A 144,179-nucleotide genomic window follows, 5' to 3' on the forward strand; every position below is an offset into this window, starting at 1 on the left:
CAAAAACAACAACTGGCACTTGGCACTATGTCAATAGGTTAGTACCAAAAAATGATATAAAATAACTATAAAACATCCAAGTGATAATATAACAGCATGTAACAATCAAAAATTATAGATACGTTGGAGACGTATCAACAGCCACTTCCAACAGAAAATACCTCCAAGCGACACTCGTCCTGAGACATGCCAACCAAGCATGCACAAAGCTGGCAAAATAGCCTAGCAGGGTCTGCCGGGCAAGGTGTGATGTGACACTGAGTGGCGCATTTAATGCGCTCTGTCAGCCTACAGAGTTAGGTATGATAGCACTGTTTTCTATCTAATCAGTATGTAAAAACTGATTTGCCATTGTGGCGACCCCTTGATCTATAAAAGGAGGCCCATGGCAACCGTACAAGGGATTCAGACCCCCGCACATTCATACGCGCGTAGCCACTCTCGCCCCGAGGCAACCTTGCCGGGCAAGAGCGCTATGTTTTTTCCACCATTTTCCACCATCAACCCACCAAAGCAGGAGTAGGGTTTTACACCTCGCGGAGGCCCGAACCTGGGTAAAACTGCCCGTGTGATCTCTGTCGTGTTGTGTTACGCTTCTCCACTCTTCGTGCAACGTGCCTGTCCCCCCGCCGAACCAAAAGGGGCTCATGGCCCCATAGGTGGCTGTGGTTTCTCACGACATATTCCTTTTACCTTATATCAAGAAATTATGAATGATATAGCACCCGCTAAAATAGAAGACATAGGTGTTACTATTAAACTTGCTAATAGAGACACCATCACACCACTTGGGATTGTTAGTGATGTTGAAGTCTTGTGTGGGAAAATAAAATACCCTACTGATTTTCTTGTTCTTGGTTCCCCACGAGATGACTTTTGTCCCATTATCTTTGGTAGACCTTTCTTGAACACTGTTAATGCTAAAACAGATTGTGAGAAACAAACTGTCGGTGTTAGTTTTGGTGATGAGTCTCAATAGTTTAATTTTTCTAAGTTTAGTAGAAAGCATCATAAGGAAGAATTGCCTAGTAAGGATGAAATAATTGGTCTTGCTTCTATAGTTGTGCCTCCTACTGATCCACTAGAACAATATTTGCTAGACCATGAGAATGATATGCATATGCATGAGAGAAATGAAATAGATAAAATTTCTTTGAACAAAGGTCCTCTGCTTAAACACAATTTGCCTATTGAAACTCTAGGAGGTCCTCCTCCACCTAAAGGTGATCCTGTGTTTGAATTAAAACAATTGCCAGACACTTTGAAATATGCTTATCTTGATGAGAAGAAGATATATCCTGTTACTATCAGTGCTAACCTTTTAGAACATGAAGAAGAAAGATTATTAAATGTCCTGAAGAAGCACCAAGATGCTATTGGGTATACTCTTGATGATTTAAAGGGCATTAGTCCCACTCTCTGTCAGCACAAAATTAATATGGAGCCTAATGCTAAACCCGTTGTTGATCACCAATGATGTTTAAATCCTAAAATGAAAGAAGTGGTAAGAACTAAAATACTGAAGCTTCTGGAAGCAGGTATAATCTACCCTATAGTTGATAGTAGATGGGTAAGTCCTGTTCATTGTGTCCCTAGGAAGGGAGGTATTACCGTTGTTCCTCATGATAAGAATGAACTTATCCCACAAAGAATTGTCACTGGCTATAGAATGGTAATTGATTTTAGAAAATTAAACAAAGCTACTAGAAAAGATCATTATCCTCTGCCTTTTATTGATCAAATGCTAGAAAGATTGTCAAAGCAGACACATTTTTGCTTCCTTGATGGATATTCTGGCTTTTCTCAAATACCTGTTTGACAACCTAATCAAGAGAAAACCACATTTACTTGTCCTTTTGGAATTTATGCTTATAGACGTATGCCTTTTGGTTTATATAATGCACCTGCTACCTTTCAAAGATGTATGACTGATATATTCTCTTATTTTGTGAAAAGGTTGTTTACGAAACTTCTTTTAATGATTGCTTGAGCAACCTTGATCAAGTTTTGCAAAGATGTGAGTAGACTTATCTTATCTTGAATTGGGAGAAGTGCCACTTTATGGTTAATGAAGGTATTGTCTTGGGACATAAAATTTCTGAATGAGGTATTGAAGTGGATAAAGCTAAAGTTCATGCAATTGAGAAAATGCCATGTCCTAAAGATATCCAAGGTATTCATAGTTTCCTCGGTCATGTTGGTTTCTATAGGAGGTTTATTGAAGACTTCTCTAAAATTTCCAGGCCTCTTACAAATCTTTTACAAAAGGATGTTCGATTTGTTTTTGAAGACGATTGTGTAGAAGCCTTTGAAACACTTAAGAGAGACTTAATTTCTGCACCTATTGTTCAACCACCTGATAGGAACTTGCCTTTTGAAATTATGTGTGATGCTAGTGATTATGATGTTGGTGCTATCCTAGGACAAAGAGTTGATAAGAAATTAAATGTTATTCATTATGCTAGTAGAATTTTAGACAATGCTCAACGAAATTATGCTACTAGTGAAAGAGAATTCTTAGCAGTGGTGTTTGCTTGTGATAAATCCAGATATGACATTGTTGATTCTAAAGTAATTGTTCACACCGATCATGCTACTATAAAATATCTTATGGAAAAGAAAGATGCTAAACCTAGACTTATTAGGTGGGTTCTTTTGCTATAAGAATTTGACTTACATATCACTGATAGAAAGGGAGCTGAGAACCCCGTGGCTGATAACTTGTCTAGGCTTGAAAATATTCTTGATGACCCACAACCTATTAATGATAGCTTTCCTGATGAGTAGTTAGTTGCAATAAATGTTTCTCATAACACTCCTTGGTATGCTGACTATGCTAATTACATTGTTGCTAAATATATACCACCTAGTTTCACATACCAACAAAAGAAAAAATTCTTCTATGATTTAAGACATTACTTTTGGGATGACCCACATCTTTATAAAGGAGTAGATGGTATTATTTATGTTTTGTACTCGAGCATGAACAGGGACAAATCCTACGGAAATGTTACTCCAAAGCTTATGGAGGGCATCATGCGGGAGATAGAACTGCTCGCAAGGTATTGCAATCTGGTTTTTATTGGCCTACTCTCTTCAAGGATGCATGTACATTTGTTTTATCTTGTGATGAATGTCAAAGAATTGGTAACATTGGTAAGCGTCAGGAAATGCCTATGAATTATTCTCTTGCTATTGAACCATTCGAGTTTGGAGCTTTAATTACATGGGACCTTTACCTTCCTCTAATGGGTACACACATATTTTGGTTGCTGTTGATTATGTTACTAAGTGGGTGGAAGCTATTCCAACTAGTAGTGTTGATCACAACACCTCTATTAAAATGATTAAGGAAGTTATTTTCCCAAGGTTTGGAGTCCCTAGATATTTAATGACTGATGGTGGTTCACACTTTATTCATGGTGCTTTTCGTAAAATGCTTGCAAAGTATGATCTTAACCATAGAATTGCATCACCTTATCATCCTCAGTCTAGTGGTCAAGTTGAACTTAGCAATAGAGAACTAAAATTAATTTTACAAAAGACTGTCAATAGGTCTTGGGATAATTGGTCTAAGAAATTAGATGATGCACTTTGGGCTTATAGAACAACATATAAAAATCCTATGGGTATGTCTCCTTATAAAATGGTAACGCCCCGTGACCGATGTGCCAGGTGTCCTCCAGTTTTTCGTTGTTGTTGCTTTGTCATTGCTTGCGTGTCATGCATTGCATATCATGTCATCATGTGCATTTCATTTGCATACATGTTCGTCTCATGCATCTGAGCATTTTCCCCGTTGTCCGTTTTGCATTCCGGCGCTCCTATCTCCTCCGGTGGTCCTTTCTACCTTTCTTTCGTGTGTGGGGGTTAAACATTTCCGGATTGGACCGAGACTTGCCAAGCGGCCTTGGTTTACTACCGGTAGACCGCCTGTCAAGTTTCGTACCATTTGGACTTCGTTTGATACTCCAACGGTTAACCGAGGGACCGAAAAGGCCTTGTGTGTGTTGCAGCCCAACACCTCTCCAAAGTGGCCCAAAACCCACCTAAACCCTCTCCATCATCTCGGTCGTTCGATCACGATCGTGTGGCCGAAAACCGCACCTCATTTGGACTCTCCTAGCTCCCTCTACCTATAAATATGTGCAACCCTTCCAAAATTTGCGGATGAAACCCTAGCGTCTTCCTCCTCGCGCCACCGGACATGTCCGTCCCGCCGCTGGACGTGTCTGCCGCCGCTGCCACATCGCTCCGACCAATGGCGCGCCGCCACGTCACCTGCCCCAACCGCCGCATCCAACCAGCAACCGCCACCTCAGCGCCGTGCCGCCCCACTTCACCGAGGGCCCGCCGGAGCCCATCACGGGCCCACCCGGCCCATCCGGTCGCCGCCCCGCGCCGGGTCGTCCCTGCCGCCTCAGGACCTCGCCGCCTCGCCGACCGGCAACCGTCGCCGCCGCACGAGTTCGTCGGCGCCCGCTCGCCGCCTGGCCGTTTCTCCACCGCCACCGCTCCTTCCTGCCGGCGCCGCCCTTCGCCGGCGCAGCCCCGCCGCCGCCACCGAGGCTCCCCGCCGCCAAGCCGCCGGAGCTCCACCGCGCCTCGCCGGAGCCCGCGCCGACCTCGCCGGCGTCTTCCTCCGCTCCGGCCGGATCCGATACGGGGAGTGGGATGAGATCCACCACTCCCCCGATCCAAACGTCTTCGCCCCAGTCCGGATCCACACTGTCCCGGATCTCCTCGTCCGCCCGTTGACTTTCCCGGAGAGGTCTATATTTCTACTAAGTCCCCGAAATTTCCTGTTTCAAATGCCCATGTTCATCATGTCGTAACTTTGCATCCATACCTCCGATTCATGCGTGTAGCATATCAAAATGTTCGCCTCAGAGAGTACATCATTTCATCTCATCGCATCATTTTCATTTGGGCTCATCTTGATGCCCGAAATGTTGTTGGAAGAGAGCTATTTGAGTTAATTGTCAGATCTGCTGCACCAAATAGCTATTTGTCATTTTTGCCATGATTAATGTGTGCATGATCTGCTCTTGAGCTCTACATGAGTTTTGTTATATGCTTTGCCATCTTTCCAGAGGTGTCAACCATGTATTTTTTTGATATGTGTGGTGACTAGCACAAGATTGCAAAGTAGTGCATTCGTTAATGCTGATTTCAGGGACTTAGGATTTCTCTAAGTCCTTGATCTGTTCTTATCAATATGCCATATGTTCATGTTGTTTCCTAGTGATCCGTGCCTCTTTTGAGGATGATCAGTAAGGATGATTTGTGAATATTGTGGTGCTCTATCCATCGATGTCTTTGTTTGCAATTATGGATCACCCTAGCTTGAGTCAATCGAGCTCTACTTTTGCTATTTCGTGAATCTGGGCAGATTATCTACTTGTTAGCGATTTTGCCGAGGATGTTGTAGTTGATCCATACATGCTATGTTGTTGTTCTTGCCATGTCTAGCTTGTATAATGTGGATTCTTGTTGGGTGTGTTCTTAGATTGTCATACCTTGATCTGTAGCGAGTGCATCGAGCTCGTGAACATGCCTACTTGATATCTGATTTGCATGCTCCAGTTTTTCACTGAGTCTGAGATCTGATTATGTTTTTGCCATGTTCACATGCTTGCGATTGTATTTTCTAATCCCTTTTGGCTCAAGGTCACTAAGGGACTTTTGTTAAGCTCTTTGAGTAGCTCCATGTCATGCTTTACTTTGTCATGTTAAGTTCCTGTAGCATATAGTTTTCATGCTCCAAAGTGTGCTACCTAATCTGAAACTCCAGACTAGTGTTAATTTCACTAAGTCTGAAACCTGTTTACCAATTGCTCTTTTGCCATGCTTGTTTGAACCTGTTAATGGATGAATTGGCCGTAGCTCAGTGTTCATCTTTTGTTAAGCATCATGAGTGGATCCCTGCCATGTATTTTTTTGCCATGTTTGAGTGCTATAGCATATTTATCTTATTGCATTTAGATGGCTACTTGCTGTTTATCGCAGACCGGTGCCATATTTGTTTTGCTTGCCATTTCCAAACCGTGCATCCGATTATGGTGTTCTTTATATCGATTTCAACCGAAATCACCTCACCTTTCCAGTGGCACTCTTGGATTTCCAAGTTGAGGCCAGGTTCAATCATTCCTTGTCAAATCATGCATATGCATCACATACCGCATCCCGCATATCATACCATGTTCATGTGTTGGTTGTTTACTATGTTGTGTGCTTCTTTCCGGTGTTTGCTTCTTCGGGTTGGTTCCGTTAACGCCGTGTTTGTGAGGACCCGTTCGTCTACATCCGTTCGTCTTCTTCATGGACTCGTTCTTCTTCCTTGCGGGATTTCAGGCAAGATGACCATACCCTCGAAATCACTTCTATCTTTGCTTGCTAGTTGCTCGCTCTTTTGTTATGCCTATGATACGACACCTACCACATGCTTTATCATGCCTCCCATATTGTTGAACCAAGCCTCTAACCCACCTTGTCCTAGCAAACCGTTGTTTGGCTATGTTACCGCTTTGCTCAGTCCCTCTTATAGCGTTGTTAGTTGCAGGTGAAGATTGAAGTTTGTTCCTTGTTGGAACATGGAGATGTTGTTCCTTGTTGGAACATGTTTACTTGTTGGGACATCACAATATATCTTATTTAATTAATGCATCTATATACTTGGTAAAGGGTGGAAGGCTCGGCCTTATGCCTGTTGTTTTGTTCCACTCTTGCCGCCCTAGTTTCCGTCATATCGGTGTTATGTTCCCGGATTTTGCGTTCCTTACGCGGTTGGGTTATAATGGGAACCCCTTGACAGTTCGCCTTGAGTAAAACTCCTCCAGCAATGCCCAACATTGGTTTTACCATTCGCCACCTAGCCTTTTCTTTCCCTTGGGTTCTGCAGACTCAAGGGTCATCTTTATTTTAACCCCCCCCCCCCTCGGGCCAGTGCTCCTCTGAGTGTTGGTCCAACCTGTCAGCTGCCGGTGGCCACCAGTGGCAACTCTGGGCTGGCCTACCCGTACCTAAGACAATCTGAGTGTGCCCTGAGAAAGAGATATGTGCAGCTCCTATCGGGATTTGTCGGCACATTCGGGCGGTGTTGTTGGTTTAGTTTTACCTTGTCGAAATGTCTTGTAACCGGGATTCCGAGTCTGATCGGGTCTTCCCGCTAGAAGGAATATCCTTCGTTGACCGTGAGAGCTTGTTATGGGCTAAGTTGGGACACCCCTGCAAGGATTTGAACTTTCGAAAGCCATGCCCGCGGTTATGGGCAGATGGGAATTTGTTAATGTCCGGTTGTAGAAAACCTGAAGTTGACCTTATTTAAAATACATCAACCGCGTGTGTTACCGTGATGGTCTCTTTCCGGCGGAGTCCGGGAAGTGAACACGGTGTTGGATTTATGCTTGACGCAGGTTGTTCTAGGATCACTTCTTGATCATAGTTTCACGATCGTGCTTTGCCTTCTCTTCTCGCTCTCTTTTGCGTATGTTAGCCACCATATATCCTAGTCGCTTGCTGCAGCTCCACCTCATACCTTTACCTTACCCATAAGCTTAAATAGTCTTGATCGCGAGGGTGCGAGATTGCTGGGTCCCCGTGGCTCACAGATACTTCAAAAACCAGTTTGCAGGTGCCGATGTAACCATGCAGATGATGCAACCAAGCTCAGGAGGAGCTCGATGAAGATCTTGTCCTTTGTGTTGTTTCATTCTAGTTGATCAGTAGTGGAGCCCAGTTGGGGTCGATCGGGGACCTTGTCGCATTTGGGGTTCTTCTTGTATTTTGGTTCCGTAGTCGACCTTGATTGTATCTGGGTGATGTAATGCTTTTATTCATGTAATTGTGTGAAGTGCCGAGTGTAAGCCAACTATGTATCTCTTTCCCTTATGTATTACATGGGTTGTGTGAAGATTACCTCACTTGCGACATTGCTTTCAATGTGGTTATGCCTCTAAGTCGTGCTTCGACACGTGGGAGATATAGCCGCATCGAGGGTGTTACAAATATATTCTTTTGTACAACTCCTGTTTCAGATTCTTTGCAGGAAAACTCCTCTCCAAATGGGAAGGACCCTATGTTATCGAGGATGTTTATCAATCTGGAGCCATTAAAATAAATAATGTCGAAGGTACTAACCCGAAGGTCATCAATGGGCAAAGAATAAAACATTATATCTCAGGTATGCCCATTAATGTTGAAAGCAATATTTGTAGGATCGAAAGTATGTCTAGAGGGGGTGATTAGACTACTTGACCAAATAAAAATCTAGCCTTTTCCCAATTTTAAGTCTTGGCAGATTTTTTAGCAACTTATCACAAGTCAAGTACTCAACCTACACATGCAATTCTTAGAATATAGCAGTGGAATGTAAATCATTGCATATGAAGGTAAAGGGGAGGAGTTTGGAGGGAGCAAACACAATGTAGACATGGAGATTTTTGGCGTGGTTCCGATAGGTGGTGCTATCGTACATCCATGTTGATGGAGACTTCAACCCACGAAGGGTAACGGCTGCGCGAGTCCACGGAGGGCTCCACCCACGAAGGGTCCACGAAGAAGCAACCTTGTCTATCCCACCATGGCCATCGCTCATGAAGGACTTGCCTCACTTGGGTAGATCTTCACAAAGTAGGAGATCTCCTTGCCCTTACAAACTCCTTGGTTCAACTCCACAATCTTGACGGAGGCTCCCAAGTGACACCTAACCAATCTGGGGGACACCACTCTCCAAAAGGTAATAGATGGTGTGTTGGTGATGAACTCCTCGCTCTTGTGCTTCAAATGTTAGTTTCCCCAACACTCAACTCTCTCTCACACATTTGGATATGGTGGAAAGATGATTTGAGTGGAAAGCAACCTGGCGAAGGCTAGAGATCAAGATTCTTGTGGTTGGATTGGAATATCTTAGTCTCAACACATGAGTAGGTGGTTCTCTCTCAGAAAATGAATGTTGGAAGTGTAGGCACATTCTAATGGCTCTCTCCATGAATGGAGGAAGGGTGGAGGGGTATATATAGCCTCCACACAAAATCTAACCGTTAAACACAATTTACCAAACTCGGTGGGACCGAATAGTGAAACTCGGTCAAACCAACTTAGTTCAAAATGTGAACGTTAGGCTTTTCGATGGGACCGACATGTCAACTCGGTGGGACCGATTGTGTTAGGGTTAGGGCATAACTTAATCTCGGTGAGACCGATCACATGAACTCGATGAGACCAATTTCAGTAATAGGCAAACAGAGAGTTGGTCAGGCAAACTCGATGGGACCGATTGCTCATTTCGGTGAGACTGAAATGTTACAAAAAGGAAACATAGAGTTTGTATTGCAAACTCGGTGGGACCGATCGCTCATCTCGGTTAGACCGAAACGTTATGAAGGGAAACAGAGAGTATGCAATCCCATCTCGGTGAGACCAAACTGATTAGGGTTTCTGGCTATGGCTATGTCAAATGAACTCGGTGGCGCTGGATAGATCAAATCGGTGGGAATGAGTTTTACTTTTGGTTTGGAATATATGAGGATATGAGAAAGTGGTTGAGGGCTTTTGGAGCATATCACTAAGCATTTTGAGCAAGCAAGCCATTAAGCAACACCTCATCCCCTTTTAATAGTATTGGCTTTTCCTACGGACTCAATGTGATCTTGGATCACTAAAATGAAAATGTAGAGTCTTGAGCCTGTGCCACCTTAGCATTTTGAGGGGTCCACATCTCTAGTCCAAACCATGCCAGTCATTGAACTTCCTGAAATGATTATCTTGAAAGAATATTAGTCCAATGAGCTATATGTTGTTAGGAATTACCAAAACCACCCAGGGATTGGTTGCACTTTCAATATCATCCAAACTATGACACCGGAAGAACAGATAAAGGAAACCTTCTGGAACACTCTAGAATCATGGAAAAGAGGAGGTACGTGATACTGTAAGTAAACGGACTCTGAAAAATCCACAAAAATATTTTTTGTCGGTTTCGGAATATATAAAAAATTAGGAAAATAAGGAACTACCATGAAGGTGACCCTGGTGGGTTGTGCCCACCTCGGGTACATTCTGGACTCCGTTTTTCTTCCGTTTGCTTGTTTACCAAGATAAAAAAATCTTTATATACCCCCTGAACCTATTGACCACCGTACCGTAGAGAAATATTGTGTTTTCTTTTCCTTGCTGTTTTTTGACAGATCCCATCTACCATGGCCGCTTCAGGTTCCTCCAAGGACAAGTTCTTCGAGAATATCATCAACCCATATTTGCGGGAGGTGATGCAGCAACCTCAGGCTATTCAGATGCATGAGGGGGTGCTTCACATCCGCGATGTGTAAGGTCCCAAAGGGACGGGAACCATGGAGGCCAGGCTTGAAGCTATGGAGCAGGAGGTCTTCCGGTGCAAGGGGATGGTGGAACGTGGACTCAATGCCAATCACCTCAGGATCGCGGACTACACCCATGATCTCAAGGTGGATGGCAAGTCCATGAAGGACATCATCTTCACCCTCAACGAGCAAATCAACTTCCTCCAAAGCCATATCTACGATCTCCAAAACCAAGTCTTTGAATACGAGACAAGGTTTAAAGGTATGAGTTTGGCTGCCAGTTGAAGGACCCGTGAGACTCACTCCTCCTCTTATGATGGTGAGCCTCTGCCATGGAAACTCGAGGATAAGATCGCTACTTCATCACCACCACCTCCTTCTTCATCACCAAAAGAAACTTGAGTATCAGGTATGGGCACTCCCCTTGGCTTGAGCCAAGCTTGGGGGAGGTGCCCCAGTATCGTATCACCTCCACTATCTTTCACCTTTATTTATCTTAGTTCGATCCCTAGTTATCTTTTGCTTTAGATGAATAAAAGTTTAGTTCGATCCTTTCTTTTTGAGAGTTTTCTTAGTGATCTATCCTTGTAACCGTGTGCGAGATATATAATAAAGTTTAGTTTGAGTTTTGCTTTCTTTACTTTCATGTTCAAATAAAAATAATGGAAATAAATAAAAAAAGATCATGCTAATCCTATGGTAAGTAATGACATCACATAAGGAAGAGTATAAGTAGAAAATTGTATTGGAGATTTACAAACATAGCATTGGTCAATGATGTAATTAATGAAAGAATTAATAAGGGAAGAGAAGATTCACATGCAAATACACCATCTTGGACATCTTTTGTGATTGTGAGCCCCCATCAAATTATTATATGCCAAAATTGTTGACGTTGGACAAGGAAGACAACGTAATGATTTATGTTTGTTCATATTCACATAGAAGTTATATTGTCATAGATCCTTTAACATGTGGTGCTTGCCCCTATCTTTGCTAGCCAAAAATCCTGGACTAATTAGAGATACTACTTGTGCATCCAAAAAAACCTTAAACCCAAATCTTGTTTTGAGAGTCCACCATACCTACCTATTGATTGAGTAATATCCTTCAAGTAAGTTGTCATTGGTGCAATAAGGCAATAAAAATTGCTTCTAAAAGTGTTAGATCAATTAGTGTAAGAGAAAATTGAGCGTTGTACGAACTTGTGATGGCAAAGAATAAAAGTGATAGACTGCATAATAAAGGTTGCTATCAAAAGGGGCAATATAACGTGACATTCTTTTCCACTAGGAGATTGAGCATACGAACAAAAAGTGCATGGCAACCTCTGCTTCTCTCTGTGAAGGGCCTATCTTTTACTTTCATGGATTTACTTTTATGCAAGAGTCAAAGTATTTATCTCTACTCTTTTTTATTTTTTATTTTGGCAAGCATCATGTGGTGAGGAAAGATCTAAGCACATATATCCAGTTGGACATGGGTGGCATGAGTTATTATTGTTGACATCACCCTTGAGGTGAATACATTGGGAGGTGAAATTATAAGCCCCTATCTTTCTATGTGTCCGGTTGAAACGTTTTGCTCATGTGTATGCGGTGAGTGTTAGCAATCATAGAAGGTTGTATGATGGTTGAGTATGTGGACTTGCCAAAAGGCTCCGATACGTGACCCTTCCTAAAAAGATGATGAATTGTAGTTGCAAAGTAGATTGAGAACATAGTTTGTTGGTTTCCAATAGAGTTTATGCTTTATACTTCGATGTTGTGATGAATTGTTACTTACTCATGAGAAGTCTATGATGAAAGTTTTGAAGGAAATATGCCCTAGAGGCAATAATAAAGTTATTATTTATTTCCTTATATCATGATAAATGTTTATTATTCATGCTAGAATTGTATTAACCGAAAACTTAGTACAAGTGTAAATACATAGACAAACAGAGTGTCACTAGTATGCCTCTACTTGACTAGCTCGTTGAATCAAAGATGGTTAAGTTTCTGTAACGCCCTCGATGCGGCTATATCTCCCACGTGTCGAAGCACGGCTTAGAGGCATAACCGCATTGAAAGCAATGTCGCAAGTGAGGTAATCTTCACACAACCCATGTAATACATAAGGGAAAATAGATACATAGTTGGCTTACAATCGCCACTTCACACAAATACATGAATAAAGCATTACATCATCTAGATACAATCAAGGTCTGACCATGGAACCAAAGTAAAAGAAGACTACCCCAAATGCTACACAGATCCCCGATCGACCCCAACTGGGCTCCGCTACTGATCAACTGGAAACGGAACAACACAAAGGACACGATCTTCATCGAGCTCCTCCTTGAGCTTGGTTGCGTCCCCTTCATGGTACAACGGCGCCAGCAAACTGGTTTTGGAAGTAACTGTGAGTCACGGGGACTCAGCAATCTCACACCCTCGCGATCAAGACTATTTAAGCTTATAGGAAGGTAAAGGTATGAGGTGGAGCTGCAGCAAGCAACTAGCATATATGGTGGCTAAACATACGCAAATGAGAGCGAGAAGAGAAGGCAAGGCACGGTCGATAAAACTATGATCAAGAAGTGATCCTAGAACAACCTACGTCAAGCATAACTCCAACACCGTGTTCACTTCCCTGACTCCGCCGAGAAGAGACCATCACGGTTACACACGCGGTTGATGCATTTTAATTAAGGTCAACTTCAGGTTTTCTACAATCGGACATTAACAAATTCCCATCTGCCCATAACCGCGTGCACGGCTTTCGAAAGTTCATAACTCTGCAGGGGTGTCCCAACTTAGCCCATCACAAGCTCTCACGATCAACGAAGGATATTCCTTCTCCCAAGACAATCCGATCAGGCTCGGCATCCAGGTTAGAAGACATCCTCGACAATGGTAAAACAAGTCCAGCAACACCGCTCGAATGTGCCGACAAATCCCGATAGGAGCTGCACATATCTCGTTCTCAGGGCACACTCAGATGAGATATCCTACGAGTAAAACCAACCCTCAAGTTACCCTGAGGTGGCCCCGCAGTCTACTCGGTCGGACCAACACTCAGAGGAGCACTAGCCTAGGGGGTTTAAATAAAGATGACCCTTGAGTCTACAGAACCCAAGGGAAAGAAAAGGCTAGGTGGCGAATGGTAAAACCAATGTTGGGCATTGTTGGAGGAGTTTTATTCAAGGCGAACTGTCAAGGGGTTCCCATTATAACCCAACCGCGTAAGGTACGCAAAATTAACACCGATATGACGGAAACTAGGGCGGCAAGAGTGGAACAAAACACCAGGCATAAGGCCGAGCCTTCCACCCTTTACCAAGTATATAGATGCATTAATTAAATAAGAGATATTGTGATATCCAACAAGTAAACATGTTCCAACAAGGAACAACATCTCCATGTTCCAACAAGGAACAAACTTCATCTTCACCTGCAACTAACACGCTATAAGAGGGGCTGAGCAAAGCGGTAACATAGCCAAACAACGGTTTGCTAGGACAAGGTGGGTTAGAGGCTTGGTTCAACAATATGGGAGGCATGATAAGCAAGTGATAGGTATCGCAGCATAGGCATAGCAAAAGAGCGAGCATCTAGCAAGCAAAGATAGAAGTGATTTCGAGGGTATGGTCATCTTGCCTGAGATCCCGCAAGGAAGAAGAACGAGTCCATGAAGAAGACAAACGGACGTAGTCGAACGGTTCCTCACAAACGCGACGTTGTCGGAACCAACCCGAAGAAGCAACACCGGAAAGGAGCAAACAACATAGTAAACAACCACCACATAATCATGGCATGATGCACAACCAAGTATGATGCATGTCCGGTTTAAGGAAGCATGGCATGGCAAAGTGCACAAGCAATTCTACAAATTAAGTGGAGCTCACTATGCAACGAGTTGCATATTGACGAAACACCACAACAATTATTTAATTCTCTCTCGTTTAGGTACCCATCAATATTAAATGTTGTTAAACATGGAAAAAGGTGGAGCAAAGTAAAACTACCTATCTAGGCAAGTTTAAATGAGGCCGGAACAACAAACAACAAGTCCGGAAAAACCTCATGTGCATATTTTAAGGTTTGGTACTGTTCTGCCCTAAACACAATTTTAGGGTTGTTAAACATGCAATATGATGCCACCAAGTTAAACTAGGCATTTTTCCACCCCATTTACATATAAAGTTTATTACATTCCGAGTTACGGTTATTTAGTTATGAATTAAATCATTTTAACAAGTTATTTAAGCAAATTTAAACAAACATCATCTTAAACATTTTAAACATAGATGAAAGTTGCATATTATTAAACTAGATGAAAATCTAAGCAAGTTTCATATTAAGTTTGTTTTAATCCGATGCACGGTTCGAGAGTTATTATATGCATGAAGAATAGGGGCTTTTCTGTGAAACTGTCTTTCTCTGGAAATTAGACAAATTCGCAGTAGGGAAAAACACTACATGGGCCGAAACTGAGCAGAGGTCCAACAGAACAGAAAAAAGGAGGCGCTGGTGGTGGCCTCACCATGGGCCTCGGCCCGGTTCAGTGGAGGAGGAGGTAGGCTGCAAAGGGGCAAGCTGGGCCTGGAGGCGCGGGATGCGGCCCACGCGGTCGCTCGCACGCTCGACCTAGTGACGCAGGCTGGATCCGGCGGATCTGGGCACGGGGATGGAGCTCCAGTGGCGTGACGGGAAGCTTCGGGCAGCCATGGCATAGGGTGCTCTCCTGTGTTGAGAGACGGAAAGCGAAGCGTGAGGGAGGGAGAGAGAAACGACAGTGAAGAAGAAAGAGAGAAAGGAAGGAGGCAGAGGAGCTGCGGCTTGGTACAACGAGCAAAGAAAGAGGAACGGGCGCTGGGATCTCTGATGGTTGCTGCTGCTTGCGGCGGCACCTGAGGCAAGCCCCTCGAGCATGAGCAGGAGGGAGGAGTGGCGCTGGTGCGAGCTTGGAGGCTAGCGAGGTGTTCGTCTCCTCGAACGCGACGAGGAGGAGGCGGCGCCTGTGGTCGAAGACGACAGGAAGAAGCCTGGCTCCATGGGGCTTGAGGACGCTGCTGGAAAGGTGGAGTGATGGATCGGTGGTGGTTAGCCAAAGGGGATCTGGGAGGATCCCAAGGTGGGAGGAGGTGGTTGTGGTCTCGGTGGTTGGCTGAGAGGTGGAGGGCATCGGTTGGGCAGGGAACAAATCGAGGAGGGACAAACTGGCGGCGGTGGCGGAGGGATTTGGTGGATGGGAGAAGTGGCTAGATTTTAGGGTTAGACTAGATTAGGATAGGGGCTACCTTGTCCTTCCGATCGCAATCGGACGATCGCGAATAAATAGCTAGGGAGTCCAATTAACAAAACGGAGATGTTTTGTAGATGTTTGGGGATGATCCGGACACAACGGTGACGACTGCCCGGGTCGGGTCCGGGACAATTTCGGACGCGCACGTGAGGGGTCGGTTGGAACTCATGGGCTGTGCAGAAGGGCTCGAGCTAAGAGAAAAGAAGAGAGAGAGGCCCGGCGACTATTTTCGGAGACCGAAAACGTCCAACGTTAGACCGGCTATATTGTCGCTATAGTTTAACTGTTGGGCTATCAAACGGACTCCGAATGTGATGAAACTTGACAGGCGGTCTATCTACACTATAATAAGAGCACACGCCAACTTTCAACCCAATCCGATAACATTTTCCGGCCACTTTTAAAATAATATTTTGGACATGCCGCGGGCGCGTGCAAGTGTGTCTGGGCTCAGAACGGACAACGGAAAGAATGGGGAGACCCGGACGAATGCAAGTTTTGAAAACATGATGATGCAATGCACATGATGCAAAGATGAAATGCAACGGACCAAACAAATCACACGACGAAACCCGGAAACCCTGGAAAGCGACTAAAGCTCCGGTCTTGGGGTGTTACAGTTTCCTAGCCATAGACATGAGTTGTCATTTTATTAACGGGATCACATCATTAGAGAATGATGTGATTGACTTGGCCCATTCCGTTAGCTTAGCACGATGATCATTTAGTTTGTTGCTATTGCTTTCTCCATAACTTATACGTGTTCCTATGACTATGAAATCATGCAACTCCTGAATACCGGAGGAACATTTTGTGTGCTACCAAACGTCACAACGTAACTGGGTGATTATAAAGGTGCTCTATAGGTGTCTCCAATGGTGTTTGTTGAGTTGGCATAGATCGAGATTAGGATTTGTCACTCTGATTGTCGGAGAAGTATCTCTGGGCCCTCTCGGTAATGCACATCAATATAAGCCTAGCAAGCAATGTGACTAATGAGTTAGTTGTGGGATGATGCATTACGGAACGAGTAAAGAGACTTGTCAGTAACGATATTGAACTAGGTATTGAGATACTAACAATTGAATCTCAGGCAAGTAACATACTGATGACAAAGGGAACAACATATGTTGTTATGCGGTTTGACTGATAAAGATCTTCGTAGAATATGTAGGAGCCAATATAAGCATCCAGGTTCCGCTATTGGTTATTGACCGGAGATGAGTCTCGTCATGTCTACATAGTTCTCGAACCCATAGGTCCGCACGCTGAACGTTCTGTGACGATTTGTATTATGAGTTATGTGATTTGATGACCGAAGTTTGTTTGGAGTCCCGGACGAGATCGGGGACATGATGAGGAGTCTCGAAATGGTCGAGATGTAAAGATCTATATATTGGAAGGCTATATTCAGACATCGGAAAGGTTCTGAGTGATTCGGGTATTTTTCGGAGTACTAGAGAGTTACGGGAATTCGTATTGGGCCTTAATGGGACATACGGGAAAGGAGATAAAGGCCTCAAGGGTGGCCGCACCCCTTCCCCATGGACTAGTCTGAATTGGACTAGGGAAAGGGGGTGCCCCCTTCCTTCCTTCTCCTTCTCCCTTCCCTTTTTCCTATTCCATGCGGGAGGTGGAATTCTACTAGGACTAGGGAGTCCTAGTAGGACTCCACACTTTGGGCGCGCCATATGAGGGCCGGCCTCCTCCTCCCTCCATCCTTTATATACATGGCCAAGGGGCACCCCGTAGACACATAAGTTGATCACTGATCCCTTAGCCGTGTGCGGTGCCCCCCTCCACCATAATCCACCTCGGCCATATCATCATAGTGCTTAGGCGAAGCCCTGGGACGGTAGCATCATCATCACCATAATCACTCCGTCGTGCTAACGAAGCTCTCCCTCGACACTCAGCTGGATCGAGAGTTCGTGCGACGTCACTGAGTCAAACGTGTGCAGATCACGGAGGTGCCGTACTTTCGGTACTAGGATCGGTCGATCGTGAAGACGTACGACTACATCAACCGCGTTGTCATAACGCTTCCGCTTATGGTCTATGAGGGTACGTGGACAACACTCTTCCCCTCTCATTGCTCTGCATCACCATGATCTTGCATGTGCGTAGGAAACTTTTTTGAAATTACTATGTTCCCCAACAGTGGCATCAAAGAAAGGTCGAACGTGAATCATATAGTAGATATGATCAACATAGTGATGTTCAACATTGAAAACTACTCTATCTCACATGATGATTGGACATGGTTTAGTTGATATGGATCACGTGATCATTTAGATGACTAGAGGGATGTCTATCTAAGTGGGAGTTCTTAAGTAATGTGATTAATTGAACTTTAATTGATCATGAACTTAGTCATGATAGTATTTTCATAACTATGTTGTAGATCAATAGCTCGCGATGTAGCTCCCTGTTTATTTTTGATATGTTCCTAGAGAAAAACTATGTTGAAAGATGATAGTAGCAATGATGCGGATTGGGTCCATGATCTGAAGATTATCCTCGTTGCTGCACATAAGAATTATGTCCTTGATGCACCGCTAGGTGACAGACCTATTTCAGGAGCAGATGCAGACGTTATGAACGTTTGGCAAGCTCGGTAAGATAACTACTTGATAGTTTAGTTCGCCATGCTTTATGGCTTAGGACCGGGACTTCAAAAATGTTTTGAACGCCACGGAGCATATAAGATGTTCAAAGAGATGAAATTGGTATTTCAGACTCATGCCCGGGTCGAGAGATATGAGACCTCTGACAAGTACTTTGCCTACAAGATGGAGGAAAATAGCTCAACCAGTGAGCATTTACTCAGATTGTCTGAGTACTACAATCACTTGAATCAATTGGGAGTTAATCTTCCAGATAAAATAGTGATTGACAGAGTTCTCTAGTCACTATCACCAAGTTATTGGAACTTCGTGATGAATAATAATATGCAAGGGATGACGAAAACGATTCTCAAACTCTTCATGATTCTGAAATCGACGATGGTAGAAATCAAGAAAAGCATCAAATGTTGATGGTTGACAAGACCACTAGTTTCAAGTAAAAGGGCAAGGGAAAGAAAGGGAACTTCTAGAAGAATGGCAAGCAAGTTGCCACTCCCATGAAGAAGCCCAAAGCTAGACCTAAGCTTGAAACTGAGTGCTTCTACTCCAAAAGGGAATGGTCACTTGAGGCGGAACTGCCCTAGATACTTGGCGGATAAGAAGGATGGCAAAGTGAACAAAAGTATATTTGATATACATGTTATTGATGTGTACTTTACTAGTGTTCATAGTAACCCCTCAGTATTTGATATTGGTTCAGTTGCTAAGAGTAGTAACTCGAAACAGGAGTTGCAAAATAAATAGAGACTTGTTAAGGGCGAGGTGACAATGTGAGTTGGAAGTGATTCCAAGGTTGATAAGATCACCATCGCACACTCCCTTTACCTTCGGGATTAGTGTGGAACCTAAAATAAATGTTACTTGGTGTTTGCGTTGAGCATAAATATGATTGGATCATGTTTATTGTAATACGGTTATTCATTTAAGTCAAAGAATAATTGTTGTTCTACTTACATGAATAAAACCTTCTATGGTCATACACTCAATATAAATGGTTTATTGAATCTCGATCATGGTGATACACATATTCATAATATTGATGCCAAAAGATGCAAAGTTGATAATGATAGTGCAACATACTTGTGGCACTGCCGTTTAGGTCATATTGGTGTAAAGTGCATGAAGAAACTCCATGCAGATGGACTTTTGGAATCACTTCATTATGAATCATTTGATGCTTGCGAACCATGCCTCATGGGCAAGATGACTAAGACTCCATTCTCTGAAACAATGGAGCGAGCCACTGACTTATTGGAAATAATACATACCGATGTATGCGGTCCAATGAGTGTTGAGGCTCGCGGTGGGTATCATTATTTTCTGATCTTCACAGATGATTTGAGCAGATATGAGTATATCTACTTAATGAAACACATGTCTGAAATGTTTGAAAAGTTCAGAGAATTTCAGAGTGAAGTGGAGAATAATCGTGGCAAGAAAATAAAGTTCCTACGATCTGATCGCGGAGACGAATATTTGAGTTACAAGTTTGGTCTTCAATTAAAACAATGTGGAATAGTTTCAAAAATTCGTGCCACCTGAACACCACAGCATAATGGTGTGTCCGAACATCATAATCGTACTTTATTGGATATAGTGTAATCTATGATGTCTCTTACCGATTTACCACTATCTTTTTGGGGTTATGCATTAGAGACAACTACATTCACGTTAAAAATGGCACCATCTAAATCCTTTGAGATGTAACTGTATGAAATGTGCTTTAGCAAGAAACCTAAGCTGTCGTTTCTTATAGTTTGGGATTGCGATGCTTATGTGAAAAAGTTTCATCCTGATAAGCTCAAACCCAAATCGGAGAAGTGTGACTTCATAGGATACCCAAAAGTATTTGTTGGGTACACCTTCTATCACAGATCCGAAGGCAAGATATTCGTTGCTAAGAATGGATCCTTTCTAGAGAATGAGTTTCTCTCGAAAGAAGTGAGTAGGAGGTAAGTAGAACTTGATAAGGTAATTGTACCTTCTCCCGAATTGGAAAGTAGTTCATCACAGAAATCAGTTCCAGTGATGCCTACACCAATTAGTGAGGAAGTTAATGGTAATGATCAAGAAACTTTAGATCAAGTCACTACCGAACCTCATAGGTCAACCAGAATACGTTCCGCACCAAAGTGGTACGGTAATCCTGTTCTAGAAATCATGTTACTAGACCATGACAAACCTACGAACTATGAGGATATCTCGGTCAAAAACTTCCTAGGGAGCACATCGCTGGGAGAAACGTTCCACCTGCCCTTGACCCCCCAAGCCCTTGCGGAGGTTACAGACATGCAAACAATTGCAGCTCAGCTATAGCCATCCACATCATCCACGGATATTTGGCACTATACATGGGGTAAGACCATCTACAAATCAACGGACTACTATAAATTCTTCTTCAAAGACGTCCAAGTGCAACAGATATTATGCTGGATTTGGAAATCAAAGTGCACGATGAAGTTGAAGGTCTTTGCCTTGTTGCTCTTCCATGACATGTTCAATACGAGGAACATGTTGAAAAGGAGGCACTATAACATAGGAGATGACCACAACTGCCTCTTATGCGGATTGAACATTGAGGAAACAGTGGAACACATGATCTTTACATGCTCTTTCAGTAAGCTTTGCTGGACCAAACTTGGGTTTAACTGGGAACCTTTCCTTGGACGAATACAAGTTGTTGAAGCTCACAGAAACACTCACCCCACCCCACTGTTCCTAGAGAAATTCATTGTGGCAGCCTGGAGTATTTGGAAGGAGAGGAATAATAAACACTTTAGAGCAGTAACACCTTCCCTCAACTCCTGGCTGGACAGATTCAAGAGAGACTTTGGACTTCTTCTACATAGAGTCAAAGAGGAGCATAGGCTCCTTGTGCTGAACCTTGTACACTCCCTTTAGTTGTTCCCTCTGTCTCTTAGTCTTCTTAGTCTACTTGTCACAAAGTTGGCAAGTTGTACCTCCTCCCCCCCACTATGTAAATACCCATTGTACAGTTTGTTTGTTCTTTTAATATAGTTACATAGTAGGAGCCTTTCCTACTGTTCCTGGTCAAAAAATGAACTATGAGGAAGCCATGATGAGCCCAGATACCGCGAAATGGCTTGAGGCCATGAAATCTGAGATAGGATCCATGTATGAGAACAAATTGTGGACTTTGGTTGACTTGCCCGATGATCAGCAAGCCATAGAGAATAAATGGATCTTCAAGAGGAAGACGAACACTGATAGTAGTGTTACTATCTACAAAGCTCGAATTGTCCAAAAAATGTTTTCGACAAGTTCAAGGTGTTGACTACAATGAGATTGTCTCACTTGTATCGATGCTTAAAAGTCTGTCCGAATCATGTTAGCAATTGCCGCATTTTATGAAATTTGGCAAATGGATGTCAAACATGCATTCCTTAATGGATTTCTTAAAGAAGAGTTGTATATGATGCAAACAGAAGGTTTTGTCAATCCAAAAGATGCTAACAAAGTGTGTGAGCACCAGTGATCCATTTATGGAATGGTGCAAGCATCTCGGAGTTGGAATGTACGCTTTGATAGTGTGATCAAAGCATATAGTTTTATACAGACTTGCGGTGAAGCCTGTATTTACAAGAAAGTGAGTGGGAGCACTATAGCCTTTCTGATGATAAGTATATGTGAATGACATATTGTCGATCGGAAATGATGTAGAATTTTCTGGAAAGCATAAAGCAGTGTTTGAAAGAAGTTTTTTCAAAGAAAGACCTCGGTGAAGCTGCTTACATATTAAGCATCAAGATCTATAGAGATGGATCGAGACGCTTGATAAGTTTTTTCAATGAGTACATACCTTGACAAGTTTTTGAAGTAGTACAAAATGGAACAGTCAAAGAAAGAGTTCTTGCCTGTGATTCAAGGTGTGAAGTTGAGTAAGACTCAAAACCCGACCACGGCAGAAGATAGATAGAGAATGAAAGTCATTCCCTATGCATCAGCCATAGGTTCTATAAAGTATGTCATGCTGTGTAGCAGACCTATTGTATACCCTGCCCTGAGTTTGGCAAGGGAGGTGATAAAGAATTCGTCGTAAAGAGTTACGTCGATGCAATCTTTGACACCGATCTAGATACATATTGAAAGTGGGAGCAATTAGCTAGAGTAGCTCCGTGCAGAGTATTGTAGACATAGAAATTTGCAAAATACATATGGATCTGAATGTTGCAGACCCGTAGACTAAACTTCTCTCACAAGCAAAACATGATCACTCTTTTGGTGTTAATCACATAGCGATGTGAACTAGATTATTGACTCTAGTAAACCCTTTGGGTATTAGTCACATGGAGATGTGAACTAATCACATAAAGATGTGAACTATTGGTGTTAAATCACATGACGAAGTGGACTAGATTATTGACTCTAGTGCAAGTGGGAGACCGAAGGAAATATGCCCTAGAGGCAATAATAAAGTTATTATTTATTTCCTTATATCATGATAAATGTTTATTATTCATGCTAGAATTGTATTAACCGAAAACTTAGTACATGTGCGAATACATAGACAAATAGAGTGTCACTAGTATGCCTTTACTTGACTAGCTCGTTGAATCAAAGATGGTTAAGTTTCCTAGCCATAGACATGAGTTGTCATTTGATTAACGAGATCACATCATTAGAGAATGATGTGATTGACTGACCCATTCCGTTAGCTTAGCACGATGATCGTTTAGTTTGTTGATATTGCTTTCTCCATAACTTATCCATGTTCCTATGACTATGAGATCATGCAACTCCCGAATACCAGAGGAACACTTTGTGTGCTACCAAATGTCACAACGTAACTGGGTGATTATAAAGGTGATCTACAGGTGTCTTCGATGGTGTTTTTTGAGTTGGAATAGATCGAGATTAGGATTTGTCACTCCGATTGTCGGAGAAGTATCTTTGGGCCCTCTCGGTAATGCACATCAATATAAGCCTCGCAAGAAATGTGACTAATGAGTTAGTTGCGGGAAGATGTATTACGGAACGAGTAAAGAGACTTGCCGGTAACGAGATTGAACTAGGTATTGGGATACCAACGATCGAATCTCGGGCAAGTAACATACTGGTGACAAAGGGAACAACGTATGTTGTTATGCGGTTTGACCGATAAAGATCTTCGTAGAATATGTAGGATCCAATATGAGCATCCAAGTTCCGCTATTGGATATTGACCGGAGATGAGTCTCGGTCATGTATACATAGTTCTCGAACCCGTAGGGTCCGCATGCTTAACATTCTGTGACGATTTGTATCATGAGTTATGTGATTTGATGACCGGAGTTTGTTCGGAGTCCCGGATGAGATCGGGGACACGACGAGGAGTCTCGAAATGGTCAAGACGTAAAGATCGATATATTGGAAGGCTATATTCGGACATCGGAAAGGTTCTGAGTGATTCGGGTATTTTTTGGAGTACTAGAGAGTTACGTGAATTCGTATTGGGCCTTAATGGGCCATACGGGAAAGGAGAGAAAGGCCTCAAGGGTGGTCGCGCCCCTTCCCCATGGACTGGTCCGAATTGGACTAGGGAAAAGGGGCGCCCCCTTCCTTCCTTCTCCTTCTCACTTCCCTTTTTCCTATTCCATGTGGGAGGTGGAATCCTACTAGGACTAGGGAGTCCTAGTAGGACTCCACACTTTGGGCGCACCCTATGAGGGCCGGCCTCCTCCTCCCTCCATCCTTTATATACGTGGCCAGGGGGCACCCCATAGACACACAAGTTGATCATTGATCCCTTAGCCGTGTGCGGTGCCCCCCTTCACCATAATCCACCTCGGCCATATCATCGTAGTGCTTAGGCGAAGCCCTGCGATGGTAGCATCATCATCACCATAATCACTTCGTCGTGCTGATGAAGCTCTCCCTCGACACTCAGCTGGATCGAGAGTTCATGCGACGTCACCGAGTCGAACGTGTGCAGATCACGGAGGTGCCGTACTTTCGGTACTAGGATCGGTCGATCGTGAAGACGTACGACTACATCAACCGCGTTGTCATAACACTTCCGCTTACGGTCTATGAGGGTACGTGGACACCACTCTTCCCCTCTCGTTGCTCTGCATCACCATGATCTTCGTGTGCGTAGGTTTTTTTTTGAAATTACTACGTTCCCCAACAAGTTTATGATAAAAGTTCTGTGATAATGTTTTATGTTAAAGTTTGTTGCTGTTATTATAATATACATGATGCTTCTATGTTTGTTTTTTGTTTTTATCGACACCGCTCTCTCTCTATAAGCATGTGGACATGTTTTTAAATTTTGGTTTTCTCTTGAGGACAAGCGAGGTCTAAGCTTGGGGAGTTGATACGTCCATTTTGCATCATGTTTATTTACTGTTATTTATATTGTTTTTATGTATAATAATGCTTTTTGGAGTATTTCTAATGCCTTCTCTCTCATAATATGCAAGGTACACACAAAGAGGGAGAATACCAGCAGCTGGAATTCTGGACCTGGAAAAGCTACGTCAGACTACCTATTCCGCACAAACTCCAAATGAGTTGAAAATTTACGGGGAATTTTTATGGAATATATAAGAAATATTGGAGTAAATAAGTACCAGAGGGAGGCCACCAGGTGAGCATAACCCACCTGGGCGCGCCCTGGTGGGTTGTGCCCTCCTCGGCCCACCTCCGGTGCCCCTCTTCTGGTATATAAGTCATTTTGACCTAGAAAAAAATAAGGAGGGTACTTTCAGGACGAAGCGCCACCGTCTCGAGGCGAAACTTGGGCAGGAGCACTTTTGCCATCCAGCGGAGCGATTCCGCTGGGGGAACTTCCCTCTCGGAGGGGGAAATCATCATCATCATCACCAACAACTCTCCCATCTTGGGGAGGGCAATCTCCATCAACATCTTCAACAATACCATCTCCCCTCGAACCCTAGTTCATCTCTTGTGTTCAATCTTTGTACCGGAACTATAGATTGGTACTTGTGGGTGACTAGTAGTGTTGATTACATCTTGTAGTTGATTACTATATGGTTTATTTGGTGGAAGATTATACGTTCAGATCCATTATGCTATTTAATACCCCTCTGATCTTGAGCATGATTATCATTTGTGAGTAGTAACTTTTGTTCTTGAGGTCACGGGACAAATCTTGTTGCAAGTAATCATGTGAATTTTATATGTCTTCGATATTTTGATGGTATGTATGTTGCTATTCCCTTAGTGGTGTCATGTGAACGTCAACTACATGACACTTAACCATACTTGGGCCTAACGGGATGCATTGGGGAGTAGTTATTGAATGAAATATGCCCTAGAGGCAAAAATAAAGTTGTTATTTATATTTCCTTATGATAAATGTTTATTATTCATGCTAGAATTGTATTAACAGGAAACTTAGTACATGTGTGAATACATAGACAAACAAAGTGTCCCTGGTATGCCTCTAATTGACTAGCTCGTTAATCAAAGATGGTTATGTTTCCTAACCATAGACATGTGTTGTCATTTGATGAACGGGATCACATCATTAGAGAATGATGTGATGGACGAGACCCATCCGTTAGCTTAGCACTATGATCGTTTAGTTTATTGCTATTACTTTCTTCATGACTTATACATGTTCCTATAACTATGAGATTATGCAACTCCCGAATACCGGAGGAACACTTAGTGTACTACCAAATGTCACAACGTAATTGGGTGATTATAAAGATGCTCTACATGTGTCTCTGATGGTGTTTGTTGAGTTGGCATAGATCGAGATTAGGATTTTTCACTCCGTGTATCGGAGAGGTATCTCTGGGCCCTCTCGGTAATGCACATCACTATGAGCCTTGCAAGCAATGTGACTAATGAGTTAGTCAGGGGATGATGCATTACGGAATGAGTAAAGAGACTTGCCGGTGATGAGATTGAACTAGGTATGATGATACCGACGATCGAATCTCAGGCAAGTAACATACCGATGACAAAGGGAACAACGTATGTTGTTATGTTGTTTGACCGATAAAGATCTTCGTAGAATATGAAGGAGCCAATATGAGCATCCAGGTTCCGCTATTGGTTATTGACCGGAGATGTACGTGTCTCGGTCATGTCTACATAGTTCTCGAACCCGTAGGGTCCGCACGCTTAACGTTCAATGACGATTTGTATTATGAGTTATGTGATTTTATGACCGAAGTTTGTTCGGAGTCCCAGATGAGATCACGGACATGACGAGGAGTCTCGAAATGGTCAAGAGGTAAAGATTCATATATTGGAATGCTATATTCGGTCGGAAAGATTTCAAGTGATTCGGGTATTTTTCGGAGAACTGGGGAGTTACGAGAATTCATCGGGGGAAGTATTGGGCCTTATTGGGCTTTAGTGGAAAGGAGAGAAGGGCCACAAGGGGAGGCAGCACACCCCCATGGGCTGGTCCAAATTGGACTAGGAGGGGGTGGTGCCCCCCTCTTTCCTTCTCCCTCTCCCTCTCCTTCCTTCTTCTCCTACTTGGACTAGGAAAGGGGGAAACCTACTCCTACTAGGACTAGGAATCCCCCCTTTGGGCGTGCCCCTTGAGGCCGGCCCTCCTCCTCCTCCCCTCCTTTATATACGGGGGAGGGGGCACCCCATAGACACACAAGTTGATCTTTAGCCGTGTGTGGTGCCCCCTCCACATATTCCACCTCAGTCATATTGTCGTAGTGCTTAGGCGAAGCCCTACATTGATAACTTCATCATCACCGTCAACACGCCGCCGTGCTGATGAAGCTCTCCCTCGGCCTCAGCTGGATCTAGAGTTCGAGGGATGTCAACGAGCTGAAGTGTGCAGATCGCGGAGGTGCCGTGCGTTCGGTACTTGGTCGGTTGGATCGCAAAGACGTTCGACTACATCAACCGCATTACTCAACGCTTCCGTTTTCAGTCTACAAGGGTACGTAGACACACTCTCCCCTCTTGTTGCTATGCATCTCCTAGATAGATCTTGCATGATTGTAGGAATTTTTTGAAATACTGCGTTCGCCAAAGGTGGCATCCGAGCCAGGTCTATGCGTAGATGTTATATGCATGAGTAGAACACAAAGAGTTGTGGGCTATAATAGTCATACTGCTTACCAGCATGTCATACTTTGATTCGGCGGTATTGTTGGATGAAGCGGCCCAGACCGACATTACATGACCATGTTCATGAGACTGGTTCTACCGACGTGCTTCACACACAGGTGGCTAGTGGGTGTCTGTTTCTCCAACTTTAGTTGAATCGAGTGTGACTACGCCCGGTCCTTATTGAAGGTTAAAACAATACACTTCACAAAAAATCGTTGTGGTTTTGATGCGTAGATAAGAATGGTTCTTGCTAGAAGCCCGTAGCAGCCACGTAAAACTTGCAACAACAAAGTAGAGGCCGTCTAACTTGTTTTTGCAGGGCATATTGTGATGTAATATGGTCAAGACGTGATGAGATATAATTGTTGTATGAGAAGATCATGTTTTATTAAAAGTTATTGGCAACTGGCAGGAGCCTTATGGTTGTCTCTTTATTGCATAAGATGCAAGCGCCATATAATTGCTTTACTTTATCGCTATGCGATAGCAATAGTTGCAATAGCAATAGTTGGCCAGATGGCCATGTGACGACACATTGATAGAGATCAAGATGATGGAGATCATGGTGTCATGCCAGTGACGACGGAGATCATGACGGTACTTTGGAGATGGAGATCAAAGGCACAAGATGATGATGGCCATATCATGTCACATATTTTGATTGCATGTGATGTTTATCTTTTATGCATCTTATTTTTCTTAGTACGGCAGTAGCATTATAAGATGATCCCTCACTAAATTTCAATGTATAAGTGTTCTCCCTAAGTATGCACCGTTGTGACAGTTCTTCATGCCGAGACACCACGTGATGATCGGGTGTGATAAGCTCTATGTTCACATACAATGGGTACAACCCAGTTTTGCACACGCAGAATACTCGGGTTAAACTTGACGAGCCTAGCATATGCAGATATGGCCTCGGAACATTGAAACCAAAAGGTCGAGTGTGAATCATATAGTAGATATGATCAACATAGTGACGTTCACCATTGAAAACTACTCCATCTCACGTGATGATCGGACATGGTTTAGTTGATATGGATCACGTGATCATTTAGATGACTAGAGGGATGTCTATCTAAGTGGGAGTTCTTAAGTAATATTATTAATTAAACTTTAATTTATCATGAACTTAGTCCTAATAGTATTTGCAAATTATGTTGTAGATCAATAGCTCACGTTATATCTCCCCATTTATTTTTTATATGTTCCTAGAGAAAAATAAGTTGAAAGATAATAGTAGCAATGATGCGGACTGGATCCGTGATCTGAGTATTATCCTCATTGCTACACAGCACAATTATGTCCTTGATGCACTGCTAGGTGACTGACCTTTTGCAGGAGTAGATGCAGACGTTATGAATGTTTGACAATCTCGGTATGATGACTACTTGATAGTTTAGTGCGCCATACTTTACGGCTTAGAATCGGGACTTCAAAAATGTTTTGAACGCCATGGAGCATATGAGATGTTCCAAGAGCTGAAATTGGTATTTCAGACTCATGCCTGTGTTAAGAGGTATGAGACCTCTAACAAGTACTTTGCCTACAAGATGAAGGAGAATAGCTCAGCTAATGAGCATGTGCTCATAATGTCTAAGTACTACAATCACTTGAATCAAGTGGGAGTTAATCTTCCAGATACGATAGTGATTGACAAAGTTATGTAGTCACAATCACCAAGTTACTAGAACTTCGTGATGAACTATAATATGCAAGGGATAACGGAAACGATTCACAAGCTCTTCATGATGCTGAAATTGGAGAAGGTAGAAATCAAGAAAAAGCATCAAGTGTTTATGGTTGACAAGACCACTAGTTTCAAGTAAAAGGGCAAGGTAAAGAAAGGGAACTTCAAGAAGAATGGCAAGCAAGTTGCCACTCCCGTGAAGAAGCCCAAAGCTAGACCTAAGCTTGAAACTGAGTGCTTCCACTACAAAGGGAATGGTCACTTGAGGCGGAACTACCCCAAATACTTGGCGGATAAGAAGGATGGCAAAGTGAACAAAAGTATATTTGATATACATGTTATTGATGTGTACTTTACTAGTGTTCATAGTAACCCCGGAGTATCTGATACCGGTTCAGTTGCTAATATTAGTAACTCGAAACAGGAGTTGCAAAATGAACAAAGACTAGTTAAGGGCAAGGTGATGATGTGTGTTGGAAATGATTCCAAGGTTGATAAGATCACCATCGGACACTCCTTTTACCTTTGGGATTAGTGTCAAACCTAAAATAAATGTTATTTGGTGTTTGCGTTGAGCATAAATATGATTGGATCATGTTTATTGCAATATGGTTATTCATTTAAGTCAAAGAATAATTGTTGTTATGTTTACATGAATAAAATCTTCTATGGTCATACACTTAATATAAATGGTTTATTGAATCTCGATCGTAGTGATACACATATTCATAATATTGATGCCAAAAGATGCAAAGTTGATAATGATAGTGTAACATACTTGTGGCACTACCGTTTAGGTCATATTGGTGTAAAGCGCATGAAGAAACTCCATGCGGATGTACTTTTGGAATTACTTGATTATGAATCATTTGATGCTTGCGAACCATGCCTCATGGGCAAGATGACTAAGACTCTATTCTCCAGAACAATGGAGCGAGCCACTGACTTATTGGAAATAATACATACTGATGTATGCGGTCCAATGAGTGTTGAGGCTCGCGGCGGGTATCGTTATTTTCTGACCTTCATAGATGATTTGAGCAGATATGAGTATATCTACTTAATGAAACACAAGCCTGAAACGTTTGAAAAGTTCAAAGAATTTCAGAGTGAAGTGGAGAATCATCGTAACAAGAAAATAAAGTTTCTACGATCTGATCACGAAGACGAAATATTTGAGTTACGAGTTTGGCCTTCAGTTGAAACAATGTCGAATAGTTTCACAACTCACGCCACCTGGAACACCACGGCGTAATGGTGTGTCCAAACGTCATAACCGTACTATATTAGATATATGGTGCAATCTGTGATGTCTCTTACCGATTTACCACTATCGATTGGGGGTTATGCATTAGAGACAGCTGCATTCACGTTAAATAGTGCACCGTCTAAAAAAATCCGTTGAGATGACACCGTGTGAACTGTGGTTTAGCAAGAAACCTAAGCTATCATTTCTTAAAGTATGGGGTTGTGATGCTTATGTGAAAAAGTTTCAGCCTGATAAGCTCAAACCCAAATCAGAGAAGTGTGTCTTCATAGGATACCCAAAAGAAACTATTGGGTACACCTTCTATCACAGATCTGAAGGCAAGATCTTTGTTGCTAAGAGTGGATCCTTTCTAGAGAAGGAGTTTCTCTCGAAATAAGTGAATGGGAGGAAAGTAGAACTTGATGAGGTAATTGTACCTTCTCCCGAATTGGAAAGTAGTTCATCACAGAAATCAGTTCCAGTGATGCCTACACCAATTAGTGAGGAAGTTAATGATGATGATCATGAAACTTCAGATCAAGTTACTACCGAACCTCGTAGGTCAACCAGAGTACATTCCGCATTAGAGTGGTATGGTAATCCTGTTCTAGAAGTCATGTTACTAGACCATGACAAACCTACGAACTATGAGGAAGCGATGATGAGCCCAGATTCCGCAAAATGGCTTGAGGCCATGAAATCTGAGATGGAATCCATGTATGAGAACAAAGTATGGACTTTGATTGACTTGCCTGATGATCGGCGAGCCATTGAGAATAAATGGGTCTTCAAGAGGAAGACGGACGCTGATGGTAGTGTTACTATCTACAAAGCTCAAATTGTCGAAAAAGGTTTTTGACAAGTTCAAGGTGTTGAATACGATGAGATTTTCTCACTCCTATCGATGCTTAAGTCTACCCGAATCATGTTAGCAATTGCCGCATTTTATGAAATCTGGCAAATGGATGTCAAAACTGCATTCCTTAATGGATTTATTAAATAAGAGTTGTATATGGTGCAACTAGAAGGTTTTGTCGATCCTAAAGGTGCTAACAAAGTGTGTAAGCTCCAGTGATCCATCTATGGACTGGTGCAAGCATCTCGGAGTTGGAATATAAGCTTTGATGAGTTGATCAAAGCATATAGTTTTATACAGACTTGCGATAAAGCCTGTATTTACAAGAAGTGAGTGGGAGCACTACAGCCTTTCGGATAAGTATATGTGAATGACATATTGTTGATCGGAAATGATGTAGAATTTTCTAGAAAGCATAAAGGAGTGTTTGACATGAGTTTTTGAAAGAAAGACCTTGGTGAAGCTGCTTACATATTGGGCATCAAGATCTATTGAGATAGATCAAGACGCTTGATAAGTTTTTTTCAATGAGTACATACCTTGATAAGATTTTGAAGTAGTTCAAAATGAAATAGTCAAAGGAGTTCTTGCCCGTGTTGCAAGGTGTGAAGTTGAGTAAGACTCAAAACCCGACCACGACAGAAAATATAAAGAGAATGGAAGTCATTCCCTATGCCTCAGCCATAGGTTCTATAAAGTATGCTATGTTGTGTATCAAACCTATTGTGTACCTTGCCATGAATTTGACAAGGGGGTATGATATTGATATTGATCCAGGAGTGGATCACTGGACAATGGTCAAAATTATCCTTAGAAGACTAAGGAGATATTTCTCGGTTATGGAGGTGATAAAGAGTTTGTCGTAAAGAGTTGCATCGATGCAAACTTTGACACTAATCCGGATGACTCTAAGTCTCAATCTGGATACATATTGAAAGTGGGAGCAATTAGCTAGAGTAGCTCTGTGCAGAGCATTGTAGACATAGAAATTTGCAAAATACATACGACTCTGAGTGTGGCAGACTCGTTGACTGAACTTCTCTCACAAAGCAAAACATGATCACTCTTTGGGTGTTAATCACATAGCGATGTGAACTAGATTGTTGACTCTAGTAAACCCTCTGGGTATTAGTCACATGGAGGTGTGAACTAATCACATAAAGATGTGAACTATTGGTGTTAAATCACATGACAATGTGAACTAGATTATTGACTCTAGTGCAAGTGGGAGACTGAAGGAAATATGCCCTAGAGGCAATAATAAAGTTGTTATTTATATTTCCTTATATCATGATAAATGTTTATTATTCATGCTAGAATTGTATTAATCGGAAACTTAGTACATGTGTGAATACATAGACAAACAAAGTGTCCCTGGTATGCCTGTACTTGACTAGCTTGTTAATCAAAGATGGTTATGTTTCCTGACCATAGACATGTGTTGTCATTTGATGAACGGGATCACATCCTTAGAAAATGATGTGATGGACAAGACCCATTCATTAGCTTAGCACTATGATCCTTTAGTTTATTGCTATTGCTTTCTTCATGACTTATACATGTTCCTATAACTATGAGATTATGCAACTCCCGAATATCGGAGGAACACTTAGTGTGCTATCAAACGTCACAACGTAACTGGGTGATTATAAAGATGCTCTATAGGTGTCTCCGATGGTGTTTGTTGAGTAGGCATAGATCGAGATTAGGATTTCTCACTAAGTGTATCGGAGAGGTATCTCTGGGCCCTCTCGGTAATGCACATCACTATGAGCCTTGCAAGCAATCTGACTAATGAGTTAGTCAAGGGATGATGCATTACGGAACAAGTAAAGAGACTTGCCGGTGACGAAATTGAACTAGGTATGATGGTAGCGATGATCGAATCTCGGGCAAGTAACATACTGATGACGAAGGGAACAACGCATCTTGTTATGCGGTTTGACCGATAAAGATCTTCGTAGAATATATAGGAGCCAATATGAGCATCCAGGTTCCGCTATTGGTTATTGACCGGAGATGTACGTGTCTCGGTCATGTCGAACCCGTAGGGTCGGCACGCTTAACGTTCGATGATGATTTGTATTATGAGTTATGTGATTTTATGACCGAAGTTTGTTCGGAGTCCCGGATGAGATCAAGGACATGAGGAGGAGTCTCGAAATTGTCGAGAGGTAAAGATTCATATATTGGAAGGCTATATTTGGGCATTGGAAAGGTTCCGAGTGATTTGGGTATTTTTCGGAGAACCGGGGAGTTACAGGAATTCACTGGGGGGAGTATTGGGCCTTATTGGGATTTAGTGGAAAGGGGAGAAGGGCCACAAGAGGATGTAGCACACCCCCATGGGCTGGTCCAAATTGGACTAGGAGGGGGCGGCGCCCCCCTCTTTCCTTCTCCCTCTCCCTCTCCTTCCTTCTTCTCCTACTTGGACTAGGAAAGGGGGAAACCTACTCCTACTAAGAGTAGGAATCCCCCCTTTGGGCGTGCCCCTTGAGGCCGGCCCTCCTCCTCCTTGTAACATCCCAAATTTCCAATTTGGAATGTTGTACATTAGATCATCAATGCATATCATATTTTATTTTTGCATTTTGGTTGATCCTAGAAATTCTACGCAACTCAATGACCCACGGAGAGAGTTGGGGATTTTGTTATTTTCATATTTGAGTTCTCTCAAATTTTTAGAATAGGATCATTTGATTTTATTTATTTTATCATCAATTATTTCTATTACAAAAATATGAGAGAGGGAATAAAATGACTTTCCCAAAATAAATAAATATTGAGGATTTAATAAAAAAATCAAATAAGATTTTATTTCGGAGTTTTTCGGTGTTTTATTTGAATTTAGGAAAAATGTGCGTTTTTCAAAATTGCATATAGGTCCCAAATAAATGTTCACCTTGTGCGGCTTGATTTTAGAAGCCCGTGAAAATTTATTTCGGAATTTTTGGACTCCGTTTAATATTTCTTTTTGTTTTTCTTCCAAGCAAAAAAAAAGTGAACCGACCTAACCGGGCCGTGTCCGGATAGGACTCTGGCCCGGCAGGCTTCAAAAGCCGGCCCAGCCCCCCCGAGAGAAACCCTAGCCACCGCCCAGCCCCGCCCACGCGCCGCCGCCCGCCCGCGCCGCCGCCACCGAGGTTCGCCGCCGCCTCGTTTTCCGTGCCGTCGGTTTTTTTAAAAAAATAGATCGGTTTTTTCGTCGGTTTTTTTAGATTCATTTTTTTAATAGATCGGTTTTTTCCGCTTTATTTAAATAGCGAGCGTTCATCCGTTCGTTCGTTCTAGCGAGCATTCGTTGTTTTTTCTTTTTCTCGGACTAAATCCGCGATTTTTCTGATCGCGATTCCTGATCCGATTTTCGTTTTAGTATAACTTTTTGCTCGTTTATCGGAATCAGGCGATTCAAGCGCCTAGAGATTCGTCTCGAAACCCTCTATCCGTTTAACCAACTTAAACAAGATTTTGCTACTGTAAAATTTGCCCTAGATCCAGATTACTAGAACGAAGTTGTTTGTTTCGCCGTTTGACTTTCGTTGCTTCGTTCGATTTGATTCTTTTTGCTAACCGGGGTTCTTAAGTTGAACCTTCTGGTTAGATCTCTTATTTGAGTTTTACCTGTGCATTAGATGAGTACTTATTGTATGCTTGTTTGTTTGTCTGCGATAGAATACCCGCAGTGCGCCGCTTGTTACTTCGAATCGTTAGGTTTCGCGGATCATCAGCAAGGCAAGTAACAGTTTGATCATACCTTTTCTACTACCCAGTTTTATTGCATTAGATCAATCCTCACACATTGCATGATTACGATCTAATTAAATTGTGGGAGGGGAAGTAGATGAGGTAGTACCTATTACCTGTTTATTATCAAACCTTTGGGAGTAATTCTACATTTGCTTATTATGCCATGCTATGCTAGTAAACGTGGATTGGGTGAGTGATATCCATGACAGATGTGAGATTGTTAATTAATAGTTTATCTAAGGTGGCAACTTAAACACACATCTGGGTGGATTGAGGCACCTGGGTATTCCAGGACTTGCCTGTTTTCTTTTGGACCGCCACCCAGGCTCAAAGGGATCATGAGACTATTCATACTAGAAACTTCCATGTGTAGCCACAAGCTATTATGGGCTCTAGCATAGTTGACTAAGTTGTGCGAACTCTTACAGTGGTAGACTAGCAGATGTAGGGGATGTAGGTGGTACGGTCTACCCGATCGTAAGGTGCTAGCGTTTCTGAAAGATTATGTCTCGGTCATCCGTCTTCTCAAACATCATGTAGTGCAAGAAACCAAACGGAGGCGATCGAGTCTTGTGGGGAAAAGTGCGCAAACCTCTGCAGAGTGTAATAAACTAATCATGGTTAGCCGTGTCCTCGGTTATGGACATCTTGAGTATCTAGTACTTGGATTATCATGTGAATCTCAACATGTTACTCTAAATTAATTTTGATGGGTTATGTTTAAAGATGATGCTTAATTGGGATTGAGAATGCTGTCAACCATTCTCAATGTTTAACAACTACCATGTTAGTAATTAAACTGATTCCTTTGAAGTAGGGAAAAATTGGCTTTACGCAAAAACTGTAACCATAGAGCTTTCCACCAGCCAAATATGCATATAGTATAGCTGTTTCATTCCATTACTCTCTATGTGTTACATTGCCAGCATATTCCATGTGCTGACCAGTTTCGGGCTGCAACGTTAATGGTGCAGACTTTTCAGACGACGATTAAGGAGTTTTTAGGTCGTGGTTCTATACTCAGTGATGCCGTTGGAGTTGATGGACTCACTTATCTTCCAAGCCTTCCGCTGTTATCGCTATTAGATGGCCTTAAGCCATATTTATTGTAATAAGTTCTCTTATGAGACACTCGATGTAATAAGTGTGTGATTGCTACTCTGCTATAAATCCTCCGAGTACTGTGTGGTGTCAGCATTACTGATCCAGGGATGACATCGGAGCACAGAGATCAGACTGTCTGAGGTCTGGTCGCTACAGCTTTTACCACCAGGTATGGGCTGTACGAGTATACCGTTATGTCATTTGGTCTGACTAACGCACCTGCCTATTTTATGAACATGATGAACAAAGTGTTTATGGAGTTTTTGGATAAGTTTGTCGTAGTGTTCATTGATGATATTCTGGTTTATTCAAAGAATGAAGAGGAACATAAGGAGCATTTGCGTTTGGTACTTGGAAAGCTCAGAGAACATCAATTATATGCCGAGTTCAGCAAATGTGCGTTTTGGTTGAAGGAAGTAGGATTCCTCGGACACGTTATATCTGGAGAAGGTATAGCAGTTGATCCCACCAAAGTTGAAACCGTGACCAAGTGGGAATCCCCAACAACAGTTGGAGAGATTCGGAGTTTTCTTGGACTCGCAGGATACTACCGGAGAATTATTGAGAATTTCTCAAAGATTGCGAAGCCTATGACAAAGTTGTTAAAGAAGGATATCAAGTTCATATGGACAGAGGAATGTGAGGCTAGTTTCCAGGAGTTGAAGAAACGTTTGGTTACCTCACCAGTGTTGATTTTGCCAGACCAGACCAAAGATTATGAGGTGTATTGCGACGCTTCACATCGAGGACTTGGAGCAGTGCTTATGCAGGAAGGGAGAGTTGTTTCATATGCCTCAAGACAACTGAAGCCTCATGAGTTGAATTATGCTACGCATGATTTGGAGTTAGCAGCCGTAGTGCATGCTTTGAAAAAATGGAGACATTTCCTCATTGGAAATCATTGTGAGGTGTACACGGATCATAAGAGTTTGAAGTACATTTTCACCCAGAAGGAGTTGAATCTCAGACAAAGGAGATGGTTGGAGCTTATCAAGGATTATGATATGAAATTGCATTATCACCTCGAAAAGGCTAATGTAGTAGCTGACGCATTAAGCCGTAAGAGCCATATCAATACGTTAATGACGGGAGAAATACCCAAGGAGTTAGCAGAAAACCTTCGTGAACTATGTTTGGAAATAGTTCCGAGTGGCTATGTAGTAGCATTGGAGATTCAATCAACCTTGATGGATAGAATCAGAAAAGCTCAGAAGACTGACAAAGAGATTGCCGCTATAAAGGAGAAACTGAGCAAAGGAAAAGCTAAAGGATTTCGTGAGGATGAGCACGACACCCCGATGGTTTGAAGACCGCGTTTACGTGCCCAATGACCCAGAGATCCGGAAGTTGATTTTGCAAGAGGCACATGATTCACCATATTCGATTCACCCAGGAAATACCAAGATGTATTTGGATTTGAAGGATATTTTCTGGTGGACCGGAATGAAGAAGGATATTGCGGAGTATGTAGCAGTTTGTGATGTATGTCAGAGAGTAAAGGCAGAGCATCAGAAGCCAGCAGGATTGTTACAACCATTGCCGATACCCGAATGGAAGTGGGATAAGTTAGGCATGGATTTTATCACGGGATTGCCCAGGACTCGTTCCGGCTATGACTTGATTTGGGTTGTAGTTGATCGATTGACAAAAGTAGCTCATTTCATCCTAGTAAAGACCACTTATACCAGTGCTAAGTTGGCAAAGATATACATGACCAGCATCGTATGTCTGCATGGAGTTCCAAGGAGTATCGTATCAGATAAAGGAACCCAATTTACCTCAAAGTTCTGGAAACAGTTGCGCGAAACTTTGGGAACCAGGCTAGAATTCAGTACAGCTTTTCATCCACAGACAGATGGACAGATCGAGAGAGTCAATCAGATTTTGGAGGATATGCTGAGGCATGTGTGCTAGATTATAGATCTAGTTGGGACGATAATTTGCCATATGCAGAGTTCTCTTACAACAATAGTTACCAAAGCAGTTTGAAGATGGCCCCTTTCGAAGCTTTGTACGGAAGGAGGTGCAGGACACCGTTATCGTGGGACGAAGTTGGAGACTGCCAGTTGTTTGGACCTGACTTGATTAAAGAGTCTGAACAGAAGGTGAAGTTGATTCGCGATAGGCTCAAGGTAGCCCAGTCCAGACAGAAGAGTTATGCGGATTCTAAACACAAGGAGACAGTTTACGAAGTCAGAGATAGAGCTTATCTTCGAGTATCTCCACTTCGGGGAACAAAGCGTTTTGGAGTTAAAGGGAAGTTAGCGCCACGATTTGTAGGACCATATCGAGTTTTGGAGCGTATGGGAGAAGTGGCCTACAAGTTGGAATTGCCCGAAGGATTGTCAGGAGTTCATGATGTGTTCCACGTTTCTCAGTTAAAGAAATGTCACACGGAGATGGCTGACATACCGTTGAGAGACACAGTACCCTTAGAAACTATTCAGTTGGATAACGATTTGACCTACGAGGAGAAACCATTTAAGATTCTCGAGTTTGCCAGCCGAGTCACCCGCAGCAAGGTTATCAAGTTTTGCAAAGTTCAGTGGAGCCAACACACGGAGGATGAAGCCACCTGGGAACGAGAGGAAGATTTACTCAAGGACCACCCTCACCTATTTTCTTGCCAACCCGAATCTCGAGGGCGAGATTCATCTTAAGGGGGGTAGGTCTGTAACATCCCAAATTTCCAATTTGGAATGTTATACATTAGATCATCAATGCATATCACATTTTATTTTTGCATTTTGGTTGATCCTAGAAATTCTACGCAACTTAATGACCCACGGAGAGAGTTCGGGATTTCGTTATTTTCATATTTGAGTTCTCTCAAATTTTGAGAATAGGATCATTTGATTTTATTTATTTTATCATCAATTATTTCTATTACAAAAATATGAGAGAGGGAATAAAATGACTTTCCCAAAATAAATAAATATTGAGGATTTAATAATAAAATCAAATAAGATTTTATTTCGGAGTTTTTCGGTGTTTTATTTGAATTTAGGAAAAGTGTGTGTTTTTCAAAATTGCATTTAGGTCCCAAATAAATGTTCACCTTGTGCGGCTTGATTTTAGAAACCCGCGAAAATTTATTTCGGAATTTTTGGAGTCCGTTTAGTATTTCTTTTTATTTTTTTTCCGAGCAAAAAAAAAAGTGAACCGACCTAACCGGGCCGTGTCCGGATAGGACTCTGGCCCGGCAGGCTTTAAAAGCCGGCCCAGCCCCCCCGAGAGAAACCCTAGCCGCCGCCCAGCCCCGCCCACGCGCCGCCGCCGCTGCCCGCCGCCGCCGCGGCCCCGCGCCGCCGCCGCCGTACGCCGCCGCCGCCTCGTTTTCCGTGTCATCGTTTTTTTTTAAATAGATCGGTTTTTTCGTCGGTTTTTTTAAATAGATCTGTTTTTCCAGTTTATTTAAATAGCGAGCGTTCATCCGTTCGTTCGTTCTAGCGAGCGTTCGTCGTTTTTTTCTTTTTCTCGGATTAAATCCGCGATTTTTCTGATCGCGATTCCTGATCCGATTTTCGTTTTAGTATAACTTTTCGCTCGTTTATCGGAATCAGGCGATTCAAGCGCCTAGAGATTCGTCTCAAAACCCTCTATCCGTTTAACCAACTTAAACAAGATTTTTCTACTGTAAAATTTGCCCTAGATCCAGATTACTAGAACGAAATTGTTTTCTTTCGCTGTTTGACTTTCGTTGCTTCGTTCGATTTGATTCTTTTTGCCAACCGGAGTTCTTAAGTTAAACCTTCTGGTTAGATCTCTTATTTGAGTTTTACCTGTGCATTAGATGAGTACTTATTGTATGCTTGTTTGTTTGTCTGCGATAGAATACCCGCAGTGCGCCGCTTATTACTTCGAATCGTTAGGTTTCGCGGATCATCAGCAAGGCAAGTAACAGTTTGATCATACCTTTTCTACTACCCAGTTTTATTGCATTAGATCAATCCTCACACATTGCATGATTAGGATCTAATTAAATTGTGGGAGGGGAAGTAGATGAGGTAGTACCTATTACCTGTTTATTATCAAACCTTTGGGAGTTACTTCTACGTTTGCTTATTATGCCATGCTATCCTAGTAGACATGGATTGGGTGAGTGATATCCATGACAGATGTGAGATTGTTAATTAATAGTTTATCTAAGGTGGCAACTTAAACACACATCTGGGTGGATTGAGGCACCTGGGTATTCCAGGACTTGCATGTTTTCTTTTGGACCGCCACCCAGGCTCAAAGGGATCATGAGACTATTCATACTAGAAACTTCCGTGTGCAGCCACAAGCTATTATGGGCTCTAGCATAGTTGACTAAGTTGTGCGAACTCTTACAGTGGTAGACTAGCAGATGTAGAGGATGTAGGTGGTACGGTCTACCCGATCGTAAGGTGCTAGCGCTTCTGAAAGAGTATGTCTCGGTCATCCGTCTTCTCAAACATCATGTAGTGCGAGAAACCAAACAGAGGCGATCGAGTCTTGTGGGGAAAAGTGCGCAAACCTCTGCAAAGTGTAATAAACTAATCATGGTTAGCCATGTCCCCGGTTATGGACATCTTGAGTATCTAGTACTTGGATTATCATGTGAATCTCAACATGTTACGCTAAATTAATTTTGATGGGTTATGTTTAAAGATGATGCTTAATTGGGATTGAGAATGCTGTCAACCATTCTCAATGTTTAACAACTACTATGTTAGTAATTAAATTCATTCCTTTGAAGTAGGGAAAAATTGGCTTTACGCAAAAACTATAACCATAGAGCTTTCCACCAGCCAAATATGCATATAGTATAGCTGTTTCATTCCATTACTCTCTATGTGTTACATTGCCAGCATATTCCATGTGCTGACCCGTTTCGGGCTGCAATGTTAATGTTGCAAACTTTTCAGACGATGATTAAGGAGTTTTTAGGTCATGGTTCTATACTCAGTGATGCCGTTGGAGTTAATGGACTCACTTATCTTCCAAGCCTTCCGCTGTTATCGTTATTGGATGGCCTTAGGCCATATTTATTGTAATAAGTTCTCTTATGAGACACTCGATGTAATAAGTGTGTGATTGCTACTCTGCTATAAATCCTCCGAGTACTGTGTGGTATCAGCATTACTGATCCAGGGATGACACCGGAGCACAGAGATCAAACTGTTTGAGGTCTGGTCGCTACACTCCTCCCCTCCTTTATATACGGGGGAGGAGGGCACCCCATAGACACACAAGTTGATCTTTAGCCATGTGCGGTGCCCCCCTCCATAGATTTCCATCTCGGTCATATTGTCATAGTGCTTAGGCGAAGCCCTACGTCAATAACTTCATCATCACTGTCAACACGCCGTCGTGCTAACGAAGCTCTCCCTCGGCCTTAGCTGGATCTAGAGTTCGAGGGATGTCACCGAGCTGAATGTGTGCAGATCACAGAGGTGTCGTGCGTTCCGTACTTGATTGGTTGGATCATGAAGACGTTCAACTACATCAATCGCGTTACTCAACGCTTCCATTTTCGGTATTCGAGGGTACGTAGACACACTCTCCCCTCTCGTTGCTATGCATATCCTAGATAGATCTTGCGTGACCATAGGAATTTTTTTGAAATACTGCGTTCCCCAACAATTATTCATGCTAGAATTGTATTAACCGGAAACTTGATACATGTGTGAATACATAGACAAAACAGAGTGTCTGTAGTACGCCTCTACTTGACTAGCTCGTTAATCAAACATGGTTACATTTCCTGACCATAGACATGTGTTTTCATTTTATGAACATGAAAAAATCATTAGGAGAATGATGTGATGGACAAGACCCATCCGTTAGCTTAGCATAATGATCGATAAGTTTTATTGTATTGCTTTCTTCATGACTTATACATATTCCTTTGACTATGAGATTATGCAACTCCCTAATACCGAAGGAACACCTTGTGTGCTATCAAACGTCACAACGTAATTGGGTGATTGTAAAGATGCTCTACAGGTGTCTCTGAAGGTGTTTGTTGGGTTGGCATATATCGAGATTAGGATTTGTCACTCCGAGTATCGGAGAGGTATCTCTGGGCCCCCTCGGTAATGCACATCAGGATAAGCCTTACAAGCAATGTGACTAATGAGTTAGTTGCGGGATGATGCATTATGGAACGAGTAAAGAGACTTGCCGGTAATGAGATTGAACTAGGTATGAAGATACCGACGATTGAATCTCGGGCAAGTAACATACTGATGACGAAGGGAATGACGTATGTTGTCATTGCGGTTTGACCGATAAAGATCTTCGTAGAATATGTAGGAACCAATATGAGCATCCAGGTTCTGTTGTTGGTTATTGATCGGAGATGTGTCTTGGTCATGTCTACATAGTTCTCGAACCCGTAGGGTCCGCACGCTTAACGTTCGATGATGATTTGTATTATGAGTTATGTGTTTTGGTGACTGAAGATTTTTCGGAGTCCCGGATGAGATCATGGACATGACGAGGAGTCTCTAATTGGTCGAGAGGTAAAGATTTATATATTGGACGATGGTATTCGGACATCGGAATGGTTCCAAAATGTTTCGGGTATTTTTGGAGTACCAGGAGGTTACCGGAACCCCCCGGGGAAGTAATGGGCCAATATGGGTCATAGAGGAGAGAGAGGGAAGCCCACAAGGGGAGGCATACGCCCCCATGGGCTGTCCTAATTGGACAAGGGGAAGGGGGCGCGGCCCCCTTTCCTTCCCCATCTCCTCTCCTTCCCCTTTCCCCCTCCGAAAGAAAGGAAGGGGGCGACTTGGACTAGGAGTCCTAGTCGGTCCCCCCCCCCTATGGCGCGCCCCTTGGCCGGCCTCCTCCCTCTCCTCCTTTATATACGGGGGCAGGAGCACCCCAAAGCACAACAGTTGTTTCTTAGCTGTGTGCGGTGCCCCCCTACACAGTTTACTCCTACGCTCATATTGTCGTAGTGCTTAAGCGAAGCCCTGTGCGAATCACATCACCATGCCTTCGTGCCGACAAAACTCTCCCTCGACACTTTGCTGGATCAAGAGTTCGAGGGACGTCATCGAGCTGAACGTGTGCTGAACTCAGAGGTGTCGTACGTTCGGTACTTGATCGGTTGGATCGCGAAGACGTTCGACCACATCAACCGCGTTAACCTAACGCTTCTGCTTTCGGTCTACGAGGGTACGTGAGCATACTCTCCCCCTCTCGTTGCTATGCATCTCCTATATAGATCTTGCGTGATCACAGGAATTTTTTTTGAAATTGCATGCTACGTTCCCCAACAGTTATTAGATGATGGGTTGCGAGAATGACAGAAGCTTAAACCCTAGTTAATGCGCTATTCTGTGAGGGACTGATTTGGATCCAAAAGTTTAATGCTATGCTTAGATTTATTCTTAATACTTTTCTCATAGTTGTGGATGCTTGCGAGGGGGTTAATCATAAGTAGGAGATTTGTTCAAGTAAGAATAACACCTAAGCATTGGTGCACCCACATATCAAATTATCAAAGTAGCAAACACAAATCAAACCAACATGATGAAAGTGAGTAGATGAAATTCCCGTGTACCCTCAAGGACGCTTTGCTTATTATAAGAGACCATTTTGGCCTGACCTTTGCCTCAAAAGGATTGGGCTACCTTGCTGCAATTTTGTTACTATTACTATTACTTGCTCGTTAAAAATTATCTTGCTATCAAACTACTCGTTACTTATAATTTCAGTGCTTGCAGAGAATACCTTGTTGAAAACCACTTTTCATTTCCTTCCGCTCCTCGTTGGGTTTGACACTCTTACTTATCGTAAAGACTACGATTGATCCCCTATACTTGTGGGTCATCAGTGAGACATACTTGTTGGTCTCCAACAAAGCTGATAATACAGCTAAGGAAAACTAACTTGAAGACAGCGAGACAACCCCAAAGTCTTGTCTTGATGTAGTGTTCGAGTTACTGGCCACTACCACTGGCACAAGCTCTTCAAACTCACTGTATGAATCAGTTCGGTTTCTTGAGTCTCAACTACAAGATGAAAGACATCGATCAACTGTGCTGTGACAAGAAGCCAAAGGACTGTGGAAGTCCCTAGAGAATTCAGATGCATACTTTCTCGTGCAACATCAAGCGTTGGAGGATTTTAGCGCAAAACAAGAGAAAGCCAATAAGCTTGTTATGTGTATTGCCATCATGGTGGATACCCAGGATAACGTTTCTTGAGCTCTTCTGATGTTGTTTCAGTTATGGACTTGTTTTGTTGCCATGTTTATTTGCACTGGTGGCCAATTTAGACGACTAGTGTATGTAATATGCTGCTTTGTTCCCTATATTTGCACTGGTGGCGAACTTTGATGCCCAGTGGATGTAATATGTGTAATAGCCGTAATAGCCTAGCGTTAGTTGCTTGCTTATTTATATCCTTATTGTCTTGTTTAGTTGTTTTCTTGTAGTCACTGCTGTTCTTTTTCTGTGTTTTTCTAGTGGCCACAGTAACCTATTTTTTTAAAACTAGGCCACAATAACCATGGGCAACATACGGACCATTGTAACCATGTTCCTGCTACCTGCTGTAGTGACCATGGGCCTCCTATGGGCCGAAGGATCCATGGGCCTTCTATGGGTCGTAGAATCAATGGGCCTTCTACGGGTCGTACAATTGATTGGCAAAACATGGGCTGTAATATTCGTGCACCAATAATGGACCGCAATATGGGCCGTAAACGGGCTACAATGGGAATTGTCTGTTTATGGGCTGACCATAACGAGCCGTTAAGAGGCCGATGTGTTTAATGGGCTTCATTCTATTGACAGGCATAACAGGTCGTTAGTGGGTCGTATTTGATGACGCTATGAAAATGGCCCAATGGATTAACGGGCCACAAACGGGCTGACTATATCCACATGCTAAATTTGGCCCACAAGCGGAACAGGCCACTAATGGCCCGTAAGTATTCGAATGCTGGAAATGAGCCCGAGAATAAATGGGCCCTTAGAAGGCTGAAAGATAACACGGGCTGGAAATGGCCCAATGGAATAACAGACCGTTAATGGGTATAAAGGGATATAATGTTCATTATGGGCCAGTTTCACCACTTAACGTTAATGGGCCCAGGGTTACAGAGGGCCTCATATGGGCCAAAAGACGTCATGGGCCATACATGGGCTGAAAGTTACAACGGGATGGAATCATATTGGATGACCCAGATGATGCTACTGGGCCTAATTCGGATAGGCCATAACGGGTCATGAGTTAGCGGGTTGTAAATGGGCTATATGCGAACAGGCCATTAACAGGCTTTCCGTGGGCCGACGCGCTACCTTTTGACCAAGTCAAACGGGCTGGGCTTTTCAACTGAATGGGCCACTTTTGGGCCTTGCCATGTGTCAACGCATCATAGGCGCCTCTCGTCCAGTGGGTGGATAACATCTGTCCCAACATTGAGCCGACACGTGGTTCCTCTGGCCATTGAGAATTTTACACGTGGAAAACCCCCATTGGTCCGAGCTGTTGATGGGTTATCGGATCCAAACCGGAACCTGATAGCTTAACGGCAAACCGTTACGGTGTATGCCATGTGTCGGTTACCCTTGACGAAAACACTTTCATGACGCGTCATTTATCGTCAGGGAAGTGGACACTTGTGTGATGATAATTTTGATATTGTCATGGAACACTTTTACGACAACACAGGTATGACTATCTTGATTTTGTCATAAAAATATCACGGATGTACATGCATGACAGAAAACGTGACCTACTGTGACAAACACGTATCATCATGGAAGTGTATTTTTTTGTAGTGATTGCAACCGTCGGTGATACACAACAAATCATAAACGGTCTGCAGCACTTGTATGTGTGCGAAGGGGCTCTTGAACCATTTGTGATAGAACATTATCACACACGGTAATTGTTCAGAAACGTGTGCGGAGGAGTCATGCATGGCACACGAGTTCTGTAGAAAACTCGTGTGTGATGGGGCACATATCGCACACAGTTCAAGTTCGCCCCGTGTGCCTTAGATACTGTTTCCCAAACGGTTCATTATGAAACACCGTTTGGTTTCACCGCGTCATTAGAAATGTTTAATCACCGATCCCATACGTGTGACATAATTTAGTGTGTGATGCATCACATACGATTACATTCGGCAAGGCGTCTGCATCATGGCTCCCCATCCCTGACGGTTTTTGGGTCGTGTGGGAAGTGTCGTGGTTCTAAGCCTGACAGTAGAGTGGGGGATAGGTATGGAGAGGCAAGGTCCTAGCTATGGAGAGGTTGTAAACACAAGGGATGTACGAGTTCAGGCCCTTCTCGGAAGAAGTAATAGCCCTACGTCTCGGAGCCCGGAGGCGGTCGAGTGGATTATGAGTATATGAGTTACAAGGTGCCGAACCCCTCTACCTGTGGAGGGGGGTGGCTTATATAGAGTGCGCCAGGACCCCAGCCAGCCCACGTAGGAGAGGGTTTAAGGTGAGTTAAGTCTGGGGCGTTACTGGTAACACCCCACATAAAGTGCCTTTACTATCTAAAGTCTACTTAATTACAGGCCATTGCAGTGCAGAGTGCCTCTTGACCTTCTGGTGGTCGAGTGAGTCTTCGTGGTCGAGTCCTTCAAGTTAGTCGAGTGTGTCCCTCGTTGGTCGACTGGAAGGCGACTTCTTCTAAGGGTGTCCTTGGGTAAGGTACTTAGATCAGGTCCATGACCCTACCCTAGGTACATAACCCCATCATTAGCCCCCGAATGGATTGAGGCTTCGAGTGAGGAAGGAGTTGATGTCGTTTCCGATTAACCTTTGCGCTCTGGTCGTGCGTTGTTCTGGACCAAAGAATCTCTTCGTTGACAGTGGGCAACTTGTCTTCAGTCGACTCGATCCATTCTCTTCTTGTGTCGAGTGATCTTTTGGGCTTCGACGATCTCCGAGCGACGGATCGCGGGAAACCCCGTGTCTGACAGACCGATCTGCTGCTCGCGGATTCCGCGGGATGCGAAATTTGGGGACGCGCGCGAAGCGGAGCGGACCGCGGCGTTCGGATGGGACGGGACATAGACGCCTCGATCTCCGCGCCGCTTTCTTCGCCACGTATCCCGTCTGCATAACTGTTCCTGGATATGATTAGATCGACCGGGCCCACCTGTCATCCACTCGGAAGGGACCTTATAAATGCGCCCGGCGAGGATTTCTGTACTGTGCCTCCACATTCTCTCTCTCTCTCTCTGCTCCTTTCGTCCCCGTCGAGCGCGCTCGCTCTCGCCCCCGCACAACTTCCCCACGCGCATCTCGCCGGCAACCATGGCCAAGGAGAAGACGACGGTGCTGGAACGTGCGAAGAAGGCGTCGGCGTCGGAGAAGGCGAAGGGGAGATCTACCAGCCGCGGCGGGTCTTCGTCCAGATCCCGCCTGCCGAAGGGCTGGGTCCAAGGAGACTGGATCCAGTCGACCATCACAGAAAAAGACCTCCTCGACATGGCCAACGAGGGCTTGATCCCTCATGGAGCTGCGAGGCTTCCGGGGAAGGAGTGGCAGCCCCAGCCAGAAGAGGGTGAGTGTGTGCTCTTGGCCACCCATGTTGATCGTGGATTTTCTTTGCCGCCGAGTATTTTCTTCCGTGGCTTCTTGAACTTCTTTGGAGCGCAGCTCCACCACTTTACCCCAAATTCTATCGCCTATCTTGCCGCATTTGTGTCCATGTGTGAGGGTTTCTTGGGCTGTCGACCGCACTGGGGTTTGTTCAAGCATATATTCATGTGTCGCTCTCAGACCGTGAAGAAGGCGAGCCCAGGTGATGAGAGAACCCGAGTCGTCCAAATGTGTGGGGGTCTGGGGATCCAGGTGAGGAATAAGAGCACCTTCCCGCCCATGACCTTTCCCAAGTCAGTCAGAGGCTGGCAGTCGACCTGGTTCTACTGCCAGGACCAGTCGACGCCGGGGCAGTCGAGTGGACTCCCTCAGTTTACCATGGACCGAGTGAACAAGCCCTCCTCCATGAAGTTGATTCCGGAGGAGAAAGCTGACGTGAAGATGTTGATGGAGCGCGTGGTGCAGTTGGTTCGGGAGGGAGTGACGGGCATGGACCTCCTGGAGGTCTTCCTCAGGCGTCGCATCCAGCCCCTTCAGTTCCGGAGCCACTGCATGTGGTTGTACTGTGGGACCGAAGACGAGACTCGAGTCCATCCAGAAGCAGTCGACGACGTCACTCTGGAAAGATGGATGGCAGCCGTTACCGGAAACAAGGACAACCCACGTGGAGCCAGGAGGATTCCTCCACTCGACCACAACAGCGATCCAAACAAGGTACGCTTGCTCTGCTCTCCATTGTGTCCTTGTCACATTCGACTCTGTTTACCCTGCCGACTGGTCGATTGATCCTTGTCTTGATATCTTCCAGGCCCTCACCGAGCTGTACTCGATGCCCAATGGGGCACAAGCTCCGACTGAGGAGGGTGAGGCGAGTGGGGGCGAGAGCCAGGAGGAGGAGGAATGGGACTCGGACGTTGCTGAGGATGATGATGACGATGATGATGATGACGGTGATGAAGATGACGCTGAAGACGAGGAGGAAGAGGAGGAGGAGGTCGTACCACCACATTCAGAAAGGCGGTCGAAGCTTGTCCATGACCCTTCGACTGAACGTGGCAAGGGGGTTGCGACCGTTGCTCAGTCGACCAAGCGCCCCCGGACCACCTCTCCGGTGCCGACTGAAAAGGCGCCGAAGCAGCCCAGGGTGGCCTCGTCGAAGCCGATCAAGCTCCTGCCGAAGATGAAGGTGTCCATCCCCACCATATCAGGGTAATCGTTCTGCTCAAGACTTCTTATTTTGTGTGAACTTTGTCTCTGGTCGACGCTGAAGTTAGTCGACTGATCCTTTGGAGTTGCAGTGCTGCTACTTCTGAAACCTCAGCCCGGGCTGATGACCACGAGATGGAGGACGCAGCAACTTCGAAACCAGGTACTGTATTCTTAACGCCGTTCATAGTCGACTGACTCGCGATCTCTGATCCTGATGTTGACTGACTCGCGATCTCTGATCCTGATTCTTCTCCGTAGCTCCACCCAATACTGTTATCAATCTCCCTGATGATGATGAGGATGAAGAACCACTGAAGCGCAGGAGGAGTAGGAAAGGGTCCGCCAGTAAGGTGCCCCAGGATGTGACGGCGCCTGAGATTCTGATTGCGGAGGAAGAGAACACCACTCGACACACGGTGTCCTTCGCAGATCCATTGACGAGTGCTCAGCAGCCCTCCCTCTTCACGACGCACCGCGTCCCAGAGGACCAAGCTGGCACGGCGAAGGAGGCAATACGCCAGGCGGGAATCATGATGGAGCAGCTGAAGACCATCCGGGATGCGAGCCAGGCGGCTTATGACGCCAGTTCTGCCCTCCAAAGCAATGTTTAGGTCAGTCGACCACCGTTTGTTCTGTTGGATATGCTACCAAAAACTTTTCCTTTCCGGAATTTATAGTAGTCACCCACTGGGTGTGTCGATTAAACTCCGTGTTAGCGGGGGCACGCTGAGTGCACCCGCTGGGTGTAGTCCCCAAGGCTAAGGTCGACTGCTGGCAATCGGCCTTAGGCTTTATGCTATCAATCTTTCTGTCAGTCGACTATGTCAACTGGATTTCACAAACCGGTGGGGGCACGCTGAGTGCACCCACTGGGTGTAGTCCCCGAGACTGTGGTCGACTGCTTGCAGTTGATTACAGTCTTAAAGAATACATCTCCCTTTTTTTTTGAAGTCGACTGGTCGACTTTGTCTTCAACAGAATTAGTGGGGGCACGCTGAGTGCACCCACTGGGTGTAGTCCCCGAGACTACGGTCGAATGCTTGTATTCGGCTGTAGTCTTAGAAACGTGTGTTTTTTCCTTTTTCACTCGAAAGTGAATTATATTTGACATTTAGTCGATTGGTTCTTCGCAGAACTCTTGTGATCTTGTGGCTCGCTACTCTGAGCTGGAAAACAAGCACACTCAACTCGAGCTGAGCTTGAAGCTGGTTCAGGAGAAGCTGACGAAGGCAAAGGAGGAGACCGAAGGTATGTTTGGTGAGACCTTGACGACTGCTTTTCCCCTTGCTTGTTTCAAAATCTGACCTTGCAGTACCTTGCAGGTAAGGTAAGGGAGGCCCAACAGAAGAAAGACCTCGAACTAGCTGAGAAGATCAAGCTTGCTGACGAGAAGTTAGCTTCAGTCACCAAGCTTGAACAAGACAATACCAATCTGAAAGCTGCTCTTGGGATCGCCAACAAGGAGGTCAGTCGACTAAAAACTGATAAAGCTGCCCTGACCGACCAAGTCAGCAAATTGACTGGGAAGAAAACTGATCTGGAAGCCTTCCTGAGTGGTCTTGCCAAGAAGCTGTTTCTTATGTTTGAAGGTAAACCTCTATGCTTGGCAAACATTTCCAATTGTTGTTTTTCCATTCGACCATCCCCTTGACTTAGTGATCATCCTTGCAGAATTTTGTCAAAACTTTGAAGAAGAAACTAGCCGGCTGGAGCCAAACCTCGACCCCATCAATTCTCCGGTGAACGACGAAGTTGCCATGGATGTTTTCCGACTGGAGTCTCGTGTTGCAGCTGTCGTGGATTATCTCGCAAGGCTGAAGGCCGCCACATCTCGCATCGACTCGACGCTCTGGCCTGAGGACACACTTCAGAACGACCTTGAGTTGCTGATGGCTCGCTTGAACACGATCCCTGGTCGAGTGCAGGAATGGAAGAAGTCCTCGGCTCGGTGTGGTGCAGATGTTGCTCTGTGTCTGGCCCGAGTCCACTGTAAAGATGCGCGAGAAGAGAAGCTGGCGGCTCTTCGGGTGGCCAACACCAAGAAACACGACTTCAGGTCCTTTATGGAAACTTTCCTTGCAGCTGCCACTCGGATCGCCGACAGAATTGACCTTGATGAATTCGTTGCACCTTCCAGCCCTCCACAGGAGGGGTAAAAAACTTCTTCTGGCTCGACGCTTTAAATTTGCCTCGGTATGCCGAGTGGAATTGTAACCGATAAACCTTAACAGGCTTAACGCCTGAGCACTTTCGGTTCCTTTAGATATCGATTCAAACTTGAATTTGGTGCTTGAATATGATTGCCTTTGGATCGAAATGTCTTTTGCAGGTTCAAAGCAAGGCGCCTTTACTGCAATCGACTTATTCTTTAGTCCACTTAGGCGAGCACTGGGCTCCGGCAAAGCCTCCGAGTGGAAGCCCGGCTTACCACTCGGTAGGATTTCTATAACTTAGGCGAGCACTGGGCCGCAGCTAAGCCCCCGAGTGAGAGGTTTACTCTTCACTCGGTAGGATTTTTATAACTTAGGCGAGCACAGGGCCGCAGCTAAGCCCCCGAGTGAGAGGGTCGCTCTTCACTCGGTAGGATTTTTGTAACTTAGGCGAGCACAGGGCTGCAGCTAAACCTCCGAGTGAGAGGGTTGCTCTTCACTCGATAGGATTTTTATAACTTAGGCGAGTGCTTGGACTGCAGCTAAGCCCCCGAGTGAGAGGGTTGCTCTTCACTCGGTAGGATTTTTATAACTTAGGCGAGTGCTTGGACTGCAGCTAAGCCCCCGAGTGAGAGGGTTGCTCTTCACTCGGTAGGATTTTTATAACTTAGGCGAGTGCTTGGACTGCAGCTAAGCCCCCGAGTGAGAGGGTCGCTCTTCACTCGGTAGGATTTTTATAACTTAGGCGAGTGCTTGGACTGCAGCTAAGCCCCCGAGTGAGAGGGTTGCTCTTCACTCGGTAGGATTTTTATAACTTAGGCGAGTGCTTGGACTGCAGCTAAGCCCCCGAGTGAGAGGGTCGCTCTTCACTCGGTAGGATTTTTGTAACTTAGGCGAGCACAGGGCTGCAGCTAAGCCTCCGAGTGAGAGGGTTGCTCTTCACTCGGTAGGATTTTTGTAACTTAGGCGAGCACAGGGCTGCAGCTAAGCCTCCGAGTGAGAGGGTTGCTCTTCACTCGGTAGGATTTTTGATAACTTAGGCGAGCACAGGGCTGCAGCTAAGCCCCCGAGTGAAAGGTCTGCTTACCACTCGGTAGGATTTTGATAACTTAGGCGAAACGGATTCGCAGCTAAGCCTCCGAGTGAGAGTCTGGCTCACCACTCGGTAGGATTTTTACAAACTTAGGTGAAACGGATTCGCGGCTAAGTCACCCACTGAGGGGGAATTTTATTTGGACAAAAATAAAAAGTGACAGAAATTATGGAGGAACTATGACACTATTATTTTGAGGTCCATGAACTACAGAAGTACTTTATTGCAACTCATCCGAGTGATAAAACTTAAGTGTAAAATGGGCGGAGTAGCTCCGCGTTCCAAGCTCGGGGCTCGTCGATATTATGCTCGACGTTGTAAAGACGGTACGCCCCGTTGTGGAGAACCTTGGTGACGATGAAGGGGCCTTCCCAAGAAGGAGCAAGCTTGTGTGGTTTGTGCTGATCCACTCGGAGAACTAAATCCCCTTCCTGGAAGGCTCGACCTCTCACATTTCTGGCGTGGAAACGACGCAAATCTTGTTGGTAGATGGTCGACCGGATCAGAGCCATCTCCCTTTCTTCCTCTAAAAGGTCGACTGCGTCCTGCCGCGCTTGTTCAGCCTCTGCTTCGTTGTAGATTTCAACTCGAGGAGCATTGTGGAGAAGATCACTCGGCAAGACTGCTTCAGCTCCGTAGACCAAGAAGAATGGAGTTCTTCCGGTCGACCGATTAGGTGTGGTCCGCAGCCCCCAAAGCACTGAGGGAAGTTCGTCGACCCAAGCTCCAGCCGCGTGTTTGAGATCACGCATCAGTCGAGGCTTCAATCCCTTAAGAATCAGTCCATTAGCTCGCTCTGCTTGTCCATTCGACTGCGGATGGGCGACTGAAGCGTAGTCGACCCGTGTGCCTTGGGAGTTGCAGAAATCTCTGAATTCCTCTGAGTCAAAGTTCGACCCATTATCCGTAATGATGCTGTGCGGGACTCCATATCTGAATATTAGTTCCCTGATGAAGCTAACAGCAGTACCGGTGTCAAGGCTCTTGATTGGTTTAGCCTCGATCCACTTGGTGAACTTGTCGACTGCCACCAGTACATGCGTGAAGCCACTTCGTCCTGTTCTCAAAGGACCGACCATGTCCAGTCCCCATACTGCGAAAGGCCAGACGAGTGGGATGGTCTTCAGGGCCGACGCAGGCTTGTGCGACATATTCGAGTAGAACTGACATCCCTCGCACTTATCCACTATCTCTTTTGCCATCTCATTCGCCTTTGGCCAGTAAAATCCGGCTCGGTATGCTTTGGCCACGATGGTCCGAGAGGACGCATGATGACCACAGGTCCCCGAGTGAATATCATTGAGGATGAGTCGACCTTCTTCTGGTGTTATGCACTTCTGACCAACTCCAGTCGCGCTTTCTCTGTATAATTGTCCTTTGATTACGGTAAAGGCCTTAGATCGACGGACGATCTGTCGAGCCTCTTCCTCATCCTCCGGAAGCTCTTTTCTCAGGATATATGCGACATACGGAACTGTCCAGTCGGGAATGACCACCAAAACCTCCATGATCAAGTCGACCACCGCTGGGACTTCAACTTCAGTCGGATCTGTGGCACTCTTGGGCTGTGGAGTTTCTTCGGTGAAAGGATCTTCTTTGACTGACGGAGTGTGTATATGCTCCAAGAACACACCACTCGGAATGGCTTCTCTCTTGGAACCTATCTTTGCTAGATCATCAGCTGCTTGATTTTTCAGTCGGGGTATATGATGGAGCTCCAACCCCTCGAACTTCTTTTCCAGCTTCCTCACTGCACTGCAGTATCCAGTCATGGCTGGGCTTCTCACGTCCCACTCTTTCATCACCTGGTTGACCACTAAATCCGAGTCGCCATAGACCATCAGGCGACGGACGCCGAGTGAAATGGCCATGCGCAACCCATATAAGAGGGCCTCATATTCTGCCTCATTGTTGGAGGAATCAAAGTGAATCTGGAGCACATATCTGAGCTTATCTCCTCTGGGGGAAACCAGGACAACCCCAGCACCGGAACCATTCAACATCTTAGAGCCATCAAAGAACATGGTCCAATGCTCCGAGTGAACTTCAGTCGGCTGCTGCTGTTCAATCCACTCGGCGAGGAAATCTGCTATTGCCTGGGACTTAATGGCTTTCTTTGCCTCAAACTTGATATCAAGGGGAAGAAGTTCAATCGCCCATTTGGCCGCTCGACCAGTTGCATCTCTGTTGTGCAAAATCTCTGATAGTGGAGTGTCGCTGACGACTGTGATGGAATGATCAGAGAAATAATGAGCAACCTTCTTTGTGGTCATGTATATTCCATACACAAGCTTCTGATAATGAGGATATCTCTGCTTGGATGGAGTCAAGACTTCAGACAAATAATACACTGGGCGCTGAACTTTGAGAGCTTTTCCTTCTTCTTCCCGCTCGATCGTAAGCACAGTACTGACGACTTGTCCTGTGGCTGCAATATAGAGCAACAGAGACTCTTTGCTGATTGGAGCAGCAAGCACCGGCTGGGTGGAGAGCAGAGCTTTTAGCTCGGCAAACGCTGCATCAGCTTCTGGAGTCCACTCGAACTTGTCTGCCTTCTTCATCAGTCGGTAAAGAGGCAATGCCTTTTCACCGAGTCGTGAGATGAATCGACTTAATGCGGCCAAGCATCCAGTAAGCTTCTGGACATCGTGCACTCGCACAGGGCGTTTCATTCGGAGAATAGTGCCAATCTTCTTTGGGTTAGCGTCGATTCCCCGTTCGGAAACGAGAAAACCGAGTAACTTGCCACCAGGAACTCCAAATGTGCACTTTGATGGATTGAGCTTGATATCATATCTTCTGAGGTTGGCAAATGTTTCGGCGAGATCAGCGAGCAGGTCGGAACCTTTTCGTGACTTGACAACGATATCATCCATATATGCTTCCACATTCCGACTGATTTGAGTGAGTAGACACTTCTGAATCATTCGCATAAATGTGGCTCCGGCATTCTTGAGGCCAAATGGCATGGTGATATAGCAGAAGCACCCGAATGGAGTGATGAAAGTTGTTTTTACCTCGTCGGGTCCGTACAGACGGATCTGGTGGTACCCGGAGTAGGCATCTAAAAAGATAGCCTCTCGCATCCCGCGGTCGAGTCAACAATTTGATCTATGCGAGGGAGAGGAAAATGATCTTTCGGGCAGGCCCGGTTGATGTGCTTGAAATCAATGCACATTCGGAGCGACTTGTCCTTCTTAGGAACCATGACGACATTAGCGAGCCACTCGGAGTGGTATATCTCTCGGATAAATCCGGCCGCCAACAGTCGAGCCACTTCTTCACCAATGGCTTTTCTCTTCTGGACGGCGGACCGCCGAAGATGCTCTTTGACTGGTTTTGCAGATGAGTCGACTCTTAGGCGATGCTCAGCCAGTCCCCTGGGAACACCTGGCATGTCAGCGGGCTTCCATGCAAAAATGTCCCAGTTCTCACGGAGGAACTGGATGAGCGCTTCTTCCTATTTTGGGTCGAGTGTTGTGGAGATGCGGGTCGGAGCTGCATCGGGGTCGGTCGGGTGAATGTGAACAGGCTTCGTCTCACCGGACGACTGGAATGCAGACTCTGTGGCGGGTTTCTTTGATCGCAGCAAGTCACTCGGATCTGCGTTTTGCTTGTATTCTTCGAACTCGACGGCTGTCACCTGGGAATCGGCAATCTTGGAGCCCTTCTGAAAGCACTCTTCTGCCTTTTTCCGATCACCGGTGACAGTGATCACTCCTTTGGAGTCGGTCTTCTTCTTCGCCGTTGGCGTACTTGGTAGCAATCTCCATCATCCGACTCAAGGTCATGTCACCGGTTCGACCAAACTTCAAACTTAGTTCTCTGTTCTTGACGCCATCTTTGAAGGCGCAGACTGCCTGATGATCAGATACATTCTCCACAGTGTGGTGCAAAGTGATCCACCTCTGAATATACTCTCTGAGAGTCTCATTAGCCTTCTGCACGCAGACTTGCAACTCTGTCAATCCAGCTGGTCGCTTGCAAGTTCCTTCAAACATTCTGATGAACACTCGGGACAGATCCTCCCAAGTGTAAATGCTGCTAGGAGGTAATTGAGTCAACCATGCCCTGGCAGAACCTTCCAGCATGAGGGGTAAATGCTTCATGGCCACCTCGTCGTTCCCACCACCAATCTGAACTGCCACTCGGTAGTCTTCAAGCCAAGTTTCAGGCTTAGACTCACCAGTGAACTTGCTGACTCCTGTTGCCAACCTGAAATTGGGAGGGATAACTGCGGCTCTGATAGCTCTGCTGAAACATTCAGGACCAGAAATATGCATTTGACTGCTTGTGGGCGCATCTCTGTCGAGTCCGCCCCGATGGGCTCTGTTTCGGTCGACCAAACCTTGCACGATAATGGATCGCGCGTCGAAGCCTGGTTCTCTGGGGTCAACTGGAACCCTTCGCCCTGTGCTGTACTGACGCCTGTCATCTGGCTGCCGAGGAGCGTAAGACCCACCCCTCGGAGGGGAATTGGGCACTCGACGCCTATCATCTCGGTCGAGTCTGTCGCCATATTGATCTCGCCGATTCTCGCGCCCTTCACGCCGCGGAGGCGATCTGGGGCTGTGAGCCGACTGAACCGTATTCGCAGTGACGGATCGACTGTGAATTCTGTTGCGCGACTGAGACACAGCTGAATTCTGATCTCCTGCTGCCCGGAGCAGATCCCTGATCTGCAGTAAACCTCTGCCAGCTTCCGACTGCGAAGGCTGGATGGACTCTGCTATACGGGTCGCAGCTGCTAAATTCTGGATTGGGGTTCGATATACCTGAGTCGGCGGGAAGAGTTGACGTCGACTGGTGTCGGGAACTCGTTGCCGCGCGCGCTCGTCGAGTGCTCGCTGAAGATTCTCCAGTCGAGTGCGTTCGGCCAAATTAGCCAGACGCGCCTCCTCCAAGGCACGAGCCTCGGGGGTTTCTCCTGCGACGGGAGTACGCAGGGCATCCACGTTCCTGCAGCGAAGTTCCTCTCTTTGCAGAGAGTCGAGTGACTCAGGCTGGTACTCTTCGTGGCGTCGCGCGGGGTCGCCTCCGTCACCTGCTCCATCATCACGGGCGAAGCCAGGGGGACTGCGGGGCCCATCGACCATCAAGATTTCTGCCGCTGGATCACTGCTACCGCACTCGGATGCAGTCTCTACGGAGCCAGTCGACGGATCGAACAAGCCGTAGAGAGATTCGTCGGGCTCGATTGCCGCAACTTGGGTGGTGGCCGATTGGCGAGCCACCGCGTGCCTCACCCATCGCTGAAGCCTCGACCGGCCCGAGCGCTTGCGCTGGCGGGAGACCGGGAGGGTGGACGATGGAGGAGCCGACCGATACTGGGTCGACGGTTGCCGCAGCAGAACGCCGCGGACACATGCGCGAAAATGCGTCGCACCGCAGACGGGGAGCGCATCAACGTCGAGTGGAGCCTCGTGGAGCCACGCGGAGTCGTCGGCGATGAAGGTGAGAGTGCCGAGACGGATCTCTTGACCCCCCACCAAAACTCCAGCAGACACCATGATGAAGGTACTCGGAAGAATCGCAACTTCTCCACAAAAATCGCTAAAACACCTGCCCCACGGTGGGCGCCAACTGTCGTGGTTCTAAGCCTGACAGTAGAGTGGGGGATAGGTATGGAGAGGCAAGGTCCTAGCTATGGAGAGGTTGTAAACACAAGGGATGTACGAGTTCAGGCCCTTCTCGGAAGAAGTAATAGCCCTACGTCTCGGAGCCCGGAGGCGGTCGAGTGGATTATGAGTATATGAGTTACAAGGTGCCGAACCCCTCTACCTGTGGAGGGGGGTGGCTTATATAGAGTGCGCCAGGACCCCAGCCAGCCCACGTAGGAGAGGGTTTAAGGTGAGTTAAGTCTGGGGCGTTACTGCTAACGCCCCACATAAAGTGCCTTTACTATCATAAAGTCTACTTAATTACAGGCCGTTGCAGTGCAGAGTGCCTCTTGACCTTCTGGTGGTCGAGTGAGTCTTCGTGGTCGAGTCCTTCAAGTCAGTCGAGTGTGTCCCTCGTTGGTCGACTGGAAGGCGACTTCTTCTAAGGGTGTCCTTGGGTAAGGTACTTAGATCAGGTCCATGACCCTACCCTAGGTACATAACCCCATCAGGAAGGACCCCCCTATCGCACACACTCACTAGGTGACGGTTTAAAATGTCGTCACGGAAAGGGGTTAACAACCGTTTGTATAGCAGCTCGCTGTACTAGTGTATGATCGCGTCAAATGGACGTTTCTGGAAGGTGCCTTGTCCATGTTTTGTTTCTGCCACAAATGGACTTCCTAGGTAATGACTTGTGTTCGTTTAGTGAGATACGCGGTGAGGATAAACGGGGAAATTTTGGATTTCTTTTACCCTATGAGGGGCCTTAGGCAGGGTGACCCGTTAAGCCCTTACTTGTTCCTCATTGTGGCTGAGGAACTCTCCATGGCTCTGGATAAGCAGTATGAAGTTGGAAACATTATCCCGATTAAAGTTGTCAGAGGAATCCTAGGAATCTTCCATTTATTGTTCGCGGATGATAGTTTGCTCTTCTTTAAAGCACCTGAATCTCAAGCTCTAAGGGTGAAAGACACTATATCTTTATTTCAACAAGGTACTGGTCAAGTTCTTAGCCCCGGAAAATGCTCTATATTGTTAAGTCAGGCGTGTCCAGAATCGGCTAGGAAGGCTATTACTTGTACCTTGGAGATTACAACGACTACTTTTGAGGAGAAATATTTGGTCCTTTCAACCCATTTCGGCGCGCTTCACTAAAAGGCTAACAAACTGGGCTGAGAGGTTTATATCTCATGGTGCGAAAGACAACCTTGTAAAATCAGCGGCTCATGCTATTCCCACTTATACTATGAGCATTTTCAAGATGGGGGCAAGTTTCTATGATTGGTATGAAAAACTCATTAGAGATTTTTGGTGGGGCGATGAGCAAAATAATTGAAAAGCGTACTGGGTGTCATGGGATAGAATGACTCAAACTAAATCGCAAGGCGGAATTGGATTATATGCCATGAGAATTTTCAATCAAGTTTTGTTGGCGAAGCAAGTATGGAGACTTATTTAAAGGTCGGGCAGTATGTGCGCAAAAGTTTTGAAGTCAAAATATTATCCAAAAGGTAATCTCCTGGATATGGTCTTCCCTTTGGACGCGTCTCCCGTTTGGCGAGGGATTGAACATGGGCTTGAGTTGTTAAAGAAGGGCATGATATGGAGAGTGGGAAATGATAAAAGTATCCAGATTCTTAGAGATAATTAGATCCCTCACCAAGAAGGGATGTCAGTCCTGTCCCTTAAGAGCATAAGCAGAATTCATTGGGTGAACCAATTAATTATACCAAACACAAATGAGTGGAATAGGCCTTTGGTTCACAGTTTTTCCATGAGTGTGAAGCTCAAGAGATGTGCAAAATTAGAATACCTTTAAGACATGTTGATGATTTACTGTCTCAGAATCATGAAAAGAATGGCATCTTTACGATGAGTAGCGCATACAAATTGGGGCTAAACCTAAAAATGGTACATGCTAGGAAGGAACATCACATAGCCACGTCAAGGGAAGGGAGTCTCTTTGGAACCTCATATGGAAAGCACACATCCCCCACAAGGTCAGAAATTTTGCTTGGAGAGTCGATTCTTTACCAACAAAAGAAAACAAATTGAGGAGGACTTTGGAACATGATAGCATTTGCAATATTTGTGGTAGGGAGCCTGATGATGCACACCATGCTACCGTTCGTTGTACCAAACCTAGAGCTCCAAGAGAAGCCATGAGGGAGGTCAGGCCTTTACCGAAAGAAGAATGTTTCGCTCGCTCCAGACCTGTTTGGCTGCATAATTACTTAGCCAATGTGACAACATCTCCAGAGATAAGATCTTGTTGATGTTATGGAGAGCCTGGTATTTACGAGAGGACATAGTGCATCATAAAGGTACAACCTCCATTGCGAAATCTGTCAATTTCTTGTCTAATTACTGGAATTGTCTTAAGGAAGGCATTAGTTATATTGATGTCTTGAAGGGCAAAAGTCCATTGGTTGCAATTCCTAGAGCGCAACCCGAAGTCGGTGCCCATGCATCCAATGTTTTGGACTAGGGTCCCTGTTGGTTTTGTGAAGGTAAATTCAGATGCATTTTTTATAGCTAGTTCGGGTTTGGCAGCGGTCAGAGTCGTTGGAAGAAATAGCGACGGCGAGGTTTTGTGTGCAGGCAGGATCCTTCTTGACTGCACTGATGTTGAAGAGGCTGAAGGGCGGGCAATGCTTTTAGGCATGCATGCGAACACTGATGTAGTTCCTACGATGTTCGGGACAGATTGCATGGCAGTTGTTGAGGCCCTCAACGCAAATTCCGTGATTTGACCAAGATGGTGGGCTACTTACAATGTTTCGTGGGCCTTACTGAAGAATTCTCATCCTAAAGAGTAACAAAGATTGGAAGAGAGAGCAACTTGTGGCTGCGCACAAACTTGCAGCTTATGCTAGAAGTAACGACAATTTTTTTTTATGATGGGCAGTGTGCCAGCGCCACCTAGGGCTTGTTCGGAAATGCTCCAGCTCCACCGAATCCTCACCTCCCGCTTCTCCATCAGAACAGACGCTCCTTGTAGAAAATGGCACTAGTACAAAGATGTTCGGCAGGTAGCTTTGCTCGCGATTCGGGTGGAGCTGGGCAAGGAAACAGGAACGAGCAAGTTGGGCGTGGCATGCGAACCGTTTTCACTTGGCGGTGGCAGTTTTTTCGTAATTCTTATCAACTCCTTGATTTAAGGATCTAAGATCTCAGAAACAGCAGCTCCGCAATTTTTGCCTGCGACCAGCTCCACTTTCCATTTTCTACTTCACGAAGTTTACACGTTCGGTGTCGCTCCACCAACTCCGGCAACGAAGCCCAGGAGCGGAGAGCATCCGAACACGCCTTTAATATTTTTTTTTCATCAAACACGCCTCTAGTATAACTGATGTAATCTTGAAAGGCTGTACTCCGGGTACAAGTTATATACGGAGTATAAAACTCTCTTTTCCCTAAAAAAGAATCACGTTAAATCGCACGAGGTTTTCTCCTTTGGGCTCATTTTGCTTTCGAAAACCAAAGCGAAGCCACAACCGGAGGCGCTGTCTTCAACCCCCGATTGTACCCCAGCGGCCCAGACGGTGGACCCCACCTGGCAGTATCAGCACTCTGCTTCCCCTCCCTCCCTCTCCCTACCCCCGAACTATCCCATCGCCCCATCGCCCCAAACCCCTCCCTCTCCTCGCCTCCCCACCCCACCCCGACCGGAAATGATGAAGTCCCTCTTCCTCTTCTCCGCGCACCCCGCGCCGCCCCTCCTCCCCTCCCCCAGCCTCCGCAGGCTCCTCTGCCTCCGCGCCTCCTCCTCCTCCACCTCGTCCCGCCCTCGCCCGGGCCGCCGCTCCCCGGGCCCCGCCCGCCCCCGCCCCCGCCAGCCCCAGCCCTCCTCCCTCTACGCCCGCCCCAGCCTCCTCACCATGGAGCGCGACCGCGCCGCTCGCCGCGCCGACGTCGACGCCTTCCTCGTCTCCCTCGGCGTCGACCCGGGCGAGCTCGCCGGCCTCGAGCTCCCCGTCACCGTCGACGTCATGCGGGAGCGCGTCGAGTTCCTCCGCTCCCTCGGCCTCGGCCCCGACGACCTCGCCGCCTACCCGCTCGCCCTCGGCTGCAGCGTCCGCAAGAACATGGTCCCCGTCCTCGACTACCTCGGCAAGATCGGCGTCCGCCGCGACGAGCTCCCGCACCTGCTCCGCCGCTACCCGCAGGTGCTCCACGCCAGCATCGTCGTCGACCTGGCGCCCGTCGTCAAGTACCTCCAGGGGATGGACGTCAAGCCCGGCGACGTGCCGCGCGTGCTCGAGCGCTACCCGGAGCTCCTCGGCTTCAAGCTCGAGGGCACCATGAGCACCTCCGTCGCCTACCTCGTCGGCATCGGCGTCGCCAGGCGGCAGATCGGCGGCGTCATCACGCGCTTCCCTGAGGTGCTGGGCATGCGGGTGGGGAAGATCATTAAGCCTTTCGTCGAACACCTTCAAGGCATTGGCCTGCAGAGGCTGGCCGTTGCAAGAATGATCGAGAAGAAGCCGTATGTCCTCGGGTTTGGGTTGGAGGAAAGGGTCAAGCCTAACATTGAGGCGCTTCTGGAGTTTGGGGTCAGGAAGGAGGCGCTGGCATCCATTGTGATACAGTACCCTGATGTTCTTGGGGTTGAGCTGCGAGAGAAGCTTGTTGAGCAGCAGAGCTTGTTTGAGTCCAGCATTTTGGTCAGCGGTGATGATTTCGGAAGAGTCGTCGAGAGGATGCCACAAGCTATTAGCCTTGGGCGCGCTGCGGTTCTAAAGCATGTCAACTTCCTCACAGGCTGTGGCTTCTTGCTGTCTCAGGTGAGCAAGATGGTCGTGGGGTGCCCCCAATTGCTCGCACTGAACATGGATATAATGAAGATGAACTTCGAGTACTTTAAGAATGAAATGGAGAGGGATTTGGAGGAGCTGGTTGAGTTCCCGGCGTTCTTTACATATGGCCTTGAATCCACTATAAGATATCGGCATGAGATTGTGGCTAAGAAGGGGTTCACATGCTCTCTCGCATGGCTGCTCAACTGCTCTGATGCGAAATTCGACGAGCGTATGAAGTATGACACAATTGGAGTTGAAGAAATGGAGGATGATAATTCCTTTGACAAAGATAGGTTTGTGGAGCAAGTACAAGATGAGGATGATGAGGATATGGAAGAGGATAGCGATTATGACGAGACCGATGATGAGTTCATCGAATAATCCCCTTCCCAGTTCGTAGTATCTACTCCCTCCATTCGGAATTACTTGTCTCGGATATGGATGTATCTAGAACTAAAATACGTCTAGATACATCTATTTCTGCGACAAGTAATTCCGAACGGAGGGAGTAGTATCAACTGTTAGCTGACAAACTTGCATTTACGTCTGTAGCTTGATGCTCTGTTGTATATGATGCTGTACTGATCACTAGATTGTCATTTTTGAAGGATGTGCTTGATAAACCAAATTGTAGCTTAGAGTTCCAATATATTCAGATATTTCACACATTGCTTGTTTAACAGGGAAGTGATGCAGCATCCATCCTTGTTACTGGCACATTTTGCAGCTATCTCATGTGTATGCGTAGATGTAGAAAGCTGAGCAAACAGTGAACAAATTCCGATGTTACAAGCCCAGTTTTTTCAGACAGAAGTGCATCAGATATGATCCTCTTAATGCCACTTGTTTTTGGTCTGCCAATCTATATTCATGCATTTTGATGTACTGGATTACGACTGTGCAATGGGGAGATATGTTGTCACCAGGATTTGACTATGTTGTGTGTGGATCGATAGAGATTTCAAATACAACATGTGGCTTTGGAAATTCCAAAGTTTATACTAGGATTTGCATAAGTTGTCTCAAGTTGAACACAAAAGTTGCGGACCCCCTTTCAGTATGCCTGGAGAGGAAAACACCACTACTCCAGTTTCCAGATGGTGGATACTCCAGTCCAGAGTTACTGGTCAGTCTGCCGGCGCCGCTTGGTTTGGAATTTGGTCTGTTTCCATCACAAAACTGGAATCCTCTGCCTGGAACGCACGCAAAGAATTTTGCTGGAAACACTTCAGTTCCAGTAGCCCCCATCTGGAGAAATTGCTGCCAAGTGCCAACCGAACAGAGCTGGCCCGTTCTACAGAAACCTTATCAGAAATCACGACCAGAAAACGAACGGGGATCCCTTCCCCCCTTGCGCCACAGCTGCCTGAAAAGGAGAAAGGGAAATGGGCGGAGTCCAGCATCTGCTCAAGCTGAGGATGGCGTCCCCCCACGCCCACCCGGCCACGCAGCCCCTCTCCGCGCTCCCGTCCCTCCTCCTCGCCCGCTCCTCCTCCGCCGCCGCGTCGTCCGCCCGCCCCGCCGCCTCCCTCTCCCTCCCCCTCTCGTGCTCGCGGGCGCGGGCCTACTGCCCAGCCGGACGGCGGTTGCCGGGCGCCGTGGTGGCGATGTCGTCGTCGGCGCCCGCGCCGGGGCCCGTGCAGAAGTCGGAGGAGGAGTGGGAGGCCGTCCTCACGCCGGAGCAGTTCCGCATCCTCCGCCGCAAGGGCACCGAGTAAGAACAGCAGCAGCACATGCTTCATCTTTTCTCGGGCTTGTTATCTGCTTTCCTCATGGAATTAATTACTATGTGGGTTCGTTCTGCGCTTTTACCATACAAAGAATATGATGGTATCTACCATCGCTGTCTGTTCCGATCAACAAACAATGCTCCATTTTCATTGTAAATTTACACACCAATTCGTCAGTGTGATCAACTGCGAATCAGTATGTACTGAACCGTACTTGAACATGTCTAGCTAACCTGGGTTGCCACCAGTACTGGCATGCACACTACTACTGTACAAGTCCTACTCCTATCCTAGTTGCAATGCATCGATGATTTAACAGGTCACAAACGTTGAGTCCTCCTTTGGTTCACAAGAAAAATTTGTAGGAATTCCTATAGGAAATTTTCCTTTAGAGCCCTTTGGTTTGTGGGAATGGATTCATATTCCTATGTAGGATTGGTTCCTGTCCTTCACATTTCAAAGGAGAAAAAAACATTAGCTCAGACCTACTGGAAACATTCCATTCCTATGAATCAAATGACATCACATTTGCTATAGAACTGAGAGTCCTATGATATTCCTATCCTATGAACCAAAGGAGGCCTGGCTGGTTTGCAAAAACTTCTGAAGCAGTTAGGAAAGCAAGAGTCAAGAAAATAGGCATCCATTTTATCTGATACAAGTTTGTCCTGTTCCTATCCTGCATAGCAATTGCAACTTGGCTCACAAGATTGTCCGAGTCATGCAGTGTGCTTTGTTATTGAAACATGACTGCCAGATTGGTGTCTTTAGAATCTAGATACACCCTTTTCATGAATATTAAGCCCATGTACTACCGCAATACATACCGATGGTTGTTCACAAGATTAAGTCGTGTACTATGTTTTCTTATTGAAACAGGACAACATGACTGCAAGATTGGTGTCTCTACTATTTAGACCCTTTTTCCAGTCTTTAGTATGTACCTTCCTACTGCGCATGTTTTTATTAATCAGTTAATGAAGCATTATACTCCAACATGACATTGGGAACAACCACATAACAAGGGTGTGTAAAGTTATTATAGTGAAATTAATTACCATAGTGTATTGTGTGTTACCACCTCCCGAGGCTAGGCTTATTCCAAAACCACAACCAAATTCCAGGCAACCAATTTGAGAGCGAACTAGAAATTTCTTTTCCACAAAGTTGGAGAACCGCTTGCACAAATGACTGTATGAATCCAAAATAGCAAGTAAAAAGGTTGTTTTGACAAAAAAAATCAGGACACAAATGCTACCCAACAAAAAATATACTTGGTCTTTTAAGTTTGCTGTCAAGATCTCAATAGAAACTACAAAATATTTTTTTTCTAGTAACATTCTAGTCTACAATAGCAGCAGCCAGATTTCGTTATTATGTATTGTACTTTTCTTAACAGATCTGTTTATGTATTGCCGACACGGTCTAGTATAGCAAGTTAAATTTTTACCTGTTCTTGAAGCAGGGACAGGTTCATTAGGTGAACTATCAGAATATCTAGTAATTTACAATATGAAGCTTGAGAAATATGGATAGGTGCTTTATCACAAATCAATTATTACTTCACATTGTTTTTGTATATCTGTTGATTAATCTGGAACCTGCAATTCAACCAAATACATACATAAGTTTGGTTTGATACTGGAATGGCATGTGAGCTGACTGTATCTAGTCCATATCCTACATCCACTCCAGCATTTTGTGCTGCCCTATATACTGGCCTATGGTTCCGTTTTGAAAAAAAATACTTGTCTATGCTATGGTTCCGTTTCGAAAAAAAATACTTGTCTATGCCATCTTACATATGGTAGTCTGTTAAACTAACAATAGCGTAATTGTGAAAAAAAAAGAGCTTACATGTGATAAATTTTCATTTGACTATATTTGTTTCAGGTATCCTGGAACAGGTGAATATGACAAGTTCTTCAGTGAGGGTATTTACGGATGTGCTGGCTGCGGAACCCCCTTGTACAAATCATCTACGAAGTTCAACTCAGGGTGTGGTTGGCCAGCATTCTATGAAGGATTTCCTGGAGCCATAAAACGGACGGTACGATTCTCTCATACATTCCCAGTGGTTTGACTAGGAACCGATGCCTTTCTTCTCCTCTATGCATTCCATGCCCTGATGCTGACGGCGGTGACATTTCATCGTTTAATACTCTAGGCGGATCCTGATGGGAGGCGAGTTGAGATCACATGTGCTGCTTGTGATGGGCATCTGGGGCATGTGTTCAAAGGGGAGGGGTTCAACACGCCGACTGATGAGCGACACTGCGTCAACAGTATCTCACTCAAGTTCGTTCCGGCCTCTGAAGAGGCTAGTTGACTGAGCTGATGAACATCTATATGAGAAATGGAAACAAAATCTTTTGTGCAACCATCATAGTGACTGCTGGATGTCAGAACTCAGTACTTTTGACAATAATGCAAGCCCCAAGTACCGATGCTCGCTGCTAATTTTGGCAGTATATACTGTTACATGTGTAAATTCTAGGTTTTGTTTTCCCTGTGGAAATTAATAGTGAGATGTACATTTAAAAATAAAGCCGCCTGAAGAATGCAGCTCACGTTGTTTCCCTTTGTGCCCAACATAATATCTTAGTGATTATCCGCAATACACCAGTTCCTGTGCAGCAATAATACTTTGATTGGCAATTAATAGTCTGTTTGGCAAATATGTCAAAACTGCCGACATTTATTAGAAATGACAAGTAATATTTGAAACATCCAATCTAGTGTAGTGGTTGTTGCAAATAAAAGCAATCTGATCGTCCACGTCTCGGTTGAAGCACACTACAATTTGTGATGTTGCAAATATTCTCCATCAACAGCTGAGAAATGGACACGTTGCGCTTTTGTCTTCACGAAGATGATACAAGTGAGATGCCTTCAGCATGCAGCCTGATGATATGAAAGCAAATATGTAGGTTCAGTTTCATGCCAACTGCAAAAGCAATAGCATAATATTTGGAAACAAAGTGCACTACTAGGTTTCATAAGCTTTAATCATTAGTATATGTAGTTATGTACTATGCTTATGTACCTGTACGAAGGCACATGAAAGTATTTCATGTTTTCTGATTTTTGTTTCTGCTCGCCTCACATGCTTTCAAGGCTTGTACATCTGCATTTGACCGGAGGTGACAAAAAGGCTGGTTAGATCATCTAAGAATTTGAAGTGATGACAACTTCAGTTTATGAATGTTATTTAGTGTACAAGACAACAGAAAATATGTATGAATATAACCATCAAAGCGGGAACCTCCCTCTCTTCTTCCTTAAAAAAAAGCTACATTTGTTCATTTATTTGAGCACCACATAAGGTACCTGAAATCGCAACATCTACATTTGTTAATTTATTTGAGCACCTCATAAGGTACCTGAAATTGCAACATCTCCCCTTGGGTTACCCCTTGAGTGAACATCTCCTTATGGCAACAAATCTTCCATAAACAATAAAACCACATGTGGCTGCAAGTTATTGTTACTAGCAGTGGCGGAACTTAGTGGAGAGCAACCTGGGCCATTGCCCCCCCAGCCCATGAGAAAACTAGCATATATCCCCTAGTATTCAGCCCATATGCCAGTTAAAATCAGCCTAAAGTCATATTTCTTGCCCCTCCACAAAATCAGCCCAAGCTCCGCCACTGGTTACTAGTAGCATTTCTATATAATCCCGAACATGATATGAGATGGGTTCTAAATTTAATCTTAATGCCTGATGCTGACGAACATGGGAGAAAGCCTCAGGCATGATCAACTTCTTTTAAAAATTCAATGTAGGATGCCACACGTTATTGTCAAGCACAAACATGATGAATTTCAGCACATGTAGTCATATAACTGGCACCACACATGCCAGAAGATATACTGACCAGACGTCGTTACCTCATGATTTATCTTGGATGGTTCTGGTTCTGGGTAGCATTTCAGCATTTCTTTTTTTGAAAAGTGTTCAGCATTTGGTATGCTAGCACTGGCTATAACAACGCTAAACTGGGCAATGTGATAGAGCAAGGGAAGGTACCAACATCTCTTCTATCCCATATAGCACTGCTTCTCTTCTAGATAGAATTTTATAAAATGAGGAATTATAAGGATTTCTGAATCCACATCTGTACTACTTAAATCCTTTACAGTTTTTGCTTCAAAGGCAGTTCAACCTGAATCTCGAACGTATAACACTTAAACAGGTCCAGGTTTTACTTAATTCCAAAACATTGAACAACAAAGTTAGCCCCAAAAGCAGGGTGGGTTACCACCTCGGTAAGCCGCAACGGAATTGGCATCTACGAGGAAGAAAAAGCGAGGGGAAAATCTGCGGCGATGCTTACGTGCTTGGCAGGCCTTCCAGTTGCGGTCGGACTCGGAGAGGCAGTCCTGCAAACGAGCCAAGGGAAGAGCGGAATCAAAGGTTTGATGGAGCAAAGAAGAGATTCGCGTGCAGCAGCAGAGGTCAGGAACAGGGGGAGAAGGCGAGGGGGGCTCAGGGCGGTGCCTGGAGGGAGAGGTAGAGGGCGGCGCACTCGTTGAGCTGCTTCACGCTCTCGTCGTCCTCGTCCGCGTCCATCACGTGGAGGGGGGCCGGCGGCGCAGCAGGAGGAGGTGGTGGTGGCGGTGGCGCCGCCGCCGCCGCTTCCCTGGCGTTGCTCGAGGAAGAACCCATTCGAACCAGGTTTCGGCAGTTGGTTTGGTGGCACCTTCGACCAGTCGCCTCGTGAATTCGGTCGGTCGGCTTCGAGTCTCCGGTTCACGGCAAAGGGCAACTCTGTTTGCTTGTTCGGCTTCCGTTGCCTCGAAAGCGTAAACATTGTTTGATTTGTGCAATGAAAGAATACGCTTCCGTAGATTCCTCTACACGCACCTAAAAAATATACTTTCTTTCTTTTTTGCGGTTGAAAAAAACCTTGATTATAACATATAAACGCACACACGTACACGCTGCACACATACTCACACGTACTCACACATGGCCTACCAATAACCTGAAGATTCGATGAAAAAGAAAACCCCTGAAGATTCCCGCAAAAAAAAACCCTGAAGACTTTATTCAATTTAAATATAAATACAATGGTATTGGTATGATATCTCACTTCCACATAAGCCTAATTACTGCCATATTGTCCTGACTTTTGAGTGTCGTGGCTTAAAAATGATCTACTTGACCTATTGAAAGTGGGATAGCTCTACTCTATAAGATTATCTTGCCTCTTCTTAGGAGAAAATAAGAATTGAATTGAGAACCGAATGTGTGGCATCAACCCTCATATGTGGTTACGAGCATTTTTTGTGCATATACTAAGTTTTTCCAACCCTAGCCGCTGCCTCGGGCCCCCTCCTTTTCTCCTGTCCGGCGGCCTTGTTGACGGTAAGAGGAGTTGGAACCCGCCTATCTCATTTGTCTTTCTCTTAGGTTCTATTCCCTGGCGGTGTCGACGAGGTGGTGACAACAATGTCATGTTTGAATAAGGTCTCTCTGATCTCTCCCTACCTCGACGATATCTGATCCGATGCCGATGAAGGGTTTGTGAGAGATTGTGTCATCATATCTGTTAGTTCTTCTCGGATCTTGGCAGTTGGTGTGTCTACCAAGAAGAGCAATTGGTTGGCTACTGGTGCGATGCCTTCAACATCTTCTTCCGTGTTGTTCTGCGGCATGGTCAGATTTCTTCAACTCTCTGGCCGGTGGTGATGGATTGCATGCCTGTACTACACGGGTTGATGCTCCAACCGATGCTTCTTCAGCGACTTCTAGATCTCGTTGCAAGTAGCGAGTGGCTATTGTAGTATTTAAAGCCTGGTATGGCGAGGGTGTTTGTAGGTGTCTCTTTCCTTTACTGTTGGTTCAGTCTGATTTTTTAATCTCTGGCGAGCGGCAATCAATCGGCAGAAGAAGAAGACCAGTATGATTTTCGTTGTAATATTTTTACTGATCATTTTGTGTCATGTTTCTCTCTGGATAGCTACTTTTGCATTGCTTCTTTCTTTTAGAAAGGGGTAGTTCTCATGTAGGTTGTTTTTATAAAAGTCCCTCTCATTATTGAACTTCAGTTAGAGTTACATCATCTAGTAAGTGAGGAATGAGGTCAACAGGAGGCTCATCAAGGAAGGAATTACAACAGTGGCCCTTGGCTCTACGCTAGCTCATGAGCAACCTCATTTCATTCTCTAAAGCAAAGCACAAAATTAGTGTTAGGGAAGTCACAAGCTAGATGGTAGCAATCATCAACAATCGCAGCTGCAGGTCCCATTGATCTTCCTCCATCATTCATTGAGTTTCTCAGAAGCTTGTTACAGCTGGCACATGAGCAAGTATTAAGCCGTGTCGAAGAGCAATTGCTTAAGGTGATAGAACGTCATAGCACATCTCAATCTTTGAGTTGCCTGCACAGATAAATTCCACATCTCGTAGGACAGCACACCCCCCCCCCCCCCCCCCCCCCCCCCGTGTTCCCCAGGATATCCTGATCGGAATATGCATGCACATTTCCCCTCGGGGATAACTACGGGGCGTGGTTTTTCCCGGGCGTAGGTGCACCCGAGCGAACAGTAAATTCAAAAAAATAAAACAAAAAACACTTCTTCTTCGGTACAACCCCCGTAAACACATCAACGGTGGAGATCTGTTTATACCTCTTCATAATAAAGGGTAGGATGGTCTTTTCTGATTCTTTTTAGTTGGTGATGATCTTTTTTTCGTCAGCATGTATACGACACCCAACCCCCGCTGGACTGGGCCGCTCCCAATGGTGATGGCTATAGTAAGCGCGCGCCCCAGTATTCCCCAGGATATCCTGATCGGAACACGCATGCGCATTTCCCCTTGGGGATAACTGCGGGGTGTGGTTGCTCCCGGGCGTAGGTGCACCCGAGCTCTGAAATTTCAGGAGATGAAACATGATCAAACATTTGATGTTTTTGCAAAGTTTCAGCCACAAATACAATTCGAGCTCTTGCAAGCGCGTTTTTATTTTTGAAGTGCTGCTATACGCTATCTTCATGGGCCGGCCCAATCTGATGGTCTCCTGTACGTATACGACTACACACCATACATATACATACAGAAGTAAGTACGACATGTGAAATGACTATATTGCCCTTTATACGTTTTAGAGGGTGGTTGTACCGAAGCGGGTCTGAAAAAAATTCTAAAATTTTAGGACATCAAACATTTGATGTGTTTGCAAAGTTTCAGCCACAAATACAATTCGAGGAGCCCTCACAAAAAAATTACTGCTCAAAAGTGCACAAAACTTTGAGCACTGATATATTTTGTGAGGGCCCCTACAAAGTTTTTTGTGGTTGAAACTTTGCAAAAGCATCAAATGTTTGATCATGTTTCATCTCCTGAAATTTCAGATTTGCTTGATTTTGTTTTGTATTTTTTTTCGAATTTACTGTTCATAGGAGTAGAAAATTCACCTTTGGTGCTTCAGACGCAACAAAGTTCGCTTTTAATGCTACTTCTCATGTAGGTTAATTAAGAAACAGAATATGATTTCTATGAAAAAATGGGTGACACATGAAAGTGTGCTATATATAAATTGATGGCACTTCATTTGCAACAAACGTTGTGCCAGCAGCAAAACTGAAGTTGGGACAGTACCACTTTTCCCTCCAACAACACTTTTTCTTCGATAATGCCTCCAACAGCACTTAATTTAGCCAAGAAACCCCGACAGAAGAAATCCAGGAGTATGTCATGGTCGATTCACGCGTAGACGCAAGTACACGGCCAATAATCCATAACTGAAGAAAGAGCAATCAAGGACACGCTAGTCAAAAGGCATGCATACACAATGTTTTCTAGGACAAGAAAATAGTCCATTGCTCATTTGCACTAAAGCTCTTCATGTTCAGTTAACTTGATGAGCCAACAGCACCACTCAAGCTTATCTTACCTCCCCGAATAATGTGGTCAACTCAACCTTATCCCCGAAGAAAGATTATTAATCAAGAGGGGCAGCATGCATAGCCTTAGTTAATTTGGTTAGTTAATCAAGAGTATCTTGGTGGAGGCCTTAGATGCCCTTGTTTTTGCAGGTTGTTTAGGTGAGTCTACTCCATGGTCGTCAGACGAAGCGAGCTGCTTCTGCTTGGAGACTAATGGCAGAGTTGTGATGCTGCATCTTTTCCTACTAACTTAAGCTCCATCTGGGATCCGCCCAGTCTCAAGTTGGCCATGCGATATTTTTCTTCCACCATTGTTCGTTGTTGTTGTGCTGGCAAGATACAGATCAGTATACTACTATGGCCACTGAAGCTGCAACAACTTCGTACACTTGGTCAAAAGCGTACCTCTCCCCCCGCTTAATGCCCGGACCTGGCCTGCTTCTCTCTGACCAGATAGAAGATTCAGACGAGATGGCATGCAGAACAAGTGTACATGTGGCTTCCAAGTGACAGTACTACGGACAGTGTGGTTCAGCTCTAGCAAGTGCAGCTAGTAGAACAGTTATTTGTTTTTCACTTTATTTGCTGGCTGGATGAGGATTAGAGGTTTGATAACTTTCACTTGTATCTTGATCAGAACACAACAAGAACCCACTCTAAGACCACCCACCCCAAGATGCAATGACCATTTGTTTTGTCCGGCGAAAAGGGAGGAACATAAACCACACAAGGTCAATGACCTACTAACATAAGCACAAAGTTGCATGCTCCATGCACAATATTCTAACACTGCCTTCCATGATCTCACATAGGTGTGCAAAAGAGAAGGAGTTTGAAGTACAGCATGATTGCTTGCACACGTAAGGATTGACATGACAGAAAGGGGCAATTTCTTCTGTACTACTGTTATTGAGGGTCAAAATGGATGACACCATCCACAAGGATGCGGCTGCATTGTCAGTTACAACTGCCCATGGACTTTTGGCAGGTCAGCCTAGTACTATGTACCTGCTTTCCACCATGGTCCAGTCGGCCCAAGTTAGGGTTCTTGACCTGGGAGGAGGGGTAGTACAGAAATAACTGCATGGAGGACTTGGACTAGTCTAGGGTCACAATCTTGAATTGTTATCTCTTTACGCGGCATATGGATTGTAGAGTACACTTGTCCTTCCAAAGTACTCCCATAGTGTATGGGAGTACTTGGTAGGTACATTATTGGTGACGCTATGCACTTTTGTCTCCCATGGTAATAATTGAGTGCACTTGATCTGTAGTTTCATGTAGGAGCAGGAGTGTTTTGTTCAAAGATAACACACTGATTTTATGAGGTCACAATATATTGAAAACCTGAGCTGATATAAATGTTTGGAATTTTGGCTTGTCTATAACATGGGGCAAATCAAGAAAGAGAGTGAGAACTAGGCTCCATTTGGGACTGCCATGAACTCTCCTCTTTACATATTAGTAGGTTTGAGCGCATATTTTCTACATGTTACAACAGTAAATTTACTGGCATTAGTAAAGATTGTCTAAGATGAGATTTTACGACATAAGCTATCCCTTGCACTTTTTTCGACAAGGTGGAAAACCCTCGGCATGGCGATTGATGCACAAATCTATATATTATTTATCATTGAACCCAATGCCAACAAATCATTTAAAACATAGAAAAGAAAACCCAAGGCCATTGCCCATCAACATAGGACGTGTCTCGTGGCAACATCTCCAAAATCCTACCAAAAATTCTATGACCGCTAACCAATACAACATTTGGGAAGATAACTAAGGGCGTAACATCTAAGACAATGCGTCAATGCCTGGAAAAAGGAATCGCCACTCGCACGTCAGATCAATGGCTATCGCCCTGAAGCAGAGCTTCAAACCAACACCTTCATTAAGTTAATGATGCACAGACGTGGATGCTGCTTGGTCAAGCTAGAAGGCTAGATTGTGAGTATACCCTCGGAGATAATACAACGTTCCGTCAACCACCATAGTCGCCATCATGAAATTGCACAAACCATCAACTATTGGGGTTGCTTTTGCACAGAACATCTACTCTTTGGGTTTGTTACGCAAAACACCGACTGGTGTAATCCATTGCAGCTTGCTTTAATCCATTATTTGACTCCATTGACATTATTCCTGACAGGTGGGTCCCGCTTACAAGTGCTCGCACAGAACTAGTTTGACAAGAAAGAAACCATTGGAAGGAAGACGCCATCGCATCACTTTTGATCATTGATGCACTGTTGTCTCGCTGATGTTAGCTGTGCTCGCACCGCCCAAATGCCATCCTACAATGGCCTCAATCCGGCCCTCGGTCGAGCCAGATTTGGTCTTGCTGGCATTCACCGGCCATGGTGAGGCGGAGGAGTGCCGCGTCTCGCACAACCTCCCCACAATCGAGCCAACAACCAGTGCATCACGCTAGATCCGGCAGGCCTATGCTTGACCAAGTTTTTAAGAAAAAGTATGAACACCTACAATATGAAGTAAACGAAATATGAAAATGCATTTCATGATGAATCTAATGATAGTGATTTTTTATCGTGGTTGTTGACTATTTCCTCTATAAACTTTGTCAAACCGTAAAAAGTTAACTTTTAAAAAATAAATAAAAAGGATGACCCCTGGCCTCTGTATCTGGACGATGCATGTAGCCACTTTTGAAAATTAATACACCTTATATTTTTGAAACGGAGGGAGTACCTTTCACTAGCCGAGGGTTGCATCAAGGACTGATCCAAAATGGATTGATTAGCTCATTGCAGTCATGCATATCTCCTTGCCATGTGATTCTAAAGGATGCTCGGAGACAAACAGGAAATGAGGAGATTGCATTACATTCTTATCCTTGGGCGTGTTTCGTTGATGCGGTAAAGTGGTCACTCTACACTCTAGACCCTACATTCCTACTAGTAAATCTAATTACGTTCACAGGAGCTGGTTTTCAACGTACAGGTGGTGTTACACTCCCCGTCTGCTCAGTGACTCGATGCCTTGATTCCAGTGCCTCTTAGCGATTAACAGAAATCATAGCACACACTTTCTGCATGAGCAGCATAGGTGGCCGGCCAAGGCAACAATAAAAGGGCTTCCAAAGTAGGAGTACACGAGAAGCGCCGGCAGGTGTCATGTCATCAGCAGCGCATATCACCGAGTCAAACCATATCCGTATATTCTATCAGTCCCTCTCATCTGCTCCTATAAATCCCTCCTCCCGCGCATCCCACATCACCCAAACCAACTCAACCCAATCAACTCACAACGCAAGGCAAACACAACACAACACAGGCTCACACACACACACACACAACTTCAATGGGGAGGGCGCCGTGCTGCGACAAGGCGACGGTGAAGAGGGGGCCATGGTCGCCGGAGGAGGACGCGATGCTCAAGGCCTACATTGAGGAGCGTGGCACCGGCAACAACTGGATTGCACTGCCACACAAGATTGGTAATTATCTCCCTAGATATATGTTCATAATCCAAGCATCTTTAGCTTTTCTCATCTTGGAATTTCCAGGCATTTTTCATCAATCATTTGTGGTTAACTAAGTTTACATATCTGCGTGGGAACTTAACAGGGCTGAAGAGGTGCGGCAAGAGCTGCAGGCTGAGGTGGCTCAACTACCTGAGGCCCAACATAAAGCACGGGGACTTCACCCCAGAGGAGGACAGCACCATCTGCAAGCTCTACATTAGCATCGGAAGCAGGTACACATACAAACACCAAACTAACCCACTAATGTTAGTCTCCACAAACCGCAACACAAATGTTTGTGCTAATCCAGTGCGCCATGATTAACCAACCAGGTGGTCAATCATCGCCGCACAGCTGCCGGGAAGGACCGACAACGACGTCAAGAACTACTGGAACACCAAGCTCAAGAAGCGGCTCCTCGGCGGCCGCCGCAAGGACCGCGGCGCCAGCACACAGCAACACCGCCAGGGCGAGCTGGACGGCGCCAACAATGACGGCGAGCAGCAGCCGCTGAGCGCGTCGGCGATGGAGAGGATCCAGCTCTGCATGCAGCTGCAGGAAATGCAGAACCCCCTCAGCAGCATCGGCAACCACAACAACCCCTTGCACCTGTGGCAGCCTGGCAGCCATCATCAGATAGCCGCCACTTACAGTAACAACAGTAACAACAACAGCAACAGCAGCCGCAGCAGCAGCTTGGATGTAACAGTAGCTGCTGAGCAGGGGCAGTCCAGCTCTCTGAACGATCAGCACCTCGGCGGACAGCAGCAGCTGGAGATGGCAGCCGCCGCAGACGGCCTGGCCTCGCCGTCGAGCGCGGGCAACTCCAACATGGTCACTATCGAAGCCGAGCTTCAGGAGCTTCTCTACAGCACTACGACGACGACGACGACCGACAGCGTCGTCACGCAGCAAGGGGGTGTGGACTGGTGGAGCTATGATCAGGGCAAGTCCCCTGTGCACTGCTGGGACTTCGCCCCTGAAACCAGCTCGGTTCTCCAGGACTACGCAGCTGTGGTGTATGACATGTGAAGTGTGAAGAGGACCAAGTTATTTAGGAGTGGTAATAGAGATTTGTCTAGGCTTGGATCTTGTAAAAGTCCAAAGAAACTGTAACGAACCTCTTGTAAGAAATATGTACTAGTAAGCTGCTGTAAGGCATAAATAAATAAATAATCAACAAACATATGTAAGAACAGGTTCCAGCAAACAAATGTAACTTGGCACCATGTTGTCCAAAGAACAGATAAGAGGAACATGAGTCATTTGCAAGGCTTGTAGTACATATATCCTCTTTTGGTGTTAGAAATTTAGAATCAGGAAACTCTGCATCATCGACCCGGGACTGAAAACAATGCCCCTTTCGACAATATTCTGCTGAACCACGGTCATTGCTATCCATCGTTAGTGGGTTATGTGAATCTTCATACTGTCCCATGAATGGGAAATCAAGGTGAACTGTATTCTTGAAACAGAGACACAACCCCTAGCCTCTGCATCGATCGATGCACACAGAAGTGGAGCATCATTCATCAACTCATTTTATATAAGAAAGCATGCAAATAGGAACCTAGATCCAAACCGGCCTACAGAACAATTTTTTTTTTAGAAAAGAAGGATGACCCCCGGCCTCTGCATCTGGGAAATGCATACGGCCACTTTATTGATTATTCTTAAGGACCTTACAAAGTATTACAACAATGTGCCTGAATCCACCATTTTGGCAACATATGTCGCTACTCCTATCCAATAGCAACATATGCCGCTACTCCTATCCAATATGATGAAGGGGTGCTAGCTGGGCCACTACCCAAACCACTCACCTAAGCCTAACATCAAAAGCCGGAAGCCGAAACTCATTTGGAAGCCCCAGCCGAGCCACATACCGGGTCTGGGACACAATCCGGTCAGACGCACTCGTGTGTCGTCGCCGCCATCTTCCACATGTCTTCAGATCATATTGAGGCTTCTACCTTGTCTGGCCACTCTGCCATCGACGTCACCATGACGCCAGACAGCAACCTCCTCATGCGCGAGTCCAGCACCGCGCATCGGGCGCCGAGTCTCCACTGCACCACGCCGCCGAGATCCGCCGTCATCAATGTGCAGGATGAAGCACCGCTTCACCAAAAAACCGCTCACTGGTCCCTCGAACCCGTGTACGCCTCCAAGAATGACGCCCCCAAGGAGAAAATGACACCAATGCGCCGCCGTCCTCTGATCAACTGATCTAGGGTTTCCCCCGGAGGTAGCGGATAGAGGTCTGGAGCTTCTCCACGGCGAGGCCTTCAAGAAGGTAATGACACGAGAAAGTGCCGCCAACATCGGTCTTGGCATCAAGCCAAGAACTAGTTTTTCACCCTGATCCACTGAAGGAACCGCCGTCCAGCATCGTGTGCACGGGTCGCCGCCGATCTGAGCCGCCGCACATTGAGGTCGCACTGGCCAGATCAAATCTGTCCGGAGGGCAACCCACACATGGCGCCGACCCAACCCAGGCCCTCCATGCCGCCAAGGGCCAGAGGCGCCGGGGCCTCCACCACGCGCAGCCGCCCTACCACCCACGCGGCCCAGGACGGCCAGCACCGCCACATCCCGTCGACGGTGCGCGCCCACCAGATCCGAGCAGAACGCCCCGATCCGCCGCCAAAACGGTCAGCCGCCGCTCCTCCACCGCGAGGAAGAGAGGAGGGGACCGCCGCTCCCTAGGGCCGCCGCCCCAGCATCCAGCGCCACCGCGCCATAGAAGAGGCCGGAGGGCCAGATCCATGCCGGCGCGCAGCTCCGCGTCGCACGGCGCGCCATCCAGGGCTGACCTCCATGCGTGACGGGAGAAGAAAGGCCCGCCGCCGGCGGCAACCGCACGGGCTTTGCCCGGCGGGGACGCTCGACGACAGCGAGGGGGAGGGAGCAGGAGGGGGGTGGCGGCGGCGGGGGGGGGGGTTAGGTCACCCGAGCCGCCTGTAACGCCCTCGATGCGGCTATAGCTCCCACGTGTCGAGGCACGACTTAGAGACATAACCGCATTGAAAGCAATGTCGCAAGTTAGGCAATCTTCACAACATCCCATGTAATATAAATAATAAAGGGGAGATACATAGTTGGCTTACACTTGCCACGTCAATCAAAGTGCATAAATAACATTACAACATTCAAACACTCATGGCCCGACTACGGCGCCAAAATAAAAGATAACCCAACATGCGACACGGTCCCGATCACCCCAACTGGGCACCACTACTGATCATCAGGGAAAGACACGTAGTATCGTTGAGAGTCCTCATCGAACTCCCACTTGAGCTCAAGCGCGCCATCTGGAGCGGAATCATCAGGCCTTGCATCTGGTTTGGAAATAATCTATGAGCCACAGAGACTCAGCAATCTCGCACCCTCGCGATCAAGACTATTTAAGCTTAATAGGTAAGGCAAGGAAAATATGTGGAGCTGCAGCAAGCGACTAGCATATATAGTAGCTATCCTGTTCGCAAAAGAGAGCGAGAAGAGGAGGCAAAGCGCGAACGAGTAACTAGAGGGCAACCTGCGGCAAGCATTACTCCAACACCGTGTTCACTTTCTGGACTCCGCCGAGAAGAGACCATCACGGTAACTCACACTGTTGATTCATTTTTATTAAGTTAAGGTTCAAGTTATCTACAACTGGACATTAACAAATTCCCATCTGCCCATAACCGCGGGCACGGCTTTCGAAAGTTCAAATCCCTGCAGGGGAGTCCCAACTTAGCCCATGACAAGCTCTCACGGTCAACGAAGGAATAGACCTCCTCCCGGGACGTTCCGATCAGACTCGGTATCCCGGTTCTTCAAGACACTTCGACAAGTTAAAACCAATCCAGCAACACCGCCCGAATGTGCCGACAAATCCCGATAGGAGCTGCACATATCTCGTTCTCAGGGCACACTCAGATTGTCCAAACTTCCGGTAGGCCAGCCCAGAGTTGCCCCTGGTGGCCACCGGCGGCTGACGAGGTGGACCAACACTCGGAGGAGCACTGGCCCGGGGGGGTTTAAATAAGATGACCCTCGGGCTCCGGAAACCCAAGGGAAAAAGAGGCTAGGTGGCAAATGGTAAAACCAAGGTTGGGCATTGCTGGAAAAGCTTTAATCAAGGCGAACTATCAAGGGGTTCCCATTATAACCCAACCGCGTAAGGAACGCAAAATCCGGGAACATAACACCGATATGACGGAAACTAGGGCGGCAAGAGTGGAACAAAACACTAGGCGAGAGCCCAAGATTTCCACCCTTTACCAAGTATATAGATGCATTAGGATAACATGGTAATATAATGATATCCCAACAATTAAAATAATGTTCCAACAAGGAACGGTCTCCAATCTTCACCTGCAACTAGCAACGCTATAAGAGGGGCTGAGCAAAGCGGAAACGTAGCCAATCGACGGTTTGCTAGGACATGGTGGGTTAGAGGTTTGGCATGGCAATTTGGGAGGCATGATAAGAAAGTGGTAGGCATCGTAGCATAGGCATAGAAAAAGAGCGAGCATCTAGCAAAGCAAAGATAGTAGTGATTTCGAGGGTATGATCATCTTGCCTGCAAAGTTGTCAGAGTTGACTGGATCCTCGAAAGCAAACTCAACGGGCTCCTCGTTAGCGATCTCGTCTCCCGGCTCTAGCCAAACAAGACAAACAAGCAAACGGAACACAATCAACCACGTGCAAAGCTCAAACAATATGATGCAAGGATGGTATGCTATGCGGGATGCGATACGAAATGCATATGCAAGATTTAGCAAGGTATGAATGAACCTGGCCTCAATTTGGAAATCCAAGTGTGCCACTGGAAAGATAAGATGAAATCGCTTGAAAACGATATAAAGAACGCCGGAATCGGAGTTACGGTTTGGAAATGGCAAGCAATTCAAATATGACCACGTTCTGCGATTTACAGCAAGTAGCCATCTAAATGCAACAAGATGAACATGCTACAGCACCCAAACATGGCATCAAAATATATGGCAGGAATCCATTCATGAAGCTTAACAAAAGTCTAGCACTGAGCTATGGCCAATTCATCCATTAACAGGTTCAGACAAGCATGGCAAAAATGCATTTGACAAACCGATTTCAGACTTAGTGAAATTAACACTTGTCTGGAATTTCAGATCAGATAACACTCTTTGGGGCATGAAAACAATATGCTACAGGACCTGAACATGGCAAAGTAAAGCATGACATGGAGCTACTCAAAGAGCTTAACAAAAGTCCCTTAGTGACCTTGAGTCAAAAGGGATTAGAAAATACATTTGCAAGCATGTGAACATGGCAAAAACATAATCAGTTCTCAGACTTAGTGAAAACTGGAGCATACTGAAACAGATATCAAGTAGGCATGTTTACGAGCTCGATGCACTCACTACAGAGCAAGTCATGGCAATCTAAGCATACACCCGTCAAGAATACACAAAATACAAGCTAGACATGGCAAGAACAATACCATAGCATGCACGGATCAACTACAACATCATCGGCAAAATCGCTAACAAGTAGACAATCTGCCCAGATTCACGAAATGACAAAAGTAGAGCTCGATTGACTCAAGCTAGGGTGCTCCATAATTGCAAACAAAGACATGGATGGATAGAGCACCACAAGATTAACAAAACATCCTTACTGATCATCCTCAAAAGAGGCACGGATCACTAGCAAACAACATGAACATATGGCCATATGAGATATACACGCCAAGGACTTAGTGGAAATGCTAAGTCCCTGAAATCAGCATTAACGAATGCTCCACTTTGCAAACTTGTGCTAGTCACCACACACATCAAAAAAATACCTGGGTTGCACCTCTGGATAGATGGCAAAACATATAACAAAACACATGTAGAGCTCAGGGGCATGGCATGCACACATTAACCATGGCAAAAATGACAAATATCTAATTGGAGCAGCAGATCTGACAATTATCTCCAATAGCCTTCTTCTAATATCATTTTGGAAATTAGGATGAACTCAAATGAAAATGATGCAATGAGATGAAATGATGTACTCTCTGAGACGAACATTTTGATATCCTATATGCCCAAAACGGAGTTACGGATGCAAAGTTACGACATGATGAACAGTAGCAAAAAATTAGGGTCTCGGACAGAAAAGTCAACCGTCTTAGATCCAGATCTAGATCCAGCCGGCGCGGATCCCGAGGTTCTCCGGAGTTACTGTTCACCGGAGGTCGCCGGAGATGGTGGTGGTGGCCGGAGCTCGCCGTAGTCGGAGGAGGACGCCGGAGAGGGTGGTGGTGGCCGCGGGCGTCGGTGGGGTGGCCACGGGCGCTGGTGGCTGGGGCGGCGTGCACCGGTGGCCGGAGCTGCGGAGCTCGCCGGCGCCAAGGTCAGCGGCAGGGCGGCGAAGGGCGGCGTCGGGCGGGCGCGGGAAGGCGGGGAGGAGGCGCGGGGAGCGGCGGAGAGGCGGGCCGCGGGGGCCGGCCTCGGGCCCGAGCGGGCCGGCGGCGGTGGGAGGTGGCCGGGCCACGTGGCGGCAGGCGTTGGCCGCGGCGATGCGTCCGGCCGGGATCGGACGTGTCCGGCGCGGCGCAGGTGGATTTTTAGGGTTAGGGGGGAGAAGATCCGGGAATTGGAAATGAGGGTCTATTTATAGAGGTAGAGGGAGCTAGGAGTGTCGAAATGAGGTGCGGTTTTCGGCCACGCGATCGTGATCGAACGCTCTAGATGATGGAGAGGCTTTTGGTGGGTTTTTGGCCAAATTGGAGGGGTGTTGGGCTGCAACACACACGAGGCCTTTTCGGTCCCTCGGTTAACCGTTGGAGCATCAAACGAAGTCCAAATGGTACGAAACTTGACAGGCGGTCTACCGGTAGTAAACCAAGGCCGCTTGGCAAGTCTCGGTCCAATCCGAAAATGTTTAATCCCCACACACGAAAGAAAGGTAGAAATGACCACCGGAAGAGAACGAAGTGCCGGAATGCAAAACGGACAACAGGGAAAATGCTCGAATGCATGAGACGAACACGTATGCAAATACAATGCACATGATGACATGATATGAGATGCATGACAACGATAACAACACACGGAGACAAAAAGCCGACCCCGAAAAAATCAAATAACTTAAGGCCGGAAACGGCAAGAGTTGGAGTACATATTGGGTAAATCATATCCGGGGTGTTACACCGCCCCCTGGAGAGCGACGCAGGTGCGGGTACAGGTCTTCAGATTAATTGCTGAGCCTCTGAATTGACAACATCTGATAAACAACAGGTAATACTCCAAAAAAATTGGAATGCCATCACATGGTTCACTGTTCCACATGAACAGATATGTAGCACAGCCGATGCTGGTTAGATCACCGTTCACTAAAATGCAGTTTTTAGCGCGTACCTCAATAAAAGTTGCAAAATTCCTTGTCCGAAGAACTGTCTTATTCTAAGCATGCTTACATTGTTTCGGTGTTTCCCAATTATAAGAGCAGGAAGAGTCAGAACATAAATATTTACCTGAGTTGGATGTCACTCTGGCCCATCACCTGCATTAACAACCAGGGTTTCTACAATAACAGCTGATCTCTTGGACAATATTTGGGAATGTTATTTAAAAATGGACAATAGTTTACTGTTTCCGGATTAATCGACATTGTGGTTCCTACATCAAACCAGTAGGAGCTGCACATTCTTCATACGGGAAAAATATATTGAAGATGATGAAAGTAAAACTATGTCTTAAATGTGGTACTGTCTTTTAACTGGGAACTGAAGCGATGCAACGAGATGAACACAGTAGCCAATCATACATGTAAGTTGCGTTGCCGCGTAAATTTTGGTCAAGGAATATGACCTATTACAACCTGTGCACAAAAAGGTAACCTGTTTGCTTTTTTTTGCATGGGCAGCTTTTGCCTGATTTCTTGCAATTATAATTCAAATGGTTCAGGCCGCTTTTGGCTACCATAGTTGCCCCCAAAAAACCCAAGTCACTTGAACCATAAATGTGCCTTGAAGTAGCTGGACCTGGAACATTTGATACAGTAGGTACAATCTTTAGAATAAACACACACATATTAACAATATCTAACATTGCTGCATGGTTCCTAGTTAATAATGAATGTTGGCCCTCAGTTACATCTATTTAACAATCTGATGTCAAAATCGCATTTCTCCGTACTTCATGGGTATACACAAAACTTTAAAGGGCTATACAGACGCTATATCTTGAAATTTGATCAACCTGTGCCCTAGAAAGAAACCAGCAAAAATTGCAGGTAGAATGCTCCTCAATCAGGATAGTCTTCACTCGGACTTTTGCAGCCATCCAAGCTGCATAGAGAAAATCTGTTAGACATATACATGAAAGCTTGGGATAATCTTTTTTTTTCATCCGCAGCAATGCATGTGTTATTTAGCTAGTATATACAATAGCGAAATCCTGAAGGCGAAAACAACATTAAACATGTACCTTCCATGCATACATCACGAAAAAGGCGACCGTATCTGCTGACCAGACAACTGCAAACGATTTCACGAAGAACGGGATGATAACGTTGATCAAAGGGACCAGGATAAACAAATAGTTGAGAGCCTCTTTCTCCTTGTTTGAGCAGTCACGGGCTCGCAGAGAAGGTATAGCTACAGAAGTAGAATATGATCAGTTAATATATTGCAGAAAAGGTTTGTGCATCAGCACTGAATCAAAGAACATATTCTCAATAATTTAGACATATTGTTTCAAGTTGTTGCAACATCAGCCCGAGGACAAGATGGGTCGCCTGTGACCCCGTTAGAATTTAAACTTGACTGCTGCCTTTTGAGATGGTTTCTTTGGATATTGGTAGTTTTAAGTAGGTGCGCGTTTGTAGTGAACTGGTACTCGTGATGGTTTCGTTAATGAAATCGGAGCCCCCCCCCCCCCCCTCCCTCTTTTGCTCAAAAAAAACATCAGCCCGAGGATGCTTGTCTATCTTCATTCTGCTGGTTGATATAATCATTTATAAATTTGTAGTGAACTAGATATGCACACACAAAAAAAAGATATACGAGATACATCATGTTCCTGTTTGCAAAGCCTGCCAAGAACAGATCCTAGGCCTAAGACATACTAGCTCTTACAGGACTTTGCTGCGAACGGTAGCAACAAAATTCTTAGCAATTGAACAGCAATAAGCACCACATATTCACTTCATCAAGAGATAAGCACGAAAAATCATCCTCAACAAAGAACTAATTTGCTGGAAAACACATGTCTTACTTACTGAACATCCAGATGGACCACATCCCCATGAGCCTCCAAATGTCGGGCTCGCTGGAGGGGAAGACGAGGTTGAAGGAAAGGGCGCCGCCGGCAAGCATGGAGGCGTACGCCTGGACCTCAAAGATGGTGTACAGGGTGGATCCGGGTACGGCCGGGTTCTTGCTTTTGGTGGACGCCCTCGGCGCAAACGTCGCCGCGGTCTTCTGAACTGCCTGCTCGGGGAGGACGCTAACCGTATCAGATAAAGCTTGATAATTTCTCTCCGCGCAACTGCAAATGGGTTCAGGGCTTTAGCAATCCCAACCTTCTTGAGCTCTTTCTCGATCTTAGGATTGACGACGGGCTGCTGCTTCTCCGCCGCCGGCTCGGCCGAGGCGCCGCGCTGGCCGCCGGCGCCTGCCTCCCCTTCCGTTACTGCGCCGGCGACGGCGCCGTCAGAGCCATCCGAGCCTGCGCGCGCTAAACTGGGCTGCGGCCTCCTGCTCCTGCTCCGGCCCGCGCTTGTACAGAGGGAGGCCGCCGGCAACCGCAGCGCGGCTGCCACCGACGGGAACGCGCAGCCGCCGCTGAGCGGGTTGTTTAGCAGGGGATTCATCGTTGTTGAGGTTCTTTTTTTCGGGGGGGGAGGAGGGCCGGCGGGGTGGCGAAGGGATGGGGAACGGAAGGTCCTCCCGCCTTCACCTTCTGGCCGTGGTCACCCCACGAACACCGTGGTATTTCCACCCGTTGGCTTCATACTTTTCACAACGGTTTTTAGGCCAAAATTTTATAATTATTTTTGATTTTCAATAAATAAAGCACTCCCTCCGATTTAAGTTAATTGACGCGGCTATAGTACAACTTTGTACAAAAGTTGTGCTAGAGCTGCATCATTTAATTTGGATCGTGATGCTATCTCGCGGATAGGCCTGCAGGCGATGGAGGCACGGTCAATTTCGGCCTGGTATTTTTGTCATTTATAAAATCAAATGCCGTGTCAAACTTCAATTCTTTGGGCAATATCCTATTCAGGAACTTTAAAACGATGTGTGTCTACATCTTTCAGAATTTGTTCACCAACTATTAGGATTTCTTCATTTCTTCATTTCTTCATTTCCTCGTATGAATTTCATGACTTTTCAACTTCAGAAAAGAATGAAAGTTCCAAATTTTCAAAAAAAATTGTATTCTTGAAAATTCAAACTTTTAGAATACTCAACTTTCAAGAACTTTCAATAATTGCAAAACCACATTAGTTCTGATAATTGTATCACGCGATGCTATCTCGCGGACAGCCATGCAGCACAGCAGGCATAGTCAATTTCGGCCAGGTGATTTTATCGTTTATAAAGTCCAATGTCATCTCAAACTTCAACTTTTTGGGGAAATATCCTTTTCAGCAACTTTCAAAATGTGTGTCGACATATTTCAAAAAACGCGTGCCGCAAAATTTAGAATCTTATACTTTCTTAATTTTGTTGTATGAATTTCGGGATTCTTTTAAAAAAAATTAAAGTTCAAAATTTTCAAAAAATGTACTCTCAAAAACCCAAAATTTAAGAATACTCAACTTTCAAGTCGTTCAGATATTTTGAATTCTAAAATATTTGAACTTCCAAAATTTGAAACTTATACAAAAAAAAGAAACAAAGGATGAAAAGGAAAAAAGTGCCACATGGGTGGGCCTAGATTTTGGGTATGTTGTTTTACTTGGTCCAAATCTCCAAATTATGTCACCTATAAGTACCCCCAAAAATGTCTCCTCTGTGTGTGTGGGGAGGACGTGGCCAGAGATCGTATCCGCTGTCTGTGTATTGCGTGATGTGGTTAGCTGATAAAGATAGGGCATAAATGATGTGTCGTATTCGGCTAGAGATTCCTGATCTTCACGAATTTGAGGTGGAGGGAACCAATAACACGAGGAAAAACAAAGAACATGAAGTGTAAAAAGATAACTAGTGAAGCCTTTGCGGCAATACACAAATTTTGCAAGAAGTGTCTTAGATATACAGGATCCGAATCCCATAACAACAACACTTGCGACACTTGATCAGCCAAACGGTCGAAGGTGATCCCAAATCCAAAAGAAGAGCTAGTAGTTCCTCTCCAATCCTAGGACATGGAGGTCTTGTACGTCACCATCAATGGTGATCTTGGATACATGTCTGTAAGGAGGCCTTGGACACCTCATAATCAATGATAAGATGTAACACCCTCGATGCGACTATATCTCCTACGTGTCGAGGCACGACTTAGAGGCATAATCGCATTGAAGGCATATGTCGCAAGTTAGGCAATTTTCACAACATCCCATGTAATATAGATAATAAAAGGGGAGATAACATAGTTGGCTTACACTCGCCATGTCAATCAAATACATAAATAACATTACATCATCCAAACACTCATGGCCCGACTACGGCGCCAAAATAAAAGAGAACCCAACATGCGACACGGTCCCGATCACCCCCAACTGGGCACCACTACTGATCATCAGGAAAGGAAACATAATAACGTTGAGAGTCTTCGTCGAACTCCCACTTGAGCTCAAGCGCGTCTCCTGGAGCGGAATCATCAGGCCCTGCATCTGGTGTAATAGTAATCTGTGAGCCACAGGGACTCAGCAATCTCGCACCATCGCGATCAAGACTATTTAAACTTATAGGTAAGGCAAGGTAAATATATGGAGCTGTAGCAAGCGACTAGCAAATATAGTGGCTACCCTGTTCGCAAAAGAGAGCGAGAAGAGGAGGCAAAGCACGAGCGAAAATCTAGAGAACAACCTGCGCAAACATTACTCCAACACCGTGTCCACTTCCCGGACTTTGCCGAGAAGAGGCCATCACGGTAACACACTCAGTTGATTCATTTTAATTAAGTTAAGGTTCAAGTTATCTACAACCGGACATTAACAAATTCTCATCTGCCCATAACCGTGGGCACGGCTTTCGAAAGTTCAAATTCCTGCAGGGGAGTCCCAACTTAGCCCATGACAAGCTCTCACGGTCAACGAAGGAATAGACCTCCTCCCGGGACGTTCCGATCAGACTCGGTATCTCGGTTCTTCAAGACACTTCGACAGGTTAAAACAAGACCAGCAACACCGCCCGAATGTGCCGACAAATCCCGATAGGAGCTGCACATATCTCATTCTCAGGGCACAATCGGATAAGCAATCCGTACAACTAAAACCAGCCCTCGAGCTTCCCCGAGGTGGCGCTGCAAGGGGCTCTAGGTTGGACCAACACTCAGAGTAGCACTGACTCGGGTGGGTTTAAATAAGATGACCCTCGGGCTCCGGAAACCCAAGGGAAAAAGAGGCTAGGTGGCAAATGGTAAAACCAAGGTTGGGCATTGCTGGAAAAGCTTTAATCAAGGCGAACTATCAAGGGGTTCCCATTATAACCCAACCGCGTAAGGAACGCAAAATCCGGGAACATAACACCGATATGACGGAAACTAGGGCGGCAAGAGTGAAACAAAACACTAGGCGAGAGGCCAAGCCTTCCACCCTTTACCAAGTATATAGATGCATTAGGATAACATGGCAATATAATGATATCCCAACAATTAAAATAATGTTCCAACAAGGAACGGTCTTCAATCTTCACCTGCAACTAGCAACGCTATAAGAGGGGCTGAGCAAAGCGGAAACGTAGCCAATCAACAGTTTGCTAGGACATGGTGGGTTAGAGATTTGGCATGGCAATTTGGGAGGCATGATAAGCAAGTGGTAGGCATCGTAGCATAGGCATAGCAAAAGAGCGAGCATCTAGCAAAGCAAAGATAGTAGTGATTTCGAGGGTATGATTATCTTGCCTCCAAAGTTGTCAGAGTTGACTGGATCCTCGAAAGCAAACTCAGCGGGCTCCTCGTTAGCGAACTCATCTCCCGGCTCTACCCAAACAAGACAAACAAGCAATAAGGACACAAATCAACCACGTGCAAGGATCAAACAAGATGATGCCAAGATGATATGCTATGCGAGATGCGATGCGGGATACATATGCAAGATTTGACAAGGAATGCATGAACCTGGCCTCAACTTGGGAATCCAAGCGTGCCACTGGAAAGATGAGATGAAAACGCTTGAAAAGGATATAAAGAACGCCGGAATCAGACTTATGGTTTGGGAATGGCAAGCGATTCAAATATGGCACCGGTCTGTGATTTACAACAAGTAGCCATCTAAATGCAACGAAAAGAACATGCTACAGCACCCAAACATGACAACAAAATACATGGCAGGGATGCATTCAAGATGCTTAACAAAAGTATAGCACTGAGCTACGGCCAATTCATCCAATAACAGGTTCAAACAGGCATGGCAAAAATGCATATGGCAAACAGATTTCAGACTTAGTGAAATTAACACTTGTCTGGAATTTCAGATCAGGTAGCACTCTTCGGAGCAACAAAACTACATGCTATAGGACCTGAACATAGCAAAGTAAAGCATGGCATGGAGCTACTCAAAGAGCTTAACAAAAGTCCCTTAGTGACCTTGAGCCAAAAGGGATCAGAAAATACAATTACAAGCATGTGAACCTAGCAAAAACATAATCAGTTTTCAGACTTAGTGAAAAACTGGCACATGCTGAAACATAACTCAAGTAGGCATGTTTACGAGCTCGATGCACTCACTACGGAGCAAGTAATTAAAAGCTAAGCATACATCTATCAAGAACACACAAAATTCAAGCTAGACATGGAAAGATCAATAGCATAGCATGCACGGATCAACTATAACATCATCGGAAAAATTACAAACAAGTTGACAATCTGCCCAGATTCACAAAGTAGCAAAAGTAGAGCTCGATTGACTCAAGCTATGGTGCTCCATAATTGCAACAAAAGACATGGATGGATAGAGCACTGCAAGATTAACAAAACATCCTTACTGATCTTTCTCAAAAGAGGCACGGATCACTAGGAAACAACATGAACATATGACCATATGAGATAAACAGCTCAAGGACTTAGTGGAAATGCTAAGTCCCTGAAATCAGAATTACCAAGTGCACCACTTTGCAAGCTTGTGCTAGTCACCACACACATCACAAAATTACATGGGTTGCACCTCTAGAAAGATGACAAAACCCTTAACAAAACATATATAGAACTCATGGGCATATCATGCACACATTAATCATGGCAAAAATGACAAAAAGCTAAATGGAGCAGCAGATCTGACAATTATCTCAAGTAGCTCTCTTCTAACAGAATTTCGGGTATTAAGATGAACTCAAATGAAAATGATGCAATGTAATGAAATGATGTACTCTCTAAGATGAACATTTTGATATGTTATATGCCCAAATCGGAGCTACGAACGCAAAGATACGATGCCATGAACAGAAGCACATGGATCTGAAATCTCAGGACAGAGAAAAAATCGAGGTTAACCCTAGGGTTAGCTCGGATCTGGATCTGGCGCACGCCGACCGAGGCAAGTCCGGCGAGCTCGTCGGGGAGGTAGGCCGGCGGCTTGCCGGCGAGGAGAGGAGGCCGGGCGGTGGGGTGGCGGACCCGGCCGCGGGGCGGCGAGGCGACGAGGGAAGGCGGCGGGGCGCTGCTCCAGGCGGCGAGGCGCGGCTCCGGCCGGCCGGCGTCGAGCGGCGCGCGGCGGCTCCGGTCGCCGGGGCGGAAGGAGGCGGCGGGGTCGGGGCGGACGCGGCGGCGGGGTCGGGCGCGGTGCAGCTCGGGAGGCAACGGGCCTCGAGGGCCCTCCTTGGGCCTCCCTGGCCGGCGAAGTGGGGCGAGGCGGCGGGCGAGTGAGGAGGCGACACGTGGCAGCGGCGGGGTGGATCCGGACAATGTCCGTCGGTGGCGATTTGTCCGGTGGCGTGCGAAGAGGGTGGATTTTAGGGTTTCGGAGAGGGGATCCGCGAATTTGAAGGAGGGGTCTATATATAGGCATAGGAGGAGCTAGGAGAGTCCAAATGAGGTGCGGTTTTCGGCCACGCGATCGTGATCGAATGATCTAGAAGATGGAGAAGGCTTAGGTGGGTTTTGGGCCAACTTGGAGGGGTGTTGGGCTGCAACACACGCGAGGCCTTCTCGGTCCCTCGGTTAACCGTTGGAGTATCAAACGAAGTCCAAATGGTACGAAACTTGACAGGCGGTCTACCGGTAGTCAACCAAGGCCGCTTGACAAGTCTTGGTCCAATCCGAAAATGTTTAATCCCCACACACAAAAGAAAGGTAGAAAATGACCACCGGAGGAGAACGAAGCGCCCGAATGCAAAACGGACAATAGGGAAAATGCTCGAATGCATGAGATGAACACGTATGCAAATGCAATGCACATGATGACATGATATGCGATGCATGACAACGATAACAACACACGGAGACAAAAAAGAATCCAAACCCGAGAAAATATAATAACTTAACGCCGGAAACAGCAAGAGTTGAAGTACAAATTGGGAAAGTTACATCTGGGGTGTTACATAAGATGAGCGCTAGCTTTTTAGGATAAATGCTTTGGTAACCCTTAATATAGAGAGATTTTTATGAAGATAATATAGAGAGATGTATGACTTAAATAGGTTCTCACATAAAGGGGGGGGGGATGGAACGAAAAAGATATTTGGGCTCAATCCATTTTCATTCTCGTAAACACGGTCCAAATTGTCTGGACGGATTCGGAGTTTCTGAGCGCCTGAAGCCACATGACTTTGCTTCCTTGGATACCATTTTCCCTAGAGTTTTGGCTTTGTGTTTCATGCCTTTTAGCGATCTGACCCAAATGGATCAGAGTCTCTGTGCATAAGTGCTATCCCTAGATCGGTTTCACCCGACCCAAATTGAGTGAAGTCAAAGGGAACAATGAGTAGATGAGGTGCATGGAAGGAATTTCACCAGAGCTCATCATGTGCCAGATTGAGTGTATTGATGAATCACTAAAGGCAAAGAAAGATGGCCATAATTCTGGTTCTACAGTGTCGAGCATGAAATAATGCCCTTGGTTTACTTATGTCGATGGCGACTGTCAGGTCTGACTTTGGTGTCATCGTGTGCGGCGACGAAGTTATTCCCAATAGCATCCTACAGCCGGCGGAGTTATTCCTAGAAGCCCCCTACAACCAGCATAACCCGGCGCTTGCCGACTCTCTCACCTTCCACAACATGTCGAGGTATGTATCATATGTACTTACCTCTAATTCTCTAACAACTTAACACTATTTGGGACTATTTGTTGGAACTATGATGATGTTTAGATCAAATTATACTATCTATAGTGTAATTTTTCACAATTTTTGACCGAATCTCTCCTCTCGTAATTAAAAGGAACATAGTGTTTTGTCGTCCACCTTGTCCTTGGTCCAACTTTAAGTATGTTCTCCTGGCCCTCTCTCCATTTTGATTTTCTTCATCAGTTTCCCTGAAAAACCGCTTTAGTTGTCCGACCTTTTATTGACTTATATGAAATAAAATTATGTTTTCTTTAATAAGTCAACATCTTCTCTCATGCTTAAAAAAATGCAGTGTTATCTCGTCCACCTCGTCCTTCGTCCAACCACCGTTGAGGTGTTTTCTTTTGCAAGGATGAAGAACTTTGAAGTGTCTCAACATCAAAATGAAATGAGGGCATGCGCTAAGTGAACCGTGCGTGGCCCTGCCCATAGTTTGTTCAGCTTTCAATAAGCATAGCTGAGCTGAATATATAGACCGAACCGGCGAACCAACTGTGGTTGGATGGTTAGAGGGATTGTGGTATTCCTAGTCCACCAGAGTTCAAATACTGATGCTCGCATTTATTTCCGGATTTATTTCAGGATTTCCGGCGATGCACATTCGGTGGGAGGAGACGTTCCCGTCGACGACGAGGTGCCTACGGTGACTTCGTAAATTTCAAGATGATATGCCGACTCAGTCTTTCGAATGTGCTCATAGAGGTAGAGTGTGCATGTGTGTGTTCATAGAGGTGAATGTATGCGTGTGTATATGAGCGCTTGCGTCTGTACTGTGTTTTTTGAAAAATAGGCCGAACCGTTCTTTCGCAAATTTGGCAAAGACAGATTAAAAGGTGATGGAAAGAGGAAACGATTTGTTTCTCAAAAAAGGGGAAATGACAACACGCTCAATCCCGTGAGACAAGGAAAGAAAGCGTACAAAGGATTTAATTGGAATCGCTAACTCACATCTAAATGATTTTTAAAGATGTCACATCTAAGTCTAAGATCGTCAGATTGTTTATCTTTACTAGTAGAGTGCCCGTGCGTTGCTACGGGCGACAATGCAGATAATCAGCATTCTTATACTCACAATGTTACTAATATGTTGACGATGAAAATGATATCGTGAGAGCTGCATTCTTCCTCATCTCTCCACATAAATAGATATTTCTAGCATAGTTCCACAAATTTCTTTTATTTCTATGATTCCTCGGGATAGGAGTATGCAAATGAAATGTTGCAGGATGTTGCGCCGACCATCCCTTTAAACCTTGCCACCATCTCCGCCACCCGAGACCTCTCGTACCCTACATTCAAATCCCGAGTCCTCTCGTACTCTACACTCAAATCGATTAATCCACTGCCCATCTCTACCAACGACGATCCATCTCTGTTAATGGTTCTTCTTCCTCCCTATTCTGCTTTTTTTCTTTGTCCATCCTATTGACCCGCCCACCTCTTCGTGCCTAACCAATTGCCACTGCCACCCTATAGCCGGTGAGTGTTACCGAACGCCGCCCCATGCTTGAGTCGCCACCTCCGCCGGCGTCAATACCATCCATCCCTCTAAACCCAACCACCATCTCTGGTGCCCATGACCGCTCGCACACCGCACTTGAGTCCGTCAACCCCTGGCCTCTCCTCCACCACCGACGACCCGCTGGTGCTACTATTCTTCTTACTCCCACCGCCCACCTTTTTCTTCATCCACTCTATCAACCCGCCCACCTCTACGTGCCCAACCACTTGCCACCGACATCCATGATCAGCAAGTGTTGTCACGCACTATCCCGTCGCCCCCTATCAAAAGTCGCCGCCTCCGTCGCCAGCCAACCCTCTAAACCCTACCAGCATATCTAGGGCATGCAACCTCCCCGCACTCCACACTCCATTGCATTAACAGGTTCCTCTCCTTCATCGGCGGCAAGATGGCATGCCACATCATCTTCAACTTTCGTGAGGTCCTAATGCGCCATCGCCGGGGATGCCGCGGCCTAACATCCAGGGCTCAGGGCTGCGCGTGCATTGCTACCAAAAGAATTGTCTCACCAAGAGCAAAGCACATTCCAAAAAACATCTTAATAAGCTTCAGTTTGTTCAAGCCTACTAAGCCCCAAATAGAACTCCAAAAATCAGGCTAACTGTGACGCCCCCGATTCAATCGTACACTAATCATACACGCAAACGTGTACGATCAAGATCAGGGACTCACGGGAAGATATCACAACACAACTCTGCAAATAAAATAAGTCATACACGCATCATATTACAAGCCAGGGGCCTCGAAGGCTCGAATACAAGAGCTCGATCATAGACGAGTCAGCGGAAGCAACAATATCTGAGTACAGACATAAGTTAAACAAGTTTGCCTTAAGAAGGCTAGCACAAACTGGGATACAGATCGAAAGAGGCGCAGGCCTCCTGCCTGGGATCCTCCTAACTACTCCTGGTCGTCGTCAGCGGGCATCACGTAGTAGTAGGCACCTCCGGTGTAGTAGGAGTCGTCGTCGAAGGTGGCGTCTGGCTCCTGGGCTCCAACATCTGGTTGCAACAACCAGGTAGAAGGGATAGGGGGAAAAGAGGGAGAAAGCAACCGTGAGTACTCATCCAAAGTACTCGCAAGCAAGGAGCTACACTACATATGTATGCATTGGTATCAACTGGAATAAGGCTATCATATGTGGACTGAACTGCAGAATGCCGGAATAAGAGGGGGATAGCTAGTCCTTTCGAAGACTACGCTTCTGGCAGCCTCCGTCTTGCAGCATGTAGAAGAGAGTAAACTGAAGTCCTCCAGGTATCATCACATAGCATAAATCCTAACCGATGATCCTCCCCTCGTCGCCCTGTGAGAGAGCGATCACCGGTTGTATCTGGCACTTGGAAGGGTGTGTTTTATTTAGTATCCGGTTCTAGTTGTCATAAGGTCAAGGTACAACTCCAAGTCGTCCTGTTACCGAAGATCACGGCTATTCGAATAGATTAACTTCCCTGCAGGGGTGCACCACATAACCCAACACGCTCGATCCCATTTGGCCGGACACACTTTCCTGGGTCATGCCCGGCCTCGGAAGATCAACACGTCGCAGCCCTACCTAGGCACAACAGAGAGGTCAGCACGCCGGTCTAAATCCTATGGCACAGGGGTCTGGGCCCATCGCCCTTTGCACACCTGCACGTTGCGAACGCGGCTGGAAGCAGACCTAGCCTAGTAGGCGTTCCAGTCCAATCCGGCGCGCGCCGCTCAGTCGCTGACGTCACGAAGGCTTCGGCTGATACCACGACGTCGAGTGCCCATAACTGTCCCCGCGTAGATGGTTAGTGCGTATAGGCCAGTAGCCAGACTCAGATCAAATACCAAGATCTCGTTAAGCGTGTTATGTATCCGCGAACGCCGACCAGGGCCAGGCCCACCTCTCTCCTAGGTGGTCTCAACCTGCTCTGTCGCTCCGCCACAAAGTAACAGTCGGGGGCCGTCGGGAACTCAGGCCCACCTCTACCGGGATGGAGCCACCTGCCCCTTCAGCCCCCATCTCCGAACAGTATCACAGGTAATGTATCAATGTAGAGTATATAGTAAATGCCCGTGATCACCTCCCGAAGTGATCACGGCCCAGTAGTATAGCATGGCAGACGGACAAGAGTGTAGGGTCACTGATGGAACACTAGCATCCTATACTAAGCATTTAGGATTGCAGGTAAAGGTAACAACAGTAGTAGCAAGGACAGGCTATGCATCAGGATAGGAATAACGGAAAGCAGTAACATGCTACACTACTCTAATGCAAGCAGTATAGAGAAGAGTAGGCGGTATCTGGTGATCAAAGGGGGGGCTTGCCTGGTTGCTCAGACAAGGAGGGGTCGTCAACACCGTAGTCGATCGGGGTACCAGCAGCAGCGTCAGTCTCGTAGTCTACCGGAAAGAAGTAACGGAGGGGGAACAAAATAAATAACAAAGCAATCAAATGTAACACAAAGCAAGACGCGGCAATACGTTGTGCTAGGGGTGACCTAACACAGGGATAGGTGATACCGGCGAAGGGGGGAAATATCCGGGAAAGTATCCCCGGGGTTCCGCGTTTTCGGGCAGAGGAGCCAGAGGGGGAAAGTTGCGAGTTTGATATGTTAGGGATGTGTGGTGGATGAACGGGCTGCGTATCCGGGTTCGTCTCGTCGTTCTGAGCAACTTTCATGTTGAAAATATTTTAATCCGAGTTACGGATTAAAAGATATGATTTTCTAAAGATTTATTAATTTTTGGAATTTAATTAATTATTTAAATTAATTCGAAAAATAGATTAATAACATCAGCATGATGTCATGCTGACATCAGCAGTCAACAGAGTTGACTTGGTCAACCTGACCAGTGAGTCCAGTGAGACCCACCTGTCATACACTTTTTAGGTTAATTAGAGATTAGGCTAAACAAACTACTGTTTAATTATCTAACAGATTAGTTAGATTAATTAACTAGGATTAATTAACTTAATTAATTTAGTTAATTAATTAATTAATTAAGTTTATTTATTTTATTATTTCTTTTTCTTTATTGGAAACGTTCTGTGGGGTGGGGCCCCTAGTGTCAGTGGCACAGAGGCCGTAGTGGGTTACGGGCGTTACGGGCGGGTTGGGCGTTGCGGCGCCCGACGGCTGTGGAGGGCACCGGCGAGCTGCCCACGCTCGAGCGCATCTGGAGGGGGAACGGGGGCCGTCGGGTTGACGGTAGGTGGACGACGTCGTCGCCGTTCGAGGAGGTAGCGGGGGCGGTGGCCGGCGCTGGCGCAGGGGGGCAGCGAGCGGCGCGGGGTGCAGGCGAGGGCTGCCGTGGCCGCAGGGGTGAGGCGCGCCCCGGGCATGCGCGAGCTTGAGGGAAAGCAGCAGGGGGGTGGCCGGAGCTGGGGCTGCCGGAATGGACGCCGGCGACGAGGTCTAGCGGCAGCTGAACAAGAGCTCGACGGATCCGGTGAAACAAGAGGAGAATGAGGTAGGAAAGGGGTCAGGCGACATCTGTACAGCTCGTAGAGCTCACGCACACCAACGGAACGCAGCGGGGAGCACGGCAGCGATGCATTCATCGGCCATGGCGGACGACAGCTTTGGGGCTCGCAGGGGACGATGCCTCTGTGGTTGATTCACGCGGGAGAGAGGGGAAGCAGGTGGGAGCTCACATTGAAGCTCGTGGGGGCCTCGGTGGAGCCGGAGCGGTTCAGGGCGAGGCAGATCGCCGGTCAGCCATGGCGGATCCAGTCGGGGGAGAAACGAAGAAGGCGACGACGGTGCGGCATCCCGGCTAGGTCTGGTGGTTGCGGTCGATGAAGATGATCCCTGGAGAGCTCTTAGACGTGGGGAGGCGGCGATGGGCGGTTGCCAGCGAGCCGGTGCGGCCAACGCGGGCGGGGAGCGCGGCCATAGGGGAGGGCGGGCGCCGGCGACGTGGCCCGAGGCAAGGGCGCGTGCGGGGGACTGCGGGGGTTCTCGCTCCTCTCTATGTCTCCTCCTGTCGGCGCGAGGAGGGAGGATGGGATCGAACGGGAGGAGTGGGGGGTAGTGCGGTCCATGCTAGGGTTTAGGGGGTTATGGGGGCGCCGGCTGGGCCGGCCTGGCTTGCCCAGTGGCCAGCTGGGCCGAGGCCCAGCGGGGGGGGGGGGTTCTTTTCCCTTTTTTTTGTTCTGTTTTCTATTTACTTCTTTTTTTGTTTTTATTTTATTCTGGTATTCTCTTTTTATAAATCACAAAACAAATTCCTAAATTAGTGTTTCAACACAATCCAATGTCACAAAAAAAACTTTACCCTGAAATAAAATAGTTTAGCATTTTACAAAATACCAAAGGCATTCAAATAATTGTTTTAGCTACTATTTTGTTCATGTTTAAGTATTCAAACATTTTATAAAAGTCTGATTTCTACACCATAATTACCTGTGCATTATTTCACTCACACTAAACATTTTAGTTTTAATATTTGAAAACTTTTATTGTTTGTTAGATTTTGAAATTGAATTCGAATCGGTTTCGAACTAAATCGAGATTAGAAACAGTAACCATGGTGACGTGTCACCATTAGCGTGGGATCACTGTAGCTTAATTATCCGGGCGTCACACTAACCATCATTGGTTTTATTTATAGAGCTAAAGGTGCAAAGTTTACGCACATTAATCTTTACTCAAGAAATCTAGATAATTAATCTATACTCAAGAAATCTAGAGTTCATTATCGTTCATTCATTTAGCTTCAAAATGTACTCTATATACATGTGTCCATGCCGTGATAAACAATAGATTGTCAAAAAACTTTCTTGTTCTCATTTTTGACTACAGTATGATCAACCAGAAGTTCGACCGCTATATCTCATAAGTCACAACACTTCGGCAGACCATCACCACTGATAAATAAAGGTAAATAGAGTAGATCAAACAAGGGGAAAGGATAAATCTGCACCTTTATCATTGAAGCGGTAAAAGATTCCAATATATGGAAAATTAGAGCCTTTGCCATGCCAATAAGCTAGTCGATGTTGCTAAGAGTCGATAGATGTTTTTTTCTGCATGGGTAGTTCTGAAATTTTGGTAGGAGTCAATAGATCATGTATATGTTTGAGGCAAACAACAATTAGTTCCTAATTACAGTGAGTGAGATGTGTCTTCGGCGAACAACTAAAACTCTTTTGATTAAATGGAAGTGACACAATCCAGCCAGGAAGACAGAAACCTGACAAGTAAAACAAGGATACAGGCAAACTGCACCCACAACACACCACTTGATCATATTCATACAATAGTGTTGGCAGCATGCTGCTGGGCCTCTCCGGCCTCGTCCTAGTAGATAGCCTCGTCGGTGTCGCACTGTGATGCCTCTCGTCGTGCTGTTCAGCCTGGTGCTCGTGCCCCCTGCGCTCGCCGTCACTGGGTTCATCGCCATCAGTGTGCATACCTTGTTCTGATAACAGTGATTGAGTTATCATGTTTATTGTCCTGAACCTAGAGTCAAACAAAACCATGCTTCAGGGACATTCACACGCAAAGTAGAGATAAACATCATGCATAACTTTGGCTAGACCAAATTGCAGTGTAGTTTGGTCGTACCTCAACGAAACGCCAAAGACGCCATCCGGCACCCACCCGTTGCATTCGGTGATCAAATAGTAGGACCTACAAACTGGTTATACACTAAAAAGCTAAGCATGCAAGATCAGTCTAAACCTAAAACAGATTTAGCAAACAGAACCACATATAACTCCCAAGCAAGGAAAGGTACCTCTGCATCAGTAGAACACCTGTGAGTTGCAACGGGTTGCATTGACGACTTCTTTTTTTACCATTCAAGCACCCTTCTTCTCTTCCTTCTCCCAGCTAAAAATGTTTCTCTGAGTGATATGTCAATGGTTAAATTTACACTACATAAAGGAAGGCGAAATGGCTCATCATGAGATATGACTCACTCGTATGTAATCATAAACATCATATTCTTGTTTCATCAAGCAACAGATAACATGGCTGTACACAATGGCCATGCAAAACTGGTAAAGAAAACAAACAATTGGACCATGGTATGTTTCCAAATGAAATTGATGTGCATTGCAATGGAAAGTATGGAACCTATCTTGGAATAGTTGCAGAAAACAAGAGAATATGGGTGAAAGACTAAAATATTTGTTGCAACTAATCTAATTTTCTTAAAATTAGTTTACCTACAAAATCACCATTCAGTCTGGTAGTTCAAAGGATGTGTTTGATGTCAGTTCAGAAGGTTGAATATGAGACTATACCAGAAGCAAAGGATTCCCTGAAGGAGTAGCTATTGAAGATATTTCATATTCTTTATGTCGAACAGGTGTGACTGGCTGGTATTATTTTTCAAACAAGTGTCTTCTGACATGTCAAATATCCAATTAAAGTGTGACCTACCTAGACTGAAACCAAAGTTCATAGACATGCATATAAACTGGAAACTATCCTCACATAATTCAACATACTGAAAAACATGGTTGAGGATTTATTTATTTTAGTACAATGCATTAGGACTACGAATCCATGGCCTCCAATTTCACTATAAAATTGGATCAAACTAAGCTAAGGATGCAAGGAACATTACCTGCCTCAGAAACTTCATATTGCTTTCTCTTCCGTCTATAACAAAAAGAATATTATAGAATCAGTATCTCTGTATACTGCTTGTAGGTAATTTCCTCCATGCTTTTGAATTCCCGGATGCTTGCAAGGTAATCTACTTGTTTTCAGTAATGAGAAGCAATGCAGGTCACCAATCTGTAATTGCCTACAACCCATCCTGATTAAAAGCAAGTTCCAGAAAACAAATCTCTACTCCTAATCATGCAACAACTTTTCTAGCCCGTAGTTAGGCAGAAATTAGATTACAAAGGATAAAAAAAGAGAAGGAACTCGAACGAATGGATCCCGCGCCACAACCCCGACATGCCACCGCTCTTCCTCAAGAAGCAACACCGCATGATACAACTAACTGTAGCCCATGCTGCTCATGACAGCCGCACACAGACCACGAACGCCGCACCACCTTCCGGTGCCGCTACCCCCACCACTTTCCCTCAAGCACTAACGCCGAACGATACAGCTACCCGCAGCTCACGCTGCTCAGGCCAACCGCACATAGACCATGAACGCTGCACCACATCCTGGGCCGCTGCCCCAACATGTTGTCTAACAGTCCCGACTGGGGCACATTGACGAAGCTGACAACCTTGCTACTTCCGCACTTCAAGGTCCTCACCCAAGCCATGCCGACAAGCAGCCCTACCTCTTGGAGCTGTTGTCGTAGTACCGCCCGAGGCCGCAACCTCGACACTTAATAGAAGATCTCGGAGCCGCAGCCCCAACATACACCGCCCTTGAAAACGAAAGATCCCCACACGACATCCAAAGGCTGGCCCTCCAAGGCAACGCCTCCGAAGATGGTTACGGCGTAAACGCCGCCGCCACCCACTCCAGAAAACTGGATTTTAGGTTCTCACCTGGAGAGCCCAAGCACATGAAAGGATAGGAAAGATGTCTACGACTATGCCTCTAAGAAGGTCACGGAGCTTTCGCTCGAGTCCCTGATCTCCTATCAGTGAGCTTGCTTGCAAATCTGGTCATGCAATGATACCCAGGCCATCAGAGCCAAGCACATTGTGTAGGTCACCCCCCTGTCGTCAGCCGGCATAGCCCTCATGCGACGACCAGCTACAGCAACTCATGCGACATAGAAACAACGCGGTTGTCAGGGTCAGATCTGAGTGCATCAGCCCAAGGCCGCTGCCCCAGCATTCTCTGGCGCCGCAACCACTGGCTACCCCACTGCAGATCCATGAAACCAGGAGAAAAACGTCATCAATCTGCAGAGCAGCACAGTCACACCTCTCGCCGCGAAGAAACGCACAACGCCCATATGTCCACCCTCGCGCATGCTAGGCGCCAGATCCACGCCCACCTCGCACCTCCGCCCCGGACCAATGCACACAGTCGGCCGGAGCACCTCTACGCCTTACTTCGCCAGCGCACATGCCAGATAGGTTCGCACCCTGGCTGAACCCGCGGTCACGCGCACCAACGCGCCATGCCGCCGCCAGCTCGCCCTCACCAATAAATATAAACGAAAAGTGAAATTATGTAGTCTTAATTGCACAATCAAATCATCCTGAAGCAAATAAAAATGTAGTTGTTCATCTAAGGTTGCATACCTAGTAGTTGGAAATTGGAAGCACTTAGAAATAAGCACAACATATCAGAAACACAATTTTCTTTTCTATCATCGATCTCCCCCACATGAAAAGAATATAGTATGCTCAAAAATCATTATTCGTCACAAAGGATGTATTTAACTAAAATGCATAAGACCAAACAATGCACAAAAATGGTAATAGTAGGCATAATTGTTATCCGAGTAGTGCTAACCAGAAACTACGTATGTCCATTGTGTCGATCATCCATACGTTCGGATAAAATATAATTTGGTCGAACCAAGAAATAAAATGAAAGTTATTTTTTACTCATGCTAACAGACTACCTTGAGTTTCCATTTTCCTGCAAACTCATGAATAATGTTTCCTTTTCTCTTCTCTTTGTAAGACTAATTCCCAAATTCCATCTGGTACTAATTAAAACATATAGAAATACCATGAGAATACTCGTACATGTCTAAAATACCAGTTGCAAACTGACCAAAGGCCTAGTAGCGCAAGTATGTAAATTGGTATCAAGGAGAACTTATGCAGCAATTGGTGCAGACTAATCCTATATAATTAAAACAGTTAACTTCCCGTGACTAGTACAGTCAATAAAGTATCACGTTCAAGACAAATCTGATATAGTGTGAATAAATTAATAAGTAAATCAATATGGTGCATACTCTAAAAGGTCAGATCTTTGATGTCGTAGAAGTTACTAACCTTCTGCTTGTTTCAAAAATCCCTACAGAAAAAAGGAATACATTTCAAGCTCCAGCATGAACCAGCAATTTATTATGTGAAAAACGTTCTTATCGGCAATAGATATTTTCAGAGCAAAAGATAGTATCCAATCTTATAAGGAACTCTATATTATGAAACTCCCACTCATAGGTGTTAATATGAGACCTTCATGAAATAGATCTAAACCGAGGGTAGTATTTCATATCAGTTATTTTACCATATGAACTTGATACTATTACTATCATCGACAGCAAAACTGACACAATTTATTTTTATAAAAAATAACCATAAGGAAGGCCATACATCAGTGCCAGCAAAAATATGATCATATACCCATCACAAATTTATATGCCCAATAAAACCGCAACCCCAATCAAACAAAAGATCAGATGGGATGATCCCTGAGATCGAGAAGATATCCTATTCTTCGTAGCTACAATTGTTTGCCATCCAAACTGGTGGGCCTAATTATAGGCATGTAAATAGTCCTAACATGTATTTTTCATAGCAGCATCCGGTATGACTGAACTTTCTTAAAAATAGCTCGCGGCATGCTAAGTTTACCAAACCAACATACAAATGAAATATTAGAAAAGACTACAGGACAATTTTTACCTTGATGATTAGTGTGGGCTCTCATGGTTCTTGCTTTCTGGCGATGTAATCGGACATGGATATTCTTCACATATGCAAGTGCCTTCAGCCGTGGGTGGAGGCTGACTGACCCTTGAGGAGCTTGTGGCATGTCTTGCACTCCAGGCAGTTCCCTCGTGGTGCTCGTACTTGTAGCATGTTTGGCAGATGGAGAAGGCCACACCCATTGCAGGTGAAGTGCTCGACGTGAGCCCCACGTCGTCCCTGCAAATGTAATATTTGATTTACAGAAGGGGTTGAGTTCATACTGTTTTTTAAAGTTCAGTGCCCATCTCCATATTAAAGACAAAGAGGAATTATTTCAGTTTGAAGTAGAAAGGCAATAACTTCGGAATTGCCAACCTGCAAACATAAAAAACAAAGCAAAGCAAATATTCTTATGATTTGGAAAACCAACATCCTATACAAGAAACAATATAAGTTCTAATAAATCACTGGTTCGGTTCAAACATCAACACACATAACAGTGGCACTGATTCGCCATGAAACCATGCTATTGAGTATTGAGAGATATAGCAGCAGATGCATTTAGATATATCTAGGCACAACGGCACAAGGATTCACAACAGTGATTATATGGGGAGTAAAAAACATTTAGGCTACATCTGGAGCTATCTATGTATGTCCAAATTTTGATCTAGCGACAGTACATTTAAAGATACACATACACACATGTTACTACCAATAATTATGAATGGATTGTACCTTACAAATACACCATACTTAAACATTATATTCAAGCTATCAAGGTCTATATAGAGTTACTTGGAAATAAAGGAACACGCAACTGAGTTCTCGACAACAACTTTCCCGAAAAGGAGATGCTCTAGAAAAGAAATGTTGATCCTAGCATTTGGCAATTTGTTTCAGACCAACCTTCCTTTTCTGTGTGCCACCATGGTCGTAAATGTGCAATCTCAGATAGTGCTGCTGACTGCTTACTACTGAGATAATCCTACTTGTTGCCCGGAGCTTGACACCATTCATCCTTCTATAGGCTAGTGTTACAGAAAAGGGCAAAGAGCTAACAAAGGGCATACTCATAGTGCAGTGTTCCTTCCTACAACCCCTCGTTCCTAGTCAGTAAAAAGGCTTGCAACAATTTATCTTGGCTCCGCATTTACTTTAGCTTGTCTGTCGAGTTAAACAAGGATTGAGATGCAGGTGGTTGTCACCTACTTTGGCAGTTTTGTACAACTAAAGGCCTAAAGTTATCATGGCACAGTCAACAAATAGAACTTGCAAGTATTATGTACATTTAATTAGCAGATGTTTCTCAACACAAAATGCAAGCAACTGTGCAAGTAGGGTCTAAAATTCATGCAAGTAGTCAGAATATTTCCGACGCAAATCATACAAGTAGGAGGAAGAAACAAATAAAATGTAAATAAAGAATAGTTACCTTCAGTAAATTGGTTTCTCCTAAGAAGGCAGGCAAGATGGACAGACTATGTAGCCGCATTAATGGGCCTGATGAATTAACAAGTTAACAACAATGGGCAACGTTGCGTGGAGAGAGGAAGGGAACTATGAGTCGAGAAAATTGGTGAAACAATCACTGGTGCCCTGCTCCGCCAGTCTGTCGTGCATCCTCGGGATGGTGATCGGTGAGAGGTCGATGCAAGTGATGCCGCAGGTGACGCCCTCCTGCAGAAGCTCTATAAGAATCAACAGAAAGAAATCGATTTAATAGAGATACTTTTCTAAGGGCCTGAGAGGTTATATAATGAATAGAAGATTCATGGAAAGACGTCACTTACATGATACATGTAGCTAGAGAATCACAGTGCCCTCAATTGAAGTTTTATGTTCTCCCCATTAGTGATCGCACTGAATCAAAAAGCAAAATGTCAGACAAACAGATTACCTGGAGTGAAGGCATCAGATAAACAAATTATCTGAATCAAAAAGCTCACTAAAAACAGAATCAAAAAGCTAAATGCCAAACAGATTGAGTACTTTGCCTGGTATACATACTTGTCCCACCTTGCATCAACCCCGTGCATGGTGGTGGCATCAACAGCGTCATGAGCTCCTGCTGCCCTTGCATCGATAGAAAGGTTGTCATCGTCAGCGCCGCGCACCTCCGAACCAAGGATCCGTTTGGCATGGAGGAGAGCGCGATCAGATTGATGCGTCCATCCCCAAACAACGAGCCAAGATAAAGAATATTATGACTGGGAGTTGTGTGTCCCCACTTTGTGTCTGCAACCACCTCCTTTCTACAACTCCAAATTAGGGGATCATCATTTCCAAAAAATCAGCGGAGCATCTCTTCGTTCCCAGTGAGACGGTCTATGCAGGTGCCGCCAGCGGCGGCGACGCCCCACCACAAAAGATTGTCTTCGAGCCGCGAGTTGCCGCACCCAACCCCAAGGACCCGCGGTTGGTAGATATTTATTGGGGAAAACGACCAATAAAACATGACTGAAGTTTAAACTTTGCATAACTAAAAAGTAATCAATGTATCAAAGGATTTGATCTGTGGGCATTTTCCTTTTTCCCAAGTAACAACGTCAAACTTTTCAGGGGAAGGGTAGATACAATATTTACAAAATTGAATTCTTTCCACGTGTTTTTAAATCAATGGATCCTTCATCTAGTCCTTTTGCTATCTCCTACAAATTCTTTAAAGATTACTACTACATTGCAGCAAAATAATGCAATACCTAGAGTTAAATCTATCAATTTTGGCACATACGTACTTGCATGGTCTTCTCCTCCTCTGTTAGCATTTCTCAGTCCAATTCGTGCCTGCACGAACATGGTGGCGACAAGAACACCCAACCCCAAGGACCTGCAGCACAAGAACACACAACATACATGATGGCGAGATGGCGTGCTTCAACTGCAGTGAGTCCCCGGCCGTGGCCGGGTGCCCCTTTGGTCGCGACGCAGTGCCTTCGGCGGTGGGCATCACGATGCCGTCATGGAGGCACAATCAGATCGACAAAACAATGTATCTACCTTGCCATCCATCCCAATACAGAACTGAGAGCTCCCGTGTGTATAATACCGACTGCTATAGTTGCTTGCCATCACAATTAACGAAGTAAAGCACATAGATAGAGGATAAGATTATAGCAATAAACTAAACAAGTTCAGCTTCTATTGGTGAAAGGCAACTGATGACCCTAACCGCAATTCTACACGCAATGATAACCTAAATTTACATCAATTCAACAAGGTTTGGACCATTCAATTTTGCTTGGCTATCACGACAATTTGGATAAACATGAAACATACAGTTCCCATGACACCTATGAGCGCATCACATGTGCTTAAACATCAAGTTTATTGTAGATGGTCTAGAAATACTACACACAGAGTGGTACATATATATGCATAGAACAAAAAACAGAGCAAGTAACCGAGGTTAGTCAGTGAGACTCACCCTGCAATCCGACGAACATGACGACGCTGGGCTTGCCCTTCTTGGGGGTGAAGGCCGGCTTCCCGGGATCCAGCATGTTGCAGAGCTCCGTGAAGACGACCTGCAGCGCGAAACAGAAACAAAGGCATCAACCTCTCGCGTAGCCGGCCGCCGCCCTCGTTGCCGCAGACGGAGGCTGCCTCCTCGCCGGATCGGGTCGGAGCGGCGTCCCAAGAGACAAGACGCACACGACCAGGTGGCGGACGACGAGTCAGGGGCCCCGACCAGGTAGGCGTGTTGGATGAGGTCGATGCCGGCAGGTGGGGCGGAGGGGCAGCAACGGAGGAGGAAGAGGTGGATCCGCGACGACAGCAATGGATCCACGAAGGCGGAGGCGTCCAAGGGGTTCCGCGGCGACGGCGGCGGCGGATCCATGATGGCAGCGATGGATCCAAGAAGGCGGACGTGCGCGTCCAGATGGGGATCTATGGATCGGCTTTCGGCTCCAGAAGGGCGGCGGGTTCGTTGTGCGAGTGGGGCGCCTTTGATGTGAGACCGAGGGCGGCGGCGAAGGGATGAAGGGCGGCGGCGGCGAAGGGATGAAGGCGGCGACGAACGAGGGCAGGGAGTCTAGCGTGCGAGCCGTTCTCGCTCGAGGGCATGTGACGTCGCTCGAACGTGCGGAGTTTTTTTCGCTGGTTATTTTTCGTAGGTTTTTTTTATCGCTGGTTAATTTTCGTAGATTTTTTTTCGTCGCTTGTCTCGGGCACGATCGGTGGTTACAACCTGAAGTGCGCGGGGGCTGGTGGAGGACTCGGTACGTGGTTTTGTCGGTTCGTGGCGGGTCAGCGGGAGGTGGGAGCAAGTACCAAAAAAGTACCAAAAAAGACCGGGTAAGGTGGGATGAAAATAAAACCCGTAACGCGACCTACCATCTGAGACATTAGGAGTAGAGAAAACTCGCGCAAGGTGATCGTTCCTCGCGCGCTCGTACGCTTCGCGTTGACGTGCGTGTCGGCATGTGTCTTCCACGTGAGATTGCGGCGGGCCGTTGTGTTTGTGTTTTTTTTTTTTTCTGTTTGTCTCGGGCTGGTCTGCACTGCTCAATGTGTTTGTTGGCTTTCTTCTGTTTGTCTTGTCTCAGTTATGGGTTTTCATGAATTTCTCAGAAGAAAAGTACTGTGGTAAGTTGTCCCCATTTTTCTCTCAAGAGGTGAGGGGGCGGTGCCCATTCACTTTCCCACGTTACTCCGAAACGTTCATTTTCCTATAGCCCTTCAGGTGGCGAGTAGGTTGGAAGTGAGGAGTGAAAGTGATTTTCCACTCCCATTTTTCTTTGTTTTTTCTTTTATTTATATTTTTGCTTTTTTCATTTCTTTCCTTTTTCCTTTTGTGTTTTTTCTTATTTGTTCATTTATTTATTTCACTATGTCATCTATTCACTTTAAATGTCGTGCAATCACTTTTGTGTCATGCAAAGATTGGTCGCGGGTTAATTTTGTCACGCACATCCATGTCGCATTGTGCGTCTGGTGTCTACTCATCGGTTTGCTTGTGCGTGTGTCTTTTGTTAGGACGTTTTCACGACGTGATCTGAGGTCCCATTTCGGATTGGTTTTGCTAATTCTCATTTAAATGAGAGTTAACAATGTTTCATTTAATTCATATCCTGTTAGATATACATGCTTCTGAGTCGTGCTGGTTGTCATTGTGTCGTGTTTTCTCCCCGTCTCTCGTGAAGCAGTGAAGTCTAATATGACTTTTTTAAGTGGGGCGTTTTTCTATTTTGTGTATTGAGTTCTTTGTGGGTTGTAGTTATTCTATGGAGGGCTGCATGTCCTTTTATTCTCTGTTTTCATTTATTTTGATTCGACTGGGTAGCTAGAGAAGAGATGTTTTTTTCCTTTCGGATTTGCTAAATCTCATCTTCGTGAAAGTCTATAACCAACCGATTGGTTTGCTTTAATGGTTCGCACAAACTTGATCAGGCGTGCTCGTCTCAGCTCATTCGCCTCTTCTTTGTCCCGTTTTGTTTTGTGTTGGCTTGTTCTCGCGTTTCTTTTCACATACCCCATATATGTTGTCGTTTGAGGGGCGCGTCCTAATTCTCTTTTGTTTTCCCTACTAGATGACTCGTTGCGCCAATGGCGCAAAGGGCGAGAGCAAGCCAAGTATTGAAAGAGTACACATAAACATATTTAGAGACAGATTGAAACATATGGAAATATTAAATTGCTGCTGGCAATGTCATGATTTTCTCTAACCAGTGTAAACATATATAAATAGTCTTCTGAAAATATTAGTAGAAGGGCAGTTGATTACATATATAGAACAATTGATCACAAACTTCTTTTGACCACAGAGACAGTAATGAGGTCTAAAGTGTACATGCAGTATCATACATGAATGGAAATCTAAAGGCTATACATATCTTGCTCAGAGCAATGCCAAAAGGGCAAAGATACTGGATCAATTGATAAAACAAAAGGTGGATGTTGTTGGTTAGGACATATAGACTGAAGGTCATCAGAAACTATCTTGTGTAGTCTTTAGGCGCTGCTCTGACTTCGTGCCAGTATAGCGTAACCTCTGGGTCAATTCTTCAATGCTTGGATTAGCTACTACTTTAGTTCTTTTGATAAAACGGTTTCTACACCAGTAGCAACACCCCTAAGATTAGCAAGTTTCCAGCAAAAGGATCACATGAGAATCACATATCTGTATCCTATATGAAGAGAAACAGAAATTCCTTCAACAATGATGATCGATGGAGGATCATAATGGTAATGCTTGCCAATATTTTTTCTCAGCCTGCAAGATTGCCAAGAACATGGACATCATGTCATTTCAGAACTCAGACCTTAGTTGCAATTTCTGATCATCATTCCAAAGTACGAATTTAGATGTGCAAGTGACAAACTGCACGTAAAAAGACACATACCTTCCTAGAGGTTAGTACTCTGCGGATTGTGCACGGATCTGCGACGATGAGAGCGGGGACTCCTCACTGTTCCAGTCATCCTACACCAGGGCTGCAAACTGCAGGTTCCAGAGCACGTCCTCGTCTAACGGCTTCAGCGTTGGTTCCTTGGTCAGGCCCCGCAGGCAGATCTCCATGACGGTCATCATCGACTCGCCAGAGCATCATTTGCTCACGGCTGGGTCGACGAAGTTCCTCCTCTTGCTCAGTCCTTCTTCTGTCAGTGCCGATTGCAAATGGTGGTCAATGAACAGTAAACGTTGGGTTTAGACTTTATTCAGAAATGAGGCATTGTCAAGTGTATAGGGTTAACAAGGAAAGGAAGCATACCTGTTCTTTCATTATCTCTACCTGAACTGATGGGCCTTATCTCTACATGTTCTTTCACAAGTAGAAGCACCAGGTTTTTAAATGTTAACAAAGGCCACAAAATTTTGAAATCTCATTTAAGCTTGGCTTCTCCATGACTCCCCCCATAGACTGGTAATGTCAAGGTCACTGTTTTAATTTGTGAAAATGCAGTACATATAAAAAATCTGAAATTTGCCTACACCTTATTTTGGCCTGACCCAAATTAACGAAAAGTAGACATCATGCAAATTATTTACCTCAAGGCGAAACACATTTAGAGATCCATTCTTGACAAACTTTTTTCTTATCCTATGGAACCACAGACTGGACCAGACACACACGCACTATGGACTCCCACTGGTAACAGCATTGAATTGCCCACATATATGAGGAATGACGAGGGAAGAAAGCTGCAGAAGCTGCTGTAGCTGCCAAACATGCCACGACTAAATACATGGATTCTTCCAATGTTTCTCGCATAGGCACCTGAGTACACAAAAATAGATAGAATAATGCATCAACTAAAAAGAGTCAAAACAAGCAGAGCAGATCGCGAACAAAAACAAATCAAGAAAGGGTTCATACAGAGAAGGGAAAGAGGCGATTAAGGGTAAGAATACCAGCAGGCTCCACAACAACTATAGATACCATGACACCATGTCGAGCATATGTAGTTCTTGATAGAAAAACCTTTACCAAAATAAGATATCAATGTACCGACGACACTAACAATTTTGGATATTAGCTGCCAAGCTGATTATGTGATATTTGCCCAGATTAGAAATTTCGTAAGATATAACAAAAAGGGAGGCACACATGAATCATTTCTTCTGCTGGAGGCAAAGAATCTAAGGCCTAATACCTGCATCCCAAGTTCTTCCTCTCTTTATCAGAAAAATCAAGGAATCAAAATCAGATTATGGTGAGGACGTGCAACCTGGATGGTGGACAGGGGACGACGACCAGTGAGCAACAACCCATCAGTCATGGCCCGCGACACCTCTCCACTCCACCTAAACGCGAGCGACGCCTGGAGCTCCGGCCTCGCGGTCCTGCTTCCACCTCTGTTCTTCTCGCCACCCACCATTAAAACCAAACACCGAAACACTGCCCAACAAAAACAACAGACGAGAATCACAGACCAATCCTTGGACGGGGACGGAAGAAGAGAGAAAAAGAAAGAGACCTTCATTGCAGAGGGGCTAGAGGTGGTGGGGTTGGGGCCGCTGTCACGTGGGGGAGTGGAGAGGAGGAGCTGCGCCTGCCCCCTCCCGCGGAGACGAGGTTGGAGCCCCCTGCGGCTGCTGCTACCCTACTCCAGATTGAGGTCGCGCTCGACGGCTCGAGCTCCACCTGACATGGAGAAGAAGAAGGCTGGGAGGTCCCTGACAGCCGGCGCCTCTGTCCTCGCCGCTCCTCCCTCCACCGCCGGCCTCCCCTACTTTCCATCCTTCTCCATGGCGGCGGCTGGTTCGAGGCGGGGGAGTGGCGGACGCGGCGTCTCGAGGCCCCGCTCCTCTGCTCGAGCCACCGCCTAGGTCTCCTGTGACGCACCCCCTCTTCTCCTCTTCACGTCCCTCCTCCTTCTTGGTTCTCCACTCCGCGGATCCTTGGGAGCTGGCGAGGGTGGGGTCGAAGGCGTAGGGGAAGGAGATAGGGCGGCGAGAGGCGTCGGATTGGGGAGGAGGAGAGGAGGCGGGGACTGGGGGAGGATGCAAATCGGGAGGAGAGGAGGCGGCGCAGAGGGATGAAGTGGAAGGAGTGAGAGAGCAGCAGATATTTTCACGCGAAAGGGGATGGAGGAGGAAGCATGCGCCGTGCACCGGTTTTCTCTCAATGCACTACTCGTGTGCACTATTCATGTATAGCGTGGTTGTGCCTAGCAACCCGCTCATCCTTTATAAGTGTGCACTATTCATAGCTGACGTGGATAGTGTGGTTGTGCCTAGCAACCCGCTCATCCTTTATAAGTTTAATGCGTTTTGGTTTGGTGTAAAATTTGTAGGGTCCACCCTTCACTCATAAATGGTCTCGTAGTTGTCTCGATTACAAGTCCATCCTCGACTAGCAATGGACATGTATTTCTTTTTCATTCCAGTTGCAAATCTATTCTCGACTCGCAACTGAGCTCATAGTTTGTTATTATCCCACTTGCAAGTCCACCCTCGACTAGCAATGGACATGTATTTTGTTTGTATTCCAGATGTAAATCTACACTCGACTCGCAATTGGGCGCGTAGTTTGTTATTATCCCAGTTGCAAGTTCACCCTCGACTTGCAAATGGTATCGTAGTTTTGTGTAGTTGTCTCTCTTGCAAGTCCACTCTTGACTCGCAACTAGACCCATAATTTGTTTCGTCCCAGTCGCAAGTCCACACTCAACTCGCAACTCGAATCATAGTGTGTAGTTGTCCTAGTTGCAAGTGTACTCTCGACTCGCAAGTCATATCATAGTTTAGTGTAGTTGTCATAGTTGCAAGTCCACCATCGACTCACAACTAGGCATGTAATTTGTTTCATCCCAGTTGCAAGGACATCATTGAATTGCAACTAGGCATGTATTTTGTTTTTCCTCCTAGTTGCAAGTTCACACGCAACCAGATCTTTAGCTTGTTTTATCCCAATTGCATGTCGATCCTTGACTTGCAACTGGGCTCGTAGTTCTTCCAGTTGCAAGCCCATCCTTGACTCGCAACTAGAGCTTGAGTTTTTGTTTTTCATCACAGTTGTAAGTCCACCCTTGACTCCCAACCTGGCACATAGTTTTTTTTATCCCAGTTGCAAGTCGACCCTTGACTCGCAACTAGGCTTGTAGTTTCATAGTTGTCGCAGTTGCTAATCCACTCTCGATTCACAAATGTGCTCGTAGTTCTTTTAGTTGCAAGTCCACACTCAACTCGCAACTAACATTTGTTTTGTTATCCCAGTTGCATGTCCACGCTCGACTCGCAACTAGGCTTGTAGTTTGTTATTGTCCCAGTTGCAAGTCCACCCTCGACTCGCAAATAGTATCATAGTTTTGTGTAGTTTTGTTTCATCCCAGTTGCAAGTCCACCCTTGACTCGCAACTGGAATCGTAGTTTCCTAATTTTCCTTGTTGCAAGTCCACCCTCAACTCGCAACTGAGCCCATAATTTTGTCATTGTCCTAGTTGTAAGTCCACCATCGGCTTGCAGTTGGACTCGGCCCTTTTTTATCTCAGTCATAAATCTAGTTTGATCCAGTTGCAAGTGCACCCTAGACACACAACTTGTTATCGACCCTTCGTCCCACTTGTCTTGACACATTACTTTTATTTTTTACCCTTTTGGCCCAGTTGTAGCCCCCCCTCGACACGCAACTGACTCGGATATTTTGTCCTAGTTGCAAATCCGCCCTTAACACACAAATGAGCCCGATTTTTTTGTCGTAGTTGCAAGTCAACCCTTGATACGCAACTGGGCCTGACCTCATTTTTTATCCTAGTCGCAAGTCCATCATTGGCACGCAACCCGGGGGAGGGATGGGATAACCTTTTTGTCCTTAGTAGCAAGTTGAAAGTGCAACTATCCCTGGGTGGTTTTGGTAATTCCTAACAACATATAGCTCATTGAGCTAATGCTATTCCAAGATGAATATTTTAGGAAAGCTCAATGATTGGCATGGCATGGATTAGAAAATGGACCCTTCAAAATGCTAAGGATAAAAGATTGGCTCAAGCTCAAAGCACAAGACTCTACATTTTCTATTTTAGTGATCCAAGATCACATTGAGTCTATAGAAAAAGCCAATACTATTAAGAAGGGATGAGGTGTTGCTTAATGAGATGCTTGCTCAAAATGCTTAGTGATATGCTCCAAACCCCCCACTACTTTCTCACATCCACATATGTCCCAAACCAAAAGTCAAACTCGGCCCCACCGATTCTTTCTATCTGGTGCCACCGAGTTCAGTTGACATAGCCACTGCCAGAAACCCTAATCAGTTCGGTCTCACTGATAGGGATCTCGGTCTCACCGAGATGGGATTGTAATCTCTCCGTTTTCCTTCGTAACGTTTCGGTAAAACCGAGATGAGCGATCGGTCCCGCCGAGATTGCAATGTAAACTCTCTGTTTCCCTTTCGTAACACTTCGGTCCAACCAAGATGAGCGAATCGGTCCCACCGAGTTTGCCTGACCAAATCTCTGTTAGTCCATTACCAACATCGGTCTCACCGAGTTTATGTAATCAATCTCACCGAGATTACGTTATGCCCTAACCCTAACGAAATCGGTCCCACCGAGTTGACATGTCGGTCCCACCGAGAATCCTAACGTTCACATTTTGAACTAAATCGGTCTGACCGAGTTTCATGATTCCGTCCCACCGAGTTTGGTGATTTGTGTGTAACGGTTAAATTTTGTGTGGAGGCTATAAATACCCCTCCACCCACTCTTCATTCGAGGAGAGAGCCATCAGAACATGCCTACACTTCCAATACACATTTTCTGAGAGAGAACCACCTACACTTGTGTTGAGGTCAAGATATTCCATTCCAACCACAGAAATCTTGATCTCTAGCCTTCCCCAAGTTGCTTTTCACTCAAATACTCTTTCTACCAAATCAAATCCTATGAGAGAGAGTTGAGTGTTGGGGAGACTATCATTTGAAGCACAAGAGCAAGGAGTTCATCATCAACACACCATTTGTTACTTCTTGGAGAGTGGTGTCTCCTAGATTGGCTAGGTGTCACTTGGGAGCCTCCGACAAAGATTGTGGAGTTGAACCAAGGAGTTTGTAAGGGCAAGGAGATCGCCTACTTCGTGAAGATCTACCTGAGTGAGGCAAGTCCTTCGTGGGCGACGGCCATGGTGGGATAGACAAGGTTGCTTCTTCGTGGACCCTTCGTGGGTGGAGCCCTTCGTGGACTCGCGCAACCGTTACCCTTCGTAGGTTGAAGTCTCCATCAACGTGGATGTACGATAGCACCACCTATCGGAACCACGCCAAAAATCTCCGTGTCTAAATTTTGTTTGCTCCCTCCAAACTCCTCCCTTTACCTTCATATGCAATTGTTTTACATTCCGCTACTATACTCTTAGAATTGCATGTGTAGGTTGATTACTTGTTTGTGCTAAGTTGCTAAAATCTGCCAAGAACTAAAATTGGGAAAGGCTAGATTTTTATTTGGTCAAGTAGTCTAATCACCCCCCCCTCTAGACATACTTTCGATCCTACAAGTGGTATCAGAGCTTTGGTCTCCATTTGCTTTGATTTCCATAGCTTTTGGTGGTCATAGCCTTGGTTTCACAACCTAGGAGAGTATGGCGTCTAGCGAGGGAAATTACCATCGTAGAGGTCCTTACTTTGATGGTACAAATTTTGCTAGTTGGAAGCATAAGATGAAAATGCATATTCTTGAACATAACCCCGCCGTTTGGGCTATTATGTGTGCTGGCTTGCAAGGTGAATTCTTTGATGGGAGAGAACCAAACCGTGAAGCTACCGCGGAAGAGTTGAAGATGCTACAATACAATGCTCAAGTTTGTGATATTCTCTTCAACGGATTGTGCCCCGAAGAATTCAACAAAATCAGCCATCTTGAGAATGCAAAGGAAATTTGGGATACTTTGATTGATATGCATGAAGGTACTGACTCCGTTAAGGAATCCAAATTGGATGTGCTTCAAAGTCAACTTGACAAGTTCAAAATGAAGGATGGCGAAGGTGTCCCCAAAATGTATTCTAGGCTTGCTCTCATCACAAATGAGATTGCCGGCTTAGGAAGTGAAGAGATGACCGACAAATTCATCATCAAGAAGATCCTAAGAGCCTTGGATGGAAAATATGATACCGTGTGCACATTGATCCAAATGATGCCCAATTACAAAGATCTCAAGCCAACGGAAGTCATTGGAAGAATTGTTGCTCATGAGATGTCACTCAAGGATAAGGAAGAGCTCCACAACAATATTCAAGCGAGAAACAAATCTTCAATGAAGAATTGAGCCTAATGGTAAAGAACTTCAACAAGTTCTACAAGAGTAGAAGCAAAGAAAGAAGTTCCAAGTCAAGGTCCTACAATGACAAAAGATCTTCTAGTCGTGAGCGTAATTGCTACAATTGTGGTAGACCCGGACACTACTCCAATGAGTGTATGACTCCCTACAAAAGAAGAGAAGATTCTCCCAAAAGAAGTAGAAGAGAAGAATCACCTGTTGGGGAACGTAGTAATTTCAAAAAAAAATCTACGCACACGCAAGATCATGGTGATGCATAGCAACGAGAGGGGAGAGTGTATCCACGTACTCTCGTAGACCGAAAGCGGAAGCGTTAGCACAACGCGGTTGATGTAGTCGTACGTCTTCACGATCCGGCCGATCAAGCACCGAACGCACGACACCTCCGAGTTCTGCACACGTTCAACTCGATGACGTCCCTCGAACTCCGATCCAGCCGAGCTTCGAGGGAGAGTTCCGTCAGCACGACGGCGTCGTGACGATGATGATGTTCTACCGACGCAGGGCTTCGTCTAAGCACTGCTACGATATGATCGAGGTGGATTATGGTGGAGGGGGGCACCGCACACGGCTAAAAGATCCAAGAGATCAATTGTTGTGTCTATGGTGTGCCCCCTCCTCCATATATAAAGGGGGAGGAGGAGGGGGCCGGCCAAGGGGAGGAGGCGCGCCCAATGGGGGGAAATCCTACTCCAAGTAGGTTTTGCCCCCCTTTCCTATTCCAACTAGGAGAATGGGGAAGGAGGAGGTGGAGAGAAGGAAGGAGAAGGGGGGGCGCCCCCTTCCCTTTCCCAATTCGGATTGGGGCAAGGGGGGCCGCGCGCCACCTCCTGCCTCCTCTCCTCTTCCACTACTTGGGCCCATGAGGCCCAATAACCCCCGGGGGTTCCGGTAACCCCCCGGTACTCCGGTATATATTCGATGTGACGCCCGGATAATTAAGCTACAGTAATCCTATGTTAATGGCACCAGGTCATCGCGATTACGGTGTTAAACTCGCATTGGTTCGGATCCGGTCCAAATTCAAATTTAAAAGACAAGTCAAATTATTATTTCTCCCAAACTATAAAACTAAAATGTTCGATTTATTCCTTAGATCCCCCTGATCATTGTCATGTTGAAACTAACTTTATTTGTCTCACGAATAAATTTCTAGGAAATTAATAAGTGGTCCAATCTCAACTAAAAATGGTTTTTTCAAAATAGTCAATTATTTACTTAACTCCGATGGCCTTCAAACTTTGCGTCCAGACTTGAAATATTGACTGGTATTTATGCGCCAAATACCATGTTGGAAAAAATCGATTGTTATTTATAAAAATTGCAAAAATGAGAAGAGATAAAAGACATAGAAAACAATAGAAAAAGAATAACCAATCCTTATGCATTTGGGCTTGCGTGCTACAGGAGCTAACCCAGCCCACCAGGAGGTCCTCTCCTACCTCCTGTTCACAGGAGGCGTGTTGGACGCGCCCCCAGCGTCCATGGCTTGGATCGGCCACGGGACAGCCATCCAGAGGCCCTCCACGGCGCATAAAGGCCATCCCCGCCCCTGGAAACCCTAGTCCTCCCAATTCGTTCCCCTCGTTCCGCCCCCTTCGGTTTAGCTGTCATCCGCGACCATCGTGGCAACGCTGCCATCGTCCTCGCGGCTAGTGCCGTCCCCGAACGACGAGAGGATGCCCAGGAGATGCGCGCCTTCCTCCTCGTCGCCTACGCAGAGCAACGCAAGCTAGACTGCCTTGGAGCCTCGCCATCGTCCTCATCTTCCCCGGCTGCGATACCACGGTCGCCGCCTCGATCCGCTCGTCTTCGGCCCGCACGACCTCGTCGAGCCCCACCACGAGCTTCGCTGTGAGCCCTCGCTCCTCCTCGACCTCCCCTTACTCCTTCCCGTGCCCTGTAGGCTAGTCCCCATATAGTACCGCCGTCATCGCCGTCGGACGTCACCGTCCCTTTCACTTTCGCCCGTCCTAGCTCGTGTCCGTGCCATCTACGGACGCAGTGTGGTGTCCTCGTTCGAATGGCTCGAACCTCTGCTCGTTTTGGTCCCCGTAGAATACCTTCCCGTTCATCGTCGCCGCTCCTGAAGATCGTCGCCTGCGCGCGTGTGCGGTTAAATGCCGGCCGCATCCTGCACGCCTCCCTGTTGCGCGTCCTCACCCCACGACCACGCCCCCGCTTCTCGCCAGGGCCACGCCCGGCGTGCCCCTGCCCGCCCGCTTGTTGCCGCTCACGTGCGCGTGCCTGTGCTGACTGCTGCAGTGCCGCTCCCTTTGCTACTGTTGCTCTGCCGCTGCTCCGCTTGCCTCTCTTGCTGCTGCTCGCTGATGCTCTACGGCTAGTTCTGCTGCCTGCTGTCACTGTTAGTGCTTGCTGCATTCCTGCTGCTCTTCCATGGCTACTCTTGTGCCGATGCTCTTACTACGTACTGCAGCCACTCCTGCTATTTGCCGCTGCTGGCTGTTCCTTTGTTGGCCTCGATTGTGGCCGTGGCCATGGCCAAGAGCCCCTGTGCTATGCCTGTGTGTGCACAGCCGGGTTGTGCCTCTGTTGGCTTGTACTCCCTTACTTGTTTTAGATTTGTCTAGATACAATGTATCTAGCACTAAAATGAGTGTAGATACATTCATATCTAGACAAATATTCCCTTCGTCTGGAAATACTTGTCATCAAAATGAATAAAAGGAGATGTATCTAGATGTATTTTAGTTCTAGATACACCCCTTTTTATTCATTTTGATGACAAGTTTTTTCGGACGGAGGGAGTACAAGACAAGTAATTTAGAACGGAGGAAGTACAAATTAGTTTAAGGTCTAATTGGTGCTGATTTGTATAGTTAAATTAGTTGCTACTCTAAAACATGTGTCTCCCGCCTCCTTTAATTAGGATTGTTTTATTTATCTGATTAGGTAAATAGTCTATGACATGTGGGCCACACATCATGTTGACCAGTCAAATTGACTGGGTCAACCCAACCCATGGCCCCACCTGTAATACATACTGACTAGCGCAGCCCCATGTGACAGAAGTATCTAGATATTTAATTTCGAATTAATAATTATTTCAAGAAAATATTTAGAACTTTGAAAAATCATATAAAATAAACCGTAGCTCAGATGAAAATGTTTTCTACATGAAAGTTGCTCAGAACGACGACACGAATACGGATACGCAGCCCGTTCGTCCACCACGCATCCGTAGCATAACGAACACGCAACTTTTCCATTCCGATTCATTTGTCCGAAAACGCGAAACACCGGGGATAATTTCCCGGATGTTTCCCCCCTTTACCAGTACCACCTCATACCGCGTTAGGGCACACCTAGCATCACGCTTTGTCATGTCATGCATCGTCATGCATCTGTTTGCTTAATATTTATTGTTTCTTCCTCCTCTTCTCTCACTAGACACCGAGACCGACGCCGCTGCTACCCAGTACGACTACGATGTTGACGACCCCTCTCTCTTGCCAGAGCAACCCGGCAAGCCCCCCCTTGATCACCAGATATCACCTACTCTTCTCTATACTGCTTGCGTTAGAGTAGTGTAGCATGTTACTGCTTTCCGTTAATCCTATTCTGATGCATAGCCTGTCCTTGCTACTACTGTTGTTACCTTTACCTACAATCCTAATACTTAGTATAGGATGCTAGTTATCATCAGTGGCCCTACATTCTTGTCCGTCTGCCATGCTATACTATCGGGCCGTGATCACTCGGGAGGTGATCACGGGTATATACTTATACATATATACATGCTATACAGGTGGTGACTAAAGTCGGGTCGGCTCGTAGGAGTACCCGCGAGTGATTCCGATGTTGGGGGCTGAAGGGGCAGGTGACTCCATCCCGGTAGAGGTGGGCCCGAGTTCCCGAAGGCCCCCGACAGTTACACTATGGCGGAGCGACAGGGTAGGTTGAGACCACCTAGAAGAGAGGTGGGCCTGGCCCTGGTCGGCGTCCGTGGTTAGTTCAAAATAACACGCTTAACGAGATCTTGGTATTTGATTTGAGTCTAGCTACTGGCCTATACGCACTAACCAACTACGCGGGAACAGTTATGGGCACTCGACGTCGTGGTATCAGCCGAAGCCTTCTTGACGTCAGCGACTGAGCGGCGCGCGCCGGGTTGGACCACATAACACAACTTCCTTTGTAATGGAGGTTGCTAGGTCTGCTCTCTGACCGCATTCGCAACATGCAGGTGTGCAAAGGGAGATGGGCCCAGACCCCTGCGCCATAGGATTTAGACCGACGTGCTGACCTCTCTGTTGTGCCTAGGTAGGGCTGCGACGTGTTGATCTTCCGAGGCCGGGCATAACCCAGAAAAGTGTGTCCGGACAAATGGGATCGAGCGTGTTGGGAAATGTGGTGAACCCCTGCAGGGAAGTTAATCTATTCGAATAGTCGTGATCTTCGGTAACAGGACGACTTGGAGTTGTACCTTGACCTTACGACAACTAGAACCGGATACTTAATAAAACACACCCTTCCAAGTGCCAGATACAACCGGTGATCGCTCTCTCACATGGCGACGAGGGGAGAATCATCGGTTAGAATTATGCTATGCGATGTTACTTGGTGAACTTACCTTCTGCTCTCTCCTACATGCTGCAAGATGGAGGTGGCCAGAAGCGCAGTCTTTGATAGGACTAGCTATCCCCCTCTTATTCCGGCATTCTGCAGTTCAGTCCACATATGATAGCCTTATTCCATTTGATAACGATTGCATACATTTGTAGTGTAGCTCCTTTCTTGCGAGTACTTTGGATGAGTACTCACGGTTGCTTTGCTTCCTCTTTTCCCCTTTTCTATACCTGATTGCTGTGACCAGACGATGGAGCCCAAGAGCCAGACGCCACTGTCGATGACGACTACTACTATTTGGGAGGTGCCTACTACTACGTGCAGCCCGCTGATGATGACCAGGAGTAGTTTAGGAGGATCCCAGGCAGGAGGCCTGCGCCTCTTTCGATCTGTATCCCAGTTTGTGCTAGCCTTCTTAAGGCAAACTTGTTTAACTTATGTCTGTACTCAGATATTGTTGCTTCCGCGGACTCGTCTATGATCGAGCTCTTGTATTCGAGCCCTCGAGGCCCCTGGCTTGTAATATAATGCTTGTATGACTTATTTTATTTTTAGAGTTGTGTTGTGATATCTTCCCGTGAGTCCCTGATCTTGATCATACACGTTTGCGTGTATGATTCGTGTACTATTGAATCGGGGGTGTCACATCCGATAACCCCCGTAACCATTTCGGTGTCCGAATATAGTCGTCCAATATATCAATCTTCATGTCTCGACCATTTCGAGAGTCCTCGTCATGTCCGTGATCACATCCGGGACTCCGAACTACCTTCGGTACATCAAAACACATAAACTCATAATATAACCGTCATCGAACTTTAAGCGTGCGGACCCTACGGGTTCGAGAACTATGTAGACATGACCGAGACACGTCTCCGGTCAATAACCAATAGCGGAACCTGGATGCTCATATTGGCTCCTACATATTCTACGAAGATTTTTATCGGTCAAACCGCATAACAACATACGTTGTTCCCTTTGTCATCGGTATGTTACTTGCCCAAGATTCGATCGTTGGTATCTCAATACCTAGTTTAATCTCGTTACTGGTAGGTCTCTTTACTCGTTCCGTAATACATCATCCTGCAACTAACTCATTAGGTACTATGCTTGCAAGGCTTGAGTGATGTGTATTACCGAGTGGGCCCAGAGATACCTCTCCGACAATCGGAGTGACAAATCCTAATCTTGAAATACGCCAACCCAACAAGTACCTTTGGAGACACCTGTAGAGCACCTTTATAATCACCCAATTACGTTGTGACGTTTGGTAGCACACAAAGTGTTCCTCCGGTAAACGGGAGTTGCATAATCTCATAGTCAAAGAAACATGTATAAGTCATGAAGAAAGCAATAACAACAAACTAAACGATCAAGTGCTAAGCTAACAGAATGGGTCAAGTCAATCACATCATTCTCCTAATGATGTGATCCCATTAATCAAATGACAACTCTTTGTCTACGGTTAGGAAACATAACCATCCTTGATTCAATGAGCTAGTAAAGTAGAGGCATACTAGTGACACTCTGTTTTGTCTATGTATTCACACATGTATCATGTTTCCGGTTAATACAATTCTAGATTGAATAATAAACATTTATCATGATATAAGGAAATAAATAATAACTTTATTATTGCCTCTAGGGCATATTTCCTTCAGTCTCCCACTTGCACTAGAGTCAATAATCTAGATTACACAGTAATGATTCTAACACCCATGGAGCCTTGGTGATGATCATGTTTTGCTCGTGGAAGAGGCTTAGTCAACGGGTCTGCAACATTCAGATCCATATGTATCTTGCAAATCTCTATGTCTCCCACCTGGACTTGATCCCGGATGAAGTTGAAGCGTCTCTTGATGTGCTTGGTTCTCTTGTGAAATATGGATTCCTTTGCTAAAGCAATTGCACCAGTATTGTCACAAAAGATTTTCATTGGATTTGATGCACTAGGTATGACACGTAGATCGGATATGAACTCCTTTATCCAGACTCCTTCATTTGATGCTTCCGAAGCAGCTATGTACTCCGCTTCACATGTAGATCCGGCCACGACGCTTTGTTTAAAACTGCACCAACTAACAGCTCCACCGTTTAATAAAAACACGTATCCGGTTTGCGATTTAGAATTGTCCGGATCAGTGTCAAAGCTTGCATCGACGTAACCATTTATGACGAGCTCTTTATCACCTCCATAAACGAGAAACATATCCTTCGTCCATTTCAGGCAGGATGTTCTTGACCGCTGTCTAGTGATCCACTCCTGGATTACTTTGGTACCTCACTGCCAAACTAATTGCAAGGCACACATCAGGTCTGGTACACAGCATTGCATACATGATAGAGCCTATGGCTGAAGCATAGGGAACATCTTTCATTTTCTCTCTATCTTCTGCCGTGGTCGGGCATTGAGTCTTACTCAACTTCACACCTTGTAATACAAGCAAGAACCCTTTCTTTTCTTGATACATTTTGAACTTCTTCAAAACTTTGTCAAGGTATGTGCTTTGTGAAAGTCCAATTAAGCGTCTCGATCTATCTCTATAGATCTTGATGCCCAATATATAAGCAGCTTCACTGAGGTCTTTCATTGAAAAACTCTTATTCAAATATCCTTTTATGCTATCCAGAAATTATATATCATTTCCAATCAACAATATGTCATCCACATATAATATCAGAAATGCTACAGAGCTCCCACTCACTTTCTTGTAAATACTGGTTTCTCCAAAATTCTGTAATAAACCATATGCTTTGATCACACTATCAAAATGTTTATTCCAATTCCGAGAGGATTGCACCAGTCCATAAATGGATCGCTGGAGCTTGCACACTTTGTTAGCTCCCTTTTGATCGACAAAACCTTCCGGTTGCATCATATACAACTCTTCTTCCAGAAATCCATTCAGGAATGCAGTTTTGACATCCATTTGCCAAATTTCATAATCATAAAATGCAGCAATTGCTAACATGATTCGGACAGACTTAAGCATCGCTACGGGTGAGAAAGTCTCATCGTAGTCAATCCCTTGAACTTGTCGAAAACCTTTTGCAACAAGTTGAGCTTTATAGACAGTAACATTACCGTCAACGTTAGTCTTCTTCTTGAAGATCCATTTATTTTCAATGGCTTGCCGATCATCGGGCAAGTCAACCAAAGTCCACACTTTGTTCTCATACATGGATCCTGCTACCTGTTGAGCACTGCGTTGGTTTTCCCTTGAAGAGGAAAGGGTGATGCAGCAAAGTAGCGTAAGTATTTCCCTCAATTTTTGAGAACCAAGGCATCAATCCAGTAGGAGGCCGCGCACAAGTCCCTCACACCTACACAAACAAATAAATCCTCGCAACCAACGCGATAAGGGGTTGTCAATCCCTACACGGTCACTTACGAGAGTGAGATCTGATAGATATGATAGGATAATATTTTTGGTATTTTTATGATAAAAAGAAATAAAAGATGCAAGTAAAATAAATGGCAAAGGAAATAACTAAGTATTGGAAGATTAATATGATGGAATATAGACCCGGGGGCCATAGGTTTCACTAGTGGTTTCTCTCAAGAGCATAAGTATTTACGGTGAGTGAACAAATTACTGTTGAGCAATTGACAGAATTGAGCATAGTTATGAGAATATCTAGGTATGATCATGTATATAGGCATCATGTCCGAAACAAGTAGACCGACTCCTGCCTGCATCTACTACTATTACTCCACACATCGACCGCTATCCAGCATGCATCTAGAGTATTAAGTTCAAGAGAACAGAGTAACGCTTTAAGCAAGATGACATGATGTAGAGGGATAAACTCATGCAATATGATATAAACCCCATCTTGTTATCCTCGATGGCAACAATACAATACTTGCCTTGCTGCCCCTACTGTCACTGGGAAAGAACACGGCAAGATTGAACCCAAAGCTAAGCACTTCTCCCATTGCGAGAAAGATCAATCTAGTAGGCCAAACCAAACTAATATTTTGAAGAGACTTGTAAAGATAACCAATCATACATAAAATAATTCAGAGAAGATTCAAATATTGTTCATAGATAAACTTGATCATAAACCCACAATTCGTCGGTCTCAACAAACACACCACAAAAGAAAATTACATCGAATAGATCTCCACAAGAGAGGGGGAGAACTTTGTATTGAGATCCAAAAAGAGAGAAGAAGCCATCTAGCTAATAACTATGGACCCGTATGTCTGAAGTAAACTACTCACACTTCATCGGAGGGGCTATGGTGTTGATGTAGAAGCCCTTCATGATCGATGCCCCCTCCGGCGGAGCTCCGGAAAAGGCCCCAAGATGGGATCTCATGGATACAGAAAGTTACGGCGATGGAATTAGGGTTTTGGCTCCGTCTCTGGTAGTTTGGGGGTACATAGGTATATATAGGAGGAAGGAGTATGTCGGTGGAGCAATAGGGGCCCCACGAGGGTGGAGGGCGCGCCTGGGGGTGGGGGGGCGGGGTAGGTGCGCCCCCTACCTCGTACCTTCCTCGTTGATTGCTTGACGTAGGGTCCAAGTCCTCTGGATCATGTTCGTTCCGAAAATCACGTTCCCGAAGGTTTCATTCCGTTTGGACTCCATTTGATATTCTTTTTCTGCGAAACCCTAAAATAGGCAAAAAAACAGCAATTCTAGGTTGGGCCTCCGGTTAATAGGTTAGTCAAAAAAATAATATAAAAGTGTATAATAAAACCCAATAATGTCCAAAACAGAATATAATATACATGGAACAATAAAAAATTATAGATACGTTGGAGACGTATCAGATCCCATCTCAGATTTCATGGCCTCAAGCCATTTTGCGGAATCTGGGCTCACCATTGCTTCTTCATAGTTCGTAGGTTCGTCATGGTCTAGCAACATAACCTCCAGAACAGGATTACCGTACTACTCTGGTGCGGATCTCACTCTGGTTGACCTACGAGGTTCAGTAACAACTTGATTTGAAGTTTCATGATCATCATCATTAACTTCCTCACTAATTGGTGTAGGTGTCACAGGAACCGGTTTTTGTGATGAACTACTTTCCAATAAGGGAGTAGGTACAGTTACCTCATCAAGTTCTACTTTCCTCCCACTCACTTCTTTCGAGAGAAACTCCTTCTCTAGAAAGGATCCAAATTTATCAACAAACGTTTTGCCTTCAGATCTGTGATAGAAGGTGTACCCAACAGTTTCCTTTGGGTATCCTATGAAGACATATTTCTCTGATTTGGGTTCGAACTTATCATGTTGAAGTTTTTTCACATAAGCATCGTAGCCCCAAACTTTAAGAAACGACAACTTTGGTTTCTTGCCAAACCACAGTTCATAAGGCGTCGTCTCAACGGATTTCGATGGTGCCCTATTTAACATGAATGCAGCCGTCTCTAAAGCATAACCCCAAAATGATAGCGGTAAATTAGTAAAAGACATCATAGATCGCACCATATCTAGTAAAGTACGATTACGACATTCGGACACACCATTACGATGTGGTGTTCCGGGTGGCGTGAGTTGCGAAACTATTCCGCATTGTGTCAAATGAAGACCAAACTCGTAACTCAAATATTCTCCTCCACGATCAGATTGTAGGAACTTTATTTTCTTGTTACGATGATTTTCAACTTCACTCTGAAATTCTTTGAACTTTTCAAATGTTTATGTTTCATTAAGTAGATATACCCATATCTGCTTAAATCATCTATGAAGGTGAGAAAATAACGATACCCGCCGCGAGCCTCAACATTCATCGGACCACATACATCTGTATGTATGATTTCCAACAAATCTGTTGCTCGCTCCATACTTTCGGAGAACGGCGTTTTAGTCATCTTGCCCATGAGGCACGGTTCACAAGTACCAAGTGATTCATAATCAAGTGGTTCCAAAAGTCCATCAGTATGGAGTTTCTTCATGCGCTTTACACCAATATGACCTAAACGGCTTTGCCACAAATAAGTTGCACTATCATTATCAACTCTACATCTTTTGGCTTCAATATTATGAATATGTGTATCACTACTATCGAGATTCAATAAGAATAGACCACTCTTCAAGGGTGCATGACCATAAAAGATATTACTCATATAAATAGAACAACCATTATTCTCTGATTTAAATGAATAGTCGTCTCGCATCAAACAAGATCCAGATATAATGTTCATGCTCAACGCTGGCACCAAATAACAATTATTCAGGTCTAAAACTAATCCCGAAGGTAGATGTAGAGGTAGCGTGCCGACTGCGATCACATCGACTTTGGAACCATTTCCCAGGCGCATCGTCACCTCGTCCTTAGCCAATATTCGCTTAATCCGTAGTCCCTGTTTCGAGTTGCAAATATTAGCAACAGAACCAGTATCAAATACCCAGGTGCTACTACGAGCATTAGTAAGGTACACATCAATAACATGTATATCACATATACCTTTGTTCACCTTGCCATCCTTCTTATCCGCCAAATACTTGGGGCAGTTCCGCTTCCAGTGACTAGTCTGTTTGCAGTAGAAGCACTCAGTTTCAGGCTTAGGACCAGCCTTGGGTTTCTTCTCTTGAGCAGGAACTTGTTTGCCGTTCTTCTTGAAGTTCCCCTTCTTCTTCCCTTTACCCTTTTTCTTGAAACTAGTGGTCTTGTTGACCATCAACACTTGATGCTCCTTTTTGATTTCTACCTCCGCAGCCTTTAGCATTGCGAAGAGCTCGAGAATTGTCTTATCCATCCCTTGCATATTATAGTTCATCACAAAGCTTTTGTAGCTTGGTGGCAGTGATTGAAGAACTTTGTCAATGACACTATCAATAGGAAGATTAACTCCCAGTTGAGTCAAGTGATTATGATACCCAGACATTTTGAGTATATGTTCACTGATAGAACTATTCGCCTCCATCTTGCAGCTATAGAACTTATTAGAGACTTCATATCTCTCAATTCGGGCATTTGCTTGAAATATTAACTTCAACTCCTGGAACATCTCATATGCTCCATGATGTTCAAAACGTGGTTGAAGTCCCGGTTCTAAGCCGTAAAGCATGGCACACCGAACTATCAAGTAGTCATCATCTTTACTCTACCAAACGTTCTTAACGTTGTCAGCAGCATCTGCAGCAGGCCTGGCACCCAGCGGTGCTTCCAGGACGTAATTCTTCTGTGCAACAATGAGGATAATCCTCAAGTTACGGACCGAGTCCGTGTAATTGCTACCATCATCTTTCAACTTCGCTTTCTCAAGGAACGCATTAAAATTCAACGGAACAACAACACGAGCCATCTATCTACAATTAATATAGACAAGCAAAAAACTATCAGGTACTAAGTTCATGATAAATTTAAGTCCAATTAATCATATTACTTAAGAACTCCCACTTAGATAGACATCCCTCTAATCCTCTAAGTGATCACGTGATCCAAATCAACTAAACCATGTCCGGTCATCGCGTGAGATGGAGTAGTTTCAATGGTGAACATCACTATGTTGATCATATCTACTATATGATTCACGCTCGACCTTTCGGTCTCAGTGTTCCGAGGCCATATCTGCATATGCTAGGCTCGTCAAGTTTAACCTGAGTATTCCGCGTGTGCAAATGTTTTGCACCAGTTGTATTTGAACATAGAGCCTATCACACCTGATCATCACGTGGTGTCTCAGCACGAAGAACTTTCGCAATGGTGCATACTCCGGGAGAACACTTATACCTTGATAATTTAGTGAGAGATCATCTTATAATGCTACCGTCAATCAAAGAAAGATAAGATGCATAAAAGATAAACATCACATGAAATCAATATAAGTGATATGATATGGCCATCATCATCTTGTGCTTGTGATCTTCATCTCCGAAGCACCGTCATGATCACCATTGTCACCGGCGCGACACTTTGATCTCCATCGTAGCATTGTTGTCGTCTCTGTCGGGTAACGTAGTAATTTCAAAATTTTCCTACGCAGACGCAAGATCATGGTGATGCATAGCAATGAGAGGGGAGAGTGTAATCTACGTACCTTTGTAGATCGACAACGGAAGCGTTAGCACAACGTGGTTGATGTAGTCATACATCTTCACGGCCCGACCGATCAAACACCGAAACTACGACACCTCCGAGTTCTAGCACACGTTCAGCTCGATGACGATCCCCGAACTCCGATCCAGCAAAGTGTCGGGGAAGAGTTCCGTCAGCAAAACGGCGTGGTGACGATCTTGATGTACTACCGTCGTAGGGCTTCGCCTAAGCACCGCTACAATATTATCGAGGACTATGGTGGAAGGGGGCACCGCACACGGCTAAGAATATGATCACATGGATCAACTTGTGTCTCTAGGGGTGCCCCTTGCCTCCGTATATAAAGGATCAAAGGGGGGGTGCGGCCGGCCAGGAGAGGGCGCGCCAGGAGGAGTCCTACTCCCTCCGGGAGTAGGATTCCCCCTTTCCTAGTTGGAATAGGATTCGGGAAGGGGGAAAGAGGAGAGAGAGAAGGAAGGGGGGGGGGCGTCGCCCCCCTCTCCTTGTCCTAATCGGACTAGGGGGGAGGGGCGCGCGGCCCAGCCCTGGCCACCTCTCCTCTCTTCCACTAAGGCCCACTAAGGCACATATACCTCCCGGGGGTTCCGGTAACCTCCCGGTACTCCGGTAAAATCCCGATTTCACCCGGAACACTTCCGATATCCAAATGTAGGCTTCCAATATATCAATCTTTATGTCTCAACCATTTCGAGACTCCTCGTCATGTCCCCGATCCCATCCGGGACTTCGAACTCCTTCGGTACATCAAAACTCATAAACTCATAATATAACTGTCATCGAAACCTTAAGCGTGCGGACCCTACGGGTTCGAGAACAATGTAGACATGACCGAGACATGTCTCCGGTCAATAACCAATAGCGGAACCTGGATGCTCATATTGGCTCCTACATATTCTACGAAGATCTTTTATCAGTCAGACCGCATAACAACATACGTTGTTCCCTTTGTCATCGGTATGTTACTTGCCCGAGATTCGATCGTCGGTATCTCAATACCTAGTTCAATCTCATTACCGGCAAGTCTCTTTACTCGTTCCGTAATACATCATCTCACAACTAACTCATTAGTTGCAATGCTTGCAAGGCTTATGTGATGTGTATTACCGAGAGGGCCCAGAGATACCTCTCCGACAATTGGAGTGACAAATCCTAATCTCGAAATACGCCAACCCAACATGTACCTTTGGAGACACCTGTAGAGCACCTTTATAATCACCCAGTTATGTTGTGACATTTGGTAGCACACAAAGTGTTCCTCCGGTAAACGGGAGTTGCATAATCTCATAGTCATAGGAACATGTATAAGTCATGAAGAAAGCAATAGCAACATACTAAACGATCGGGTGCTAAGCTAATGGAATGGGTCATGTCAATCAGATCATTCACCTAATGATGTGATCCCGTTAATCAAATAACAACTCTTTGTCCATGGTTAGGAAACATAACCATCTTTGATTAACGAGCTAGTCTAGTAGAGGCATACTAGTGACACTCTGTTTGTCTATGTATTCACACATGTATTATGTTTCCGGTTAATACAATTCTAGCATGAATAATAAACATTTATCATGATATAAGGAAATAAATAATAACTTTATTATTGCCTCTAGGGCATATTTCCTTCAGTCTCCCACTTGCACTAGAGTCAATAATCTAGATTATACAGTAATGATTCTAACACCCATGGAGCCTTGGTGCTGATCATGTTTTGCTCGTGGAAGAGGCTTAGTCAATGGGTCTGCTACATTCAGATCTGTATGTATCTTGCAAATCTCTATGTCTCCCACCTGGACTAGATCCCGGATGGAATTGAAGCGTCTCTTGATGTGCTTGGTTCTCTTGTGAAATCTGGATTCCTTTGCCAAGGCAATTGCACCAGTATTGTCACAAAAGATTTTCATTGGACCTGATGCACTAGGTATGACACCTAGATCAGATATGAACTCCTTCATCCAGACTCCTTCATTTGCTGCTTCCGAAGCAGCTATGTATTCTGCTTCACACGTAGATCCCGCCACGACGCTTTGTTTAGAACTGCACTGACTGACAGCTCCACCGTTTAATGTAAATACGTATCCAGTTTGCAATTTAGAATCGTCCGGATCAGTGTCAAAGCTCGCATCGACGTAACCATTTACGATTAGCTCTTTGTCACCTCCATAAACGAGAAACATATCCTTAGTCCTTTTTAGGTATTTCAGGATGTTCTTGACCGCTATCCAGTGATCCACTCCTGGATTACTTTGGTACCTCCCTGCTAGACTTATAGCAAGGAACACATCAGGTCTGGTACACAACATTGCATACATGATAGAGCCTATGGCTGAAGCATAGGGAACATCTTTCATTTTCTCTCTATCTTCTGCAGTGGTCGGGCATTGAGTCTGACTCAACTTCACACCTTGTAACACAGGCAAGAACCCTTTCTTTGCTTGATCCATTTTGAACTTCTTCAAAACTTTGTCAAGGTATGTGCTTTGTGAAAGTCCAATTAAGCGTCTTGATCTATCTCTATAGATCTTAATGCCTAATATGTAAGCAGCTTCACCGAGGTCTTTCATTGAAAAACTCTTATTCAAGTATCCCTTTATGCTATCCAGAAATTCTATATCATTTCCAATTAGTAATATGTCATCCACATATAATATCAGAAATGCTACAGAGCTCCCACTCACTTTCTTGTAAATACAGGCTTCTCCAAAAGTCTGTATAAAACCAAATGCTTTGATCACACTATCAAAGCGTTTATTCCAACTCCGAGAGGCTTGCACCAGTCCATAAATGGATCGCTGGAGCTTGCACACTTTGTTAGCTCCCTTTGGATCGACAAAACCTTCTGGTTGTATCATATACAACTCTTCTTCCAGAAATCCATTCAGGAATGCATTTTTGACATCCATCTGCCAAATTTCATCATCATAAAATGCGGCAATTGCTAACATGATTCAGACAGACTTAAGCATCGCTACGGGTGAGAAGATCTCATCGTAGTCAATCCCTTGAACTTGCCGAAAACCTTTTGCGACAAGTCGAGCTTTGTAGACAGTAATATTACCGTCAGCGTCCGTCTTCTTCTTGAAGATCCATTTATTCTCTATTGCTTGCCGATCATTGGGCAAGTCAACCAAAGTCCATACTTTGTTCTCATACATGGATCCCATCTCAGATTTCATGGCTTCAAGCCATTTTGCGGAATCTGGGCTCACCATCGCTTCTTCATAGTTCGTAGGTTCATCATGATCTAGTAGCATGACTTCCAGAACAGGATTACCGTACCACTCTGGCGCGGATCTCACTCTGGTTGATCTACGAGGTTCAGTAGTATCTTGTTCTGAAGTTTCATGATCATTATCATTAGTTTCCTCACTAATTGGTGTAGGTGTCACAGAAACAGATTTCTGTGATGTACTACTTTCCAATAAGGGGTTAGGTACAGTTACCTCGTCAAGTTCTACTTTCCTCCCACTCACTTCTTTCGAGAGAAACTCCTTCTCTAGAAAGGATCCAAATTTATCAACAAACGTTTTGCCTTCAGATCTGTGATAGAAGGTGTACCCAACAGTTTCCTTTGGGTATCCTATGAAGACATATTTCTCTGATTTGGGTTCGAACTTATCATGTTGAAGTTTTTTCACATAAGCATCGTAGCCCCAAACTTTAAGAAACGACAACTTTGGTTTCTTGCCAAACCACAGTTCAGAAGGCGTCGTCTCAACGGATTTTGATGGTGCCCTATTTAACGTGAATGCGGCCGTCTCTAGAGCGTATCCCCAAAACAATAGCGGTAAATCAGTAAGAGACATCATAGATCGTACCATATCTAGTAAAGTACGATTACGACGTTCGGACACACCATTACGCTGTGGTGTTCCGGGTGGCGTGAGTTGCGAAACTATTCCACATTGTTTCAAATGTACACCAAACTCGTAACTCAAATATTCTCCTCCACGATCAGATCGTAGGAATTTTATTTTCTTGTTATGATGATTTTCAACTTCACTCTGAAATTCTTTGAACTTTTCAAATGTTTCAGACTTGTGTTTCATTAAGTAGATATACCCATATCTGCTTAAGTCGTCTGTGAAGGTGAGAAAATAACGATATCCGCCACGAGCCTCAACATTCATCGGACCACATACATCTGTATGTATGATTTCTAATAAATCTATTGCTCTCTCCATAGTACCGGAGAATGGTGTTTTTGTCATCTTACCCATAAGGCACGGTTCGCAAGTACCAAGTGATTCATAATCAAGTGGTTCCAAAAGCCCATCAGTATGGAGTTTCTTCATGCGCTTTATACCGATATGACCTAAACGGCAATGCCACAAATAAGTTGCACTATCATTATCAACTCTGCATCTTTTGGTTTCAACACTATGAATATGTGTGTCACTACTATCGAGATTTAATAAGAATAGACCACTCTTTAAGGGTGCATGACCATAAAATATATTACTCATGTAAATAGAACAACCATTATTCTCTGATTTAAATGAATAACCGTATCGCATCAAACAAGATCCAGATATAATGTTCATGCTTAACGCTGGCACCAAATAACAATTATTTAGGTCTAATATTAATCTCGAAGGTAGATGTAGAGGTAGCGTGCCGACTGCGATCACATCGACTTTAGAACCATTTCCCACGCACATCGTCACCTCGTCCTTAGCCAATCTTCGCTTAATCCGTAGTCCCTGTTTCGAGTTGCAAATATTAGCAACAGAACCAGTATCAAATACCCAGGTGCTACTGCGAGCATTAGTAAGGTACACATCAATAACATGTATATCACATATACCTTTGTTCACCTTGCCATCCTTCTTATCCGCCAAATACTTGAGGCAGTTCCGCTTCCAGTGACCAGTCTGCTTGTAGTAGAAGCACTCAGTTTCAGGCTTAGGTCCAGGTTTGGGTTTCTTCTCTTGAGCAGGAACTTGCTTGTTGTTCTTTTTGAAGCTCCCCTTCTTCTTCCCTTTACCCTTTTCTTGAAACTAGTGGTCTTGTTGACCATCAACACTTGATGCTCCTTCTTGATTTCTACCTCCGCAACTTTCAGCATTGCGAAGAGCTCGGGAATAGTCTTATTCATCCCTTGCATATTATAGTTCATCACGAAGCTCTTGTAGCTTGGTGGCAGTGATTGGAGAATTCTGTCAATGATGCAATCATCTGGAAGATTAACTCCCAATTGAATCAAGTGATTATTATACCCAGACATTTTGAGTATATGCTCACTGACAGAACTGTTCTCCTCCATCTTGCAGCTATAGAACTTATTGGAGACTTCATATCTCTCAATCCGGGCATTTGCTTGAAATATTAACTTCAACTCCTGGAACATCTCATATGCTCCATGATGTTCAAAACGTCGTTGAAGTCACGATTCTAAGCCGTAAAGCATGGCACACTAAACTATCGAGTAATCATCAGCTTTGCTCTGCCAGACGTTCATAACATCTGGTGTTGCTTCAGCAGCAGGCCTGGCACCCAGCGGTGCTTCCAGGACGTAATTCTTCTGTGCAGCAATGAGGATAATCCTCAAGTTACGGACCCAGTCCGTGTAATTGCTACCATCATCTTTCAACTTTGCTTTCTCAAGGAACATATTAAAATTCAACGGAACAACAGCACGGGCCATCTATCTACAATCAAACATGAATAAGCAAGATACTATCAGGTACTAAGTTCATGATAAATTTAGGTTCAATTAATCATATTACTTAAAGAACTCCCACTTAGATAGATATCCCTCTAATCCTCTAAGTGATTACGTGATCCAAATCATCTAAACCATGTCCGATCATCACGTGAGATGGAGTAGCTTCATTGGTGAACATCACTATATTGATCATATCTACTATATGATTCACGCTCGACCTTTCGGTCTCCGTGTTCCGAGGCCATATCTGTATATGCTGGCTCGTCAAGTATAACCTGAGTATTCCGCGTGTGCAACTGTTTTGCACCCGTTGTATTTGAACGTAGAGCCTATCACACCCGATCATCACGTGGTGTCTCAGCACGAAGAACTTTCGCAACGGTGCATACTCAGGGAGAACACTTCTTGATAATTAGTGAGAGATCATCTTATAATGCTACCGTCAATCAAAGCAAGATAAGATGCATAAAAGATAAACATCACATGCAATCAATATAAGTGATATGATATGGCCATCATCATCCTGTGCTTGTGATCTCCATCTTCGAAGCACTGTCATGATCACCATCGTCACCGGCGCGGCACCTTGATCTCCATCGTAGCATCGTTGTCGTCTCGCCAATCTTATGCTTCCACGACTATCGCTACCGCTTAGTGATAAAGTAAAGCATTACAGCGCGATTGCATTGCATACAATAAAGCGACAACCATATGGCTCCTGTCAGTTGCCGATAACTCGGTTACAAAACATGATCATCTCATACAATAAAATTTAGCATCATGTCTTGACCATATCACATCACAACATGCCCTGCAAAAACAAGTTAGACGTCCTCTACTTTGTTGTTGCAAGTTTTACGTGGCTGCTACGGTCTTAAGCAAGAACCAATCTTACCTACGCATCAAAACCACAACGATAATTTGTCAAGTTGGTGATGTTTTAACCTTCGCAAGGACCGGGCGTAGCCACACTCGGTTCAACTAAAGTTGGAGAAACTATCACTCGCTAGCCACCTTTGTGCAAAGCACGTCGGGAGAACCGGTCTCGCGTAAGCGTACGCGTAATGTCGGTCCGGGTCGCTTCGTCCAACAATACTGCCGAACCAAAGTATGACATGTTGGTAAGCAGTATGACTTATATCGCCCACAACTCACTTGTGTTCTACCGTGCAAATAACATCAACACATAAAACCTAGGCTCGGATGCCACTGTCGGGTAACATAGTAATTTCAAAATTTTCCTACGCACACGCAAGATCATGGTGATGCATAGCAACGAGAGGGGAGAGTGTAATCTACGTACCCTTGTAGATCGACAACGGAAGCGTTAGCACAACGTGGTTGATGTAGTCGTACGTCTTCACGGCCCGACCGATCAAGCACCGAAACTACGGCACCTCCGAGTTCTAGCACACGTTCAGCTCGATGACAATCCCCGGACTCCGATCCGGCAAAGTGTTGGGGAAGAGTTCTGTCAGCACGACGGCGTGGTGACGATCTTTATGTACTACCGTCGCAGGGCTTCGCCTAAGCACCGCTACAATATTATCGAGGACTATGGTGGAAGGGGGCACCGCACACGGCTAAGAATATGATCACGTGGATCAACTTGTGTCTCTAGGGGCGCCCCTTGCCTCCGTATATAAAGGATCAAAGGGGGGGGGGTGCGGCCGGCCAGGAGAGGGCGCGCCAGGAGGAGTCCTACTCCCTCCGGGAGTAGGATTCCCCCCCTTTCCTAGTTGGAATAGGATTCGGGAAGGGGGAAAGAGGAGAGAGAGAAGGAAGGGGGGCGCCGCCCCCCTCTCCTTGTCCTATTCGGACTAGGGGGGGATGGGCGCGCGGCCCAGCCCTAGCCACCTCTCCTCTCTTCCAATAAGGCCCACTAAGGCACATATACCTCCCGGGGGGGTCCGGTAACCTCCCAGTACTCCAGTAAAATCCCGATTTCACCCGGAACACTTCCGATATCCAAATATAGGCTTCCAATATATCAATCTTTATGTCTCGACCATTTCGAGACTCCTCGTCATGTCCCCGATCCCATCCGGGACTCCGAACTCCTGCGGTACATCAAAACTCATAAACTCATAATATAACTGTCATCGAAACCTTAAGCGTGCGGACCCTACGGGTTCGAGAACAATGTAGACATGACCGAGACATGTCTCTGGTCAATAACCAATAGCGGAACCTGGATGCTCATATTGGCTCCTACATATTCTACAAAGATTTTTTATCGGTCAGACCACATAACAACATACGTTGTTCCCTTTGTCATCGGTATGTTACTTGCCCGAGATTCGATCGTCGGTATCTCAATACCTAGTTCAATCTCGTTACCGGCAAGTCTCTTTACTCGTTCCGTAATACATCATCTCACAACTAACTCATTAGTTGCAATGCTTGCAAGGCTTATGTGATGTGTATTACCGAGAGGGCCCAGAGATACCTCGCCGACAATCGGAGTGACAAATCCTAATCTCGAAATACGCCAACCCAACATGTACCTTTGGAGACACCTGTAGAGCACCTTTATAATCACCCGGTTACCTTGTGACATTTGGTAGCACACAAAGTGTTCCTCCGGTAAACGGGAGTTGCATAATCTCATAGTCATAGGAACATGTATAAGTCATGAAGAAAGCAATAGCAACATACTAAACGATCGGGTGCTAAGCTAATGGAATGGGTCATGTTAATCAGATCATTCACCTAATGATGTGATCCCGTTAATCAAATAACAACTCTTTGTCCATGGTTAGGTAACATAACCATCTTTGATTAACGAGCTAGTCTAGTAGAGGCATACTAGTGACACTCTGTTTGTCTATGTATTCACACATGTATTATGTTTCCGGTTAATACAATTCTAGCATGAATAATAAACATTTATCATGATATAAGGAAATAAATAATAACTTTATTATTGCCTCTAGGGCATATTTCCTTCAGTCTCGCCAATTTATGCTTCTACGACTATCGCTACCGCTTAGTGATAAAGTAAAGCATTACAGGGTGATTGCATTGCATACAATAAAGTGACAACCATATGGCTCCTGCCAGTTGCCGATAACTCAGTTACAAAACATGATCATCTCACACAATAAAATATAGCCTCATGCCTTGACCATATCACATCACAACATGCCCTGCAAAAACAAGCTAGACGCCCTCTACTTTGTTGTTGCAAGTTTTACGTGGCTGCTACAGGCTGAGCAAGAACCGTTCTTACCTACGCATCAAAACCACAACGATAGTTCGTCAAGTTAGTGCTGTTTTAACCTTCTCAAGGACCGGGCGTAGCCGCACTCGGTTCAACTAAAGTTGGAGAAACTGACACCCGCCAGCCACCTATGTGCAAGGCACGTCGGTAGAACCAGTCTCGCGTAAGTGTACGCGTAATGTCGGCCCGAGCCGCTTCATCCAACAATACCGCCGAACCAAAGTATGCCATGCTAGTAAGTAGTATGACTTGTATCGCCCACAACTCACTTGTGTTCTACTCGTGCATATAACATCAATGCATAAAACCTGGCTCTGATAACACTGTTGGGGAACGTAGTAATTTCAAAAAAATTCCTACGCACACGCAAGATCATGGTGATGCAAAGCAACAAGAGGGGAGAGTGTGTCCACGTACCCTCGTAGACCGAAAGCGGAAGCATTAGCACAACGTGGTTGATGTAGTTGTACGTCTTCAAGATCCGACCGATCAAGCACCGAATGCATGGCACCTCCGAGTTCTGCACACGTTCAACTCGATGACGTGCCTCGAGTTCCGATCCAGCAGAGCTTTGAGGGAGAGTTCCGTCAGCACGATGGCGTGGTGACGATGATGATGTTCTACCGACGCAGGGCTTCGCCTAAGCACCGCTACAATATGATCGAGGTGGATTATGGTGGAGGGGGGCACCGCACATGGCTAAAAGATCCAAGAGATCAATTGTTGTGTCTATGGGGTGCCCCCTCCTCCGTATATAAAGGGGGGAGGAGGAGGGGCCCGACCAAGGGGAGGAGGCGCGCCCAATGGGGGGCAATCCTACTCCAAGTAGGTTTTGCCCCCCTTTCCTATTCCAACTAGGAGAAGGGGGAAGGAGGAGGTGGAGAGAAGGAAGGAGAAGGGGGGCCGCCGCCCCTTCCCTTTCCCAATTCGGATTGGGGCAAGGGGGGCCACGCGACACCTCCTGCTGCCTCTCCTCTTCCACTACTTGGGCCCATGAGGCCCAATAACCCCCCCCCCCCCCCGGGGGGGGTCCGGTAACCCCCCGGTACTCCAGTATATATCCGATAACCCCTGGAACCATTCCGGTGTCCGAATATAGTCGTCCAATATATCAATATTCATGTCTCGACCATTTCGAGACTCCTCGTCATGTCTGTGATCACATCCGAGATTCCGAACTACCTTCGGTACATCAAAACACATAAACTCATAATAAAACTGTCATCGAACTTTAAGCGTGCGGACCCTACGGGTTCGAGAACTATGTAGACATGACCAAGACACATCTCCGGTCAATAACCAATAGCGGAACCTGGATGCTCATATTGGCTCCTACATATTCTACGAAGATCTTTATCGATCAAACCGCATAACAACATACATTGTTCCCTTTGTCATCGGTATGTTACTTGCCCGAGATTCGATCGTCGGTATCTCAATACCTAGTTCAATCTCGTTACCGGCAGGTCTCTTTACTCGTTCTGTAATATATCATCCTGCAACTAACTCATTAGTTACTATGCTTGCAAGGCTTGAGTGATGTCTATTACCGAGTGGGCCCAGAGATACCTCTCTGACAATCGGAGTGACAAATCCTAATATTGAAATACGCCAACCCAACAAGTACCTTTGGAGACACCTGTAGAGCACCTTTATAATCACCCAGTTACGTTGTGACGTTTGGTAGCACACAAAGTGTTCCTCCGGTAAACGGGAGTTGCATAATCTCATAGTCACAGGAACATGTATAAGTCATGAAGAAAGCAATAGCAACAAACTAAACGATCAAGTGCTAAGCTAACGGAATGGGTCAAGTCAATCACATCATTCTCCTAATGATGTGATCCCGTTAATCAAATGACAACTCTTTGTCTATGGTTAGGAAACATAACCATCTCTGATTCAACGAGATAGTCAAGTAGAGGCATACTAGTGACACTCTGTTTTTCTATGTATTCACACATGTATCATGTTTCCGGTTAATACAATTCTAGCATGAATAATAAAAATTTATCATGATATAAGGAAATAAATAATAACTTTATTATTGCCTCTAGGGCATATTTCCTTCATCACCACCAAGAGAAAGGAGGGGTCGAGATGATCGTTATGAACGAAAACCCTCTCGGAGAAGCAAGGACTCAGAAAGGAAAGAAAAGTCATCAAGGAGCTACACAAAAAGAAGACATCAAGCTCATGTTGGTGAATGGGTATCCGGCTCCGACTCCGACAATCACTCCGAAAGAAGTTATCACTCCGACTCCGATTATACTCGAGATGAAGGTGTTTCCGGTCTAGCACTTGTGTCAACCAACTCCTACGACATATTTGAGTCACCAAATGAAGGAATTGGAAGGTGCTTCATGGCCAAAGGTCCAAAGGTAACACATCTCGAGTATGTTGATTTCAATAGTGATGAAGACTATTTGCTAGGTGATGATGATTTACTTGTTGACAACTTTAGTGATGAATACTATGATGAAACGCCAATTAATCATGCTAATCAAGATAAAACGAATGATGATGATAAGAAGGAGATTGAGCGTCTAACTAAAGAACTAAACACTCTTAAGTTAGCTCATGAAACTACCTTGGAAAATCATCGAGAACTTTTAAAGACTCATGATAAGCTACACTTTGAAAAGCTCAACCTCGAGCAAGAGCATGAGTTTTTAAAGGCAATCAATGATGATCTTCGCAAGAACAGTTCTTCTTACATTGCCAAGCATTTACTCTTGTCTACTTACATGCCACAAGTTAAATCTAGCAACAAGAGCAAGAAAGATTCTTCATCTAGTAGTAACAACAATCATGCTAAATCCAATATTGTTGCTTCTAGTAGTTCTCTTGATTCCACTAATGTTTCTATTAGCCAAGTTACACTTGAGCAAGAAAATAGCTTATTGAAGGGAATTATAGAGAAAGGTGTTTACAAGAGCCTTGCCGGGAGTAAGCAATTTGAGGAAATTGTACGCAAGCAAGGAAGACACCGGAAGAATCAAGGTGTTGGTTTTGAACGAAAGTTCAATTCCAATGGAGTTGAGTGGGAAGAAGATCAATACCCCAAGACGAAGTTTGTTCCTCAACAAGAGAAGTATGATCCTACTTCTTTCAAAGGGACACAAGCTCAAGATGATCTTCCACCACAAGACCACAAGCAAAAAGGCAAGGACAAGCTTCAAGAGGAAATTGATGCATTTGAAGAAGCACCCAAGGCCTTGGTCAAGTGGGTTCCCAAGACCAAATCAAGTTCTACTTCATCAAGTACAACTACAACTCCAAGGGTTCCCATCAAGATGGTGTGGATCCAGAAGAAGAAGAACTAGAGAGTTCTTGAGGGTGACTCCGCCAACATACTTCACTCTTATCATTTTGGCGAGGACAAGTGCAAACAACTACCATATCATGCACTAGTTCAAGGAGTCACAAACCCTCTTATTGGTAAGATAAGGGACAAGGTAACCTAATGCTTTCATGGACATCATCTTGTGTATGCATCACTCTATGTCTATGGATATCCTTGTTTGTTCCTTGTGGGACTAACCCGTGTAGGTATTGATAGTGCAACTCACTCCGAAGGATTGCTCCAAATGATCTACATCAACAATGATCATCTACATCTTCAACACCTACATGAAGTCATCATCAACAAAACTCAAGGTTAATTCATCCCTCTTAGGGGAGATATCACATCTAGGGGGAGCTTTGCTCTAACCAATTGAGCTAAAGCAACTCTAATGGTGTGAACACAACAATGCTTTATGTAAAAGTGGTAACCCCACTTGTGCTTAAACGATGAGTATGACATATGATCAAATGTTCTCATTTGACTCCTGAGTCAATATACTCATATATAGATGACCTAGTCATCGCCAAATTGCTTGATAGATGCTAGAGTGTTTGTGCATGCTTTGTCACATATTTCATTTGCCATTTTATTGTGTGAGCATGTTGGTTGCATATTTTACTCATTCGAGGACATCCATTTGTTGTTTTGATTGTTTGGCTCTTTCTTTTTTGCCAAATGGATGGACAAGAATGCCTAAGAACTCCCTCTAGCTATCTATGCTTTTCTCGTCTCAAACTCTATTCATACTAAATCACAAAGTTTGATCAAGTCAGATTTGAACCACTCAGTGTGAGGAGCACTCGGAGTTCCTGATTCGTCATAGACTTAAACCTCCAAAACCTCTTTGTGCATCTCGGTCTGACCGATTCATCCTTTTCGGTCACACCGAGTTGCAGTAACTGCCTGCAGTTTTACATCTCGGTGCCACCGAGTCGTTCCACTCGGTCACACCGACAGGGTCAGGTTATATATACCGACGGGCCAAAATTTGGAATTTTTTCCGAACCTCCTCACCCGCGCATAACCTACTTTGCCTCCTCGGGTCTCCGAACATCCTCTCGTTGCCAGCGACCTCCCGTCGCTGGTCTCCACCGCCGTCAACGGAAATCTTCACCGCCGTTACCGCCGTAGCAAGTTTGTCGCCGAACTAGGGTACGAACTTGATCATTGTGCTAATCCTTAACTCCGATTCTTAGGACATTGCTTTGCCATGATTCTTGCCATGTTTGAAATTATCCTGTCCAGCAAAAACATCCCATAGATTAGTTTTGATTTGAAAATTTAGGGTTAGGTCTCCGCCGAATTCATCTCGGACCGACTGAGTTGTAGAAATCGGTCTCACCGATTTTGGCTTAGGCCAGAGCACACGCATTTTCGGTCTGACCGAAAATTGCAAATCGGTGTGACCGAGTTCAATTCTCTATGAAACCCTAGCATTCTCGGTGTCACCGAACTGTGACTCGGTCTGACCGAGTTCACTAGTTTAGGTTCCAAAAACTGCTTCGGTATCACTGAGTTTACAAATCGGTAGATCCGAAATGCTTTCTGTGAAGAACTAAAACTAAGTTTTTGAGTCATCCTTTTTGCAAAACTCCCGTACTTTGTGATTCTCATCTACTCTACCTCATCTATAATCTATTCACAGGGTCTTCTGTTAGGTTGCCTGCACGATGTCTGACCAAAGTGATAGCCAGAACAAGTCCGAGGAGCAGGTTCAACTAAGTGAGGGCACTAGTCCCTCCAGTTCATCTAATGATGGCAGCAGGAGCACACCAAGTAACTTGCCAAAGGCAGCCACCAGAACAAGAAAGAAGAAGACCTCAGATTCAGAGGATGAGAATTATGTGGCTGTTGAGGAAGAAGTCAGCTCCAAGAAAAAGGTGCTGAAAAAGGAGTATGGCTCAGCTGCTACAGTCAAGCCAGGGATGCATAAGAAGGCACCAGCAAAGAGAGTCCCCATGTCTAAGGCCAGAGCATCCACTGCTGAAACCTCTAAGCCATCTGACGAGGCAGTTGGAGAAGGCAATAAAAGGAAGGAAAGGGTCAAGAAGACCACTGCCAGAGTGCTTGGCCGATCATCAATTATGAGAGATGATGATGAAGAGGAAGAGGATGCTGCACCGGCACCCAAAGCTCAAAAGCTCATGGGAGAAGAAATCAGATCAGGGGCTGCTCCACCTAAGCCCAAAGCTGCTCCCAAGACAGCTGCTCCAGCTCAGAAGCCCAAGAGAAGCACTAGAAACATTTCTGCTGAAGAAAAGAACAAGGCCCCAGTGCCTGAAGCTACTGAAGAAGATGAAACTCAAGTGTCGAGGAAGTTGAAACCCAAGATCCCTGACCACAATGATGCACATCCAGTTGCAGAAAACATGAAAATTAGGAAGGATGCATGATTGAGAATATGGAGAGAGTCTGATCCATATGCTATCAGGAGAAGAACTATTGTGGACTACAGGTTTCACACTAAGGAACAGCAGGACTTCTATGAGGCAGTGTTGCTTGTCAAGAAGCCCATTGTGTGTTATATGAGATGGGTAGACTGGGAGTACATCTAGAAGAATGAAGATCACTATCCTGGAGTGTATGACAGTTTTAAGGCATGTTGAGTTGACGAATTTGTTGCCCAGAAGCTCACCAAGTGGAATGATGAGCTGATCATGCAGTTCTACTCCACTGCCCATTTCTATCCAGATGGGAAGATCGTTTGGATGTCTGAGGGTACCAGGTACCAATCGTTTGTTGGTGAATGGGCTCAGTTGATCAATGTTGGGTTTCGTAGTAATTTCAAAAAAATTTCCTACGCTCACGCAAGATCATGTGATGCATAGCAATGAGAGGGGAGAGTGCTGTCTACGTACCCACGCAGACCGACTGCGAAAGCGTTGACGCAACATAGAGGAAGTAGTCGTACGTCTTCCCGATCTGACCGATCAAGCACCGAAACTACGGCACCTCCGAGTTCGAGCACACGTTCAGCTCGATGACGATCCCCGGACTCCGATTCAGCAAAGTGTCGGGGAAGAGTTCCGTCAGCACGAGGGCGTGGTGACGATCTTGATGTACTACAGCAGCAGGGCTTCGCCTAAACTCCGCTACAGTATTATCGAGGAATATGGTGGCTGGGGGCACCGCACACGGCTAAGGAATAGATCACGTGGATCAACTTGTGTGTTTCTGGGGTGCCTCTGCCTCAGTATATAAAGGACTAGAGGGGGGAGGCTGGCCGGCCAAGCTTGGCGCGCCAGGAGAGTCCTACTCCCTCTGGGAGTAGGATCCCCCCCCCCAATCCTAGTTGGAATAGGATTCGCGAAGGGGGAAAAGAGAGAGGGGGGGCCGGCCACCTCTCCTTGTCCTAATAGGACTACGGGAGGGAGGGTGGCGCGCAGGCCATCTAGGGCAGTCCCTTCTCTTTTCCACTAAGGCCCACTAAGGCCCATATAGCTCCCCGGGGGGTTCTGGTAACCTCCCGGTACTCCGGTAAAATCCCGATTTCACCCGGAACACTTCCGATATCCAAACATAGGCTTCCAATATATCAATCTTTATGTCTCGACCATTTCGAGACTCCTCGTCATGTTCGTGATCACATCCGGGACTACGAACAACCTTCGGTACATCAAAATGCATAAACTCATAATATAACTGTCATCGTAACCTTAAGCGTGCGGACCCTACGGGTTCGAGAACAATGTAGACATGACCGAG

General features: G+C 45.4%; 5 protein-coding genes and 2 long non-coding RNA genes across 7 annotated transcripts; 3 read left to right on the top strand and 4 right to left on the bottom strand.

Annotated features, from left to right (window-relative positions):
- Positions 1-61,181: 61,181 nt before the first annotated feature.
- LOC123055132 (transcription termination factor MTERF4, chloroplastic) lies at positions 61,182-63,047 on the top strand. Its single transcript, XM_044479075.1, has 2 exons — positions 61,182-62,750; positions 62,863-63,047. The coding sequence occupies exon 1, from the start codon at positions 61,220-61,222 to the stop codon at positions 62,726-62,728; it is 1,509 nt and encodes a 502-aa protein (XP_044335010.1). The 5' UTR covers positions 61,182-61,219; the 3' UTR covers positions 62,729-62,750; positions 62,863-63,047.
- Positions 63,048-63,634: 587 nt separating this feature from the next.
- Positions 63,635-66,660, top strand: LOC123055140 (peptide methionine sulfoxide reductase B5). The gene is made up of 3 exons (XM_044479090.1): positions 63,635-64,061; positions 65,971-66,127; positions 66,245-66,660. The coding sequence occupies exons 1-3, from the start codon at positions 63,733-63,735 to the stop codon at positions 66,404-66,406; spliced, it is 648 nt and encodes a 215-aa protein (XP_044335025.1). The 5' UTR covers positions 63,635-63,732; the 3' UTR covers positions 66,407-66,660.
- Positions 66,661-66,707: 47 nt separating this feature from the next.
- Positions 66,708-68,847, bottom strand: LOC123055147 (uncharacterized). Its single transcript, XM_044479103.1, has 4 exons — positions 68,579-68,847; positions 68,415-68,460; positions 67,124-67,204; positions 66,708-66,981 (listed from the first exon to the last, which is right to left on the bottom strand). Exons 1-3 carry the CDS (start codon positions 68,744-68,746, stop codon positions 67,149-67,151), a joined length of 270 nt encoding a protein of 89 aa, XP_044335038.1. The 5' UTR covers positions 68,747-68,847; the 3' UTR covers positions 66,708-66,981; positions 67,124-67,148.
- A 6,292-nt stretch (positions 68,848-75,139) lies between these two features.
- LOC123145054 (transcription factor MYB36) lies at positions 75,140-76,654 on the top strand. Its single transcript, XM_044564398.1, has 3 exons — positions 75,140-75,433; positions 75,564-75,693; positions 75,793-76,654. Exons 1-3 carry the CDS (start codon positions 75,298-75,300, stop codon positions 76,490-76,492), a joined length of 966 nt encoding a protein of 321 aa, XP_044420333.1. The 5' UTR covers positions 75,140-75,297; the 3' UTR covers positions 76,493-76,654.
- A 6,754-nt stretch (positions 76,655-83,408) lies between these two features.
- On the bottom strand, positions 83,409-85,414 carry LOC123055152 (protein RESISTANCE TO PHYTOPHTHORA 1, chloroplastic). The gene is made up of 4 exons (XM_044479117.1): positions 85,007-85,414; positions 84,704-84,914; positions 83,911-84,080; positions 83,409-83,771 (listed from the first exon to the last, which is right to left on the bottom strand). The coding sequence occupies exons 1-4, from the start codon at positions 85,295-85,297 to the stop codon at positions 83,745-83,747; spliced, it is 699 nt and encodes a 232-aa protein (XP_044335052.1). The 5' UTR covers positions 85,298-85,414; the 3' UTR covers positions 83,409-83,744.
- A 19,056-nt stretch (positions 85,415-104,470) lies between these two features.
- LOC123145134 (uncharacterized) lies at positions 104,471-104,990 on the bottom strand. The gene is made up of 3 exons (XR_006472137.1): positions 104,918-104,990; positions 104,701-104,770; positions 104,471-104,598 (listed from the first exon to the last, which is right to left on the bottom strand). It is a non-coding gene; the product is annotated as an uncharacterized lncRNA (long non-coding RNA).
- Positions 104,991-108,709: 3,719 nt separating this feature from the next.
- Positions 108,710-110,409, bottom strand: LOC123145180 (uncharacterized). The gene is made up of 3 exons (XR_006472167.1): positions 109,624-110,409; positions 109,255-109,510; positions 108,710-109,124 (listed from the first exon to the last, which is right to left on the bottom strand). It is a non-coding gene; the product is annotated as an uncharacterized lncRNA (long non-coding RNA).
- Between the last annotated feature and the right edge of the window lie 33,770 nt (positions 110,410-144,179).

This window comes from Triticum aestivum, chromosome 1A (genome assembly GCF_018294505.1).
Source record: "Triticum aestivum cultivar Chinese Spring chromosome 1A, IWGSC CS RefSeq v2.1, whole genome shotgun sequence".
NCBI lineage: Eukaryota > Viridiplantae > Streptophyta > Magnoliopsida > Poales > Poaceae > Triticum > Triticum aestivum.

Excerpts from the sequence above, each read along its gene's own strand:
- LOC123055152 (XM_044479117.1), bottom strand. The coding sequence starts at position 85,297 with ATGAATCCCCTGCTAAACAACCCGCTCAGCGGCGGCTGCGCGTTCCCG. Across the intron at positions 84,915-85,006 it reads TCGAGAAAGAGCTCAAGAAG|GCAGTTCAGAAGACCGCGGC; the intron begins GTTGGGATTGCT and ends CTCCCCGAGCAG. Across the intron at positions 84,081-84,703 it reads GTGGTCCATCTGGATGTTCA|CTATACCTTCTCTGCGAGCC; the intron begins GTAAGTAAGACA and ends CTACTTCTGTAG.
- LOC123055140 (XM_044479090.1), top strand. The coding sequence starts at position 63,733 with ATGGGCGGAGTCCAGCATCTGCTCAAGCTGAGGATGGCGTCCCCCCAC. Across the intron at positions 64,062-65,970 it reads CTCCGCCGCAAGGGCACCGA|GTATCCTGGAACAGGTGAAT; the intron begins GTAAGAACAGCA and ends TATTTGTTTCAG. Across the intron at positions 66,128-66,244 it reads CTGGAGCCATAAAACGGACG|GCGGATCCTGATGGGAGGCG; the intron begins GTACGATTCTCT and ends TTAATACTCTAG.
- LOC123055132 (XM_044479075.1), top strand. The coding sequence starts at position 61,220 with ATGATGAAGTCCCTCTTCCTCTTCTCCGCGCACCCCGCGCCGCCCCTC.
- LOC123145054 (XM_044564398.1), top strand. The coding sequence starts at position 75,298 with ATGGGGAGGGCGCCGTGCTGCGACAAGGCGACGGTGAAGAGGGGGCCA. Across the intron at positions 75,434-75,563 it reads TGCACTGCCACACAAGATTG|GGCTGAAGAGGTGCGGCAAG; the intron begins GTAATTATCTCC and ends GGAACTTAACAG. Across the intron at positions 75,694-75,792 it reads TACATTAGCATCGGAAGCAG|GTGGTCAATCATCGCCGCAC; the intron begins GTACACATACAA and ends TTAACCAACCAG.
- LOC123055147 (XM_044479103.1), bottom strand. The coding sequence starts at position 68,746 with ATGGGTTCTTCCTCGAGCAACGCCAGGGAAGCGGCGGCGGCGGCGCCA. Across the intron at positions 68,461-68,578 it reads CCCTCTACCTCTCCCTCCAG|GACTGCCTCTCCGAGTCCGA; the intron begins GCACCGCCCTGA and ends GCTCGTTTGCAG. Across the intron at positions 67,205-68,414 it reads CTGGAAGGCCTGCCAAGCAC|ATGTACAAGCCTTGAAAGCA; the intron begins GTAAGCATCGCC and ends GGTCAAATGCAG.